This window comes from Lepisma saccharinum, chromosome 13 (assembly GCF_977018435.1).
Source record: "Lepisma saccharinum chromosome 13, izLepSacc3.1, whole genome shotgun sequence".
NCBI lineage: Eukaryota > Metazoa > Arthropoda > Insecta > Zygentoma > Lepismatidae > Lepisma > Lepisma saccharinum.
This window is the reverse complement of record NC_139241.1, coordinates 7,721,077-7,842,972: the sequence shown is the minus strand read 5'-3', so window position 1 is coordinate 7,842,972 and position 121,896 is coordinate 7,721,077. Positions and strand designations below refer to the sequence as shown.

The following is a 121,896-nucleotide window of genomic DNA, read 5'->3' as shown; positions in this document are numbered from 1 at the left end:
AATTCTTGAACCCTTCCAGTATTAATATCATGACACCAGAGAAATCTTAGGTAGTCTCTATCTGTAGGGTGTACAGCAATTTGTAAAAAAGCTCGCTTAATATCTGCTATAACTCCTATTTTTCCTTTCCGAAAATGTAGTAAAATATCAGCAATAAGAGCAATCAAGTTGGATCCAGGTTCTAAAAATTGGTTCAAAGACGGGTGTCCTTATACTTTAGCAGAAGCATCAAACACTGGTCTAATTTTTGTCATGTTACTGCTCTCTTTCACTACATGTCGATGGAGTAAGTAATGGCCAAAATTCTCTGCTTCATCCTCTGGAACCACCTCAATGACCCCCTCGGACAACCATTCTTGTAGCACTTCATCGTAACTCTGCAACAGACGTTCTTGTTTCAACTTCTGTGTAATTGACCGAAGTCGTTTTTCTGCTAGTTCTTTATTGGTGGGGAGAGGCGAACAATCTTCCTTCCATGGTAACTGTACTTCATATTTTCTTTCAGCATTGAATGTCAGTGTCTGCAAAAATTGTTCTTTGACAGCCCGTGTGTGTTCTTCCGCAGACTTCTTGGCAATGGGGTCCTTGATTCCTATGGTATCCAGTTCCCACAGATCAGCTACGGCTTCACTAACATATAAATTCGATACCAACAAAGCTGAATCTGATTTTCTGTTTTCACCTGGAACTTTACCCATAAGTGTCCATCCCAGCTGAGTTTCTACAGCCACTAAATCTGGAAGCTAAGATGCAAGAAAATTCTAGAAATCTGGTGGAATCAGAAAGGCGCTTAGAAGAAAGGATTTCACAGGTTATTCGAAACTCACAGAATCTGCTTTGGAGATGGGACAGAGACTGGAGAATTTGACAGCCAAAGTGGAAGAAAATCAACAGAAGATAAAAGAAAGCATTCAAATAGAGATCGTTAACTTACGTCAGACTGATTTGTTTATGCAAGTTTAAAATGTTGAATTTCACTTGTTATATTTTCACTGTAATTTTCCAATTAAGTAGGTTACGTCCTTGGCCATTTATTTTGTACTTATTCATTTTCCCCCGATTTCAACTAATTTTCCCAAGGAAAAATATCCAAAAAATTCAAATTTTACTATTTTTATAGCATAAAAAATATTTTTTTTATCAAAGGTCAACTCATAGGGTAAAATATCCAAAAAATCCAAATTTTGCCATTTTTATAGTACAAAAAAATAATTGTGTTTTTTATCAAAATTTAACTAATTTTTATAGAGCAAAATTCACTTTTTGAGCTTAAATCAGTATATTTTACAATTATTATATTTTTAAGAAAAATAGATATGTTGATAGTGATTTTGAGTTATTTTACAGTGCAGTGCACTGCTGTGTAGTGTAGTGTATATAATTATTTCTTAAATGTGTGTATTCTGATTAATTTCTGAAATGTAGATTCTAATTTGATTTTATTAGCAGTGCACTGCAGTGCTGTGTAGTATATATAATTATTTCTCAAATGTGTGTATTCTGATTAATTTTACATCTGAAATGTAGATACTAATTTTTAAAAGTTATTAGCAGTGCAGTGTATAGAATTATTTCTTAAAATATATATCGTGCGTACTGAAAGTCGTGATCAACATGTTACAAGAAGGAAGTAAACTGTACAAAAAAGAATCTAATATATGCCTGTTAAAGTACATACCTTTATTAGTCTTCAACATAATCACCATCTAAATCGACACATTTTTGCCAACGTTCTGGAAGTTTGAAAATTCCTCTGTTGTAGAACTCCATTCGGGCACGTCTGAGTATTCTCCTAACGGCAAGTTCCACTTCCTTGTTGGTGTCATATCTGTTTTCCCGCATGTGTTCTTTCAGAAAAGAAAACAAGTGAAAGTCAGAAGGAGCCAGATCTGGACTGTAGGGAGGATGTCGAAGGAGTTCCCACCCAAATCTGGCAACTTCATCCCTCGTTAGCTGTGCTGTGTGCGGCTTGGCATTGTCGTGTTGGAGGATAACCCTATCCCTGCCAGGATGTTTTTCACGAATAGCACGACGAAGTTTTCTCGAAGTGCGAACGTTGTGAGATGCATTGATTGTTTCCCCAGGAGTGAGAAAGTCCACGAGAAGAACACCCTCCGAATCCCAGAAGACAGTTCCCATTACTTTGCCAGCTGATGACATTGTCCTCGGTTTCTTCTTTCTAGGTGATGTTTGATGTCGCCACTCCAGGCTTTGACGTTTACTCTCAGGCTCGTAGAGGTGGAAAATGGTTTCGTCTCCAGTAACCAAACACTTCAAGAAACCCTCGCCTCCATCCTCTGCTCGGTACCGCGCCAAAAGTTCCGTGCAAACATATTTTCTGTTTCGTTTTTGTGCCGCATTCAAATCCCTTGGCACCCATCTGCAACACACTTTCCAGTAACCCAGTACACCAATCACTGTGCCCTACTCCAACAATGTGTGAAAGTTCCCTAACCGAAACACGCCTGTACCCTGGATGATTTTCTGGACGCGAGCCACGTTCCTGTTGTTCGAGGCAGTTCTCGGGCGGCCTGTGCAAGGGAGATTACTGATGTCTGTGTTTCCACCTCTAAAATGTTTTATCCATCGCCTGATGCTACTGGCAGCCATACACTGATCACCATACACTTCCTGCAATCGGCGGTGGATATCTGATGCCGATGCACCTTCCTTCAACAGAAATTCAATTACTGCACGCTGGCGAAACGACGTGTCAAACGGAGCCATTACTCGCTACTCGCTAATGTCCATACGTACTGCGCCGATCACCCCACTTTCAAGTATATGTTGTCACAATAGATGGTTCTAACTGTCTTATACAGCGCATCGCTCTACGTGAACATTTACGTCTGAAATAAAAAGTTGATCACGACTTTCAGTACGCACCAAGTATATATATATATATTTTGATTAATTTTTACGTCTGAAATGTACATGTGTATATTTTTAGAAGAAAAAGCTATATTGTAGCGTGACGTCGGGTAAGGTACGGGATCGAGTCACGCCGGGACGTAGCTCAGATAAATACAGTAGGTCTTAAGTTTGACTTGGCTAACCACCTCTACCCTTAAGGAGGCTGATGAAGGATTGTTGGGAGCCTGTGTTGTTGAACGCTACTCACCCCTTGCTGTTGGTCTGGCCCTCGGCTTCTGGCGTCGGCGACGGTGACAGGTGTCCGCTGGAGAGATCGAAGATGACGATAAGAGACGGCAGGCAATTCGGCGACTTGTTTTATTCTTGCAGATTCTTCGGTTGGCTTAATCCGGACTGCTATGGACTTCTCGCTTGTTGCCGCCTCGTGCTGTCGCGATCTCTCAGCAGGCCGTCGTCCTCTTCTCGTCGATCAGTTTGGTGGTGATATTGGAGCGAAGTGAGAGATCGATTTACTGTCTCCAGCGGTTTTATACATTGGATTTGAGTCATAGGTTGGTGGACTTTGCACCTCCACTGTGCACCTGGGGTATCCCTGGATGCAGATGGAAATTTACAGTGGAGGTGCACTCACCGCTGGCGAGGGCCGTTGCCTTGCTGACTGTGCAGAGCCGAGTGGAAAATTCTTGTTGCTCGGCTCTGCATCCGGTGGAATGTGGGGTGAATGAGCGTTCAACTTGCGAGCTTCTGAGCGATGTTTGAGGCAAATTAATGTTTCGACTTTTATGCTCCCAATTCCTTCATCATTCCCCTGGCCAAGATGTATCCACTGTGAGTGGTTACGAAGCAGAGTAGAGATGGTTATGGAGAGTATATTTGAAATAATAATTGAAGGTACATTGAGTAAAGAAAAATAAAAACCCTGTATATAATAATGTGTAAAAATAAAAATAAAAAAAAAAAGTTGGAGCTGTCGGTATAGCTGGTACTGCACGGGTCTGGCTGCATGTCCAGCTGGAATGCTGACCGCTGGTGGTATGCTGAGCTGCAGGCTGCCTGTGGTCTGCTGGCTACATGGTTATGTGCTTGCTGCAGGATGGCGGCATGGTGTCTGGCTGGCTGCATGATGTCTGCATGGTGTGCTGCAATAAGCTATCTGCTGGCTGGCCGGCTGTATGACGTCTGCAATAGAATATGAGCTGGCTGGCAGGCTGTATGATGTCTGCTGCAATGGGAAGGCTCCTGGCTGGCTGGCTGCATGATGTTTGCATGGTGTCTGGCTGGCTGCAATAGGATGTCTGCAATAGAATATGTGCAGGCTGCCTGGCTGTATGATTGCTGCGATGGGAAGACTCCTGGCTGGCTGGCTGCATGATGTCTGGCTGGCTGCAATAGGATGCCTGCTGGCTGCATGATGTCTGCAATAGATGTCAGCTGGTAGGCTGGCTGCATGGTGTCTGCATGATGTCCACTGGCCGACTGGCGGGCTGCATGATGAGCTGAAATAAGATATCTGCTGGCTGGCTGGCTGCATGATGTCTGCAATAGATGGCCGCTGGTTGGCTGACTGCATGGTGTCTGCAATAGATGGCCGCTGGTTGGCTGACTGCATGGTGTCTGCAATAGATGGCCGCTGGTTGGCTGGCTGCATGGTGTCTGCAATAGATGGCTGCTGGCTGGCTGCTTGTACAGCTGCTCCAGGATGACTGCTGCGCCATGATGATTCCTCGCTGACCGACTGCTGGGTGACTGGCTCTATGCGGAACTGCCGAAGAGATGCTTGAGAAACGCCGTGAGTGTAGTATGGCCAGATGGTGACGTTGTGCAAGGGGGAGCCGACAAGCGTAGGGAAGGGGAAGTTATAATAAAAGGTGTTCGCCTAAGTGCGGAAGAGTAAAGGTTGGAGGCGAAGGTGACATAAGTGAAATGACAGGGGTGGGTAGACAGTAGCCATCATCGAAAGTGATACGTGTGGGAAGAGGAGGAGCTAAGCGAGTGGGAGTTGTAAGTTGACGAAGAGTGGGAGGGGGTGGTGGGGAATGTGCGGGACGTTGAGATATAGTAGCTAAGGAAATAGGAGGACTAATAATAGGGACGGAACATGTCTTAGGAGGAGATGGGGTTCGCCGGTGACAACATGAACAGCAAGAAGTGTGACGTTTTAGACGTAAGTACATGTAAGTAATGCAAATACAAAGAAGCAGGAGAGCTATGAAAATTAAGAAGAGATAGGAGGTTGTATGTGCAGGAGATTTTACAAGGTCATGAGGGGTAAGTGCACGAGCCTTAGAAGTAAAACATAAGAAAAGGGGAATGTGGAGAAGTTTAAATTGGTATATGACACCTAGAGTGAGACATGTGAGCCAGACAAAAATTATAATGATAGGAAAATCCGCATGTCTGTAAAGTGGAGTTATAGGAGGGATGTCAAGAACTTTATATTGGGAGAGGTTAAGGTGAGGGATATGAAATGTCCATTGTTTATGATAAAGAGCCGTTGCATTGACAAGGGGGGAAATCTTATAATGGGTGTCGAGTAGAAAATTGGGATTGTTGGTCCAGGCAGCAGGAAGGATATGAATTGTTCGGTGGATTGTTGAATGATCGAAACCACAAGGAAAAATAGCATGAATTTTGATATCGGGGGTGATAAGTACATCTGTACGGCAAGCCACGTGTAACAATACTGCACCGGGTTCGTGAAAAGTGGTAAGATTATAATGTAAAGTGGAGCCATTAGCATAAAAAAAGGTGATGGTAGGAGGAGGATTAATTATTGCATAAACATTCAAATCTAATTTGACCACATCAGTGAGGTGGGATTCGTGACATGTGTAGGTACACCCATTCATCGTATCAGCCACAGTTGTTGCTTGAATCAATTTGGAAAAACAGAAATTGAGCCCATCGTGTCTTCCTGTGTGAGAAGGCAGAAGGCACAATTTCTGTGTATGGACCTGACAATTTTCAAGGTCTGTACCGCTAATAGTGACAACATTATGAGAATCATCAATGGCGATATACGATGGATTATGCGACACTACGCATGTTAAATTTTGATATGAAAAGGGGACAGGGATTGCTAAATAAAGTTTATATTTCTTCTGAGTGGAAGTGATAGGCACCTTCAACTCAATATTGACAGCATCAGCAGAAATTCTGCATTGGGACAGTGGTATCTGATAATACATGTCAATAAGGGTGGGAGGAATCGCTATATCAAATCCAGTAGGAAGAATATTTTTTTGAATCTTTTTCAAGTCTCGGTGCAGTGTTGTTTTAGATACTACATGTTCAGAGAGAAAATGATGTTTACAATTGTTAATGGTATTCTCATATTCAAAAAGGGTGAAAATTTGGCTAAGCTGTAAGGTTAGGGTCATAAATTCGATGAGATATGCCTGTGCTTGATGCGCATCTTTGATTGTTAAATTTTTGAGTTTATTAATCAATGCTTCCTGATTTCTAGCCAAACTATCAGAGTGGTTAGCATATTCAGTAAAAACATCCTCAATCTGATGTTGGAAAGAGTGAATTTCACCAGTTAAATTTTGATAGAAAATATGATTAGCTTGCAGTTGTAATTTAATGTTAGATATCGTTTGTTTTACTTCATGAGCATTTTGGAATAGGGGTTCTAGTTGCTTAGTAGTGGCAAAATCACAACAATAGTTAGCAATGCTACTGATAAAGCCAAGGAGTGCACGCTTTTGTCTAACTACGGAAGTGTTGGGGGTGGGTCGTGTGAAGAGGGAAAGGTGTGAAAAAAGGTGTGAATGAAAATTTTGGAGTTGGACCGCAAGTTTACATTGGTTGGAATCTTCTTCACCTTTATTGCACATGGCATTATGTAGTGTTGATGGGAAGTGTTGGGGTTTAGGCATTTGTAATTTCACATTGTAGTAGATGGGGATGGTATAATGATAAGGGATGGTTCCTGGTAGTTCTTTCAGATAAATTCCCGAGATAATTTTCACATGTTCAGTCGCCGTGGTGACCGAAAAAATTAGGGAAAAAAGGGAAAGTAGTAACATTACTGCCATTGTCGGTAGTGAACCCTGAAAGGGACAAAGAGACAATTTTAAAACTGAGTTTGCATAAAAAAAAAATATGTATTAAGCATGAGATTTGTGATGGAAAAAAAAATTGTTTTCCGAGTAAGCTACTCAAATAAAAAGGTAAAAGATCACTAATGAAAAATTATAAAAGAGAAGGATTAACAAATTGTAATGCAAGAGATTCTCGAGACTGAATAGTTTATAATATAAACTTCTGCATTTTTATTTGTTTGTATTTTATTACCATTTGTTTACGTTTTGCGCTCCGCGATGTATTTGCTCGAGCCGAAGCGATTACTAAATCGTCAGCTGTGCGAGATTCGTCTACGGGTAGGTCGCGCATGCGCAGATACTTGTGCGAGTTTTTTTTTTTCTTACAATCTGCTTGCTGCAGACAGAAAAAATTCGCGAGTGGAAAATTCACGTACTCAACCAGTAGTCAGTTGAGAGACTACGTTCCTGATTGGCCGTTTTTACTTTCTACTTCTTTATTATTATTACTTTGTGGAATATTAAAAGTTTATTTTAGTCTTCGAACTTGCTTTAAAGTTAATTCCCGACTCTTTTATGTGTACAGTGTTGAGGAGGAGGGAACAGGAAGAAGAGGGTACTACGTAAATCAAAATGGCGGAACTTCCGTTTTTACATGTGCTCGTTCTTGTGTGCGGCTTGGTGAAAAAATCGCGTTGCGAAGAAAAAAAAATGCGAAAATACAAGTATTATATTGACATGTGGGTGCGAAAAGAATATTTATAAAGTGTGAATGGACTGTGCAACGGTGAAAAATTGAATATATAAGTGACAGACTCGTCCGAGTCAAGGTGCCTTGTTTTCAAACGGTGAATCGTGATAGCATCAGTTTTCAGTTTGCCACGACCATCGGTGTATTCCACCAAATAGGAATTGGCGTCGTTTTGTGAAATTATTTTCCCTTGAAATTTGTAGGAAGAGGAAAATGCCTTGGGTACGTGGGGATGAGGGGTAGTGTCCAAAATATACACTAATTGTCCAGGGGAGTAGGTTGTTTGTTGTGTCTTTTTGTCGGCACATTGTTTTTGCTGCTCAAATCGCTTTGCTAAATGTTTGTGTGCTAGTTCTCGAGCGGCTTGGAGTTGTTCTATTCTCTGTTCATTAGAGTGGATAGTGGTGTTGGGATTAGTAGGGAGAACAGCATCTGCAATTAACCTAGGGTGTTGTCCAAATAGCAAAAAATAGGGGGAGTTGTTCATGCCAAGATGTGTACTTACATTGTGGGCATGGGTCGCGCTAGCCAAAAGTTCATGCCATTTACCTTGTTTTTGTACCACATAAGTTTTCATGATGGATTTCAAGTAGTGAAAAGATGATTCGACTACACCATTTCTGAAGTGGGCAGCGGTATCAACAAATTTTAATGTGACACCAGTAATTTTGGATAATTCCTGTATTAATTTGCTACAGTTCGGGGAGCTCCTGTCAAGCATAATCGTCTCTGGAAGACCAAAAATGAGAAAAACATGCGAGACAAGGGCGTTAGCTATTGAGTTGGCATCATGGTTGGGGAGGGTTGTAGTTATGGCAAATCTGGTACAATTGTCAACAACGGATAGAAAGTATTTGTGTCCTGTGTCAGAGGTTGAAGTCAGTGGTCCACACACGTCAATATGTATTTGGCTAAAGGGATGACTAGCGGGTGGGCTCGTTTGCAGTGTATGTTGTATGGCTCCGTGAGCTCTTTTTGCTACTTGACATTCAGTGCATTTGCGTACTGCAGCGTACACATATTTCTTTAGATTAGGCCAATAGTAGCGTAAAGAGAGATGGGAGTATGTTTTAGCAGCACCTTGATGTGCGGCCATCATTTTGTTACAGTGAATTAATTGAAACACTTCTTTTCTTAGTTTTTGGGGAATACATAACTGTCTTCTATAGCCTGGTGAAAATTTAGTGTTCCTATAAAGGATTCCATTGTCAAGAACAAATGAGTAGGCTGTTTTCTCTAATTTGTGATCAGCATCTGGGTGGTTTTCATGAATTTTGATTAATGCTTGTAAGTATGGGTCCTCCCTTTGTGCCGTACCTATGTCAAAGTCATCAGATTGTAACACGAAGACTTGATTTAGTATGTCCTCCTCGTCTGTGTCAAGGGAAGTGTCTTGTGCTGTGTCGTTGGGCAAGGAAGGGGCTGGGTCTACAGGATTCCTCGATAATGCATCAGCAATACCATTCTGTGATGATGGGATATGGTGGATTTGGAAGTCGAACTCTTGGAAGAAGAGTGATCTTCGAGCAAGGACCCCGGACAACTGTTTTGTTGTTCTAAGGTAAGACAATGCATGGTTATCTGTGAAAACTATAAAGGGTGTGTTGATTAAGAAGAATTTGAATGATTTTAGGACATAAAAGGCAGCTGCAATTTCAAGAGAAAAGACATCTGCTTTTTTCTCAGTGTCTGTAAGGTGTCTGCTGCAGAAGGCTATCGGATGTAGTACTCCATCATAATCCTTCTGCATAAGACAACCGCCCATACCCTGGTAGGACGCGTCGATGTATACGCATGAAGTTTGCTTTGGGTCATAAGGTCTAAGAATGGGTGCGGAAATAATTTTATCTTTTAATGCCTCAAAGCTTTTCTGATGCTCTTCATGCCAATGAAAGTTTACTTTCTTTTTGAGTAATTTGAACAAACATTCTGCGGGTTCCGCAAACCCTTGTACATAGCGTCTGATGAAATTGCATATGCCTAGGAAAGATTTCAAATTATTCTTAGATTTAGGTGGAGGGAATTCTTTGATTGCACGCAGGATGTGATCAGAAATTTGGAATCCCTTTTGCGACACAAGATGGCCTAAGACTGGAATTTCTTCAAAGCAAAATTTACATTTATTTGGCCCTAGTTTCAAATTGGCTGCACGTAATTTAGCAAAGACTTTATGTAAAACTTGTAGCATTGCGTCAACTGAGTTTGTGTAGCAAATTATGTCATCCGTATATGCAGATATCTCGGAACTATCTATGCCAGATAGAGCCATAGACATTACATTGTTCATGACCTGACTACTTGTCTTCAATCCCATTGGCAGTACTTCATACTCGTAATTTCCACAATTACTAATTGCAAATGAGGTCATCTTCTTTGACCTTTCTGTTAATTTTACCTGAAAAAATGCCGATTTAAGGTCAAGGGTTGTGTAATATTTCTTGCCTGCCATGTCTGCTAAAATGTTGTCAATGTTAGGTGTTGGGAGAGAAGAGGGCTGAATGATTTTATTCAGTGCCCGAAGGTCAGACACCACGCGGAACGAATTGTCTCGCTTGCGCACTAAGAGAACTGGGTGTCGGAATGGACTACCTTCTGACCTGCGAATGATGCCATCTTGTAAGAGCTTGTGAAGCTCAATTTTCATTTGCTCTCTAAGATTCAAAGGGATGGGGTATTGTCTCATATAAGGAGGGTGATTGTTGCCAATGTCAATGTCGTACTCATAAATTGGGGTTGTGGTGAGTTTATCGCCTTTCCAAGCTAAAACATCAGCATAATCAAATACTAACTGTATGATTTTCTGTTTGTCTGCCTCTGATAAGTCAGGGTTAATACTGATGCAAGATGGGTCAAATTTTTTCTGACTTTCCTTCAGTCTTGTGTTGTCTGTATTGTCTTCTGTGCATGCGTATGTCGTGGTAGTCATATCAGTGTTGGATGTGTCTGTCATGTCTACTAGAATGTCACATGGGGTTGCTTGGCCAAGTGGGGTGTTGGATTTGAGTGTGACTGGTTTCTCTGAGGGGTTATGAATTAGTAACAGAGGGGAAGAAGTGTTAAGGAGAGCATGGGGTATGAGGATATTGTATGTAAGGAGTGTTTCCTGAGAGGGTGTGAGTAGGATATTGTGGGGGAGGGGTTGAGTGATGGAAACTGGAACATATGTTCGGGTTCTAGGTTTTAGGGTTACATTTTCTGGGATTGTTACTAAACTGTGTTGGTTGCTAGTAGGGTGTAGTTTAGAAAAAATTACATCAGGGATGGTGTAGGTGTGTGATTTTGTGGGAAGGTTATAGTTCGGAATATGGCCTAAGCGTCTAAGAGTTAACAGGTTAGTACTAAGTGAAATGTCACAATTTTGTGTCTTCAAGAAGTCATTGCCAAGGAGAGGAGGTAATTCTTTGGATTGCACAACCCTAAAAGGGTGGGAGTACCTATATCTTCCTATGTGAAGGGGGAGTATTACAATTTCAGAGATAGGAAGTCTGTTACCAGTGACGCCTTTAATAATGCTGTGCATTTGAATTTTCTTTGCATTGGGTGGAATTAAATGCTGAGGACAAATACTAATCTGGCTTGCGTTGTCAATCATAATTTCTAGTGGGTTATTATTTACATGAGCTTGAATGAAGAATAGGTTGTTTTTTTCAAGGATAGGAACTGTGTCAAATTTTGTCTTGCGTGTGGATCCGTCCCATCGATTCACACGGTTTTTCAGTTTAAATCGCCCTTGTTTTCATTGTTTGGGTTATAAAAACAGTCCCTGGTAGAGTGATTTGAACGGAAACAGATCTGGCATTGCGAAAACTGTGAATTTTGTCGCCCCCCGTCTGAATTATTATTTCCACCTCGAGATCTGAAATTACGTCGCATGCCGCGAGTAGAACCTCTGCGATTGCCATTCCCCTGGCCGTAAAAAGTAGGCCGGGTCTGAAATTGATTACTGTTATTTGATTGTATTTGATCTGCCAGGTTCTGGACAGTGTGACACAACGCTTCAACTTTATTTTCTAATGTTAAGGTTTGCAATTGGTTCGTGACTGAATCTAGTTGGTTCGCTGTTGAACCGCCAGATGGCAAAATTGCGTTGCAAGACTGGGAAACGGCCGCGCTGGTAGAACTAGCGGACTGCGTGTGTGGAGCTTGACTGGAGGGGAGGGAAGGAGGGGCTGTGGGCGTGGTTTGGACTTGCCATGAGTTGGTCGGGAGAGCTGGTGTAGCTTGATAAGATTGCTGCGGAAGAAAGTTGTATGGAGCTTGAGAGATCTGCGGGAGGGGGGTAGGGGGGGAATACGTCACAAATGACGAAGCAGGCTGAGGTGTGGGGAAAGGATGCGTGTTGCTGACCTGTGGTTGCGTACAGCTGGGAAACTGAGGGGAGGCTGTTGCGTAAATGGAATGCATGTACTTAGTGGCATCTATCAGTTTCATCGCTTCACTTTGTTCCTCATTGCGTCTAGCTTGAATCAGCATGTCTTGCCTTTCTTGATTCTGCAGATGTGCAATAAGAGAACTTGTGTCGGTGAACTCTTTGTCTCCTATCGCAGCGATGTGTTTAGATCGAAGTCCCGACACAACATAGGAAAGGATTTGAGGGTTCGTCGCTTGCGGGAAGAATTGAAGGACGAGATTTTTCTTACGAATAACATAATCATGAATGGGCTGGTTAATTTCCTGCTTTGTCTCTAATAAAATTTGGATGGGCATGCTGACTAAGTGACTGCCTTTAAATAATGAAATTAATTCTTTTTTGATTTGCGGAAAGGTGAGGGTGTTGAAGTTTGGCTGCTTCTTGAGATCGTTCAAAAATGTGAGCGCTATGTCTGCGAGGAACAATGGCAACATTTCGCGTTTTTTATTTTCCTCCCACGCCAAAGCGCCCGCAATACTGTCGAACTTTTCAAAAAACTGCTCAACTTCTTGAGGGTTTTTCCTGTGAAGGGGGCGGGGTATAAGCCATGGGGTATATTTACGGACATTCTTGACGGGGATGGATTGATAGTGGTAGGATTGATGGTGGTAGGGGTGTTAGTTTTAGGTGTACTGGTTTGGGGTTCTGGGTGTTTCTTTTTTCGTTTGGGAGTTTCTAGACCACCTAGAAACTGTGGATAATCGGGATGTTGAGCCTTGGATCTGGTTATTCGGGGGGAAGGAGCGGGGGAATTAATAGCGGAGGCTAAGGAGAGAATCTGATCAAGAGAACGGTCTAGCTCTTCGTGAAGAATAATTTGGGATTCGTTCATGCGAATTTAGGGAGGGGGAATTTTTATGCACTTATTCACAAGAAATGAAAGATAGTGAGCGGAAGAAAAAAAAATTACAAGTGGGGAGTTTATAATACGAAGTGTATTATCGAAAAAGAAGAATTTCTAGGGTTGCTGCTGTGTGCGGCGGGGATTTTAGATTATGGGGTTTTGAGTGACGTAAAAAAAATAAAAATTAAAATTTTATGGAAATCCACGGAGTGGAGCCGGCTATCTCCACCATGTAGCGTGACGTCGGGTAAGGTACGGGATCGAGTCACGCCGGGACGTAGCTCAGATAAATACAGTAGGTCTTAAGTTTGACTTGGCTAACCACCTCTACCCTTAAGGAGGCTGATGAAGGATTGTTGGGAGCCTGTGTTGTTGAACGCTACTCACCCCTTGCTGTTGGTCTGGCCCTCGGCTTCTGGCGTCGGCGACGGTGACAGGTGTCCGCTGGAGAGATCGAAGATGACGATAAGAGACGGCAGGCAATTCGGCGACTTGTTTTATTCTTGCAGATTCTTCGGTTGGCTTAATCCGGACTGCTATGGACTTCTCGCTTGTTGCCGCCTCGTGCTGTCGCGATCTCTCAGCAGGCCGTCGTCCTCTTCTCGTCGATCAGTTTGGTGGTGATATTGGAGCGAAGTGAGAGATCGATTTACTGTCTCCAGCGGTTTTATACATTGGATTTGAGTCATAGGTTGGTGGACTTTGCACCTCCACTGTGCACCTGGGGTATCCCTGGATGCAGATGGAAATTTACAGTGGAGGTGCACTCACCGCTGGCGAGGGCCGTTGCCTTGCTGACTGTGCAGAGCCGAGTGGAAAATTCTTGTTGCTCGGCTCTGCATCCGGTGGAATGTGGGGTGAATGAGCGTTCAACTTGCGAGCTTCTGAGCGATGTTTGAGGCAAATTAATGTTTCGACTTTTATGCTCCCAATTCCTTCATCAATATATAAAAATATATATGTATCTTGGATGTAAAGCATTCAAAATTGTGTGTAGTGATTAAGTTAATTTTTATAAATATATATATGTAATGAATAATAAGGAAATTGCGAATCAATTAGGTTAGTGCATCAAAATGGTTTCTTTTTAAAATATCAAATTTAAGTGTCAGTATATATCAAAAGCTACCTTGAAGAGGTTTTTAAACATTGAAAGATTAAGAAAATCTTGTTGAATCTTGAAATTATTACAAGTTAAAGTTAGTAATATAATATTTTCAAAAACACAAACAAACTACTACTAAAGAGAAAATTTCACAAGTCAACTGAAAGAGACTTAGAGACTGAACTAGCTCTGACGGAGCAAGTGGTTGAAGCCCCGAACTGTCTCTAACGTATATACGTATATTTTAACATGCATTTCTTAGTTATAGCAAGCTTATCTGTTCACTAGTGCGCTCTAAACGAAATAACCCGAGTGACCACATGTGATCACCTTTATACTTTATGGACGCAATAAGAAAAGGGTTTTTCCCCGTTTATAAAGCTTACCCATTGGTTAGTGATGACATCATGAAAGAAAGTTCGAAAATATTATACATCTTTGTTGCACAATGTTGAGCAAGTTTCTGACGCGGGATTTTGTGCAAATCAATACTTAATGGGGTGAACACTCCTTTAACAAGAAAATTAAACCTTGTGTTGCGCCATTAAGTCTGGAAAATAACTCGCACATTCTAATCAATACTCGTCATAGGAAACAGTCCATTGTCTGTGTGACATGCAGAGATCAAAGATAACTCGGAACATGGTAGTGTGTGACATGCAAAGAGAGATCAAGGATAACTTCGAACATGAGGAATATGTAAACATGAAAAGATTATTATCTCTTCTTGCCATGCTTTGAAAAGAAACAGTTGTATACCCCTTTTCGATTCTTTTCCTCCGAATGTTTGCAAATTATTAAAATGCTTATATCTCGAGAACCAAGCAACGTAGAAAGGTGCGGTTTTTTGCATTAGCTTTATTTTGATGTTCTCTTTAATTTCAAAGAAACTTGATAATAAAATAACCAAAAATAAATAATGCCCATGTGTTCGGTTTCAAGAAACATTTTCAACAAATAGAAAGAATTCCGGTAAACATGGATAATATTAGGGATATTCATCGTAAACTAAGAGGTCTGGTCATCATCCATCTAAATAGTATCTGGTATCAAGTGGATGAATATACAGGTAAACAATTACATGTATTCAACAATAATTTATCGTCTTATAAAATTCCCGTCAAAGGGAAAATTCAAATAAGTAACTCTCCACCTAATACAGCAGTTGTGCATATAGGTGGAAATTTGTACAGGATTAAACACAATAATATGATTCCCCACACAACATACGAGGTGGAAGCAGGTGATTTCCTCTATGCTGAAATAATTGGGGAGTATGATAAGTTAATTCCTCTCTTCATCGAAATAAGAATAATCTATCCTCTCATGAATATATAAAAATACCAAACAAAAATAAAAAATAAATTAAAAATTTTAAAATAAAAAAATAATGGATATATTTGGAAATAGGAGACGACAAGAGATACCAGATAATTCCAGCGACATTGCCAGATTAGACGAACGTCTTAAGAAACTAAAATCAGATTTATTAATTTTACAAAATTCACTAAATTTAAATATACATGCTGAGATTACAAATATCCAAACTGAATTAATTAATCCTATAGTAAAAAATGATGGCGAACTTAAAACCCTACACCAAAAATATACTAATTTAGCTTCAATAGACAATGTTCAAAACTTGGAAGAAAGCATAGCCAAGTTGAAAAATGATCTTGAGAAATTCCGACAAATCCAAACAAGCACTTCAGAGCAATTAAAACAAGAACTAAACAATCAAGCAAATACTATTCGTACCGAACTGCTTTCTATTATTCAAAATATCAAGACACAAGAGCAATACGAACAGGTCAATGCTAGTATTCTCGAATTACGAGAGAAATTTCTACACTAGAAAATATTAACATTGAACTGCAAACAGATGAGTTACACAGGGTCATAACAGAAGTTCAAGCCAAACTACAAACGTTGGAAGATTTTATCAATAATTTACCTTCATCTTCTGAATTAAATGCCATCGCATGCAGTGTTGCCAGTATCAAATTACAGTTGGAGACGTTTGAAGATTTTGGGAAGATACAGGGTACCATAGCTCATATTGAAGACACTTTGACAACCATGAGAAATGAATTGACAAATGGACAGGAAACTCTGGAATTCAAGTTGCCAAGCATAACCGAATCTGAACTATCCCATTTTCATCATCTCATAGATGATATTCAGAATAAACAAATATTACAACAATCTACACCTACACAAGATGACATACAACAACTAAAAAAGCTGTGAGCAATGTTGCAGATGCTAGAGAATTAGATGCTGTCAAACAAGCTTTGACCACACTTCAAAATACTGTAGCTAATTTACCTACTTCTCAAGATTTAAGATCTGTAAAAAGAGCAGTAAATCGAATACTCAAATCAGAGGACATCAAGAACATTCAAGCGGAAATTGCTGTAATTCAAGACACCATCACACCATCACTACCAACCAGAGAGTCAACGAACTTCATGCATTGTTTGAAGAAATCAGAAGTCAGGTACACGATCTTGCAAGCCAGAGTACTAAATTGAAACTTGTAGAAAGTTTACAAGAGATTATTTCTAACATTAAGCTACAAATTAGTACCCTCGAAACAAGTCAAGAATCTCCTTTAGCAAGTTTTACCTCATAACTTTATGATCTCAAAGAACAATTTAAACAATTGAATGTCGATGTGAAAATGAAACCCAGCTACGATGAAGTGGTACGCACCATAAACGAATATCAAGAATCAGTATTAAGCAGATTAGACGATCTTGAATTACGTCAATTATTCACTGTTGAGATAGTTAAGACTTGAAAGTGTAGCAAATGTACGAGGGCACTGGACTTAAGTTAATGCAGGTAATGTTTACAAATTGTATCCCTACAGTCAGTCTCATTAATTTTTTCTTGATGGTAATATTAGGTTTTTAAAATTTGGCTATGTAAAGAAGGGAAAACATGTGGAAGTATCAAATTTCACCATACAGAGAAAAGATGGTGTTTACAGAGCACTTCAGATACTTATTGCATATTGGGATGAATCTGTAAAGAAATATAAAATACATGAGGATGAACAATTATCTGGTTTTCATGTGGAAGCTGGTGACAAATTATTATTTGAAGTGAAACAATTATACCCCGAAAATAATTCATTTTATGTCATATTTTCTTATAGCACCCGATGTCAAGACAAGATATAGTTAATGAATTACATAAAGCAGCTCGTCGTAACTACAAACGATTGAGTGTGGTAACAAAAGGAGTAAATGATGAGCACAGGAACTTTAAGAAAATTACATAAGATAAATCATGGTTACAAATATATGCTGACAGTTATTGATACATTCAGTAAATATGCATGGGCTATTCCTCTAAAATCCAAGACAGGTACTTGTGCTACCGAGGCTTTAAAGTCGGTATTTAGTGAGGGTAGGATATCAAAATATTTACAGACAGACAGACAGAGGAAAAGAATACTATAATTTTAAAAGTTAATGCAACAATATAATATTAAACATTATTCTACATACAGTGATTTGAAAGCAAGCATAGAAGAAGTGCTCCCCTGTTCATAGCACCACGCCATGAAGGCGTATAGGGGGTGTGGGGGTAACGCCCCACACTTTCTTGATCCGGTCGTGAGTGGGGGTGATGTGATGAGCATCACGCCCCTGACCGCCTTTACCTCCCAGGGTTTCCCCCAGGTACCCATGTTATTCGACGCTGCGTGGGCGCCGGGGCCGCTTCCATCGTTAGAAAAGTTCCCGGATTTGAACCGGCCGGGGATCGAACCCGGTACCTTTAGCATGGTAGTCAGACGCGTTACTGACTGAGCCACCGCGTAGTGGAACGATTCAACAGAACATTAAAAAATCGCATGTGGAGGCAATTTACTCTACAGGGTAACTATAAATGGGTACAAATGTTACCCGAGCTAGTTCATAATTATAATAATTCAGTACACAGAACTATTCACATGAAACCTGCCGAGGTAACCAAATCTGATGAGTCTAGGTTGATTTCTACTGTTTATTGTCAAAAATATAAATACACTACCAAGAAACCAAAATACAAAATAGGAGATCAAGTGAGAATTAGAAAATTTAAACATATATTTGAAAAGGGATTCACCAAAAATTGGAGTACAGAGTTATTCACTGTAGTTCAAGTTTTTTCAGGGAATAGAAATACATATATTATAAAAGATAATTATAATAAAATATTGAAGGGGAGAATCTATGAAGAGGAACTCAGTAAAACAAAATATCCAGATATATATTTAATTGAGAAAATATTACGTAAGAAAAATAATAAATTGTATGTCAAATGGCTAGGACTGCCAGAAAAAAATTGGATAGAAGCAAACCAGTTGATTCTTTGACACCAACATGGAATGTGGTACAGCGTTTACCAGATTTAGTGGAAACTAGTAAAAAAAATGGGGAGTTGTTACCTGATAATTAAAGGTGCCTCATTGTAGATCACTCTGGTTGTGGAAAAACCACTCTGCTGGTAGATAATTTCCTACTCGCCCCTAATTGGCTAGATTGGGAAAATAGACACCTGTATGTATTCTGTAAAAGTTTAGAACAACCAAAATATCAACAACTCATGAAGCTGTACGAGGTACTTAACATAGCTACATTTGCATCACAAATAAAACCTCTTGACCACTGTTTGAAAAATTCTGTTGTAGTTTTTGATGTCATTCTAGAAAATCAAAACGAAATCCGAAATTTCTTTACACAGGGTCATCACAAAGAAATAGACTGCTTTTATTTAGCTCAAACTTATTCCAAAATTCCTAAACAATTACTACGAGATAATACAAACCTAATTTGTTTGTTTCGTCAAGATCATACTAATTTGAAACATGTATGTGATGATTACGTGGGGGTGACTTAAATTACAACCAATTTTCAAAATTCTGTTCATCTTGTTGGAACAGTGATGATTTTGGATTTGTTACCATCGACATGACTAGAAAACCTAACAATGGAAAATGTAGAAATAAAATCAAAGACTTTTTGAACGTTGAAACGATATAAAATAACCTCTAATCAAAAAATAAGTATGTCAAAACATAAAATTGAAGATAATTTGAAATTACGTGATTACCTGACCAAACGATTTAAAGGTTGGAAGATTGAAAACAGGGGCTTTTATGAACAACACAAATGTCAAGACCAACCAATTATCGATGCAATCAGTGGTCTCGGTAAAGAGATTAAAGGTGTCACAGAACAAAATAAAAATCTCATAAATGAATTGGTACCTCTTACTGCTAAAAATTATGCAGATTTTCCTCCTACACCATTATCTAGTATTCACACACTTCTGACCCTTCTACAGCCACCTAAAGCATCCATAGAAGAACCAGAGAAAATCGAGTTGGGTCCCTTGGCAAGGGATTACCTGAGTACAGAAAAAATTGAAAAAGATGAAGTGTTTGGATTGTATCCGACCATGGAGCCAAATGAAATTAGGAAATCTAGAGTAACATTCGAAGGGGACAACATAAAAATCAATTTGGGTGGGAAAAACAGCTGGTCCAGATATCCTGGCACTCCTGGATTATGGGAGCTCATCACCAAGAAACAACCAAAGAATTTTACAGAAGAAGATTATCAGAGTTACTTAGATATTTTAAAACTATCTGATGCCTTATATCAAAATAACGATGCCACTCAAAATCGTGTTAAACCGAGCAGTGGGGACAAATACAAGAATCTTATTAAACCTATCTGGAACCAACCAGGGTGGCTACAAACAAGCAGAAATGAAATTCCCTGACTTTTCCAGGTTTTCCAGGACAAAATTTACATTTTCCCCTGACAATTACAAACTAAACTAAATCGATGTTTTTGCAAATAGAAATAATAAACTCACACAGATCCATGTATGGTTTTGTTAAGTACCAATATTATCTTCTATGAAATTGACTTAATTTCTCTATTCTCTATGATTTGAATTCAAACTGTAAAATAGTGAATTTGGAAAATTATTACAATTCACAAGCTAGGGAAGGATTACGGAATTTTGTCATATGCAGTAAGTTTAAAATAAAATACTTGATTATTTTTAAAGTTACGACTAAATGAGATAAGAGTACAGAGTGATTGATTAAGAAATACTATTTGTAATTTATCAGTCTCCTTATCCATTCTTGGTATTATATGTTGATATTTCCACTGAGGTTAGGAACCCTCTGCTTGCAAGAACCATGAGTGCGGAATCATTTTTCAATGCATAAAGCTACTTCTCTCTTCTCTGTAAAGCAAACAACTTAACTCTTGCATATAAGTGAAACAATTGAATCAAACAAAATAAAGTGTCATATTTCCTTACATTATCAATGGGATTTCTGCTTCAGTACAGTATATCCAAGTGAAGTACTGTGAAACTGACAACATGCAGTTATACCATTAATGCTGACGAAAAGGGTATGTAGGAATTAGAAATTTAATGCAAGGAATTTATAGAATTGCATTGTATGGGTACCTGATTTAGCTAACCACACATTAAAACAGGAACACACTAATAATAAAAGTTATCTGAAAGTTCATATACGAGGGGCATCCTGAAAAAAGCTCCAATGGTGCCTATACGCAGCACTAGTGGTCTGAGAGCAACACACACACATGCAGGCAGGAAGAAGTGGCATGTAGCTGTAATCTGGTACAGTTGCAATGCAGCCATTTTAGGACAGTTCTAGGTTAAAGATTGCAGCTCCCACCGATTGCGTTGTAGCCTACATTGCATGCTCAGAATTTGGTTTGGTTTGGTTTGATTTGGTGTTTTAAGTCCACTTTATGCACAGTAAGGCTAATCGGGACTGGACCTACAGTTTAAAGTGGGATCCGAACCACTACATGCCTCCACCGGGTATCGAACCCGGGACCCCTTGATTACAAGGCAACGGCGGTACCACTGCGCCATCGGGGATGCCCACTCAGAATTTGGCACAGAGCCACCAGCAATCGTGTGAGGTGTGCAGACCGGACGTCGTGAGTGATAGTAAGGTCAGACGATGGTGCAGACAATTCACGGAAGACCAATCGAATGTGCACAACCCCATACAGCTGAGTACACACGGGTCCTTTGCATCACTTCGGACGAGAGATCTTGGACCACTCCCTGTACAGCCCTGGCCTTGAATGCACCGACGTTCATCTCTTTGTTTAACTGAAGAGGTTTCTGGCAGGGCAAGGCCTTGACAGCTACACTGTGGTAGAGATAGTTCCAGTCTTTGCTGTCAGACACATATAACATGGGCATACAACATTTAGTGCCATGCTACGGCAAATGCCAGAAGAACGGTGGTGATTATGCCGAAAATTAGGTTAGGACTCACTGTTACTAATGCAATAAATTACAACTGATATTCTTGTTTTATTTATTCCTAATCGGTAGGGACTTTGATATTTTGTATTTTTTTTAAAAAAAATTGTCGTATTTTCTTATTTTTTACTATATGGTGTTACTTTTCCAAAAATTCACATTTTCATTTTAGCGCATATTCTGGCAAATATCTGAAATTATACCTTCATGGTGTTTTTAAACTACTGTTTCAAACTGTAAGTCACATAGCGTACGCCTCTTCGTGAGAGTTTGATATCTTGAAAGTTATTTTGGGAAAATTATTTTCCATACCCCTAAGAATTTTAGATAATAGAATTATACCCTTATATACTAAAGTGTGCATAATGACCATAAGTGGCGACGCACCCAAAAAATTAAAATCAATCAATCTCACGTGACAGATACTGATATATTACTGTATGACACAAAAAATTGGTATTATCTTTTTTTGACTTGATAGTGTTACGTTTTCCAAAATTCTTGTTTTTGTTTTAGACCATTTATCTGCCAAATATACCAAAACGTAATACTCCATTGTGCTTTTAAACTATTATTTTAAATTGTAGGTCACATGGGCTATGTATTTTCGTGACAGTTTGATATGTTGGAACAGAATTTTGAGGAAGTAAAAGTAAAGTGCTCCCCTGCACTTTTCCATGAAGGTGTATAGTAGGGGTGTGGAGTTAGGACCCAACACTTTCTTGATCACGACTGAAGGTAGGGGTCATGTGATCAGCACCACGCTCCTGTCTACCTTTATCCGTCAAAGTTTCCTCAAGGTACCAGCTTCATATGATGCTCAGTGGGCGCTAGAGCAATTTGAATAGGTGGAAAACATCCTGGTTCTCCACTGCAGGGGATCGACCCTGGGTCTCTCGCATAGTAGTTAGATGCCCTAACGACTGAGCTCCATTATTGCTCGCTCGACAAATGCCGATGGTGCTCTCTTAGCTACGTAATTCAAAACATATCTCGTGCGAAAATATGAAGATGTGGCTTCCGTGTGATGGTAGATACGCTCGATCTCCTGTTAGAACCGTGCCACTTTGCTCTGTGATGCAAATGGTTTTGATAGAAGTTGAAAAAATTGTGGGAAATACATGATTTAATGTGGCTGTCGGAAGTATTCCATGTACGTATAACTCTATAGTTTCCTCTTGAGTAAATTGTTGGAAAACTTGCATGTTCTATACACAAACATGGCCTAGAAAAGACAAGAATGTTGGATTTCATGGAATTTTTCGTTGTTTTAGGACATTTCTTTTAAAAAAAATCACTAAAAATGCCAACAATTCGTACTTTATGCCAAATTCGCATTATTTCGATATATCGAATGGGCGAAAAATGTGACCAGACATCACTGCACATTCCTAAACACAACTTCGCAGCAATTACAATTTTTCACGGATTTTGCGTTTGCGAAAAATCAATGTCCCTACTAATTGGAAATTACTTTCTGGCCACCCCACATATAAATCAGTAGATGGAAAGTGGAAATTTAGCATGGCTGGCACAGAAAAGTCAATTCTTGAAGAAAGGGATTTGCTTATATGATTGAATGATTCGAGTAAATGATATTAAAATATTTACGTATTTATTATTAGTATTTTATTTCATAATATTGGATATTAACCATACTCAGTGAGAGATTAATGACCATCTCTCATTAGTTTAAACAGACGGGACAGAGAGTGGCGTTAAGTTCATTGTAATACTAGTGTTGCAGTAAATTTGAGGCTGGGAGCATGCACTTGCCAATTTTTATAACGTTCGCCAATGCAGATTTAAGTTTCACTTTTTCGTGATAGTATATGCCGTTTGGTTGGATTATTCTTGATATCTAAGAATAGTGCAATGTCATTGTAAACGTATGTTAACTTGTGCGAAACCAGTAATACGTCAGGATGATGAAAGAAAACCTTCGTAAGCACTGCTACATTACATAAGGTGAAGTGAGCCAGAAGATTAATAAAATTCCAGCAGCATATTTGCAGTCTAAAGCTCTTCGTTCTTTATGCATTAGATTTGTGTTGGATGTTGCAGTCCATGCAATTTCTGTCGTATGTTGTAGTGAGATACTTTGTCGGGTGTCGATATTCGACAACAATCGTATGTATCAATGGAACCTATTTGTTTCCATGGTCCTTCAGTTTGCCCAACAAAATGCTCTAATTTGACGCCCGACAACGATCAGAGGGCGCCACCCGCTCTTATCCCCTCCATCTGTTGATAAGCCCCTTACTATTCCCATACGGACAAGAAGAAAGTGATAATTCAATGCATTTTCCACGTAATATTTAGAGGCTTAACCTTTACTCCCCCGATGATACCATATGGTATCATCAGAGTAAGGTCGTACTGGCCCGATGATGCCATATGGTATCATGGTGCTGATTATGAAATGAATGTGCTTTTTGGACCTTCATACTCTTATGTTTGGGTGGAAACTCTGACATAGTGTGGAGCAAGCCTGGGAAATTCATATTGATGACCAACCTCCCCCCCCCTCTCTCTCCGCAACATATCCATGCCACATTTCCGAACAGAGTTTCACATTTTGGCTCATTATTCAACTTGTATGGCACCCAGGAACATGAAACATGTTTCAATCTCTTTGTAAACGTCCATTCTTTGAAGAGAATACTAAGGTTTGCGCCTTCTTGCCAAAATAGCGGGAGAAAAGGGGGCAAACTCCCTCTTTTTATGTTTTTCTCCATTGAAATTCGGTGGTCGCGCCCCCAAATTCCCCTTCCTAGGTTTGGCGTTCTGAATTATACACGGTTGCATGCTATGATATTTTAGCTACCAAACAAAACTTATCCGAAGTAGATTGCTCCCATAGTGCCCGAGTTATAACAATTTTCTGAGCAATATGCAAATTACCTATTTTTCCTAGAAAACAGAGTATCACATTTTGGCTTATTATTCAACTTGTGTTGCACCCAAAAATATGAAACATGTTTCATTCTCTTTGGAAACGTCCATTCTTTGAAGATAATACTAAGGTTTGCGCCTTCTCCCCAAAATAGCGGGAGAAGAGGGGGCAAACTCCAAATTTTTGTTTTTTTCATTGAAATTCGGGAGTCGTGTCCCCAAGCCCCCTTCCTCGGTCTGGTGTTCTGAATTGTACACGGGTGCATGCGCTTATGTTTTAGCTGCAAAACAAAAATTATGCGAAGTAGATTGCTCCCATAGTGCCAGAGTTATAACAATTTACCTCCAAAAATGTAAATTACCTATTTTTCGTAAAAAATATCACATTTTGGTTTATTATTCAACTTGTATGGCACCCAAGAACATGAAAAATATGACGTTCCCTTGATAAATGTCCATTCTTTGAAAAGAAAACTAAAGTTCGCGCTCTCTCCCCAAAATAGTGGGGGAAGAAGGGCAAACCCCCGATTTTTGTTTTTTCCATTGAAATTCGGGGGTCTTGCCCCCAAGCCCCCTTCCTCGGTCCGGTGTTTTGAATTGTACATGGGTGCATGCGCTGATGTTTTAGCTGAAAAACAAAAGTTATCCGAAGTAGATTGCTCCCATAGTGCCAGAGTTATAACAATTTTCCTCCAAAGAGTGTTCGAATTTAAAATTCCCGCCGAGAAGCCCGGCGAGAGAAATTTCTCTCTCTCTCTCTCTCCTCCTGCCATCACTGATTTCTGGCGCCGTGGTTGTGTTGCGCATAAAAGGGGCCGAAACGTTGAGGCCGAAACATACAAACGAGATTTCCTGTTCCCGTGCAGAGTTCCATAACTATATCTTTAAATAAATAAATAATAAAAAAAGTCAATGAAGACGAAATTCCCTGACATTTCCCTGCCTTTTTTGGACACCTCAAATTCCCTGACTTTTCCAGGTTTTCCAGGTCTGTCGTCACCCTGCCAGGGTGGCTACAAACAAGCATTAATGAAATTCCCTGACTTTTCCAAGTTTTCCAGGACAAAATTTACATATTTCCCTGACAATTACAAACTAAACTAAATTCATGTTTTTGCAAATAAACACACACAGATCCATGTATAGTTTTGTTAAGTACCAATATTATCTTCTATGAAATGACTTAATTTCTTTATTCTCTATGATTTGAATTCAAACTGCAAAATAGTGAATTTGGAAAATTATTACAATTCACAAGCTAGGGAAGGATTACGGAATTTTGTCATATGCAGTAAGTTTAAAATAAAATACTTGATTATTTTTAAAGTTACGACTAAATGAGATAAGAGTGAAGAGTGATTGATTAAAAAATACTATTTGTAATTTATCAGCCTCCTTATACATTCTCGGTATTATATGTTGATATTTCCACTGAGGTTAGGAACCCTCTGCTTGCAAGAACCATGAGTGCAGACTCATTTTTCAATGCATAAAGCTACTTCTCTCTTCTCTGTAAAGCAAACAACTTAACTCTTGCATATAAGTGAAACAATTGAATCAAACAAAGTAAAGTGTCATATTTCCTTACATTATCAATGGGATTTCTTCTTCAGTACAGTATATACAAGTGAAGTACTGTGAAACTGACAACATGCAGTTATACCATTAATGCTGACGAAGAGGGTATGTAAGTATTAGAAATTTAACGCAAGGAATTTATAGAATTGCATTGTATAGATACCTGATTTAGCTAACCACACATTAAAACAGGAACACACTAATAATAAAAGCTTCTGAAAGTTCATATACGAGGGGCATCCTGAAAAAAGCTCCAATGGTGCCTATACGCAGCACTAGTGATCGGAGAGCGACACACACACACACAGGCAAGGGAAGAAGTGGCATGTAGCTGTAATCTGGTACAGTTGCAATGCAGCCGTTTTAGGACAGCTCTAGGTTAAAGATTTCAGCTCTCATACAGTCTCCCACCGACTGTGATGTTGTTGCCTTCATTGCACGCTCAGAATTTGGCACACAGCCACCAGCAATCGTGTGAGGTGTGCAGGTTGGATGTCGTGAGTGATAGTATGGTCAGACGATGGTGCAGACAATTCACGGAAGGCCAATCGAATGTGCACAACCCCATTCAGCTGAGTACACACGGGCCCTTTGCATCACTTCAGGTGAGAGATTTTGGACCACTCCCTGTACAGCCCTGGCATTGAATGTATCGACTTTCATCTCTTTGTTTAACTGAAGAGGTTTCTGGCAGGGCAAGGATTTCACAGCTACACTGCGGTAGAGATTGTTCCAGTCTTTGCTGTCAGACACATATACCATGGGCATACAAAATTTAGTGACATGCTACAACAAATGCCAGAAGAACGGTGGTGATTATGCCGAAAATTAGGTTAGGACTCACTGTTACTAATGCAATAAATTACAACTGATATTCTTGTTGTATTTATGCCTAATCGGTAGGGACCTTGATATATATTTTTTAAATTGGTGTATTTTGTTATTTTTTTATTTTTTACTATACGGTGTTATTTTTTCCAAAATTCACATTTTCATTTTAGCTCATTTTATGGCAAATATCTGAAATTATACCTTCATGGTGTTTTCAAACTACTGTTTCAAATTGTAAGTCACATGGCTTATGCCTCTTCGTGAGAGTTTGATATCTTGAAAGTTATTTTTGAAAACTTATTTTCCATTCCACTTCTTTAATTTTAAGGTAAGATTTTAGATAATGGAATTTTCCCCGTCTATACTGAAGGGTGCATAATGACCATAAGTGGCGACGCACCCAAAAAATTTAAATCAATCAATCTATAGTGACAGATACCAATATATTATGGCACCAAAAATTGGTATTATCTTTTTTTGACTTGTTAGTGTTACGTTTCCCAAAATTCGCGTTTCAGTTTTAGAACATTTATCTGGCAAATATACCAAATCTTAATACTCCATTGTGCTTTTAAACTATTTTTTTAAATTGTAGGTCACATGGTCTACTTATTTTCATGACAGTTTGATATGTTGGAACAGATTTTTGAGGAAGCAAAAGTAAAGTGCTCCCCTGCCTTTTCCATGAATGTGTATAAGGGTGTGGAGTTAGGGCCCCACACTTTCTTGATCACGGCTGAAGGTGATGTGATCATCACCATGCTCCAGGCTACCTTTATCCCTCAAAGTTTCCTCAAGGTACCAGCTTCATATGATGCTGGGTGGGCACCAGAGCAGATGGTAGATACGCTCGATCTCCTGTTAGAACCCTGCCAGTTTGCTCTGTGATGCAAATGGTTTTGATAGAAGTTGAATTAATCGTGGGAAATACATGATTTAATGTGGCTGTCGGAATTATTCCATGTAGAACACTATAGTTTACTCTTGAGTAAAATGTTGGAAAAGTTGCATGTTCTATGTACACAAACATGGCCTAGAAAAGACAAGAATGTTGGATTTCATGGAATTTTTTGTTCTTTTAGGACATTTCTTTAAAAAAAAATCGATGAAAACGCCAACAATTCGCATTATTTCGATATTTCGAATGGACAAAAAATGTGTCCAGACATCAGTGCACATTCCTAAACATAACTTCGCAGCAATTACCATTTTTCACGGTTTTGGCATTTGCAAAAAATCAATGTCCCTACTAATTGGAAACTACTTTCTGGCCACCCCTCGTATAAATCAGTAGATGGAAAGTGAAAATTTAGCAGGGCTGGTAGAGAAAAGTCAATTCTTGAAGAAAGTGATTTGCTTTTATGTTTGAATGATTCGAGTAAATATGATATTAGTATTTTATTTCATAATATTGGACATTAACTTCACTCAGTGAGAGATTAATGACCATCTCTCATGAGTTTAAACATACAGGACAGAGAGTGGCGTTAATGTCATTTCAATACTAGTGTTGCAGTAAATTTGAGGTTGGGAGCATGCACTTGCCAATTTTTACAACCTTCACCAATGCAGATTTATGTTTCACTTTTTCGTGATAGTATTCAATATATGTCCCATTTGGTTGGATTCTTTTGATATCTAAGAATAGTGCAATGTCATTGTAAACGTATGTTAACTTGTGCGAAACCAGTAAGTAATATGTCAGGATGATGAAAGAAAACCTTCGTAAGCACTGCTACATTAAATAAGGTGAAGTGAGCCAGAAGAGTAATAAAATTCAAGCAGCATATTTGTAGTCTAAAGCTGTTCTTGTTTATGCATTAGATTTTTGTGGGATGTTGCCATCAATTTCTGTGGCATGTTGTAGTGAGATACTTTGTCGGATGGCGATATTCGACAAAAAATCGTATGTATCAATGGAGCCTATTTGTTTCCATGTTCCTTCAGTTTGCCAAAAGAAATGCCTTACTATGACGTCCGACAGCTATCCGATGGCGCCACCCGCTCTTATCCCCTCCATCTGTTTACAAGTCCCTTTACTACTCCCATACGGACAAGAAAAAAATATTTAGAGGCTTAACCTTTACTTCCCCCGATGATACCATACAGTATCATCCGAGTAAGGTCGTATTCGCCCGATGATACCATATGGTATCATGGTGCTGATTACTAAATGAATGTGCTTTTTGGACCTTCATACTCTCAGGGGTCCTGGGTTATGTTTTGGGTGGAAACTCTGACACAGGTCTGGATCAAGCCTGGGATATTCATATTGATGACCAACCTCCCCCCCTGCCTCTCCGCAACATATACATGCCACATTTCTGAACAGAGTTACACATTCTGGCTCATTATTCAACTTGAATGGCACCAATGAACATGAAACATTATTCTATCTCTTTGGAAACGTCCATTATTTGAAGAGAATACTAAGGTTTGCGCATTTTCCCCAAAATAGTGGGAGAAGAGGGTGGCAAACTCCAGATTTTTGTCTTTTTCCATTGAAATTCGGTGGTCGCGCCCGCAAACCCCCCTTCCTTGGTTCGGCATTCTAAATTGTACACGGTTGCATGCTCTGGTGCCTTAGCTACAAAACAAAAGTTATCCGAAGTAGATTGCTCTCATGGTGCCAGAGTTATAACAATTTTCTTCCAAAAATGCAAATTACCTATTTTTCGTAAAAAATAAATAAATAAATCACATTTTGGCTTATTATTCAACTTGTATTGCACCCAAGAACATGAAACATGTTACGTTCTCTTCAGAAATGTCCATTCTTTGAAAAGAATACTAAAGTTCGCGCCTTCTTCCCAAATAGCGGGAGAAGAGGGGGCAAACAACCATTTTGTATGGGTTTTTTCCATTGAAATTCGGGGGTCCCCCAAACCCCCTTCCTCAGTTCGGCGTTCTAAATTGTACACGGTTGCATGCTCTGGTATTTTAGCTGCAAGACAAAACTTATCCGAAGTAGATTGCTCTCATGGTGCCAGAATTATAACAATTTTCCTCCAAAAATGCAAATTACCTATTTCTCGTAATAAATAAATAAATAAATCACATTTTGGCTTATTATTCAACTTGTATTGCACCCAAGAACATGAAACATGTTACGTTCTCTTCAGAAATGTCCATTCTTTGAAAAGAATACCATATCAATCCCTAAGATTATATGTTTTTTTTTTATTAAGTCTCTCTGAATGCTTCACGTTGACCAGGGCATTCACTTGTTTATCTCAGTTGTCTCAGCTTCTGAGGCATGTAAACAATGCACTGTGTTGTGCTATGCAAACCTCCTGAGCCATCCAGGAAACAGGTAGTTTCTTCTGCCTATGGAGTCGGCGGTTTGCATAGTGGCAATTATAAAACATGATTCAGCATGGAGGAAGAGCTTGATGGCCTAGTGATATGGAGGGGAGACAAGCTGAGAGGGGACTGACTTTTGGATTGGAGTTGAGAAGGGAGAAGTGGTTAGGAGAGCAGGGCAGAAGTGGGACGACGCTCTGGTCGACAAATTGAGAAGCCAACAGAGGACTTCGTATATTCTATTCAGCCTAATTCATCAGATAGACAGGTAATTATCCTAACACCCAACCATGATTCAGATTCAAAGGTTCACAAAACCCCACGAGTGACCATTGTCTTTTCTGCAGTTTAGTTCCTTAGTTTGATTTTGTACCAAGCGCTAACTCGTCATGCCAATGACGAGTGCTCTCATCAGAGGATGAATGATGAGTAACTTACATCACCCATTGATTAATTGGTTAACATTCTAGGTACTCGTAAGATCCCACGAACTTTACGGTTCGTTACGTGGTGGATTTGCTGGGGCTTCTTATGCATTTTTTCGGAAATGCGATGAGAAAATAGCTCGTTATGTGGTGGAGATTAGCGGGCCTTTTCATTTTTTTTTTTCAGAAATGAAAAGAAATTGTTAATCAGTTTTAAATTTAAACCCACCCCAAAATTTTGCTCACTTGTTTAGTTTTTTCATTATGTCCTTGCCATATTTCATTTCGAAAATACATAGGGCTTAAAGGTTCTTTTTTAACATTAACGGGGGGAGAAGAATTTATATATGCCATGATAGATGTCGAGCTTTCACCTTGCTGATGAACTCGATGAAACATTAGACCAGTTATTAGATATAGCACGAGGGACTACTAGTTTTAATTTAGATGTCAGCGGTCCAACTGCAAGTTCAACCCCCAAATTTAAACGTAGCCCAATATTAACTAGACGCCTTCAGCGACAATTATTAGAAAAACAGGAATATGAAAAGCAATTAGAGCACCAAGGTCAGGATATTAGAGATTTAGGCCCAACACAATTTGCAACTATGGCTCAGTCTCAGTTTGTTCCCCAAACTATTTTAGAGGGTATCCCATTTCAAGGGATAGCCGGGGAAGATGTAGCAAAATTTTTAGATAAAGTAGATAGCCTTGCTATTTTAAATGGTTGGAACAGCGCCAGAAACCAGGAATTGTTCCCAGCCCTTTTGGCCGGGCCAGCGTTACGATGGTATCAGGCTTGGAAAGATGTTCCAGAAAACCAAGACAGTTCTTACGAGAATGTACGACAAAAAATTAAAGACGAATTTACAGGGTCCTTGGATCAACTCCAGATCGAGGAACAAATTCGATACAGGTTACATAAGGAAACAGCCGGTTACAAATTATGTTCGGGACAAGCAGTTACTTTTACTTAAAGCAGACCCCAAAATGAGCGTTCAACAGCAGATCAAACAGATTATATTAGGATTGCAGGTGGATTACATGAAAGATATCCATCATAAAGAATACGAGTCAGTGCATGGGTTGCTTAAGGATTTAAAATCCTTTGAAAAGCTTCAGTTCTTGATGAGACAGCGCAAGCTGAAAGAGCTGAGGTGCGAAGATCAAAGGGACAGTCTATTCCTTCCTTTGCACAGTGCACCAACACTTTCGCAACAGCAGCAGATTTTATTGCAGAATAACAATCTGGCTACTGCCGAGTCTGCACAATCGCGACCTACTTCAGAGGTCTACGCAAGATTCAATGCCTTGCAGAAGGAGGTCGAACAATTAAAAATAGCTAATAATCCTCAAAATAACAAAGCTCAAGTCCAGGCTCAGGAAACTGGTTTGGAAGCAAGATTAGCTAGTCTTACTTTTAGACTGGATAGCATGGAGGATCAAAAACAGCACCCTGGCACAGACTCATCTAGTCAGAGACAATTTAGAGAACCTTATTATAGATAATTATCAGACAGGAAATAATTACAGAGGTTCCTACCGGGGTAATATTAATAGACGACCACAGTATAATAGATAGTATAGGAATGCATGCCCCAATAATAATAATTCAGATCGCAATAGGCGATACGGCAATACCCAACAATGGCGAGGACGTGGAAACTTCCGCGGACAGAACTCGCGGGGTTCCTCGTCTTCAGCAGGGCGAGGCCAGGAAGATAGGGAAGAGCAACGGGAGAGACCACGCTGCTCTATTTGTAATTATTCCAATCACTCGGCAGCCACTTGTTTTCAAAACAAGGAGGCTTTAAACGAGCAGTGACTGCTCATAGAAGAGACGTATGCGCAGATTTTGTAGGAAAGCAAATTTCAGTCTCTACCTTCCCCTATGATGAATTAATTTACATTAACACAGTGTTAGGGGGACAACGTGAGAGGTTTCTTGTGGATTCCGGGAGCCAAGTATCAGTTACTAGTGATCGAGGTATTCCTTCAACCGCCAAACGTTTTAAAATTCATACGGCCATAAAGGGAGTAGCAAAGGAACAAATTGAAATTAAAGAGATTGTCCTGTTAACATTTGCAATAAACGGCCGCAATTTTACCCACCCTTTTCGGATGATTCCAAATTTTGAACATGGGACAATCTTGGGAAATGATTTTTTAAGAGCTCATAAAGCAAATTTGGATTTTGATCAAAATCGACTCACGTTGAGGAGATTTGGTACTCCTCCGCGGAACCAGTTAAGGACGGAACACAGAAAAACCTTTGACGTATCCATAAAAGTTGCTAGTCTGATCAGGGATTTATATGTGCCAGAATTTGTAACCTCCAGACAAATTAGAATTAAACCTAGGTCTCATTTGTGTATTTCTGTCAAATTGACAAATACTAGTAATCAGAATTTAACTTATTTAGAACCAGATTTACAGTTTCAAATGGACACAGGCTTAATGGTGCCTCGAGCCATTGTAAATCCGGAGTCATTTTTAATTTGGATTACTAACCCAAATTCTTACAAAATTAAAATTAGGAAAGGGGCACGCTTAGGTACCGCAGAGGCATGGCAAAATCCAGTACCAGCTTCGCGTCATATTGCAGATGACGAAGGACCTAACGTTATGGTGACCAAGGAAACTGGCACCATGACAAAAACAGTGCACGATATTACTAAATTTGACATTAATCCAGCATTAGAACCAGATCAGAAGTTGCAACTTACACAATTATTAGAGAGGTATGTAGATGTGTTTTCTTGGTCCGATTAGGACATTGGTTGTGCCACTAATTATACGCATCGTATAAAGTTAAAAGATGATTCTGAATTTCACGTCCCAGCCTACCCTATACCTGTACACCTACGTTCGGAAATTAATCAGCAAATTGACAACTTGCTAGAAGCAGGGGTCATCAGTCCTACAACATCACCCTACAATTCCCCAGTCTTTCTTGTTAAGAAGAAATCAGGAGCTTATCGCATGGTGCAGGATTTTCGATTACTTAATGCCAGGTCTGTTTTTGATGCAGTTTCAATAGGAAACATTTCAGAAATATTGCATAATATGGCCGGTAAGGGCTACTACTGTAGTGCCGACCTGAAACAAGGATTCTTTCAGGTTCCTTTAGCGGAAGAATCGAAAAAATACACTGCCTTTACTATACCAGCCAGGGGACAATTTGCTATGAATTTTACACCTATGGGACATGTGACATCTCCCGCGGCGATGACTCGGTGTGTCCAGCTCGCTACAGCGGGTAAGAATGATAATAATTTTGCCTTTTATATTGATGACATGTTTGTATTTGCTAACACATTTAAGGATATGTTGGTGAATTTGGAGAAAATGTTCCAATGTTCACGATCTGCCGGATTAAAATTGGCTGTACCTAAATGTTCATTTGGATACTATGAGACAATTGCCTTATTCCACAATGTGGGCAGATATGGGTATCGTATCAGCGATAGAATACTGTCATCCATTAAGAATTATAAAATTCCTACCACCACAAAAAAGGTTAAAATGTTTTTAGGTCTTTGCAGCTACGTGAGGAAGTACGTCAAAAATTTTTCTGACATTGCATCACCATTACAAGGTTTAATCCTAAAGGTAAGAAATTTACATGGGGTCCTGAACAACAATCAGCATTTGAAAAATTAAAAGAAGCACTAATTACTGCACCTGTTTTGTTACCTTACGATCCAGCGAAGAACACCAAGGTTTTTACCGATGCTTCATCTCAAGCTGTCAGTTTTGTATTGATGCAGCCCAATGCAGAAGGAGAGTACTTGCCATGTGCATACTGCAGTAGAACGTTGACGGACACTGAAAAAAGATTGAGTGTCATTGAACAAGAACTAACAGCAATTTTATATGCTCTCAAATCATTTAGATTTTTTCTTGTGGGGCGCCATTTCGATTTACATACGGACAATAAAGAAATTACGTATATTAGGACATCCCGTAATTTAAGCTCAAAGCTTCTTCGATGGAGTAACCTTTTGGAGGATTTTTCATTCACTCCTATCCATGTCAAAACTACGGAGAACATCGCCGATCCCCTCAGCAGAGAATGTGGAGAAAATATAGAAGATGGCAACATTGAAGAGGACATTCCCGAACCCAGGACACTTACATTATTTGATGCAACCACAGATGTCGCGGAACATCAGAGACAGGATTCATTTTTTGGCCCAATTATTAAAATTTTGGAGGACCCAGACAGGGACGATGGAACACAACCTTTATCCATCCAGAGGCAGGTTTATCATCATGTGTTGGAAGATGGATTATTATATAGACAGGAGAATTTAGGAGCCACTACCAGGAAATTGTTATACATTCCAATGACGTTACATGATTCTGTGATTGAGACACTCCACGCTTCACCCATAGGAGGTTCTCATCTTGGATTTACCAAATCTTACAATGTTGCATTATCACGGATTTATTTTCCAAATATGAAATTGTTTATACAAAGGAAAATTAGGGAATGTATTACATGCCAGCAGAATAAACGCTGTCCAGGTCCACCAGTAGGAGAAGTGTGTACTTTTCCCGCACAGAAGCCATTCCAGCGGATTTGCCTAGACTTTTCAGGTCCATATCCTCCTTCGTCCAACCTTCGTCACCGATACATAATTGCCGCAACAGATTTTGGGACGCGGTATTTAATAGCCAAACCAGTTGCGGATTGTACGGCCAGTACAGCAGCTGAATTTGTGTATGAGGAAATAGTGTTACGCTTTGGGACGCCACATGAAATTTATACCGATCGTGGATCAGCATTCAAATCTAAGCTTTTTCAGGAACTTGGCAATAAATTGGGAATAACCATCAAGTTTTCGCCAGTAGGTTTATATAATTCTATAGGGCTTTCCGAACGTAACCATTCTTATATGAGTCAAGTATATCTTTTCCGCGGCGGGTCTGTTTATAAGACCAAGTGATTTGAAGTATACGGCGGACTCGAGAAGTTTTGAGCGGTTGAATTTCTTTTGTTTAAAGAAAAGTTGGAATTGAGAAAGTTTATCCTTATTGTGTTTAAAATTTGAATTTCACTCTTTTAATTCCCTGATGCTATATTTGTTACCAGCTGGAGTTTCAACGAAAGTCAGAAGTAGCATTTACTGAATTTTTTGTTTTACATTGCAGAATAATGAACCACGGCAAATTGCATTGGCCTATCATTTATTAGGAGGCCATTAGAGGCTTGCCAAAGCAACCTCTTAGGACACTAATAGCTTGCTTTGCGCAATGCAAATTTTATATATATATTTTTTAAGGGTTCACAACATCATAACTTTTTTAAATTTAAACAGAATTCAGAAAATGCTTGCAAGACTTACTTTTGTTTAATAATTTTAAATTTTGTAATTTTGAAGTGAAGTCTATTACTGACAATAAATTATTTCAGTTTATCAGAACACGTAATGGTATTTTAATATCAGGCTCAGGTCAATTTATTGTCATTCAGAATTTGAATAATAATTTGAACACCCACAGATCAATTCAGATTAACGAGGAGCAATCTATATTTTTTAATTATCAGGATTTTTCTCAGATGATTGTGGATCAACAAATTTTACATACCAGAATTTTAGCTTTTGAACAGGTAAAAATGAAGGAAGTTGAATTACCAGTTAATATTCCCAAGAATTTATCTGATTTTACTATTCCCCAATGGATTCCGCTTGAACTTGCCTTAAAGCAACTTAAACAATCTGTTAGTAAGGGCATTTCATTTCAGGAATTAGTTTTAAACCCTTTGCCCATGTCTATATTAGTTTTTATTGTTTGGAATTTATTGCTAACCGCAACACATGGGTATTATTTTTATAAGCACCGTCAACTTGCAAGACAGGTACATTCAGAGCAGCACAGTAATAATTTATAATTTAAGGCAACACATCAATCATGGACATTAATATTTTAATTATGGTTGTATATTTTATTTAAATTTTCCTTATTTATTTTCAAAGAGAAATGGCAGTTATTTAATCGTATTACATCTTGATGAGGCAATTTAATTTAATTTAATTTTAAGAAAAGGCAATGGAATGAGTTTGGTCTTGTGTGCATACCGTGAATTAAAAACACCTATCCTACGCAGTTTCCTTTCATTATTATAATATTCCTTTTATTTAACCTAACCTGTCTATACGGAACGACGTGGACGAGCAATACCTACACCAATCATGGGCATTTTTTATGGAGGACCTCCGCAGAAGCAGTCAACTACCATGCGGAGACTCGTCACCAACAATTTGAAGGAGGCCTGTAGACATTTTTTTACTACAAGAGGACTACATTTTTACCAGGGAAGACTGTTTTCAACCATGAATTTCCCAGTTCAGTGGATTACAGACTATCAACGACACCTAGTGAAGGAACCAGATAAAATTTCCCTCCACACCGTTTGCAGTTGGGACAACATTTTCCTTCATCTCCCAAGTTTTATGGGTAATTTATTACACCTTTGACATTGCCCCAAATTAAGTCATGAAGACAAGCAATACAAAGAAGAAAAGAAGCAGAGAAAACATATATCCCACAAGCAGCAGTTTTTGGTTACAACTATAATTACGGAGTTGTTGTTCAAATTGTGCTACAGTGGTTTCCACTGTACATACACATGCAAGCTCATACCATGTGTATTTATGTGGATTTTTACCATGCATTAGGGGAAAGAATACTTTTCCATAGCCCTTCTTCACATGTTCAGTTCCGTACCATGCATTATAGTTCACATCATACTACAAGGAGGCGACAAGCGCCAGTTGTGCCAATTAACCAGCGCTAGCAACAACTAGTGTATATTTTTTTAAGAAGGAATTTTCACAATGGATAACCAAACGAACCTGCAAGCAATAACAAAGCATAACTACAGCACTTTCGAACATTTCAGGAAGTATGCTTTAGTATGCCAATGTTTATTCCGAGCAGTTATTTTTGTTTCACCAACATGGAACATAGAAAGCGACACATTTGTATACAGGACATTTTCTGATATTTACAATTAGAGCAGACAGTTGGTGGACACTTGCAAGATATTTTTTTCTTTGTGCAGTTATACATCAGTATTTACAAGGCTATATAAATACAAAGCTATATATACTACAGTGTACATAATAACATAGTCAAGGAATCAAACGTTATATCTAGTTTTTTTGCCTGCAACAGTTTTATTATTCAGTGTAAATAATTATGTGCATCGAATATTTTATAATCATACATAGGAATAAGCAAGATAGCCATTGACAGTTCATATATTTGAAGAAGCTTATTTCGCTAGCAACGAAGGGAAGATTTGATATAAACAGTGCATACCAATATTTTCCTTTTGTTTGGTCATAAGTGAAGTGGCTATACATTCAGCAAAACGTATTACATTTTGGTGTACCCAGGGTTTTCTACATGCCGAAACAATGAGATGTGTATATTGTGATAATGTTAGAGCGAACACTTGTCTACCCTTCGAATTCAATGCTACGTATTACGTCTATTTCTTAATATATGTTTTACATGCTTATTTACGATTTTACTTCCATATGTGACAATCCGCGCTTTCGTGTACTTACTTATAAACTTTGTTTCATTATTAAAACGTATTTGAAGGGTCCACATCGGGCTCAAATCCACAGAAGCATTGTGAACTATGGTTTTCCTTGCGAAAACACATCGGCTATTTGCCTGGCGATGGACAACAGACTAACGACCAAGCGCTCGCGACCCGTAGGAATAAGCAATTCTACATCAAAACACTTACGTACGCACAATTGTGTTACATCACAAGTTATATCATTTAATGACATGAACTTTTGTAATTACTAGTCATATAATGATACATAATATTGTTTTTATATCATATCGACGTGCGTACTTGTTATTATCGATTGCTATGTTTTAGTTAATGGAATATATTTATTTTTTTCTTTTTGGGGTTAGAAAACAAGAGAAAGCTATATTTTGTTGTTTTTATATTTTGTGTTTTTTTTTTCTAAGAAAATATATGGAATTGGCGAACCTGGGTCATGTCAAGCTTTGCGATTTGACTTTTAAATTTTCAACATGGAAAATTTTCTCCACGGAGGTAGAACGTATCAATCCCTAAGATTATATGTTTATTTTATAAAGTCTCTCTGAATGCTTCACGTTGACCAGGGCATTCACTTGTTTTTCTCAGTTGTCTCAGCCTCTGAGGCATGTAAACAATGCACAGTGTTGTGCTATGCAAACCTCCTGAGCATTCAGGAAACCGGTAGTTTCTTCAGCCTATAGAGTCAGCGGTTTGCATAGTGGCAATAAAAAAACACGATTCGGCATGGAGGAAGAGCTCGATGGCCCAGTGATATAGAGGGGAGACAAGCTGAGAGGGGACTGACTTTTGGATTGGAGTTGAGAAGGGAGAAGTGGTTAGGAGAGCAGGAGGGCAGAAGTGAGACGATGCTCTGGTCGACAAATCGAGAAGCCAACAGAGGACTTCGTATAGTTTATTCAGCCTAATTCATCAGATACACAGGTAATTATCTTAACACCCAGCCATGATTCAGGTTCAAAGGTTCACAAAACCCAACGAGTGACCATTGTCTTTTCTGCAGTTTAGTTCCTTAGTTTTATTTGTACCTTTCGCATTGCCAAGCGTTAACTCGTCATGCCAATGACGAGTGCTCTCATCAGAGGATGAATGATGAGTAACTTACATCACCCATTGATTAATTGGTTAACATTCTAGGTACTCGTAAGATCCCACGAACTTTACGGTTCGTAATAATAATTTATAATTTAAAACAACACATCAATTATAAACATTAATATTTTAACTACAATTGTATATTTTATTTAAATTTTCCTTATTTATTTTCAAAAAATTATAGCAATTATTTAATCAATTTATTTTAATCATATTTTATCTTAATAAAACAATTTAATTTAATTTAAAAAATATAAATTTGGTCTTATATACATACCATAAATTAAAAGCACCTATCCTATACAATTTCCTTTCGTTATTATAATTTTCCTTTTATTTAACCTAACCTGTCTATACAAAACAACATAGACAAACAATGCCTATACCAATTATAGGCATTTTTTATAAAAAACCTCCGCAAAAAGTCAACTACCATACAAAAACTCATCACCAACAATTTAAAAAAAACATACAAACATTTTTTACTACAAAAAACTATATTTTTACCAAAAAAACTATATTCAACCATAAATTTCCCAAAGGTAAAAAAAAGGTAAAGTGTTCCCCTGTGCATAGCACCACGCCATGAAGGCGTGTAGGGGGTGTGGGGGTAACGCCCCACACTTTCTTGATCCGGTCGTGTGTGGGGGTGATGTGATCAGCATCACGCCCCTGACCGCCTTTACCCCCCAGGGTTTCCCCCAGGTACCCATGTTATTCGACGCTGGGTAGGCGCCGGGGCCGCTTCCACCGTTAGAAAATTTCCCAATCCAATAAATTACAAACTATCAACAACACCTAATAAAAAAACAAATAACATTTCCCTCCACACCGTTTGCAATTAAAACAACATTTTTCCCCATCCCCCAAATTCTACAAATAATTTATTACACCTTATTACATTGCCCCAAACTAAATCAAAAAACAAATAAAAAAAACATATATCCCACAAACAACAGTTTTTGATTACAACAATAATTACAAAATTGTTGTTTAAATTGGGCTACAATATTTTCCCACACATACACATACAAACTCATACCATATATATTTATATAAATATTTAACATACATTATAAAAAAATATTTTTCCATAGTCCTTCGTCACATATTCAATTCCATACCATACATACTAGCCAATTTTAACATACATTATAATTCACATCATACTACAATAAAACAACAAACACCAATTGTGCCAATTAACCAGCGCTAGCAACAACTAATATATATTTTTTTTTAAAAAAAATTTCACAATAAATAACCAAACAAACATACAAACAGTAGCAAAACATTCCTACAACACTTTCAAACATCTCAAAAAATATACTTTAATATACCAATATTTATTCCAAACAATCATTTTTATTTCACCAACATAAAACATAATAAACAACACATTTACACCAAACATTTTTCTAATATTTACAATCAAAACAAACAATTGGTAAACACTTGCAAAATATTTTTTTTCTTTATACAATTATACATCAATATTTACAAAACTATATATACACTACAATTTACATAATAACAATCAAAAATCAAACATTATATCTAATTTTTTTTGCCTGCAACAATTATTCGCGCCCTCTTCTCAATTAGCGGGAGAAGAGGGGGCAAACTCGATTGTTTATGGGTTTTTCCATTGAAATTCGGGGTTCCCCCAAACCCCCTTCCTCAGTTCGGCGTTCTAAATTGTACACGGTTGCATGCTCTGGTGTTTTAAGCTGCAAAACAAAACTGATCCAAAGTAGATTGCTCGCATAGTGCCCGAGTTATAACAATTTTCCTCCAAAGTGTGTTGGAATTTAAAATTCCCGCAGAGAAGCCCAGGCGAGAGAAATTTCTCTCTCATCCTGCCATCCTGGTTTCTGGCGCCGTGGTTGTGTTGCGCATAAAAGGGGCCTAAAAGTTGAGTCCGAAACTTACTAACGAGATTTCCTGTTCCCGTGCAGAGTTCCACAACGATATCTTTAAATAAATAAAGAAGTTAAAGGAAAAGAAAAAAAGACAAAAAAAATGAAGACGAAATTCCCTGACTTTTTTTGACACCTCAAATTCCCTGACTTTTTCCAGTTTTCCAGGTCTGTCGCCACCCTGTGATTGTATAGAGCACAATGCAACTACTCTTAATGCATTCCATTTATCCAGGATATCATGACAAATCTAAACGTCTATTATTTCTCACAAGGATCAGGAGCACAGTGTATTCGAAATCATTTTTGGAACTTGAAACATGACGACGACTTTGGTGTGGATTCTGAGTTGGATTTTTTTTGTCACTAGTAATGCCAAGGGCCACTGTGATGGGACTGGTAGAATGGTGAAGAGAAAGTAGCAAAGGCAAGTTTGCAGAGGGCAACAGATGATCGTATTCTTACCCTACAAGATATGTATGGGGGTATGGCTTAGGAAATATTAAAGTCATAAACTTTGCAATGGTAAGAAATCACGAAATGAAGAGAGTACAAGAGTATTGCAATGATCGCTTGAATAAATCCAGGAGATTCAATGAAGCAAGACACCATCATTGATACATCCTCAGACTCAACTAATCTTCTGATATATAGATAGTCATGATTTCATGTTAACTATATATAGTTCGAATTGATGGATCACATGTACTGATCAGTGCAATAACTCAATGACTGCATACTTTGTGTATATTATCATAGATATATGTGAGTGGGTAAGATAATTGATATGGGGCCTCCCCGATGGTGCAGTGATAGCGTTGCTGCCTGGTAATCAAGGGGTCCCAGGTTCCATACCTGGTGGAGGCACAAGTGGTTCGGATCCCACTTTAAACTGTAGGTCCAGTCCCGATTAGCCTTACTGTGCATAAATTGGACTTAAAACACCAAGTAAACAAAGATAATTGATACGTGAAATGACAACAGTGATTTCAAACCAGCTGGACCATCACCTAGTTTTACTTTGGAAACAAGTGGCTTTTAGGTGGAGTGTAAGAATATCCTTGGTGTTCGCAATTGCCACTTGAAGAACATATTATCATACTTAAAGAAATGGTCTAAAAGGGAGACAAGTTGCAGTACAAAGGCTTCTATTAAGCACATATTATGTTCTATGAAAATATTGTATTCAATTTCTTTTTTAGCATAATTATATCTCAACCAAAGCAAATTTTAAGTATGGTAATTGAAGTAATTTTTAAAGCAAAACCCTCTGGCAGGCAGGACGAAAGTACAAAATATGATAAATAAAATATAAATGAAACTTTTTTAGTGGTATAAAATAATTACTTTGAAGATAAGACACATTTAAGCCATTACCACTTTTATTTTAGCATTGCCATTTTTACAACTTTTCAAGAGCATGTAAAATGTTCATAAGTGTGAACCTCAAAAGGGAACTCTCAGGTTTTACTAAGTATAAATAGGAGTGTCCATGATCAAACTATAATTTTTGGCAGTTCCCCATTTTGAGATATTTGACCTTTAACTTACAAAGTTTATAATAACTCCCACCCAGGTAGCACACAACCTTGTGGCAAGCTTGCGATTACTTTGTTATAGCTTGGCAAAGCAAGCTTGATATGGCAAGCTGGATGCAAGCTTGAAGTATGTGGTACTTGCCATGGCAAGCTTGCTTCATGCATCCAGTAAGCTGGCTGTGCTATCTGGGCAATTTAGAAGTGAAAAATGACTATGGTGAGTTTTGAACCTTCGCTCAATTTCATCACTTATCAAAACCGTTCCAGTCATAGCTCTTGTAAAAAGATTGTCAACCAGTGGTTTTCAGCCTTTTGAATTTTGCAGGACTTCAAAATCAGCAAATTTCCTCCCTTTCATGGCTAATTCCCTTGCCTGTAAAATTATAGTTATTTAAGTCTTATCTTTTATATATGTACACATTTTGAAAGGATAACACCTCTGATTTAAATCAACGAAAGCCGGAACTTCTTATTTTTAATAGAACCCACACAATCCATTTTTTCTAAACCTTACAAACTCTGATTTATGCTTGCCGTGGAGAAGAAAAAACAAACCTAAATCTAAAATTGTGGCAGATAGAAAGATAAAAACATTTCTAAGTTGGAAATAAGGGAAACAAAAATACCTGAGCAACCACTTTTCATAAAATTGGGTGATTTCACAATGGATGACCTATGCACGAATTCAGACGCACATTTTGAATGGATTCCCGAATGTTGTTTTCCTGACAGTTTCAATGGGATGTTTTGCCCCGAGTGGGGATCTGTACGTGCAGCTTAGACTGGAATTCCCAATACTATATGTCTTCACAGGATATTGAATGAATAATGTTGTTATTACATGGCAAGGACGAAACTAATACACCACCAAGAAAGCAAGTGTCTTCTTGGAACAGATCTCATTGCACGCTGGGCATTAATATGGACGAATTCAATGTTGAATTTTCTATTGAACTTTCAACTTTCCAAATTGAGTAAACTTCTTTTAGCACTGAACGAATTCATGTGGACGGATTCCCTCATGAACTCCTTGCATTGAGTGAATTTGTATGGAGAAATACCCTTGTGAATTCTCAAATGGTCTTTTCAAAGTCTCCATTTGTAGCAAATAGTTTTTGCATTGACCACATTCATATCGACGAATACCCTCGTGAGTTCTGATTTGGACTTACAAGTACCTACTTATAGTAAATAGTTTATTGACCAATGGCATTCGTATGGACGTACACCTTCGTCAATTCTCAAATGGACTGTTTCCATTTAAAATACATATCTTATTGCTTTTTGGGCATTCATGACTTTTCAATACTCCATGCAAAGTAAATCTCTTTTTGCAGTGAGGACATTCGTTTGGACCAATTTGCTTGTGACTTCTCATGTGGACTTTCAAGTTTTTACTTTGAGTAAATGTTTTTACACTGAGGGCATTCATATGGACGAATACCCTCGTGAATTCTCATGTGTATTGATTGAGTTTATTTTACTTCGCGTTTTGTGCCTCTTTGCTAAATTGCGAAGATGGGAATGAGTGATGAAGGGACATTTACAAACAACCAAACCCGGGTGGGATTCGAACCTGGGACCCTTTGCATCGCAGCACGATGTGCTAACCACTCTGCCACAAATTCTCACGTGTACTTTCAAGTTTCCCTTTTCAGTAAATGTCTCTTTGCACTGAGGGCAATCATATGGATGAATTCCTTCGTGAATTCTCATGTGGACTTTCAAGTTTCCTTTTCAGTAAATCTCCTATTGCAGTGAGGACATTCGTATGGACGAATATCATCGTGCCTTCTCAAATTAACTTCCAAGTATGTTCTAGCAGAAAATCTCTTATTGCTCCGAGGGCATCAGTATGGACGAATAACCTCGTAACTTCACACATGGGTGAATTCTCATGTAGACTTTCAACTTTCTACCTTGAGTAAATGTCTATTTGCACTGAAGGTATTCGTATGCGCGAATATTTTCATGACTTTTCAAATGCCTATTCGTTTCCTTTTTCACAAAATGTCTTATTGCACTGAGGATATTCATATGGACGAATACCCTTGTGAATTCTCATGTGGACTTTCAAATATTGACTTCTAGTAAATTTCTTATTGCACTGACGGCATTCATATGGACGAATACCCTCGTGAATTCTCAAATGAATTTTCATGCTTGCCTTATTAGAAGATGTCTTATGGCAGTGAGGACATTCATATGGAGAAATGGTTGAAATGGTGTTTTAAGTCCACTTTATGCACAGTAAGGCTAATCGGGACTGGACCTACAGTTTAAAGTGGGATCCGAACCACTTGTGCCTCCACCGGGTATCGAACCCGGGACCCCTTGATTACAAGGCAATGACGCTACCACTGCGCCATGGGGATTCATATGGAGAATACTCTCGTGAATTCTCATGGGGACTTTCAAGTTTCCACTTGTAGTAAATTTCTCATTGCACTGACGGCATCCATATGGACGAATAACCTCGTGAATTCTCATGTGGAATTTCAAGTTTCCACTTTGAGTAAATGTCTTCTTGCACTGAGGGCATTTGTAAGGACGAATACCCTCGTGAATTCTCAAATGGATTTTCAAGTGGTCACCTCGAGTAAACGTCTTTTTGCACTGATAACATTCATATGGACGAACACCCTCGTGAATTTTCATGTGGAATTTCAAGTGTCCACTTTGAGTAAATGTCTTCTTGCACTGAGGGCATTTGTAAGGACGAATACCCTCGTGAATTCTCAAATGGATTTTCAAGTGGTCACCTCGAGTAAACGTCTTTTTGCACTGATAACATTCATATGGACGAACACCCTCGTGAATTTTCATGTGGAATTTCAAATGTCCACTTTGAGTAAATGTCTTCTTGCACTGAGGGCATTTGTAAGGACGAATACCCTCGTGAATTCTCAAATGGATTTTCAAGTGGTCACCTCGAGTAAACGTCTTTTTGCACTGGTAACATTCATATGGACTAACACCCTCGTGAATTCTCGTGTGTTCTTTCAACTTTCCACTTCTAATAAATTTCTTATTGCACTGTCGCCATTCATATGGACTAATACTCTCGTGATTTGTCAAATGAATTTTCAAGCTTCCTCTATCAGAAAATATCTTATTGCAGCGAGGACATTTATATGGACGAATACCCTTGTGACTTTTCATATGGACTTTTAAAATTCCACTTTCAGTAAATTTCATCTTGCACTGAGAACATTCATATGGACCCTCGTGGGCCTTCAAGGGTGCATTTTGAGTAATTCTCTTATTCCACTGAGCGCATTTGTGTGCACGAATTTTATGACTTCGACCAACAATTTCTTCAGTAGATGTGATTCCTGGAGGTTTCCCACAAAATTTCGTCATGTCAGGTAACACTAAGTTTCTTTTGGTCTTGCTGGAATGAAATTTTCAATAAGCTGAATTTATTACACGAGAAGATCTTTGAAACAGAGGCTATACTTTACAGCTTATGAATGAACAAACGTGTGTAATTATTTCTATATATTGTTACATAAAACCATCTACACCTACAACTGTAACATTTCTTTCAATATATTTCTACGCCATGGCAATTTTCTCCTTACCATAACAATTTACAGAAGCTGTGTATTTCTGGGCCATCTACCTAATCTGAAATGATACCAGAAGTGGCATCACAGCAGTTTTAATCCTCCTTACACTTCACTCACTGCATTTCTCTACTTGCAGCATGCGAATAGTTCCAACTTCTTGGCCGTGAACGACCGATGAGCATTCTGACGCCTTGTGACTCTCCTGATGGGTGAGATGGCTGGGTCCCTTCAAATTCTTTGCAGCAGGAAAAATACTTACTCCATCTAGTGATTTTTCAGATCCTCTTTCCGGAGATTCAAATCTAGCACATTACCTGCTGGACATTCCCAAATTCCTTGGTGTTCCATTTGATTGCAATTACCAATATACTTTGTGTTGGTGTTAATATGGAAGTTATTTTGTATGCAGGAGGGAAATTTACGAGATACGTTAATTTTTTAGAAACAGAAATAACTTAAAAAGTGAAATAGGAAAAACTTCGGAATGTGTGTATGAAATAAGGTAATTTGAATAGTATGCACAGGTACGGTTCACCAATGGTTAGTGCTACTTGTAGAGTTAAAAAAATTCTGCTATAAATCAATTAATTATAAATTAATATTTATCTCACAGTGAAGTGAATTTCGGAAAAAAATTTCGAAGATTCAGTGATAGAGCTAACTATTTGATTCCAATTTATTGAACAACGTGTATTATAATAGAGTAAACAAATTAGCATGTTTATTATTAAGAAAATCATGTGAAACTTAACAATGTGGTTTGTTGTATAGCAGATTATCTTAAAGTTTTGTTATCAGATGTGTGCGAGATCCAGAAAATTCGGGACCGGGAATCGGGAAGAAAATTTCCAGTCCACATCTTGATTTCGGGAAATTACGTATTGACTTTTCTGGATTCTGAACATTCGGGGAAATATTCTAAATTTTCATTCTATTGATTGTTTGATTTGCTGTTTAAGTGCAGACCAAAAAAATTGTCCCGTACACCTCCAGTTATCACGTGCAAGACTTGTGAACATGGTCATTGTGGCGCTGGTGTAGTGTTAAAGAAAATGACAACTTTCACAAGTGCAGTAAAAGCAGGCAGTGTCTTACAGTTCACAGACCATTCACCCTTAAGCCTGAATCACACGGAACTGGATATCCAGTAGGAATGCTCTAGTTGACGCTGTACTGACTACCCATTTGCTAGTTTTCACCTCACACAGTACTTGTTACACCGTACTTGTCTGTAGTCTTTCGTTCCCATAATTGCGGCCGTGTGAGATGTAAACAACGTATCACTTCACACTTTTAAAGTACGATAACTATTCAACCAAGAGGAATATCGCTTCACATTAAATGGTTCTTGGTAGAGATTAATGGTACTGATCAAATACACACTTTACAATGTTTACTGTACACGTATGGAAGAATATTTTAGGTTTTCCAATTGTAAACACCGTGCACTCACCATAGATGGTGTAACTCGACGTGCCCTTCGAGCTGTATGTATTATACATTGTAATTTGAACAGCTAACCGAAATGATCCATGAAATGCTTTGGTGTAAAACTGTAAAGTACTATCTGTTATAAGATTTTTAAAAGCATTTACGTAGCATTTATGCTTTCATCGAAAGCCGGCTTAAAGGTGGACGTTGACCAGCAATTTGAAGAATTTTGTAGGAAAATTACTGCTTTGGTGCTTTTATTAAAAAAGGAAAAGTATGAACTAGAGATTGGCTCAAAAATAAATATGTAATCAATGCATACCGAACAAGCTTTTTAACTCGGATTTGCATTATTCATACATGAGATTCGCATGATTCATTCACACACACAAGAAAAAAGTGTCAAACATTTATTGATACACTTGTAATAATAAGGATTTTCATTTTCAGCTAATCATATTTGTCATGTACATATCTCATCGCTTTGCATAAACACCTAAATATTAATGAACTGAACATGAATGCACTGCACGTCATCTCTTTACTTTTTTTTTCATCGAGAAGCGGAGAAACTATAACATAAACTGCCAGCACTCGGAAAATCGCTTCTTTGTAAACTCACAGATTATCTTCACATGGCCAAACTTTGCTCTGATTGGCTGTTCCACAGAATCCAGTCGACGAAAGCTAGTAGCAATTACTATGTCCTATTCCTTCAAAGAAGTCAGCCAGGTGGCCATGATTTCTACCTAGAAAGCCAGTTCAGCGCCAACTAGGACATTCCTACTAGAAATTCAGTTCTGTGTGATAGGGGCTTTAGACTTCTGCATTTGGGGCTTTCTGATAAAGTTTATCCGGGCTTTCCAGATTTCACTAGCGTGCATCAGACTGGTGCACCAAAAATGACGTCAAATTCAGTGAAATTAGGAAAGCTTCATACTGAAACAAATTAAAGTTAGATTCAGAATGCGCATGCATATCTGCGTTTATCAGGAAAAAATCACCATCAGTGACTAAATCACAGAAGATATTTCATGAATATTATATATTTACACTTAACGACATCTTATTTTACATGCGCAGTACGAATTCAAGTGGTATTCTTTTGTAAAGATATTGAATTTTGCAAATGGATGCTTTCCTGCATGTTGAAGCAGAAGATGGATGCATGTTATGATGCATCGGCATACTTTATTTCACTTTGTGTGCAAGTGAAGGAGCAGTAGTATTTAAAATGTCGAGTTTATGCCTGCATCCAGTTTATTCACCCTCCATGCAACAAAATCGACGTGTCATTCTGTACTATTGCCTACAGGATGCATATCACAAATCAAAACAAGCTTCAGTACAGATGACGCCATTTTGATTCACCACCCGCACCACCTCTTGAGACTGGTATAAATTGATGGCGTCATGGTTTAACCTGGTGAAAGCATTGGAGCGCCCCGGTGAAATACCGAAAGGCGAAGCGTGCATCAGCGGTGCACCAGCCCGTCCACCGGTTAAATCTGGAAAGCATGGTATGTGTTAACTGTGTTGTATAATGTGCAACAGCTAAATGAGAGAATACGAAACGACATTGCTTTGGTGGATGACGACTTTCGGGAAAAGTGTGGCAACAAGTGCCACATTGAACATTTGTAGACATGCAGAAACTTGAAGTATTACTCATTGATAAACAACAAATACCATTGTTGTATTCCATATAGCTTAGTTGAAGAAATTCTTACATTTGTTTATTATGATACACCCTGTAAGATTCTTCGAGCACTATAGATGTCCTAGTTCAAACTTATCCTTTGACGAGATTGTAATCTTCCAGCGATCTAACCGTGAATCCACCCTCTGCACCTGTTATCAGGACTCCAGAATGGATGACACAACCGCAGTGGACTGGGGTTGCATCTTAAGTTATTGGCTTTGATTTATTTGTTTCTTACTTCACTTTTCTGCTCCTTTTGACTAATCGCGAAGATGAGAATGGGTGACAAGATAACAGTAGAGGTAAAGTACTGATCCTAGGTCAGTACAGATTTTGACATTTCAAAACATCACCTTTTACATCCAAACTGCTTCCAATTAACCTTGCAAGTGAACAGAGTCCAGGCGAAACCGAACTGTTACTGCTCAAACGGCGTCAATTCTCGACATGTCCCCTAAGAACAAGCTCTCAGCGGGTGTTGCCTCTTGTGTGCTTAGGAAACCTCACTACCCTACTGAAAAAATAAATGGGAATGCCACCCTCCGTAAGTAAATAGGTCCCGGGTTCGATCCCCGGCCGGTTCAAATCCGGGAACTTTTCTAACGTTGGAAGCGGCCCCAGCACCCACCCAGCGTCGAATGACATGGGTACCTGGGGAACACCCAGGGGGTAAAGGCAGTCAGGGGCGTGATGCTGATCACATCTAACCCCACTCACGACCGGATCAAGAAGGCATGGGGCGTTACCCTCACACTCCCTATAAGCCTTCATGGCATGGTGCTAAGCACAGGGGAGCACTTTTTTTACCCTCCGCAAGTAAAACATTACCTTTTTTAACCAATTTTCTAAAGGACGAAAAATTATGACTTTTAGTGATCGAATTGTGTTCATTGTTTTTTCTACCCCTTCCCCTTTAATACCCTGTCGATAATTCTGATGCTTTAGTGTAAAAAAAGTTAAGTGCTCCCTTGTGCTTTGCACAACGCCATGAAGGCATATAGGAGATGTGGAGTTAGGGCCAACTCTTTCTTGATCACGGCCGAAGGCCGCCTTCACCTCTCAGAGTATCCTCCAGGTACCCACTTTATACGATGCTGGGTGAACGCCGGAGCCTCTTGAACAGGTGGAGAAATCCAAGTTCTCCCCCGCCAGGGATTTTTTTTAAATACGACAGAATCTATCAGTTCTCGAATATTATTTCTATCGTGTATGTGGTATGTGGAGTCAGTGCAAGACAGTGGGTGATGAAATGATAAAGCTTCCGGCGTATTGTATGCGATCTGTTATAACATGGTGCAAAGTTGTTACAAACCCCTTCCCGAGTGTCTTGGTGGTTTTTGGTCAGAAGCGGTAAGAAGTTCAGTACATTTGACTATGTTAAGCATGTAATACTATTTCAGTTAAGTGCTCTTGTTCTTTAATTTATTTGCAAAAAACTAGTTAACCACTTTCATATACTTATGATTTAGGGTTGGTGTTTTGGTATAAATTCATGTTATGCACAGGCCAGCTAATTGGATCTGGATGTACAATTTAAACCACTTGTGCCTCAACCGGGGTATCGAATCTTTGATTACAAGATGATGACGTAATGACTTGGGATGACCCTGGCATGGTAGGTTCCCCACACTGTTGTGAGGGAAAATGGAGAGTTGCAAAATAAATAGTGTAACGTGGTCAAGTGAGTCTGCTGTAACAAATAAGGGGAAGAACTGTTGTGCTAACACCCCTTCCCCTGAAAATCTTAAATCGACAGCAGGTTGTGGAAGATGAGGCCAGCAGTCGACATGTTAGGCTAAATAATCACTTTCAGATTAACGCTATAAAAAATGTAAATGAAATTCACCTCCAAAAGGAATAAAATATCCCAGCTTTATTTCGATTAATCTAAGGTCTGAATCGAAGAAATTGTCAATTTACATCTCCAGCCTCTTGACTGTTTTGCTCAATTACCTTAACTAATTGACGATTTTATCGAGAACCAAATAGAACAAAATACGGCGGTGTGGATAAGATGTAAATTCACACATCATATCCAATTCTGGATATCCATTGGACATCTTAGGATATCCAGAACTGGACATCTTAACTTGACAAATTCTTGATATCTAATACACAGCCTAAACGTGTGTAGAACTGGTTGTAAGAAACATTGTCCAATTCCGAATATCCAATACGTGGCCAGATCTCTTCCAAAACACATCCAATTCTGGATATCCAAAACATATCCAGATCTTGTCCAAAACTGGGTATCCAAAATATGAGGGGCAGTCAAATGAAAACCGAACACCCACTACAAAGTGACAATGGAGTTTGTTTTATTCAAAAGTAATTTCCACAAGTGTTAAGACATTTATCCCACTGGGAGACGAGACGATCAATTCCAGTCTTGTAGAAAGAGGTAGGTCGCTGACGGATCCACAACCTCACCCACTGTTGAACTTCCTTGTCCGAATGAAACTGACGTCCACGAATGTCTTTCTTCAGGTCACCAAAAATGTGGAAGTCACAAGGGGAAATATCGGGTCTGTACGGAGGATGTTCAAGCGTTTCCCAGCCAAATGTCTTAAGCTTATCCCTCACCAGATTGGCAGGATGATTCCGTCCAACAGCATTCCATGGCATTTTGACTTTATGGCACGTCGCAGTTTCTGCAACATGTCTGCATAGCACTGCGCATTGATTGTGGCTCCACGCTCTAGGAAGTCGACAAGCAGAGAGCCCTTCCAGTCGAAGATGAAGCTCATCATGATTTCTTTCACTTATTCAGCACGTATTTTTTCGTTTTCCGATTCGATGTATATTCTCACAATATGTGACCGTTCCGGGACGTTTGGACCACCCGGTATATATTTAGCATAGACAGTAGCTATACACATCATTTTCAGTTCGTGTGTTTTACGCCTGAGGCCTGAGTGAATCAGAAGCTTGTGACTGTTTTCCTTGTATATGTGTGTCTTGTTATTTGCTACTATCAAGCGATTGACACTTTTTAAAATCTTAGAATCAGAAACGCTACAATACACTGCATAGAAGAATCGGGCCAATGCTCGCTTATAACATCATCACAAATCTCCAAGGAATATACCCAGTTAGCACACAAGCTTGTAGAAAGCTTATGATAGCAAGCTTGTCGCAAGCTTGAAGTAATTATGTGGTACTTAGCGTGGGTGGGTACATTTTAAAAAATATAACAAAGACACACCCATTTAATATAACAATAGAGATACTCATTAGACGTAAACAATAATGGCAAAATGAAATAAGAACCAAAATTCAGTGTTATGAAGTGAAATGTGGATACATTATGATGATGTTACCTGCAGTCGCTAGATGGCACTCGCAAAATGTATAAAAGATACTTCAATTTTTCGTAACACAAATAATGGTATATTTGATTAAAAATATAATGAGAAATTGTGTTTTAATACCCTTTGAAACATGTGTGAACATTAAGCTACAAGGATGAAAAAAAAATGTAATGTCGTGAATAAAAGTGAATATCCCATGACCAACCCTTCTGTTTCATGACTATATAATCAGGAGCTATAAACTGGCATGCACTTGAGTTTGGTTAGTTCATATGAACTTTCCAGCCTGTTCATTACCCAGTGCGTAGTTACAGATCAGTTAGTTCATTGAACTATCCAACTTGACTAGTGTCTATTTTAAGAGGGAGCAAGAAAATTAACAACAAACATTGGTGGTTGTCCTTTCATATCGAAATAATATCCAGATGAGATCCAAAATTAGTCCAAAAATTGTACTTTTCGTGTCCATACAATATCTAAAGTACGTAGGAAAAAAGTCTAAATCAAAGCATAATGTCAAGATTAAGTCCCACTTGATGTCCAAAACATGTCCAAAAGTGATCCGAAAATGTCCAAAACATATCCTTTCTGGATATCTTTTGGATATCACGTATGCGGACAAATGGATATCCAGCAGATATCCAGTGAATGTCAATTGGACATTCCTGGATATCTATCCAGAACTTCCAACACAAATATCCAAAATATCCAATTGCTCAGATGCTATTTGAGGTAGAATTGTCCAGTGTCCTTTGCATTATATTGAAGCAAAAAACTTGATGTTTCCAGTCAAAATCCCAAAAAAGCCCATTCTTACACAGCACACTGGGACATGAAACATATGTGTCATTTCTTGCCTGTTGGTGGTATTTGCTGGATGACAAATTGATTTTTTTTTTTTTTTGAATGATTGGATTCTAAGTGGAGAAGTTTTCTGAAGATAGATTTTGAATATCCATCTGGGTTTCATGATCTCTATCATGGTTTTGCAATGGATTTGCATATATATTGCTCTACTGTAACAGTCTTTCCACTATTTGGTTTTCAAAATCAAAGAAACATTACAGCTACTACTCTGGACTTAAGGCTGCACAGCCAGGCAGTTTCCGAAAGTTCCTCTTCTTTTGGAAAATTGAAATGATCTTCTAATTCTGGAAATTTAAATGTTCTTAGAATTATTTTTACAGCATTCATGCTTATTTCTGTTGCTGTTCTCTCTATATATGTTAGAACCTATTTATCATTCAAAGTTGAAAGACCAAAAATAATTGCGTTCAAGTTATTAAAAAAAGAAACCTTGTACATAAATATCAAGTACATATTAACTTAAATATTAACTTTAAATAAATTTTTGAGTTTAAATATACATTAATAGAATAAAATGATCTGGAAATAGTGGATTGTCCGCAAGTCTAATACATGTCTCATTTGTCAACTGTAGTCCTGTACTTGATTTGTTACTTTAATTTCTTCATACAATGGTTACGTTTTAAATAATTCAGTAAATTTGTGTAAAATCATCCACTGTAGACACACAGGATGGAAAGAAAGAAAAAAAAGCAAGCAAGGTAAGAAGAATATGTGTTAAAGAAAATGAGGTGGTAATAAAGAAAAGAAAGTTAATTCAACCTGGGATATGGAAGAAAAAGAAATTAAAGAAGTTTCAGCATAAAATATAGGGTCATAGAGACCCAAACCTCTTGAAGAGACAGAAACTTTCCTTATGATTTGACACACACAGGAGATACACAGAACTCTATTATTGGGTAGAAATTTGAGTTATAAATGCAGAGCACCTGAGTCTTGAGCATACCATTCCATTTCTCTACCGACTGAGGTACCACTGAAATTTCATGTCCCTTCTTTACAAATTTCTCCCACTGCAAATGATCTAGGAAGATGTCATATTGGTGAGAGAACATTTGGGTTAACTGTGCGAGCTATGGTCTACGAGACAAGTAATTTTGCTTGTCAACAATAGATCTGCACATACTTAGCTTTCAGTCTTATGTTGACAGATCATTGAATCACAACTGGCTATTCCATTAGTGGCAGAATTTTTAGATTTGCTAGTTTTTAAATACCTAGAGAACACAGTGTTTCATAATTTTGAAAAACGCCAATTTCATTGAAATATGCAAATGACTAAAATTTGAGATACTTGCTATATAAAATGGTTCAATACATTCCAAAGGCTCGAGCAAGTGGGCAGGAGCATATAACAAGTTCAAGAAGCATGATGCTGTCAAGGTGGACCAGATGACAACATAACTTGCTAGTGAATATGTAGCTTTTTATGTGAATAATATAAAACTTTGGAAAAATATCACCAAGAAATATCACACTTGATAATCTCGCATTATTGATAAAAATGGTTGTTAAAAATAATAAATACTCGAATTATCCCTATACACAGGATTCCAAAATAATTGTAACAGTAAAGACCGAATCACAGAGAACTGGATTTCCAGTAGGAATGGCCTAGTTGGTGCTGGAGTGACCAGAAGTAATGGCTAGCTGGCTGGCTGCTTGACTGGTTTCGATGATTAGCCCGATGTTCTAATTGCAACTGGCTTCCTCTGCTGGATTCTGTAGAAAAGCCAATCAGAGCGAATTTGGTCATATGAAGATAATCTGTGAGTTTGGAAAGTTTCTTGTCGGTGGCTTCTGAGTGATGCTTGCGTTTGCTTGCTGCTCATTGAAATAAAAGAAGAGAGAAAATATGCATTTGGGTTCATTTAGGTATTCTCCAAAGCGATGAGATATGTGTACAACAAATGTGATAGCCAATAATGAAAATCCTTACTATTACCAGTGCATTAAATGTTTAGTTGAACAAAATACATATTTTTATAAATTAATTCTGCAAATTTCATGTGTGAATATAAATACAGAGTTCATTACCAAGCTTGTTGAATACACCCTGATTACCACATTTTCTTTCAAGCCAATTTCTAGTCCAAATAAATAATTTTATTTCAATTCTTTTAATTTCATTTTTAATAACAGCAGTAGCTATCCTCCTATAACATTATTCAAATTGCTCGTCCATCTTTACAGCTTGTCTGCTCTGTGCAATGTATTGTGGGAACAAAAGCATACTGACAAGTACAGTAACTAGTATCGTTCAAGTCCAACTGGAAAACCCAGCATGAGATCTAGCTTCATGTGATCGATGCATAATATTCACACATTAATATAAAAATTACACATAATACGTTTTTATGCATGCAGAAAAGTCAACACTACAAACCTATCAGAACAAACCAAACAATCTCTCCTTACATTCACAGAAACCAAAATATCAATCTGTGATTAATGTGACAGAAAGCTTGCTCCACGAGAATGCAAATTGTAGTAGCTAGTAGATAAAGGAAGGAATTCTAAAATGTAGGAGTTTCCTGGTAAGAAATTTAAGAAGTGTTAGAAATTGATGATGCACATCTAAAAAAGTAAAAGATATTACTCATACATTACCTAATCATGAATATGTATTATTATATAAAGTACTTTCTTTAACATTGCCAGTCCCAACACAAATATGCTGGAGCTTGTCTTCAGAAGTGAATTTTTTTTCTCTCCAAAGGCTCTGAACATAAACTTTTCAGTTAAGGAATTTATAACATTGAACACTCACCTACACCTACTTTATAGGGTTCTGTGTAAGTAATTTGTGTCATCACTGGCGAAGGGTATTTTTCCTCACTCTTCCTCATTCAGACGTGTTTCAATTTTAAGACAGCAATAACTATTTACCATTTGGTGCCTACGAACATGGAACATCATCAACCGAACATGATGAATATGATAAATATGAATTGTACTTTTCAGGGTCATGATGGAAATAGTACTCCTTGCAATCTTTCATGAAATTTCATTGGCAGACCTAACAGTCATCACAAGAAATGCCATCAGAGTGACAGTGAAGAACTAAAGTGAATGATGAGACAGGACATGTAATAGAATTAAAGAAAACCTCAGTTCCAAATAGTTATCTTGGGGGCAACAAAAATAACCCATGATGAAGTGAATAAAAGGGATGGTACACAATTCCAGTTGTCATTAACAATAAAAACAACCCTAAATTCCTCTCTTCAACATTGTTTGTGTTGTTATGACTTGAATGCGCCAGAGAATTCTGGAATACTCTATTTAACAGACATTTGTAAAAGGTGTATTGACAGTAATGATATACATTATAAGTAGATATTATTGATTACCTGGAATTAGTATCTTCATCTTTTACTGGGGAGTTCAAATCCATATCTGCCATATTTAGCATGTTTTCATCTTCTGTTTTAATAGTTGGGGTTTCTACATCAGGATATTTTACTATTTCCTCCTCCTGTAAATATTCTCCATCCATAAATGCAATTTTGTTTTCTTTAATGTCAACCTTATTTTCCTCCAAATTGAATGCATTATCACCTTCGTTGCCCTCTGATTTGTAGACAACCGACTGTTCTGCCATATTTAAATTTCTAATTGAATTAGGTTTTGTATCTGGTAATATCACAGGCCTAACATTATACATTTCATTTTTACACATGCTATCCACTTCACTTATGTTGCATTTGTGCATTGATGTTTTATTGCAGTTTGTATCCTCCGCTTTTAAAGAAGAACTGGAATTCTGGAAGTTTGCTATGGAGCTGTAATCTTCAATAGGATTTTTTTGAGATGTGGCAAATTTCACTTCCCTCTCACATTCCAACTCCGTGCTTCCAGATGAAACATTTTCACTGAAATTATTGGACATGAAAATATAATCATTAAAAATAATGGTTACGCAACAGACTAAAAATTTTTACTCAATTGTATTGAATATGGGGCGGATTTTTGGATGTTTTTCTTTGGGCAAAATTCATATGCTTTCAATGGATTCATTCATTTCACTTGATTGGGAACACTCTCGCAAAGTTTTATATGCATATTTGAGCTTAATGTGCATATTTGTTTGCATATATTGGAAGTAATTTAGAGCAATCATTTATTTCAAGTGTGTCTCTTCTTTTTTATTGACCTTTGTGTCAAAAGTAACCTATTTTATTCCAGTTGGTTCAAGGACATCCAGAAACAGGAAATTACAGTTGTTCCAAAGATAGAGAAAAGCACTCTCCCACCAATCACCGACATAAAAAAGAAATGAGTCATAGTTCCAAGCACCAGTGACGGCAGAGCAAGTTCACTCTTGATATGTTATCTCCGTAAATCTGTGTCTGAGTGGTACTTGTTTGAGGACGGGGGAATAAATGGTGCATTTCCCTTCTGGTTGGTTGATTTGGTGTTTTAAGTCCACTTTATTCACAGTGAGGCTAATCGGGAATGGACCTACAGTTTAATGTGGTATCCGAACCACTTGTGCCTCCACCAGGTATCGAACCTGGGACTCCTTGATTACAAGGCATTTCCCTTCTGGTTACAACTGTTCATCATTTGGAGGGGATGCTACATATATGCTCTTATGCTTCCAAGAAGTTACTGGGACCTCCCCTACCAAGCTGGAAATATTTAAAATAGTAAGGTGTGATATTCTTCATCCTCTGTAACAACGAATTAAATGTTAACAAAATCATGTGACATGTGAAGTTCGGACTTTTCCCTCCTTCAATATAGGTGTTAAGTTTCATTCATTTGTCAAACGCTCTATATTCTTATACTTTGGAACATGTCATCAGTAGGGAGACAAATTTATGGTAAATAAAAACTGAGGAGAGCGGTAAATAAAATCAGCGGTATATACCAGCGGTGAAAAAAAAATTGGCACACACTTTTTCATTATGAGAGGAAACAACATACAAAAGAGCTATAAATTGAAACTACTTCATTTTTATATACTGTACACATACACAAGTACTCAGCTGTCCAACCAAAAAGAAAACATCAACACAAAATCACTTCATTTCTAAATTGCATATCTCAAGTGATTTATTCATTGTATGTATTTAAAGGATATCCTTGCTGTCCAACAAATAAAATAATCACTGCTGCACATACACAAACACATGTTGAAAATCACATGATGATAAACAAAATTCATTCATGACTGAACACAAATGACACCATTGTTTCCCTCAATGTGCGGGAACAGACTAATCTTATCGCTGCTACAGCTAGCAAGTTCAATGAAACTGGAAGTCGAGTAGACATTCGGGGGAAGAAAAGAATGCAGCTTGACAGGGAACGAACTTTTCGAACTGAGATTATGTGCATGGGAAATCCCAATTTGCAGCGTCTTCCTGATGTGATCGAAGATAAAACGTTCTTCAGCTGCAAGTGGTATGAAACTATAGGCAAAGTTGCGTTACAAATCGACAACCTCGATTGCCGGTTTTTGCGTGTTTTCTACTTAATTTGATATTTCACGGTTATTTCGCGAAAAAGCGTTCATTTCATGGAAAAACACACATTTCGCATTGCTTCGCGAATAAAACTCATGCATATTTCATCATTGGGGGTGTAGTTACGTGCAGAATGTTCAAAATTGCATCTTTCTTTCACATTTCGTGATTTCGCGCATTGCGAAAATTCAATGTCCCTAGTCATCAGGAATAATAAGTATAATTTCCATCTGTTTACATCCACTCCATGTTTGCTGTGGACGATAGTTAACAATTTGTAATACTGTACGATTGAAGAGAAAATTAATTCAACAATGAATAAGATATGACGATGGGGTTATTAATGATGTCACAGTTATTTAATGTCAAGTCTACTCTGAGCATGTAAGCATTACATTTAATATCTTAGGTATCTAGAATAATTTATTGCGGTTCACATGGAAATTTACATGCACTATTCTTGTCACACATCAACTTGTAGCCATATGTCATGGCCACGATTTCACCGTGAACAACATGGGTCCCTCCTTCCATGCCATAAGTACAGCGCCTTGAATAACGTAGTGTGGAAAATGACCCAAGAAACTGGTTCCCCGAGACGATGACAAGTAGATGGCAGTGCGATTGACCCAGGTGCTAATTTTGTTATGAAAGTAATGCGGCTTAGTTAGTTTTTGGAATATATTGTGTAGATTTGTTTCTCTAGAAAGGCGGTAAGTGAATTGATGGAAACAGTTATACGTATTTGTGGAGTAATTTGCAGTCACGAAATGGCATTAATTTGGAAAGAAAAGTAAAATAAAATTAATAAATAAATATCATACGTAACACAAGAAGAAACATCGCAATGTGATTCCGGACGTCAGGTCTTGGACTGTGTATTAGAGTTTATTTTTCTATGTTATTAGAATATAAATAGTATCCTGAGAGATATTTCATACCGAGGCGACAACTCACAAATGTCGCTTGAAAGCGAGCAGTCGGAAATCAATGCAGCCTTTCGAACCGTAGGGACACAAGCTCTGACTGCACCGTTTCCTCAAGGAGATTTTACACCAAAACGACACGCGACAAACGATACGAGGATTTCATACCAAAGCGACACGGGTCCTTCGGTCCAAGGCAACTTTCACACCGAAGCGACACATGTTGCTTGGAAACGAGCCAATCAAGAGCAACATTTCACATCGTAGCGGCATGACGGGAAGCACAGGCCAGCGTTCGGTTGGTGAAATCCTCAAGCGATAAGTGTCGCGTGCCGCTTTTCGCTTTGGTGCACAATCTCACTAAAGCAAGACACTCATTGCATCACGTATGTGCGAACAACATGTTGCAAGCTATTAATGAAATGGCCCAGTTTGAGCGATGCAGAAGCGACAAAGCGACACGTGTTGCTTATCGTGTCGCCTATCTGTTGTTCGCAAGCAACGCTTGCTAATAGACTGAAGGCACCATGTCGCTTGTCACTTAGTTGGGAACTCCCCCTGTAGCGCGTCGCTTCAGTCTCAGCACCCTTCCTTTAAGGAGCTTTCCGACCGAAGTAACAAGTAGCACGCGAATACGCTATATGAACGTGTCGTTTGCTGTTTGGACCCTCATGTGCAATGAATGCTATTTTACAAGTGTGTGTCACTAGTGTGACAGTGTGAACGTCCTGTGTCGCTTGTCCCATTGGTTTGAAAGTTGCCTTACAATCATGTCGATGGCACTAAGAAAGTTTTGTGGGGTTCCCCTTGTCGTTTCATGCAATCATCATTATCATCATCGCCACGATTAGTTTAAAGCGTAAGAAAAGAGACAGTAAATATCAAAAATACAAATGCTTCAGTGTGTATATCTTTAAAAGAAATGATGATGATAATAATAACGAACCTAATTCATACACAAAAATTTAGTTGCCAAGAGCATTCCACGCGTATTTTTTATCCCGTATTATTAACGAAAGTATGACGATAACGATATCTTCGCGACCACTGTACCAAATATCATAGCAATTATCACATTCATAGAAATGCTTCATGTAAAAGAATCAGACGTTGCAGCGAAAACTCCATTTACTTCCATTATAAGCAGTCGAACACCAAGCACCGGGGTCAACACCAGCGCCTCTAGCGGATCATTTTCGAGTGGAACCATCCAGAGAGCGCAGAAGCATGCCGTTTTCCACACTATGTTATTCTAGGTGCTGTACCATAAGGACTAAATATATCGATTTCAAAGTTCGGAGTCCTTTCCTGTCCCAGGAAAGTATCAGTTCATTCTTCGAATTTTTGGAAATCAGAATGCAACCATTTATTCATAATGGCATCAAAAATCGAAGTTGAAAAATAGGCATCATTTTGGTCTGAATTACTTGATTATTTATTGTTACCACTTCTTGTCCACGTATTCTCTCTATATAAGAATACCATAGTAGGAAATGGGTTCTTTTGAGATTGGGCCAAGATTTCATGGATTTGTACACCCTGTACAACAGTGTGTTCAACAATATTTTTTTTGAACATGTAAGACCACTTTGTTTTTGTTAATGTCCAACTTTATTTAATTTCCTTTACAAACTTTGCATTTAATGGAAGGCATTTGCACTCTTGTTTAGCTTAATATTTAGTGCATGATGATCCTGTTATTTGAGGCAAAAACCTCAAATAAGCCCCAGCAACTAGTCATCATTTCTTGCTATGTAAACAGTCTTTATCCATAAAAATACAAATGACAGAAATGCAATACTTTTCATTATCCATGTTGATTATTGTTATATTATTATATTAACCAAGCATGGTGGAAATATGGTTCTATAGGCAGGAATTGCTTCAAATCTTTGAACTGCATGGGCAGTTACATGACATCAGAAAGTGGGAAGGTAATAGTGCAGCTATAAAAAATATAATGCTTTTAATACTCAATTTTTAGGTCACCTTTTAAAAATTTATAGTGAATATTTTATATACTTGTAATGTATATATGCATGCAAAGTTTGGGCATTTTAGTTCACATAAATCCGACCCCTAGTAATGAAAGATGGCATCAAGAAAGTGAGATTTGGTAGCCAATATAATAATGAACCCCAAGTGTTATTGTTTTATATAAGCAATAACTGAACTACCATTCAATACAGACACTTTGCTGAAAAAAGAATCGCAAAATATAGATTTTTATTACGATTTTTAACTTTAATTTCCCATTTAAATGTTTCTATGGAAAACAAAGTTCACTAATAATATTTTCATATCTGCAAATTTTACCACCACAATGAAGCAAACATAGTAAAATAAATATCCAATCCATGCACACAAGCTAGAGATATATATCATTCCTTGGTTATGTTCCACACACTGCAATGCAATTTGTAACATTTATTACATCTATCGTCCTGCAAGACCCTTTCAGACAGAGATTTTCAAGATCATTTAGTTAATCAACTTACTACTTAAATAGTTCATATGATTGCATGTGTTAAACATAAATACTTATGGATGAAATTATAATATTTGTGTTTCAATAGTAGTTTAATTTGTGAAAATTTTACGTTCTCAATAACAGAGATTAACACTTTTCGGATGAGCAACGGGCTACTATCGGATTAAAAATTATAGATACTCGAGTTTGGACTCCAATTAAAAATTAACCAGTAGGCCTACAAAAATACGAGTTACAACAAAATTTGGCTTATTCTATTCTGCATTAATCTATGGTAAACATTTTTCTTTCCAGTATGCCTTATATATTTTATCATCGTGAGAACAAAAAAAAGGGCAGTTTTTTAAGTTTTGCAAACTATCGCTCATTTTGAAATACTGTAAATCAGAAATGGGTTGTCTGATTGTGATGATATATTGGTGTGGTGCAGGCAGAAAGGTTTTAAAGATAAATCTTAATTTTGAGATTTTTAAAATTTGTCAAAAAACAGTTACCATTAATTTTGCGAAACAACTTTTTCTTAGTATTACAATATTGATCTTGTATTGAAGCTCTTTGAATCCATTTTCAAAATCAATTATCATTGTCAATTCACATTGAGAAACCGATTTTATACAGATTCTCATTTAGCGGAGTAAAGCTGTATCCGGAACATGGCATTACAGCTCGCAGTGACAGCCTGCAGTTTCCACGGTTTAACGGATATCAATGTGTGTAGTAATATTTCCATGATGTAATTAATATGTTGTTAAAATTTGTCATTCTTGTATCTGATAACCTTGTCTAATTCTTTTCAAAACCGTGTTAATGAACCATCTAATTAAAATGATCAGAACATAAACCAAGAAGCGCAATGGCACGTATGTATGGAATAAATTAAAGATGTATGTATCATAAATTGTATTGTAAAATTTAAACTGAATTTACACTGGTGCAACTTACCTTGTATTCAAATCAACAGCTTCACATTGATTTGATTCTAACAATTTACAAAGCTCTGTCACTAGGTCCTTTTTCAAACTCTCAATTGTCTCCAATATCTCCACATTTGTGAGTTTCTGGTAATCATCCATTTTGTTCTGACAATTGTCAGTTATATCTTGAATGTATGCAAATATCTGTCAAGAACAAAGAAATGACTGCATGAAACCAATTTCTTATTCACATTGACAGCATTCTAAAATTAAATATGCATTTTGAAATTAATGTACAGTACAGGATTATTTGCTACATCATTTGCCTCATTTCAGTTAATCATGCTCTAACCTTAAGCAGACACAAAAAGCATTTCCAAGTAGATGCTTTTCAAATTGACAGTGCTTCACACAAAATATATATTTACTGCAGCCATCAATTGCTTGCATTGTTCCAGTTTTCCTGCATTTACAATTATGCGTCACTGTTAAAGGCTTGAGAAATAGCAATGAAGAGGTGAAAAGTGACTCATGCCTATTAGTTCGTGAGTTTGCTGGGGGTCATTCTTCTCTTGCTTAAGTTGTATGCGATACTTACCATATGACATATGTTCTCATGATAGGACCCAATAAGCACCTTATTCTGGTAGTAAGCTTCATAGATAAACATTGTATGTATCATGCATGTCATACAGTACAAAAAATCCTCACTATTAACTAAATTTCACCCAAACAAGGGTAACTATTTTTTTTTTTAAAAAAAATACTCTTTCTCCATCACATATTTTTCAAACATCTATTGCAAATTTTGTCTTAAATCCCACAAAAATAATTGTTTCTCAGAGAGTGGACATTTGTAGTACACAAAATTCCAAGAAACTAGAGACAATAGACTACTCAAGAATAGTTGACTATTACCAAAACATATTAACGTTTTATGATAAACTATGGAACAATTTTCAACCATTATGTTTTACGACTGCAGGAAAATAGTAATGCTAAATTATGAATATACTATTCGCTATGGATTAAAATGGGATTGCAAGGGTCTGTGAAACATTTTCTTGAGAAAATTCCCATTTCTCTTCTTTTAGTTCTGCTTGTACAGAGATGGAATGTTAATACCATATTTCTGGTGAACTCATTAGTCATTTCATCCAAAATAAAAGATACCTCTCTATGTCAAAAAAATCTCATTACATATACTATATACACATTAAAAAAAAAATTGCATATTTGGAAAGTTCACATTTCAAAATTTTCAAAAAATAATAATTAAATATGTAGCTGAAGGAAGTTCCAATCCTCATGTACCTTCAAATTCGATTATATCATGCATGCGAATGAAGAAAAAAAGAAGTGAACATCATTTTTGGTCCTCCAGGTGTTCAATGCCACTCTGATATCTGCAGTCCCAGCTGCCCTCAAGAGATTAACACATTCGGGTCTGGCCTCATAATACAGCATTTTTACCTCTGGTCTGCGGTTTTTGGTTGTTTTTCAAAAAAATCATAGAAAAAATATTTTTAATTTGTTTTTATTTACCACACATTTCTTAAATCTACAAAACTTCCTCTTTTCAATTAACAAAAATTTGTTAAATTTTCTTTTCATTTTCAGACATTTTTGAATATTTTTTTCAGCAATGTTTTGTGGAAAAAAAAGTACAACATTGTAACAAATGTTAATACAGAGATATTTTAAGTTCGTAATCTGGAAATTTCAATATTTAACTACATAAACTTTCAATACATCTTTTGAATCTTGCATAAGAATACTTCTTATGTGCACGTAACAAAAAATAATTACAAAAATAATTACAAATTACAGGTAATTAGCTTTTGTATGAAAAAGTGGCTGCAGGACAGGACCAGACAATGTATCAGTTGGTTCTGCGTCATCTGTAAAAAATAAACAAATAAATAAATAAAATAAATTTTCATTTGACATACACTATACAAAATAAAAAATGGAAAAACTAAAAATACATCAGTGCATGTAGGAGAATCAAGCAAGAGGCAAGATGAAGAGACCCAAAAAAATTACCTCTTCTCACTTCATTCATAAAATACTAGAGTTTGCAACACTGTTTATATTGTCAACAATTAACTATTACGAATATAACCTACCTTCCAAATCTTCAAATTCATCTGCATCATCAAAATCGTCGCTAACTTCAAACTCTGAGGCGGAATCCTCATGCAGAATTTCCGCTATGCAGTCTGGATATAACGACACCATTCTAAACAATGCAACGTACATCAACCCGACAACAAACAGTCCGAGGTGCGAGATAAATATAGATCATGAGTCACCTAGTGGTCGAAATTTCAACAGAGGGGCTTGAATGAACACGCACATGAGACGAAGTACGAACATAGCCCGTAGTTGAATCGGCAAAGCGATTGCATACTGCAGGATGGGCTCTTTAAGTGCACTGCGGGCTATGCCCGTCGTGAGGCCCCAACATGTTAATTAAAAGCACATAACTGAATAAAATGAAAGTAAATCAGTAAGCGTTCTCTCTTTCAACTGTATTACACCAACTGAAATATGCGAAGAAGTCCTGATTGACGAAAATGTCACCAGAACAACAGGTCAGTCGAAAGTCTGATAATCCCATGTGGTTAATTGCTGCTATCTCTGACTCTAGGCCTATGAGTGTACTTACACCCTCGAATTGATTGATTGAGTTGGTGTTTTAAGTACACATTATGCACAGTTAGGCTAATCGGGACTGGACCTACAGTTTAAATTTGTTTCCAAACCAGTATGTACATCCACCGGGTATCAAACCTGGGACACCTTCATTACAAGCCAACGATGCTACCACTGCGCCATCGGGGAGGCCCTTACACCCTAGAAGAATGTATGACAATATCTGTCATGACTGTGACAATTGTAAAGTAAATTAAGCAGATTGTGCCGAAATTGCCGATAGATGGCATTTGAGTGTTAAATTTACCTTGAACTGAAGATTAATGCAAAGAGTTGTCAATAGATGGCATCAATGTACTCTAATTCAAAATTAACACGAATGTTTGTATAAGCGATAAAAATATAAGACTGGATTGTGTATACAACAAAAAATAATATTTTTTAAATTAGATTAGCCTATAAACATTTACAAAGTTATCACAATTAGTAACTTGCGTTTTGGCATTGCAACAAAGGAAACTTTCGTCAACGCCGGAAGACGGCGCAATATAAGTGAACTGGTCTGAGGAACGGGTCATCGAACCCGTTCCTGGTGCATAAGCGGGGGGATAGGAGGAATCGACTCGAGGGAACAGAAAAAAAAGGACTCGGTCCTGGAGAAAGAAGAAGCTTTGGTGAATGTAAAAGAAATTGTGATAAGTTTCAATGGAAATCTAACCTAATTGGAGCTGATAGGTGAATCCATTTGCCTTAAATTGTTTATGAAGGACTGTTCTTCAAAAACTCCGTTGAGCAGTTACTGTCCATGGTGTCTATGAATGGATATTTGAAGTTAAAGGTCATGGAAATTTTCCCCGATGTCAGCTGTCCTGTAAGTAATAATCTGCCGTCTTTTCTTGCATCGCAGTTATGTGAACCGGAAGGATCGTAAACTACACAAGAGTTCTTTCGCACATAAATTAATGCTAGCATCCGAGTGTCAAAATTATGGCCATAATTCGTGTGTTATCGTGGTGTTTAGTTTCGGCGGGTAAATTGGCGTCCTAGGCAGCCATGTTGAACAAAAGGTAATCATAACCGTTGTAGGATTTATTATCAGTCGTAAAGATTGTTATTGGTCTCGGACGTTTGTCTTTACGGAAAACTTTTGATGTACGATTCAGTTTTGATATCTTTTTGAGAATACAATGCCAGTACATGAAACCTTTGTAATATTCTGGTAGGATGTGTAGTATTGTGTACTTGGCACATGGTAAATGAGAAGAATACGTATTGTCAAATACAAGTTTGTTTACGTTCTTGTGAAAATAAATAGTTATCGTCGAACCAATATTTCTGACTCCGAATCAAAGATTTGTATCCATGCATGCTTTAGTGTAATTTAATTAATATCATGTTAATCATAATATTTCTTTCAGGATGGGAAGGTTTATCAAGCTCTGATCTCCCAAGGCAATAAGCCGAACTTCCATTTCAGTAAAAGTTTTTGTTTTATGATCGAGTCTGCAGTTCTGGGTTGGGGTGTACTGAAAACTAGCATATTTCCCCCCCCCCCCGGTTAAGTGAAACAGTTGAACGTAGTTGAGTTTACGAATTTAATTTATCAGCATAGTTTAGATGTTTTGTTTTTCCTTCTAAAAACCAGCGGGAATTTAAGTTAAAGGTAAGGGCTAGGGGTGAGCTAAATTCATTAGCCGGACTGATCCTTTTTGCTGGTTGGTCAACCTTTGTTTTATTTTTGGACGTTGATTTTTTTTGTTGTAACTTGGAAATATAAAGGTATAATCTCTCGAGAGCAATCACAATGCTGCGTCACCGTGCGTTGCTGGACGGGATGGTCCAATACCTAGTCTCGTCATAGAGAGATTATGAGACTTAAGCATTGTTGAGTTGTTCGTGCAGATTATCTTAAAAAAAAAAAAAAAAAAAAAAAAAAAAAAGGTAGATTTTTTTTAGTAGATTGAGTAAACCTTTCATTATGGGTACTGAACATGAGCCAGTGACGCTCGATGCCCTGTTTGCGTTCATCAAAGAGAGTAATGAAGCTCTCAAAGGGGAACTAGGTGATAAACTCATGAGTACCACCAGGGAGCTTAAAGAGGAACTCAAGGAGAGTAATGAAACTCTCAAAAGTGAGCTAGCTTCAACTAAGGATATGGTTATCAACTTGGAGACCAAATTGTGTCAGTTCAAGGTTGAAACCGATAAAAGCATCCTTGAAGTCAGACAGGGGAATGAAGAAATTAAAAGATGCGTGGCTCAATACCGTATTGAGTGCATTACCAGAGCAGAAGGGGTGGAAAAGAAATATGACTCCTTGCTAAATAAGTTGGAAGGGGAGGTACAGGGTGTTCGTGAAAACATTGAGCAGCTCAAATTAGACAATGCTCTGGAAATCCAAACCTTGAGGCAGGAGGTCACCCAAAAAATGGGTGTAGTCGCAGAAAACAAAGGTTTAACAAATTTTACCCATCACGACTATGTCGCAAAAAATGTTAATGGCATTCCAATGGTGGATAGCTGTGTAAAAAGGGAAAGGAATTTGGTTGACTTTGCAGTTGGGAATGACCAAAGATCTTATAAAGAGGAAGACTTGTCAAAAGAGGTTGCACTTCCTCTTGTCGTAATATCTACTTTGAGGTCAATAGAAGGGACGATGAGTAAATTGAATGAAGTTGTTACCCGGTGGGACAACAGGTGTGTAGATAGTACAAATAAGGAATCGAGTTACACCGCGGATAATAGATTGTTGGAAGGGGAAACTAGAGGTTTGAACAAGAAGTTTGCTAATAAGGCTACTGCTACAGATGACTCCGATTTAGAAAGCGTTTCACGTATTGGTGTCGGTAGTTATGTAAAGGTTAAAAGGGGTTACGCGAGTTCTGGAACGTCGTGTAAGGAAGATGTCTACAAAGACTTTGACAGTAAAAGAAACAAGAAAAGTTACTTGAAAACGCGACACAAGAAATTGTTGTTGAACGAGGGTAATGTGATCTCTAAAGAGGAAACTGGTCTAGACCGACAGGGCAGTGTACTGGCTGAGGGTGGGGAAACACATCCAGTGTTGCGTCCGAACAGCGTACACATTAAACCGCAGGACTTATTAAAATTTCCGAAATTTAATGGGATAATTTCTGAAGTGACACCGTCTCAGTTCTTGGAGAAAACTGAGGAACTCTTAGATTTATATGGGATTCATGAGAACCAGTACCTCAACTATGTACCTAAGTTGTTGGTTGACAGCGCAAAAGTATGGTACGGAGAAAATAAGGGTAAGATTTGTTCTTATGTGGAATTCAAACAGGGGTTTCTTTCACATTATGAGAATTCTAGATGGCGCAGCTCTTGCCTTACTAGAATACTTAATTCGCCTTACAATAAGTCAGTAGAGGAAAGCGTCCTCCAATTTTTCTCAAAAAATTTCAAGTTGTTGAAATCTATACAACCCAACTTGGAAGAGTCTCATCTAGTAGCCCAGTTGGGTACTTTGTTGCCTTACAAACTAAAGGAACACTTCGTCATGCAGGATGTTTCCACTTTTTCAGAAGCACTTCATGCCATTGAAAGCTATGAGTCTTTGAGGGATCTGGGAACTAAGAAGGAACAGGGTTACACTCAAAAGAGCAAAAATGGCCGTGAAACTTTGGGTAGAGTCTCTGTGGTATCTCAAGCGAAGGATACCACAGGTAGAATGAATCTGAAAGATGCTAATACATCTTCGTCTGGAAACGTGATGAAGCCTCAGGTCAGTCCGCGTAGTAAGAGACGGGTTCAGGCTACGTCGTTTTCAGCTAGAGAGTCTGTTTCGGGGAAACGAGTTGGAACTCGCATCGCGGGAGGTGATGTGAGTGGGGTCAAGATGAATCCTCCTAATAATCGCTTCAATGGTTATACACCGCGGGCAGGTAATCAAAATATGGGTAGAAATATCCCCATCTTTGAAGGTAGACAGCTCGTAGGTGACAGTATGTTTGTGAGGGTTGCTCAAAATTTTGCAGGTTACCCAGTTTCATTTGATGCAGATGGCAATAGGCACATTGGTCTATCGGTGAGTGGACAAACAATTGATCAGTTGAATGAAAGACTAAGGTCATGTCAAAGACTTGCTGATTCTGTTCTCGTTATGATTGGATCTAATGATTTACTTAGATATCGATCGGTGGAAGAAATAAAAAGGGGGTTGGTGGAAACAGTCAAAGAACTGTCTAGCAGGACGAAGGATATAAATCTGTTAACATTGCCACCTATTCCGAAACTGATGTCTTCAAAGGGTTCTACTGCATGGCGGAATTGGGAAGAAGTCAATGACTTCATTATGTCATTACATAATGGTAATAATGTAAAAGTATTTAATATTTCTCCATTGTTTTTTGATGACAGTGATCGCATTAAACTTGAGTTGTTTGAAGAATTCATTAGACATCCGTCTCGTGGTAGAGTAGACAAAGTTCATTGGACCAGGGAGGGAATGTCGGTCATGTTAAACTTTTTGAGATCCTTGGGAGTGTTGGGTGAACCGTTAGGTCACACTTCAATGAGGGAAACTTGTCAAGTGGAAGCTGAGGTTCATTCTTCTCCAAATTTCAACGAGAATGATATAGGTAATGGACGGACGGGAAACGGCCAGTACACTCTCCACAAAGGGCAGGGGGGGAGAGTGAAGTAACACGACCTGTCATACTATTTGTAAATATGGAAGATGATTCGGGAGACGGGGAGTTGGATGAATTTGATAAACAGTTAATACCTATTAATGTACAAAATAATAATAACCGCCATTCGGCTTTAATTCAAATTACAATTTTAGATCAGAAATTGACTGCCTTATGTGACTCGGGCGCAGAAACGAGTCTGATGTCACTAGATGTATGGAAAGGTCTCTCCTCACTCATTTCTAGACCTAGGTTGGTTCCAGCATCAAATGTTAAATTGTCGGATTATTCTGGTACGAAAACTAAGTCAGTTGAAGGAATAGTTAAAGTAATGGTAAATTTGGGAGGTTATGACATTTATGTACAGTTTCTTGTAGTGAAAAAATTGAGCGTTCCTATCATTTTGGGATTGGATGTGATATACAATGTTCAGGGTGAATTGAATTTTGATTCGGAAGCGTTGTTCTATCAGACCCGTAATGGCAGAGTCTTTTTAAAATTCACTCCATTGGAGGAAGTGAATGACCTGAAGGAACCTAGACTTGTCAAAAGTGTGCAGGTGTCTGAATGTAAAAACGTTAGGGTAAATAATAGGTCTCTCTTCGAAGTAAAGTTTGAGGAATCAGTTGAGTTATCAAAAGAACAAAAGTCTCGACTAATTGATATGCTCAAAGAGTACGATGGTGTATTTTCTGATAAACCCGGATTATGCAAAGAGTATATACATGAAATGGAGCTAAATACTGATAGTCCCATAGTCAAGAAAAATTACCCTATACCCTACGCTTACCGTGAGAAAGTGAAGGAACAAATTGATTTGATGTTGCAATGGGATGTGATAGAGCGATCTAATTCGGAATACCATTCTCCTTTGTTGGTGGTACCGAAGCCAAATGGCGGGATTCGTCTTTGCGTAGATTTGAAGAAAATCAATAAACACGTAAAATTGAAGCAGATCTCTCCTTTGAAAATAAATGATTTGTTATCATCCTTTCAGGACTGTAAATACTTGACATCCTTAGATTTAGGGAATGCATACTGGCAGGTGCCCTTGCACCCGAACAGCTGAAAGTATACAGCCTTCTCTTTTGACGGTGTACAATACCAGTTTAAACGTGTAGTTTTCGGTTCAATTAATGGCACTGCAGTATTTGTGGATGTAATGAATCGAGTTCTTGGTATGTTTCACGAGTTCACTGTAATCTATGTAGATGACATAATTATAAAGTCAAAGGATTTGGTTTCGCATATAGAACACGTCAGATTAGTGCTTTCGAGATTGAAGGAAGCTGGTTTTACTTTGAAGCTCGAAAAGTGTAAATTTTGTGTTCAGGAGTTGAAGTTCCTAGGTCACATAATTACCACAAACGGTTATCAGAAAGACCCCGCTTACGTGCAAAGTATAGTAAATTTACCTGTGCCTTATAATATTAAGCAGTTGCAAAAGATCTTGGGATGCTTTAACTGGTTGAGCAAGTACATACATAATTATGCCATGATTGCGCACCCTTTATATGACCTTTTGAAACATAAAACGAAATGGCAATGGACCATAGAGGCTGAGCGAGCTTTTGAACGGTTAAAAGAATTGGTAGTTCAGGAAGTCACTTTAAACTATCCTGATTTCAATAAAGATTTCTTTGTGCAAACGGATGCCTCCTTAATTGGAGTTGCCGGATTTTGTTATCAGATCAATGAGGGTGAGATACAACATTTAGGTTATGTCAGCCGGTTACTGAAATCATATGAAAAGTCGTATACGTCCACGGAATTAGAGGTCTTGGCAATTCTTTTCACTATTGACAAATTTTCATCCTTTCTTCGAGGAAGGCATTTTGTGGTAATCTCAGATCATAAGTCACTCACCTGGTTGGAGTCCGCCCACACGTGGAATGCTAGACTCACTAGATGGTTTATGCAACTCCAGCAGTATTCTTTCGAAGTACGATACTGTAAGGGTTCTGATAACAAATTAGCGGACTTGCTCAGTCGTACCTTTCCGGATATTTCAAACTCTGTATTTCGAATAAATCAAAATCAGGCGTTGTTTCCAGGAAAAATAGTTATTTCCAAAGAGGAAATTATTAAGTCCCAGCGTGAGGACTCTCAACTCAAGGAAATAATAGATTACCTGGAAGGAAATGGTTCAGGGGTCAATCCTCGTTCCAGAACTTGGGATCAAACCTATTGCTTGTTGGATGAAATATTATACATACGAGATTACCATGATCATAAGAAGCTCAGAATATGTATACCGGTTATCTTAATTGGTAAAATACTCATAAGTTGTCATGATGATGCGGGACACTTTGGGGTGGCAAAAACCTTGGCAGAAGTCTATAGGTTGTTTTTCTGGAAAGGAATGAAGTCAGATATCAAGTCTTTTGTTAAGGATTGTGAGATTTGCCAGCGTACAAAACCCAATAAGCATCCTTCTAAATTCGTTGCGAAATCACATAACACAGATAAATCTGGTCATGTGTTATTCCTTGATTTGCAAGGACCTTTCGCCTTAGGGCCGAAAAGAGAAAGGTTTCTGTTTACCGTCCTGGATTCAGCTTCCAGATTTCTCGTGGCTTATCCAATATCAAATAGTAATTCGAAGATGATACTTAACAAGTTGGAAAAAAAAATTATTTCATTCACTTGGGAGTCCCTCGACGGGTTGTCACAGATAATGGGCCCCAATTTAAATCTAAGATGTTTCAGGAGTCCATGAAAAGGTGGGGAATTGATGTAACTTATGTCCCTACCTACCATCCAAGTTCTAACATGGTCGAGAGGTATCACGAAGAGCTTAATCGTTTAATGAGGGTTTTGTGCTCCTTGAATCACTCAAGGTGGCCAGATTATATACAGCATGCTCTGCACCTGTTGAATAATTCCATATCTTCTCAAACCGGTTTCACTCCTAGTGAGTTACGCCTAAATTTGGAAAGAAACTTCATTGATTTTGGTCCCGTAGGGTTGGGTATGAACAATATTTCTTGGAATTCTAAATTGGTTATGGCGGATGTAAAGAGTAAGGAATCAAGAAAAGGCCGATTAGAGAAAATAAATTTAAAGTCAGCTAAAAGATGTAGTATCAAGCTGGGAGACTTGGTATTTGTAAAAAATCATGCTCCTGGGAATTTGAGTGACAAAATCATTAAAAAATATTGTAATTTGTACTATGGACCTTATCTCTGTGTAGAGAACTTTAAGGATTCCACGTTGAAATTAGTAGATTGTATCACGGGGGATTCATTAGAAAATCAATCCATCGAAAATGTGAAACTATGGTTGTGTTCTCAGGAGAAAATGAAACAATGGTTGTCAAAGGTAAAGGGGGTCAATGTGCTTTACTCAGGTGTGATTGATGAAAGGTTGCAGGAACTTGACTCACACGTTCGATGTGTGAGTGAGCCTGCTTATACAAATCAAGAGTTTTGATATCTTGGTTCAGAAATGACGCATATAGGTCAAGTAGATGATCACCTGCAGCGGGCTAATATGGCCAAGTAGGAGGGATTCAGCGGTGGACCGGAGTATGCTAGTTGGGAACCACAATTACTAACGATAATTAGAGTTGTGAAGTTAGGAGAGTTAGACAAATTGCAGAGCAAGCTATTCATTTGTGGGTTTGGCATGTGTTATTAAAAAAAAAAAAAAAAAAAATAATAATAATAATGAGGGATTACTTAGAATGTTGATGCCCAGTTTTGTCCGGATTTGAAATATCAGGTAATAAATGTTTTGGTAGTCCAAGTGGAATCTTGCCTGCGGCGGGCTGGGGAGCCAAGTGAGCAAGGTTTTGCGGCGGGACAGCACGCGACTGATGGGTCATACACTCACTCAATACCTGATGAAATTTGCAATCAAGTGGTGACCAGGGCGACATGAGTATTCCCATCCTGTGAAATTCATACAGTGTTCTTGTTGTAAATAGTATGATGTAGTAAATGGTGTTGTTGATTTTTTTGTGATAATGAGAGTAAGTGTTCTATGTTCGGTTGAATATTCATCTATTCTAAGAATTGTTTAGATGGGTTCGGCCTTTAGTTGGGCGCCAACTATGACAATATCTGTCATGACTGTGACAATTGTAAAGTAAATTAAGCAGATTGTGCCGAAATTGCCGATAGATGGCATTTGAGTGTTAAATTTACCTTGAACTGAAGATTAATGCAAAGAGTTGTCAATAGATGGCATCAATGTACTCTAATTCAAAATTAACACGAATGTTTGTATAAGCGATAAAAATATAAGACTGGATTGTGTATACAACAAAAAATAATATTTTTTAAATTAGATTAGCCTATAAACATTTACAAAGTTATCACAATTAGTAACTTGCGTTTTGGCATTGCAACAAAGGAAACTTTCGTCAACGCCGGAAGACGGCGCAATATAAGTGAACTGGTCTGAGGAACGGGTCATCGAACCCGTTCCTGGTGCATAAGTGGGGGGATAGGAGGAATCGACTCGAGGGAACAGAAAAAAAAGGACTCGGTCCTGGAGAAAGAAGAAGCTTTGGTGAATGTAAAAGAAATTGTGATAAGTTTCAATGGAAATCTAACCTAATTGGAGCTGATAGGTGAATCCATTTGCCTTAAATTGTTTATGAAGGACTGTTCTTCAAAAACTCCGTTGAGCAGTTACTGTCCATGGTGTCTATGAATGGATATTTGAAGTTAAAGGTCATGGAAATTTTCCCCGATGTCAGCTGTCCTGTAAGTAATAATCTGCCGTCTTTTCTTGCATCGCAGTTATGTGAACCGGAAGGATCGTAAACTACACAAGAGTTCTTTCGCACATAAATTAATGCTAGCATCCGAGTGTCAAAATTATGGCCATAATTCGTGTGTTATCGTGGTGTTTAGTTTCGGCGGGTAAATTGGCGTCCTAGGCAGCCATGTTGAACAAAAGGTAATCATAACCGTTGTAGGATTTATTATCAGTCGTAAAGATTGTTATTGGTCTCGGACGTTTGTCTTTACGGAAAACTTTTGATGTACGATTCAGTTTTGATATCTTTTTGAGAATACAATGCCAGTACATGAAACCTTTGTAATATTCTGGTAGGATGTGTAGTATTGTGTACTTGGCACATGGTAAATGAGAAGAATACGTATTGTCAAATACAAGTTTGTTTACGTTCTTGTGAAAATAAATAGTTATCGTCGAACCAATATTTCTGACTCCGAATCAAAGATTTGTATCCATGCATGCTTTAGTGTAATTTAATTAATATCATGTTAATCATAATATTTCTTTCAGGATGGGAAGGTTTATCAAGCTCTGATCTCCCAAGGCAATAAGCCGAACTTCCATTTCAGTAAAAGTTTTTGTTTTATGATCGAGTCTGCAGTTCTGGGTTGGGGTGTACTGAAAACTAGCATATTCCCCCCCCCCCCCCGGTTAAGTGAAACAGTTGAACGTAGTTGAGTTTACGAATTTAATTTATCAGCATAGTTTAGATGTTTTGTTTTTCCTTCTAAAAACCAGCGGGAATTTAAGTTAAAGGTAAGGGCTAGGGGTGAGCTAAATTCATTAGCCGGACTGATCCTTTTTGCCGGTTGGTCAACCTTTGTTTTATTTTTGGACGTTGATTTTTTTTGTTGTAACTTGGAAATATAAAGGTATAATCTCTCGAGAGCAATCACAATGCTGCGTCACCGTGCGTTGCTGGACGGGATGGTCCAATACCTAGTCTCGTCATAAATGGATTGTTGCAAGCATGTGGGATCACATCAGGGAAATCAATTAGAGACAGTAAATGTTATTGCAGTACATGATATAATAAAAGCATAATTTATTTTATGATGGGAGAAGCTCTTTGAAACAGGTTTGATGTAACCCAGCTCCACTCAGAAAGACTAGCATGGAATGCACAGCTAGAAGAGGGATTCAGAGTTCTATTTGCAATGAATCTACACTAAACTCAAGCAATGTTGAGAAGATATTCACTTTGCATTTGGAGCCATTTTATCCCTGCAATTTGGAGCCAATTTATCATCCCTCCAACCACTTGAACTATGAAATATTTTAATATGAACCTACTAAAGTATGAAAATAATGCTGTTATTTTTTTTCAAATTTTGCAAGAATTTCAACTTTATCCTTCTTCAAATGAAAGGATAGTTTCTGGAGAGAGGCAAGTCCAGAATTCTGCAGTCTGCAATATTTGGCCATTTTAGTTTAATAACCTTGATGTCCTGATTTAGTCAGGACAGTCCATTCCTTTTAATTCATGTCCCAACTTTCCTCATCTCAGTTGAGACACTACTTGCTATAAAGGAAAACTCTTGCACCACTGCAGACAGTGTACTGGTTATGTAGCACATTTTGTAGAATATCATTGTTAAAACTGTTTTGATTTTTCTTCATTAGTCAAAAACAGTTGTTTGACACTCGACAAATAGGAAATTGATAACTGATTTTTTTTCGGTTACTGTGTCATTAATGTTCCACACTAATTTTCATAAAGAGGAATTTTGTACGTGGTTCTTTTTCACCACTAATGTGAAGAAAGATAAAAATTTTGTCTTCTTTCTCGAACATCAGGTTTTTCTACAACTGATGTTGATTCTGTCAGTCATAGAATGGCTTAGAATGTAACGTAAATATGAGAATCCACTTCACAACAGAAAAGTTGCTAGATTTTTTTTTAAAAAATTGACTGAAGTATTTTTAACAGATCCTGTTATTTTTCCAAAACACTCAAGAAATTTAGAACAATATTATTGACATGATCCTGATTAGAAATTATTTTGCTACAACTTTTCTTCTTTTCTACTTGCAATTGTCTTGAACATAAATGCACAGAGATGTGACTGTACAATACCTACAATTTTCACTGTGTGTAGAGGACAAGTTGAACAAATTCGATGTTATGAGCCACTGAAAATGCATTTCCTATCCTATATGTATGCAACCCCAATTAATAGCTTCTTGGTTGCCACTGGCATTTATTTCTACTGTTGAGTAAGATTCTAAAAGCGAAAATACATCAAGGAAACATTGCCATGCCAACAGATATACTGTCAAGGTGAAGCCATTTATCTAAACAGTTCCATTCAGATAATTTATTTACAGGGTTCCCACTGAACTGAAAATTTTGGAGTATCTGGAGAAGTCAGGAAAACCAGGCTAGGAGTTAGACGGTTGTTCAAAACCCTGAAAAGTCAGGGGAATTAAATGATTTTTGCTTGTCAGTATTGGTAATTGAAAACACATGTCGTTTTTTCTTCCCAACCATCTTCCATTGAGGATAGTATTAAATATAAAAATGTTATTTTATGTATTATTTTTTATTAAGAAAATGTTAAATAAACTTAATTTGTTGGATTAACTTAAAAAGTTGAAGTATAACTTTTATATATTATCAAGTTAAATCATTTTGCAGTAGTCTGGACACTTACTTTAAAATACCTAGAAAAGTTAGGAACTTTTGATTTTTCAAATTGGTCGTGAACCCTGATCTATCACCGCACACACATATGCAGTTTATAGTATGCTAGTTGGTTTGTTTATATTTAAAAAAAAATCATAAGCTTTATGTAATTCACAGGATTCCTGTAGTCTATCCATACAATTTCTTTGCTCTCTGAGAAACAAACGTCAACTGTGAATATTTGTCATGTAGTTGCATACGTATGGGTTAGAAAATGTCGCAGCATCAAAATCAGTGAAACATTATAGAGGACATGAATATTGGCAATATAGATGCAGAAGTCAAGAAAACAGTATGTAGCATCAATGTGTGTTGAAATATCTCCAGTAATTTTTAACTTCGCACCACCTCTTACACATCTACATATCCTCCCTCAATACACACACACACACATGTATAATTCCAGTGATCCAAACACTACATTTCAAAAGTAGCTTTGCTACAGCTGCTCTTCAAAAAATGTAGTCACTGTCAGATAATAATGAATAAAAAGAAAACATCAATGGCAGGAAAATATGGCAAAATGAAGGTTAACTACTAAAAAGGATATGTAACCTTCCTTTTTAAAATCATGAGCAAGCCACTGTCTTGACAGCTGTACTTACTAGATAACAGGTTCCATTATTTATTATCATGATACCCTTCGTAAAATATATTATCACAGCAGTATACCTCTGTGACTTATTTATACTGTAACTTTTGAGAATGATAAGGTACCTATGTAAGTGACATCTAATTTGGCATCTGAGTATTGCAATTAGGATGCTATAAAGTTCATGTTTAGGACCATAGACAAATACAGGGTGTCCAGGCTAGAGGCATACAAAAATATAAGCTTATAAAGAAAGAACTATACATTTTATGTTGTTGGGTAAATGCTCAATCGATAAAAAATCTCCCAGAGATTTGATTGTCACCATTTCAAGGTCAGCACAGAGTCGTATAGATCGTGCATGCGCACAAATGTTCTATGTGACGTGCTCTGGCAAGTCTAGCAGCGTACGCCTGACAGTCAACATGTGGACGCCACAACGAAAGGTGCAGTGTGTGCTATGGTTAGCAGAGTTCAAATCAGTAACACGTGTTCAGCGGTGTGCAAGAAGAGAATGGAACGTGAACTAGAGTTTTGTTCCACTGATAAATGGACTTACGTGTGGGAGGGTCCACGTTGCATTCTCTTCTTGCACGCCGCTCAACACGTGTTACTGATTTGAACATTGTAAACCATAGCATACACTGCACCTTTTGTTGTGGTGTCCACATGTTGACTGTCAGGAGTACGCTGCTAGACTTGCCAGAGCACGTCACATAGAACATTTGTGCGCATGCGCGATCTATACGACTCTGTGCTGACCTTGAAATGGTGACGATCAAATCTCGGGGAGATTTTCTATCGACTGAGAATTTACCCAACAACATAAAATGTATAGTTCTTTCTTTATAAGCATATATTTTTGTATAACTCTAGCCCGGACACCCTGTATAATTTGGTACATTATTTATGTTTATTTATTAACATCTTTTTATTGAGAATAATTATTTCATATGAATTGTTGTGAACATGATGGATACCCAAATTTACTGAATATCCAGGTATCCAGAATTCCTGAATAGGCAGACACCCAAGCTATGCTTTGTTATGATCACTCTTCTACGAGGGCCGCACTGAAAGTTTCGGGAAAATAACATAAAGAAGAAGAATGAAAGTACATCAATTTTTTATTGCTTTTCAAAATATTCACTCTTTACAGAAATACATTGTTTCATGCAATGGAACCAATTGTTGAAACAGTTATGCCAGTCTGAAGTTGGTACCTGCGAGACATGCATTTCGTATGTTTCGATAGCCTCTTCGGGAGTGAAAAATTGCTTACCACGCAACTTGTTCTTCATTGTTGGGACCAAAAAAAAAATCACATGGGGCTAAGTCAGGTGGATAAGCTGGATGAGTCATGAGTTCAACTTGTTCATGGTTCAGAAAGTTCCTTGTGTCAGATGCTGTGTGCGAGCTGGCATTGTCGTGATGCAGAATGATTTGACGAATTGGGTTTGAAGTTCAGAGCACGTGGAGTACTTGTGGCAGGCAAATTGTGGTATACCATTCTGCATTGACTGTTCTATGATTCTCTAGTGCAACAGTTGCAATGTGACCTGATTTACCGAAAAAAGGTGCAACCACTTTTTTCGGCACACTGTGTGCATGAACAATTTTCGTTGGTTTAGGCTCATCCTGGAACACTCACACAGCAGATTGTCGCTTTGTTTCAGGTTCATAAGAGTAAATCCATGATTCAACGCCTATGACGATGTTAAACACAAGATCTGATGATCTCGACTTGAACAGTTTGATCATATCCTTGCACCAATTCACACGGTTGTCTTTTTGTGCTTTTGTTAAATTGTGTGGCATCCAACGGGCACAAAGCTTTTTCACACCTAAACGATTGTGCAAAATTGTTTGTATTTGACTCATGCCAATACCTAAGGAACCCTGAATTTTGCGATAAGTCACGTGTCACTGTTGATTAGTTCACGAACTGCATCAATGTTTTCTGGCACAATGGCTGTCGATGGGCGGCCTTCACGAATTTCATCACTAAGGCTAAACCGGCCACATCTGAATTCTTGAAACCAGCGATAAATTGTCGTCTTTGATGGGGCATCTTCGTGAAAAGTTTTGATCATTCGAGTAACACACTGTTGCTGTGTAAAACCTTGCCGAAAATCATAATAAATCATGGCACGTAAGTTCTCTATTGTTAATTTCATTTTTTTTTACAAATACCTCACTTCAAACTTCTATCCTGAAACGAAAACGAATCCGTGTTACATCAGTCCTTGTAATTACAGTCGTCAAATATCACAGTTTATAAATATAACAAAATCTAACAGATTGCATAGTTGCCAGTACCTGATTCCTGAAACTTTCAGTGCGGCCCTCGTATTAGTATTCCTGCTGCCTATGTGCAACAATATATATGAAACAGGTCTTACACGTACGTGCTCGCATAAAGTCATGTGGAAATATGTCTTTTGTTCACATCAAGTCATGTGGAAATATGCCTTTAAAAAAAACGTTAAAAATTTGTCAGATGTATCAACATCAACTATAACGTTTGAATTTTGAATTTGAATCTAAAATTTTGGGTGCGTCAGCACTAAGGCTATTTTGCACCCGTCACATTATACGGGGTCCAGCCCCTTACCATTACACATAACAACTTGAACATTGTATAACTAAAATCATAAAATATTCTGACTTTCGTTAAAAGCTGAGGCTGTAAAGGGGCACTCAGCACACACACACAAAGACAAAAAACAGGACAACACAAACAAAATTATACTGGCCATGGGGCCAGTCGCCAGATCCTCGTTAGTCTGCAGTCCAGGGTGTACTGATGTGGAAGTGAGGTTGACATTTGGGTGTAATACGTGGAAGGTCACCCCTTACACCCCATCAACTATAACATGTTGAGCAAATTAGGAATCAGATAAATGTGAAATATTCAATAAATTAATCTTATAAACCCTTGATGGGACTGGTCAAGTGGTGGTGGGATGCTTGCTTCTATGTTTAACATTGTGTAAAAGAGCGACAGGTTGGACAATGCATTACGTAAGATTTCCTAGTTGTAAATTTCTTCCCAATGGCATGGTGGAAACATTGTCACCTTGTAAACGAAGGGGTCACAGGTTCAATACGTGGCAGAGGTACATAGTGGTTTAGATCCCACTTTGAACTGTAGACCTAGTCTCAATTAGCCTATCTGTGTATAACATGAATGTACTAACAGAAAAAGTACCTAGATGGGGCATAGTATCCTCATGTACCCCCATTCAGCACACTGCTCATCTCCATTCATTCTTCCTCATTCTCACAATTAGTTCATGTGTTGAGCTTTGGCTGCTGGCACCATCGCTATTGTTTTGTTACTCTAGTGGAAAATCCTCTACTGAGTAGCTGAATTGCAGTAAATGCTGTACCTTGAAAACGTAATGCATCTAAAGAAAGTTTTTGCACTGCAAGTTGTAAGTTACTTGTGTTTTACACAGTAATTAATGACATTTTGCTGCTGTTTACACCATGGACTAACTAGAGATATTTTCCAGGGAGGGGTGCAAAATGTGGCACATTTCTCACCATAATAGCACTGCTCACTCAAAAAATTATATTTCAGTTTGTAGTTACATGTTCCTGTAAAACTTGGAATCATTCAAATCAATTGCCGTGACAGAAATCAGATAAAGTATAAGAGTTGCCCAAATGAAACTAAGACTTTTGTTGTAGCTTAACTATGCAGAGCTTTGCGTTTGCTCTGGTAGGTGGCATTGTATCTAAGAAAGCAGACTGGTATGGTCTGATGACACAGTGTGCTGTTTACATGTGCAGAAGCACGTTCACAACATGGATTCATCCAAATGGGCCCAGCGAGCAGTTATTCAAGTTTAGTGGAGCCGTAATTTAACACTGTATAAAGAATGTGTATGGGAATGCTCCATGCAAACACCTATTCGTCCAACCTTCACAGAGAATATAACACAATAACATGACATCATTGTGCACCTATCATCGGTAGATGCACATGAGTCGATATAATCTAATATAACATGACTACTTCCACAGGTTTAACCTCATAGTAAGTAATCTTTGGTATAACCTCTGATAAAGCAGCGGATAACAATTTTACCACCCTATTGGATGTATTCTACATCCTAAATTGGTTAGACTGAATGCTACCTGGGAAAAATAAAATTGCTGCACTATGTCTACTTATAATGGATTATGTTAAGTATAATCAAATTAGATACTGTGATGTAATTAAAAGTCAAAATAAATCACGTCAATGTATTACATAATTTCATGTATCAATTTTACACTATGAGATCCTTCAAGGAAAGCAGAATAATTATTTTTATAATAATACTCCACATATAACGTTCACAATTCAGTCATGTATTAAGAAAATTTTAACATGAGAAATCAACATTCATGTATGTACGACAGCATGCAACGCGATGTTGTCAAAATCTGTACAAATTTTTCAACAAATTTTAAAATAATTGGTTGCATGACCATATTAAAAAAAATCATTTTTAGTACATACATTTGTACATGTTTATAGATATCAAAACCAATGCTAAAAAAATAGATATATATATATTCTTTTCTTCTACTGGGGCAGCCATTTTTCCAACATGGCGAGTAGTGGCTGAATGAGCTAACGTCTGTCGCTGTTTAATATTCACAATTTGTTTGCATATTTAGAATAAATTTGCATATCATTAGAATAATTTATATGTATGTATCTGCATATCATTAAGAACTAATTTGCATAATTTAAATAAATTTGCATATTATCATTAATTAATTTGCATAATTTGAATAAATTTGCATATTATTAGAATAATTTATATTTATGTATTTGCATGTTTATAACTTTTATGAATTTTTCATTTTATGAAAAATATGTATATAGAAGGTAATTAGCAGTACTAAATGCTATGCATATGGTTTTATATTCATTACTGCAAAGTATGTAATGTATAAAACGATAATATTAATGTTTATAATATTGAAAATAAGAATTTATGGTTTATGAAATGCTATGAAGGGTGTTAATGGTACGAAAGAAGACGGTCCCAGTACTCGAACCCATGATATGTAATGGTAATTAATATAGTGTACTATGTAATAATGTTATTATGACATGTAATATATTGAGCGGAGACTAACTATGTATAACGTGTGAGCTGAGTCTGATGCCAGATAGAAGACTGCGAACTCCGTGCAGGTGGAAGAGAAAGGAATTTGGGGGATGTGCAGTCAAGGTCAAATGACATCAGAATGCCAGAACAAAGAAAGAACCCGATTGACCAATCAGAACCGGTTTCTCCAAGGTCAACAAGAACACAAGAATAGGAGAAAGGTATGCATCGCCATAGAGCAGGGGAGGGAATGAACCAGGCAACAAAGGATGTCTGGGACTGCACGGTCAAGGCCAAGGTATGCATCCCTTGTAGAACAGGTTTCCTCCCCCAATTAATATTTTGCTCAGGGTTGCCTCCAAGGCACGGGATGCTGAAGCAGGGGGATTAGGCTTGAGCGCTTGCATGTCGAACAGGTTTCCGTCAAAGTAGTCGAAGGTTACTGAGATCACAAGAAAAAAGGATTTTTGGATAACCAATTAGATTGGAGCAAGAATTTTACCCTGAACAAGGAGAAGGAAGCGTAAGGTTTTTTTTATCTGTACTAGGAAGAAGGGAGAGCTATCAGGGACTGGGCCTACAGTTTTCACTATTTGCTTTTATTACTGGGTATCGGAACCTGGACCTATTGATTTACGTAGTAAATTTTTGTTACTGTGTGCTATTTAACGTAATATTGAGTTTATTTTTTACCAAACTTTGACTTTATCTCAAATATTTTACAAGTTTTATGTATTTTTACTCAAATAACACAATTCAAATTTAAGCCACAGAATATATTATTATTATTATTATTATTATTACTCTCTCTATCCCATAATTATAGTCCGGTATGCCAAAATGGTAACTTTTTATTTATGTTTTTTTGGATACTTTATCGGCCAATTTGTACTGATTCTTGAGTAATAACGTCGTATGACTCATTCCCGTGTTTCATTTTCTTCTTCTGTATACACAAATGTCACAGTTTGAATATCGGACAAGTATTTTGTGACAACAAACAAAAGTGTACCGGACAATAATTATGGGACAGAGGGAGTATTATGGTTTACTGATTTCCATTATGCCATTTTTGGTTTTGTATTTCTATATTAACTTAGGGCAGGTTATGCCTGCTACGTAGGAAAGTTTGTTTATTTTAGAGTTTGCTGAGTATTTTGTTACTGTTATACTACGTAAAGTTTTCTAAATATATCAGGTAGGGCTCAATATACTTTTGTTTTTGCTGTTTTGGAGATGATGCGATCAGCACCACTCTCCATCTGCTTTTTATCTCATGTACCCAATATTATTATTTTGAGGCTTAGTGAATTCTAGAGCCTATTTATGCAGGAGAGAGGGCTTGAAAATTTCGATCTCAGATAACCCACAACTATCTGTCGGACTATTTTAAAGAATATTTTATACTTATTATGTGCCACTAGAATATCAAAGCTTGCTTAATTTTTATGTCTATAACGCTGTTATTGTATTTTTAGCTAAGGCTTACTGGATAAAGTACACTAAATGTTCAAAATTTCGACTATTTGCACTTGAGATATTATGTAAGGCCAAACTTTTACTGTAACTAAAATAATTGTGTATCTATGAGGACTGAAATCCCTTTACCAAGGGGTCCATAACTGAACGCTTACCAACATTGTTTCTTTTCTCTTTTAAATATAACCATTTATCAATATATTGATAATTCACAGGACAAGACGGAAGTTCACAGACGACTAGACTATATGGACCATAGGTTGGTCCACTTGCTAAACTTGTATTTCTCTGCTAGAAGAATAATTTAGTCTTATAGCCTTTTTCAAGGTATTTTTTCAAGTATTACTGTTTTTTTTTGGATGCATCAACACTTGGGTTATTTCCATTTGCCTTATTATATGAGGTTTATTTTTTACTCTAAGATCACTATATGTCTCCGAGGACTAAAATCCTCTGATTGAGGCTAAAAGCTTAGGCTGTAACTAGGCACTTTGCAAGTATATCGAGAATTTATAGGACAACACTAACCTTACAGAGGATTGTAGGTGACGTAGGACCACACGCCAGAGCCTTGTTAACCTGCAAGAAGCACTTACAGCTAATTCTATGGGAAAATGAGGTTGATGTTTTACTGTTTCACAAGAATGCTATCTTTTATACACCCAATATTTGCTTTTTCAAGTAACTACATGTACCAGAAGCATTTACAGGCCAACTCTAACTAGACTTCGATTTATTCTATATCAGGTGCTAAATTTATAAAGAACTATGATTGTCTATATTTCTGAGAAAGTACGTAAAGCAGATTACCCGATTAAAGTATCTGAAAAAACAGATTTTTCTATGTATATAAGTATATTTTTATGGACTGGATTATTTAACAGATCAAACAGGAAGACTGCAAAATTCATTAAATGTAGTTCTACAGTATTGGTGGTTTCAGAGATATAAGAATAACAAATATAAGATTTTGCTTTTTTTGCTTCTGAGGCTAATCGCGACGCTAAGCATAAATGGTGAGGAAATGTAACGGAGCGGAAACAGTCTCAAAAGTTATGGGCTGCATATAAGTTAATACCAGAGAGATATTACAGAAGGTGTAGGTTCTACCACCAGAACATTTCTATCATAAAAATACTGGTTATGCTGTACTGTTAGCTAATGATGCTGATATTTGAGAAACTTAAAAGCTTATTTGCGAAATTTGAAGATAAATAATAATGTGTTAGACTGTCAACATATTTTATATCCATTCTGCACAAGATCCGATTACAAAATTTAAAAATTGTAATCACCCAGACAGGGACTCGAACCCTGGACTGATAGGTTAAAAGCCTAATGCTATACCAACTAAGCTATCTTGGGACAAGGTATTTTTTTCTTGAAAAATTAGTTATGTTAAGAAATATATTGAAACAATTGAGAACACTCTTGGTCTGGTCTGACAGAGAAGGAGACAACATTTCCAAATTTTTACAGATTGGGTGTATTTTATCACTATAGAGGCCTTCACTATATGTAATTCGAAATGCTAAAGTTCAGCTAGCTTTCAAAATTGAGGTAAAGATTGTGTTTGGTGAGCTTAACAAGTTACACTTATATCCAGTTACAGACAAATAAAGCTAAAACTCCTAGATTTACTGTACTAGCCAAGTTTTAGTAACATTTTCCTTGACTATAGTACAAATACCAAAGTAATAGATATATTTTATTTATAATTTGACAAAATGTACTAGTAATTAATTCACAAAGTTAGGTAGGTAAAAACAGAATTTTCTAAAAAAATATTGTTACTGCCTTCAAATTTTATGTTTTTTATGTTATTTAACAACTGACTACTGTTTACACGTGTTTTTTAGTTTAACTTTATTTTAAACAAATTGTTACTAATTTATATATATCAAAGTTTTGTTATTTAGAGTGTATGAAGGTGTATAAAGTTAATATTTGTACCTATCAGTGCAACTAACAATTATATTTTACACATAAAAGATAATGTTTACAGGTAAATTACTTGAATCAGAGAATAATATTTTACAGTTATTGATTTATTCAGCACTAGTCAGTACTTTTATACATCACAAAGTTTTCTTAATTTTCTATTACGCATGCTATTTTGCGCTATTCTTGAAATGTATTTCTAAGGCAAACTGGTTTAATTTTCTGCTTATAATGCAAAGTTTACACAGTTTTCGCAGAATGCAATGTACATTTGTTATATTCACTACTTACAATCCAAATATTATGCTTATTTAATGTATAACTAACTAACTCTCTAGCCTTCTTAAACCCAAAGGTTCATGGCTGCAGCAACACATGCCTTTCTTCAGTCCCTGTCCTGAGCAAGATCTATATACTCTTTTCTATCCCTACCAATTTCCTTTAGGTCCATCTCAACGTTATCCCTCCATTTTTGTTTTAATATTTCTATTGGTGGTTTACCATCAGGTTTCCCAACAAAAATCCTGTAAATTTTTCTTTCGTCTCCCATTCGTTCCACATGACCTACCCACCTAAGTCTTCTTGATTTAATCATTCTAATAATATTTGGATATGAATACTAATTATGTACTTCTAAATTATGTAACCATCTCCACTCATCTGTCTCCTCATCCCTTTTAGGCCCAAACATTTTCCAAAGGATTTTATTTTCAAATACTCTTCAATTTATGTTCCTCTTTCAATGTAAGTGACCAAGTTTATTTACTGTATTTAACTTCATTTTCTTGTAATTAACAAATGAATCTAATTACTATGACATGTTAAATAGCTTATACTGTAGTTACTATATCTTTTTCTATCAGCTTATTTTCAAGCTTTTAAGTTTCTCAAATATCAGCATCATTAGCTAACAGTACAGCATAACCAGTATTTTTATGATAGAAATGTTCTGGTGGTAGAACCTACACCTTCTGTAATATCTCTCTGGTATTAATTTATATGCAGCCCATAACTTTTGAGACTGTTTCTCCTCCATTACATTTCCTTGCCATTTATGCTTAGCATTGCGATTAGCCTCAGAAGCTAAAAAAGTGAAATCTTATATTTGTTATTCTTATATCTCTGAAACCACCTATACTATAGAACTACATTTAATGAATTTTGCAGTCCTCCTGTTTGATCTGTTAAATAATCCAGTCCATAAAAATATACTTATATACAAAAATAAATCTGTTTTTTCAGATACTTTAATCGGGTAATCTGCTTTTGCGTACTTTCTCAGAAATATAGACAATCATAGTTCTCTATAAGTTTAGCACCTGATATAGAATAAATCGAAGTCTAGTTAGAGATGGCCTGTAAATGCTTCTGGTACATGTAGTTACTTGAAAAAGCAAATATTGGGTGTATAAAAGATAGCATTCTTGTGAAACAGTAAAACATCAACATCATTTTCCCATAGAATTAGCTGTAAGTGCTTCTTGCAGGTTAACAAGGCTCTGGCGTGTGGTCCTACGTCACCTACAATCCTCTGTAAGGTTAGTGTTGTCCTATAAATTCTCGATATACTTGCAAAGTGCCTAGTTACAGCCTAAGCTTTTAGCTTCAATCAGAGGATTTTAGACCTCGGAGACATATAGTGATCTTAGAGTAAAAATAAACCTCGTATAATAAGGCAAATGGAAATAACCCAAGTGTTGATGCATCCAAAAAAAAACAGTAATTCTTAAAAAAAATACCTTGAAAATGGCTATAATGCTAAATTATTCTTCAAGCAGAGAAAACAAGTTTAGCAAGTGGACCAACCTATGGCCCATATAGTCTAGTCGTCTGTGAACTTCGTCTTGTCCTGTGAATTATCAATATATTGATAAATGGTTGTATTTAAAAGAGAAAAGAAACAATGTTGGTAAGCATTCAGTTATGGACCCCTTGGTAAAGGGATTTCAGTCCTCATAGACACACAATTATTTTAGTTACAGTAAAAGTTTGGCCTTATATAATATCTCAAATGCAAATACTCGAAATGTTGAACATTTCGTGTACTTTATCCAGTAAGCCTTAGCTAAAAATACAATAACAGCGTTACAGACATAAAAATTAAGAAAGCTTTGATATTCTAGTGGCACATAATAAGTATAAAATATTCTTTAAAATACTCTGACAGATAGTTGTGGGTTATCTGAGATCGAAATTTCCAAGCCCTCTCTCCTGCATAAATAGGCTCTAGAATTCACTAAGCCTCAAAATAATATTGGGTACATGAGATAAGAAGCAGATGGAGAGTGGTGCTGATCGCATCATCTCCAAAACAGCAAAAACAAAAGTATATTGAGCCCTACCTGATATATTTAGAAAACTTTACGTAGTATAACAGTAACAAAATACTCGGGAAACTCTAAAATAAACAAACTTTCCTACGTAGCAGGCGTAACCTGCCCTAAATTAATATAAAAATACAAAACCAAAAATGGCATAGTGGAAATCAATAAACCATAATAATAATATATTCTGTGGCTTAAATTTTAGCTCAAAGTACTTTTCTTTTGTGTTTTTGAAAAGATTTAAATAAATACTAAACTCTAAGTTAAAAATTTATAAATGTATATGTGATACAAAACAAAATAAATAAAAATTAATACAAACCCTGCAAAAGAATCAGTAAAAAAGTTATTTGAGTAATAATAAGAATAAACTTGTAAAATAAACAGACAAAATTCGACAAAACATACTTTGTGTGTCGAAAATGTAACTAAAAGTCTTTCCTGAACAGATTGAATTGTGTTATTTGAGTAAAAATAGGTATAAACTTGTAAAATAATAAGTTAAAAGTTGTAAAAATATCTTTGCCAGACCAAAATGTAATAAAAAATGTTGCCTGAATAGATGAAATTGTGTTATTTTGGTAAAAATAAGCATAACTTTTAAAAAAATAAATTGAAAGTTGAAAAATGTCTCTGTGAAACTAAAATATAATAAAAATGTTGCCTGAATAGATGAAATTGTGTTATTTTGGTAAAAATAAGCATAAACTTGTAAAATAATAAGTTAAAAGTTGAAAAAATTTCTTTGAGAGTCTAAAATATAATAAAAAATGTTGCCTGAATAGATAAAATTGCATTATTTTGGTAAAAATAAGTATAAACTTTTAAAATAATAAGTTAAAAGTTGACAAAACACACTTTGTGTGTCCAAAACTTGAAAAGTAAACAATTAAAAGTTGAAGAACACAGTTTGTGTGTTGAAAATAATAAAATCTCTTGCTAGAATAGTTTAAATTGTGTTATTTGAGTAAAAATATATAAAAACTTGTAAAATATTTGACATAAAGTCACAGTTCGGTAAAAAAATAAACTGAATATTATGTTAAATAGCACACAGTAACATAAATTTACTACCTAAATCAATAATCAATAGGTCCGAGGTTCGATACCCCATAATAAATCCCTTCTTCCTAGTACAGATAAAAAACCCTTATGCTTCGTTCTCCTTGTTCAGGGAAAAATTCTCGCTCCGATCTAATTGGGTATCCAAAAATCCTTTTTCCTTGTGTTCTCAGTAACCTTGGGCTACTTTGACGGAAACCTGTTCTGACATGCAAGCGCTCTAGCCTAATCCCCGTGCTTCAGCATCCCGTGTCTTGGAGGCAACCCTGAGTGAAATATTAATTGGGGAAAAAATATAAATATGCTGACCAAGGCAGTAATTTATTTTATTAAAAACATAAACTAAACGTAACGTTTCAACCTTCTAGCAAGGTCTTCATCAGACTCTGTATCAAGTACAAAAGTCTTATATTTTTTCATAATCATGGAAACAAGGCTTAATTGTGTTATTAATTGGGGGCGGAAACCGGTTCTACAAGCGACGCATGCATACCTTTCTCCTATTCTTGTGTTCTAGTTGATCTTGGAGAAACTGGTTCTGATTGGTCACTCGGGTTCTTTCTTTGTTCTGGCATTCTGATGTCATTTAACCTTGACCGCACATCCCCCAAATTCCTTTCTCGTCTACCTGCACGGAGTTCACAGTCTTCTGTCTGGCATCAGACTCAGCTCACACGTTATACATAGTTAGTCTCCGCTCAATTTATTACAAGCCATAATAACATTATTACATAGTACTATATATTTATTACCGTTACATATCATGGGTTCGAGTACCGGGACCATCTTCTTTCGTACCATTAACACACTTCATAGCATTTCATAAACCATAAATTCTTATTTTCAATATTATAAACATTAATATTATCGTTTTATACATTACATACTTTGCAGTAATGAATATAAAACCATATGCATAGTGTTTAGTACCGCTAATTACCTTCTATATAAATATTTTTCATAAAATGAAAAATTCATAAAAGTTATAAACATGCAAATACATAAATATAAATTATTCTAATAATATGCAAATTTATTCAAATTATGCACAATAATTATTGATAATATGCAAATTTACTCAAATTAGTTCTTAATGATATGCAGATACATAAATATAAATTATTTTAATGATATTCAAATTTATTCTAAATACATGCAAATAAATTCTAAGTACATGCAAATAAATTCTAAGTACATGCAAACAAATTATGAATATTAAACAGCGACAGACGTTAGCTCATTCAACCACTACTCGCCATGGATGCAAACCGAGGTCAAATATCTAGGATATATTTTACGTGAGGGGCAACTTGTTCTAGACCCCGACCGTATCTCTGCGATTCAGGACATGCCTCCACCTAGGAACCTCAAAGCCATTCAGTGCATTCTTGGATTATTGGGTTACTATTCCCGGTTTATACCATCTTATTCAGAGCTTACCTCCTTTTTAACAGATAAAAAGAAAAAGGGCATTGCATTTATGTGGTCCGAGAGTGACCAGCAACAATTTAATCATCTTAAGCAGGTTTTTCTTGAACATACGGTGTTAGCTTTACCAGATTTTTCTAAAGAATTTGTCTTACAATGTGATGCTTCAGGATTGGCACTGGGGGCTACCCTTAACCAACGTATGACCGATGGGTCCTTACGCCCTATAGCTTTTGCTTCCCGCAAGTGTACTGACATAGAACGTCCACAATCCATATACGAGGCCGAATGCTGCACTATCGTTTATGGATTCAAAAAGTTTGAGACTTATTTAACCAAGAAGCATTTTACTCTTCAGACTGATAACCAGGCTCTTTCTTGGCTCCTATGCCATCCTGAACAATATGGCAAATTCGGTCGATGGTTGCTGTACTTGTCTCGATTTTCTTATTCGGTCGAGCATATTGCCTCTCGACTTAATCCCGTTGCTGATTGTCTATCAAGGATGTACTCACCTGAAGAATTCCAGGTTTCTCCTTTACCTGTTACCTCCCTTGCATGTGCTGCACCTAAATTCCAAATTATTCCCTTTAGTAAATCAGACATTCTTGATCTCCAACAAAAAGATTCTAATTTACTACAAATAGTACAGCAATTACGTGCTGGGCAAAATTATAAACATTATGCTCTTTATCATGACTTACTTGTATGGCGACCCCCATGCTCTACAGCTTCCTTAGTTGTTGTTCCTCACACCCTTCAACATCTGATTTGTCGTTATTATCACAATACACCTATGGGAGGTTCACATTTAGGTATTCAAAAGTGTACCAAAAAAATATTGTACGTATTTTGGTGGCCATCATGTGTTCAAGATATCAAAGCCTATGTCAAGTCTTGTGACACTTGTCAAAAGGCTAAATTGGCCATACGAAAGCCTCCGGGGTTTTTGTCATCCGAGATCATAAAACATCCTTGGCGACGTTTGTATATTGATCTTGTTGGTCCTCTTGTGCGTTCGTCTAAAGGTCATTCCTATATTTTGGTGGTGGTGGATGCATTTTCGAAGTGGGTTTCTCTTTATCCTCTTCGGGGGCCCACATCAAATCAGATAGTGGAAAAGCTTCGCTCTTTATTTCTTGTGTTTGGGGCTCCTTGTGAACTGGTGTCTGATAATGCTTCGTATTTTCGATCTCGTTACTTTAATTCCTTTTTGTTTGAGTCTCGGGTGAAGCATATTTATACTAGCTCTTACTATCCTAATCCTTCGTTGGCCGAAAGATTTATTCGTAATTTAAAGGCCTCTTTGATAGCGTATCATTCGGATGACCACACAAAATGGGATGTCCATTTAAATGCTATTTCCTTTGCGTTTAATGCAGCAGTACAGGATAGCATTCAAACCACACCTTCACAAATATTGTTTGGATGGGACATTGACGGACCTATGAACTTTTTCTGGGAATTCCAATCCGATTCAGAATTGGCCGGCCCTCCTTCTGCCGACCGTGCGAAATGCTGGGCTCAGGCTTTTCACCACTTACAAAAGGCTTGGACTACGCGGCGTGATAGATATGATCCTAAAAGGCAACCTTCTTCCTTCAAAGTAGGAGATATGGTTCTCTATAAAACCTTCCCACAGAGCAAGGCCTTCCAGAAAGTCACCGCTAAACTCCAACAGCGTTGGGCAGACCCTGCCAAAGTTTTCAAGCTTTTGGGTCCAGTAACTGTTCTTCTAGTCGATCCCGAAACTGAGGTTTTTCTTCGGAAGGTTTTAGCATTTCTTCTAACACTTCCTGAGTATCAGGATTTTCATCATCCAATCCTCCAGACTCGTAAAGCTGCATCATATACTGCCATTTGTTGTTTAATATCATAAACATATATGGACAGAAATGTGCAAAAATTGGTATCATGATTGATTCATAGCATGAAGCAGGACAAGAATGAATGAATGGTTTCATGAACACTCGCACAATTGGGAGAAGTCTGTAGTCTGGAATGGCATCCAAGTTGGAAAATGCACTCATAATAAGACTAGCAGCAAGGTGATTAAGTTGATAAAAATCCCTTCCAAGGCTTGGTCCTGCATTTCCTAATATGTGATAGCAATTGTCATGCACCATAGTCAGGAATCGCTGCATGCGGTCAAGAGGTGTTTGGGGTTTCGGCAGGTCCATGGGGTCAACTGGAGGTGTACTGACTCCTAATAAATTGTTCTTGTCCACTTCCAACATGCCATGAGATTTAGCATATCCCTCGGATAATCGACCAAGTGCTTCCTGCACCCACAGCCCATTGAACACCCTGAAAACGGAAAAGAGTTGAGGCAGAAGAGGAACTATATGTGGAGCAGCAGGATTTCTGTATACCGGATTTCCGGATTCTGTTTGTCCAACAATGAACCCACCCTTCTGGGCTTTGTCAGGGTCATCCGGCCACGCACACCGCTTCAGCACGGCCAGGAACAAATTGATGCAGAATAACATTTGAGATCGGTTCTGGCCGTTTACGTCATCGCTGCTTGGTTCCACCGGAGGTTTGTCAAGTCCGACGAACGACATGAAGTTATATGGGTTTTCAAATGACTCTCCCATAGACAACCACTGTTCCGCTCCTAAAAATATCACCTCTTTCACGAAAGCTGTTTGTTCCTCATATTCACAGAAGTGATTGCTAATCAGCATAAGTGATTCTTGTAAAGTAACTTTCTCGAGCGTTGACAGTTCTTCAGGGTCCTGGTTCAAACCTTGTACTGTGCTCCTGATGTGCTCAAACATTGGAAGAAGCAGTAGTGGATAACGTTGAGTGATCTTGACCATTAACGACGCTGCATGTCTTCTTACATTTTTAACTGCCCGGCTTCGTGTGTCTTTAGTCTGTCCTGATAAGTTAAAAACTAAAGCAGCAAAAATTTTATTCAGTACTCTTGGCAACATTGTATTGTCAGGAGCCATACTGAGGAATACAAACAGTGCTGAAATGCAGGACAAAAGGGTGGATAATATTAGCGGATCTTTTGTGTCATAATTTAAGCACTTCTCCAAGAGATGAAGTCCTCTACCAACATGAGGTTTTGGTTTCTTGGTGATCAATATCCTACTTAACACACTATCCAGCACCACAGACAGCGCATCCCACTGAAGATATGCAGGAGATTGAAGAGCGCATAAACCATTGTCTACGCCTACAGCTGCACCAATTCTGTCATCTATCTGAGTCAACAGCCATCGCTCCACATACGCGAAAGTGATCATTGGAGCAACCATAGTAGCTAAACGGAAAGTGTCCACAAAATCTGTCCGGCACTTGTGGAAGAACAACGAGAACTCCTCGTCACTTTCGAAATCCATAGACGAGTACGTGCAGCTAGGGGAATTGTTCGCAGACGGATAGCCAACCTTCATCACTTTGGGAGCGGCACTCTCTACCCACTTTGGAATGAAACTCAAGAGGATCGGATCCTGAGATATCTGCTCGTGCTTGAAGAACAGCATCCACAATGAATTCGCGTAATTTGCCAGCTGAAGACTCGGGTGCTGGGTGAATGTCAGAATGGCATCGAGATACATTGCAAAGTTTGGCGGCTGTCCGATGTCTTCTTTGCCCCACAGAGTGCAAAGTTGTGTACCCAGACCAGTCAGCACCTGCGTAAGCCGTTTCAGGAACACATAATGGCACTCATCGTGATGTTTGTTGGATGCAGCAGCGGCAGCACTGAAGATACACTGCATGGCATCTTGCTTAAACAGCACCAGGAGAGGTTTCCTATCTTCAACTCTACCTTTCCGATTCACAATATAAAGAAGGCATTCTACTGCATTGAACTGGAATGATTCATCTTTTAGTAGTACACACAATATCTGCAAGAGCTGTCCATTGTTAGCAATGATATGGTTGATAGATACCCACTCAACAAAAGCAGTTAATGTCTGCAGCACCACCTGTACAACCCTTGCAGGTGCGGCAGCTTCTTCCGTTTTGTGCTGTTCTGTCAGGGCACGAAACTTAGTGCAGTGCTCATCTATAAGACTAAGGAAAAAGGCAAATATATCCCCCATGTTAACTGTCAGAGCTTGATAAATATCCTTTCTGCGCTGATTGGACTCCAGTGTCTGTAACACAGCTACATCTTCGACAAGTCTCAGAAACACAAATAACACCAATTCTGTCTGACTTTCACCTCTTCTGCAAACATCATTCAATTCTGCCAGTAGATCGGGCCACTGTTGAGGCCATTCACGTTTTATCATCTCTACAACAATACGAGACAAAGCATCTTTGATGTGTGTTTGTTCTTGAAGCATATGTTGTGTCCCACCCTGCATCAACTTCATGGCATTATCCTTAATGAAGAGTTTCTCTGCATGGTTCATGTCATTCCAGCGATATTTGACACAATGCTCCATAAGTTGTAGACCAAAGTGACGAATAATATGGGGATTTTCTCTCTCTGCAAGATACAGGCCACACTGTGCACAAAACGGTGAGGACTCCTTGAATCTTTCGCAAGCATCATACGCCTCTAACCTTTTGTTGTGCTCAACATATGGATTCATTATTACTTCCACTGCTTGCACTAATTGTGCAGCAATGTGGGAGATTTCTGGTGTACAGTCCATATTTATTAAACAGCTAATCCATAAAATCAATTGCCGGCCATTTCGTACGTCAATTGTCACTAGTCTCCTTCTCCTTTCATAGTTGCTAATAGGTAAGCCTTATACCAGTTAAATCAATATGCCTGACATGTAGATGTAAAATTTTCATATCTTGAGAAAGTGACTCACTTAAATGCCAGAATGGAAAGTCATTGTGCCAACACAAGAAAAACTAAAGGAAATGCATGAAGTCTGTTCTGTTTTTGATGTGTCTCCTGTTTCAAAACTGAAGAGGTTCATTGCAGAAAAACAATAAAGTGCTCTTGCTCGAAAAACTATTCACATCATACAAGGAATGCAAAGGAAACTGGAAAGTTGCTTTTCACAAAGTATTAGAACTGAAGAAAAGGAAAGCAAGTGTGATAATCCTTTGTATGGCCAGTACAATCATATAATTGAAATTATGAAAATTAAATTAGCAAAAACTAATGTTGAAAAGGTCAGAATCATCAGTTTGATTGCTACCACTTGGTCAAGAAAAAATATATGTGGGGCAAATCCATTTCAATTCAGGCAGATTTGAGAAAATCTGTCAGGGTGATGTCACAGATATCCATGAAACTGAAATATATTATTCTAGATACAAAATTATGTGAGACATATTTATTTTGTCTCACAAAAAAAAAATAAAAAAAAAATAAAAAAATTGGTAGACTTATGCTGCTTTAAAGTTTGGGGCCAAATTTTCACAAGTTTTGGCACCAAAAATTGTAAACGGCTGTTTCTCAGGAACTATTAAAGATATTTGGATTCTGTTTTTTTTTTTTTATCTGAAAGTTTATTGAAAGCCTTTTCAAATGTATATACAACAAACTTTATATGCAGCTTTTGGGGTGTGCTATGAATGAAATTTTAAGAAGTTAGCCCCCTTTTGTACCCACATAATCTCGAAAAAGCCACCCTCAAAGATTTGCAAAATTTCAGGGCAGTTACAGCAATACCTCAAGTTGAACATATATAAATTTCATGGGGTGTATATTCCTGGGTTTACACTATATTTTAATAAGCACATTGACAAGCTGAAAACTTAAGCGTAAGACATTTTTTATGCAAGCTATGCAATGTGAACTCCCAGTACCGGTATTTCATATGTTTGTTCTGTTCATGAAAGCTTTTTCTACACAGGCAGTTTCAGTATCAGAGATGGCATGCAGTCTTCCAGATTGTCCAAGGGGGTGTGGTGGAGAAAGAACTTGCAGAATATTTAGCAAAAGTATCACACACTGATGTTCTTGTTGCCTAATTCTATCAGGAAATTTATAGCCCTTTGCAGGTCCATGTGGCAGCATGAAATTTACATGCACTTCCTGTATCTCAAAGTCCACTTTAGTTGCTTCTGCAACCCACCGGCAGTCATCATACATAACAGCCAAAAACGTTCCCACTTTGATGTCGTGAATTCTACAATACTGCATAACATGTGAGCTGTTTCCAATAGTAACATTTACTTCTTGTTTCTCATGCTGGGCAGTTCTTGCAATGGTAACTACAATATCAATATCATTTCCAGTTCCCTCTGCATGCCACACATGGCTTTTTTTGAATCATTCGCACTGCCTGCACATGTTCCCACTCTTTGTGTTTCTCATCAGGGAATGTTTGAATCTCTGCAGATGGAATGTAAATCAGTGTAACAGCTGATGTATATGTCTGAACAACAGTCTGAAATTCTTCTGCAGTCTGAATGCACTTAATATGCCCTGCTGATAAACTGTGCTGTGTAGCAAGGTGCTTAACTGAACCTCCAACACAGTCACATGCTGATTTTCCATGCCCAGTGGCTGTGAAAATCCATTTCTTGCTTGGATATTGGAGTGCTCCAAGTTCATGCAGTTGATAACGATTTTTGAAGTGACTTGCAGCTCCATCTGATATAACTGTTAGTGATGAAATTGCACTGCCATTCTCACTAATACAGGTAATGATTTTCTTAACAGCTAGAAGAGCATGTGCTGAGTCATGGGTGGTTTCATCGCTTACAATGGCAAAACTTCTTGTACAATCTCCCTTATACGCTACTGCAGTGAATATAGACCCTGGTCGTTTTTCCAGTGTATCTCGTTGTATCTCATCTCGTAGAAGAACTGTCCAGTTTTCAGCAAAATCAACATGAAGCACTGAGTGTTGACTTTCTACTTGTGCTCTTATCTTTTATTCTGCCACTGCTTTTCTTTGAATGTCTTTCACATGCAAGTGTGAGACAGCTTTGACTGTCCATTTAGCAATTTCACTAATGAACAGATCTACTGGAACTGTCTTTTTAATAAGGTCCCCATTCTCCCAGAGTGCAAAATATATCTCCTCACTGTCTTCTTCTTCATCAGTTAATCCCAGAGACTCTGAACTGATTCCATCACTCCTGGGACAATCACCAAGAAGACAGGAATCTGTTGGTGGAGAACACACTACAAGCCTTTGTAGGTGTTGCATTAATTCAGTCATATTGGTGGGTAAAGAGCTGCTGTTGTTTTTCACTGCTATAGAACAAAGATCAAAATTGGCACAGTATATGCAGACACACACTTCCCGTGCAGGATGAGGAATAACCCATCTGGGCCGTAGAGAATAAAACTTGGAACGACCTATTTTAACATCAGGGTGGTCTTCGGTAAATTTGCGGTAAACCTCTTTAACAGTGATAGATAAATAACGTTTTGATTTTAGAAGTTTCACACCATTTTCTCGTATTGCAATCACATCTTTTGCATTTGGACTTTGAACAGAACAGTCGACATCATCACTCAGAAAGTAGCTTCTTGCTAAATCATACTGGCAAATGGGAGTGGGTGTCCTTGGTAGGGATCTGGTCTGTGGTACACTCCTTTCATTCTCCTAATTTGCCATGATTTGTCGATCATGTGTTTTGTTGTCTGTGGTATTGTGCTTAGTAGTTGCTTTTTGATATTCCTGTTGACATAATTGTCAGTAGCCACACTTTTTCATGATACGAATTGCATGAAGCAAAAGAATCACTGATCTTGTGGCACCATTCTGCACATTGACCACATTCTTCTGATTCAGACTCATCGGCTCTAGTTGACAATATTGATACCATAGATTTTCGATAACTTGGAACCTGTACTAGTCTCAAATTCTGTTGCCAGCTGCTGACGTTTCCTTCTTAGGTAGGCTTTTCTTCTGTCTGGTCTCACAAGACGAGGTGTTTTTAAGGGACTCACATTCATTTCAAGGTTAGATATGGTTGCATTCAATGTGTCTGTCTCTTCCTGTTTTGCACTGTACAGTTTATCATCATGAAACACTCAAAAGTCTCTTCCCAAAATAACTCTTTCTTCTTCAAACACTGAACCTTCAGAAGATTCTACACATATTCCAGCTTCCTGAACAATGACATCAGTCCGCACAGAATAAATGTCCGAGTATCGACGGTAACAGTTAAAACAAACTAAACTATCATGATTAATGTCCTCACGTTTAAAATCAGTTCTCAGCAACACTGACATATGTTCAAGTTGTCTGAACTTCCAACTCTTGATTTGATACACACATTTTTTATGCCTGTTCTCAAAGTCAGGACACTATTCTTTTCTCAGAAAACACTGCTATTACACTTTTAGACATGTTCCAAACTACTCAAAACTCAAGCTCAGAAGGAATTAACAGCAATTTGTCACAAACAAAAAGAAACAAATGAGCATGTGAATATGAAAAACAAATTACTTCTAGTATGTTCTATAAATAAGAAATATTGAATGTGATCAGCAATATGATGATATTATATACCAATTACATGTTGTTTGATTATGGACTCTTATGATGTATATGTCTGGCTTGTTTTGCAGTTAAAATTTGTATATTGTTTACCATAATAGCCTGATGAAATAAGATTTGTCTCCTTCAATATTACGACAGTGTTTAAGTTTTCAGCTTGTCAATATGCTTATTAAAATATTGTGTAAGACTACAACCGGGTATATACACCCTGTGAAATTTTAGTATGTTCAACTTGAGGTATTGCTGTAACTGCCCTGAAACTTTGCAAATTTTTGAGGGTCCAGAAGGGGGCTAAATTTTTTTAATTCATAGCACACCCCAAAAGCTACATATAAAGTCCGTTGTACATGCTTTTGAAAAGGCTTTCAATAAACTTTCAGATAAAAAAAACAGGATCCAAATATTTTTGATAGTTCCTGAGAAACAGCAGTTTACAATTTTTGGCACCAAAACTTGTCAAAATCTGGCCCCAAACTTTGAGTCAGCCTAAGTCAGCCATTTTTTTTTCAAGACAAAAAGATATGTGTCTCATAATTTTGTATCTAGAATAATATATTTCAGTTTCATGATATCTGTGACATCACCCTGACACCCCCTGCCTGTCTGCATTTGGAATAGGCCTGTGATGAATTGAAAGTTTCTGATAATTTACTTAGAAACTTAGTGAAAGAACAAATAATTCTGCCTGATTTAACAAAGAGAATGAATAGAAAACTGGAGCTGACAACACCAACTGGTCATGGGTACCTAATAAATCAAACCTTTTGCAATGAGATTTCGCAGATTTTCAATTGTCATACCTTGTAATTTCAATTTCTGGTAAGTCAAGTATTAAAACCTTATGGTTCTATATTTTATGAGGCTTTATTTAACACAAATTTAAAGAAGAGAAAGAAAATTCTTCATTATTCTAAGTATGGAATGTAGTTTAACCTTACTTTGCAATGTCAGAAATTAGGTCACATACATTACCTTACATTGACCAAAACGAGTTGAATCTAAAAGTTGAGATTTTTACTGAGAGTTAGGTTCATGCAGGGCTTCCTTTGTGGCAAATTTCAGAATTTTTCAAGAGGACCCATCTGAGATATTTAACCCCGAAAACTGTCAAAATTCAATGAACGGCCATGTTTGAGCCCATGCTGTAAAAAAGGGTTGAATTTCTAAGCACTGATATTTTATGTGTACATACACCCTGTAGGCAGGTCTACACATGAAAAAAAACCCTTAGACTAAACCCCTTCATTGAAAAAATCGGGCTTCAAAATCCAATTTATTAAATATAGTTATCACAATTTCCACCATAATTTTCATACTTACGATGCAATTTTAAGCCAAACATACCTGAATATGATAGACAGTATACTTCATTAGCTACAAAATGAATTTTGTTTCAAGCCTCTAGCTCTAATGGTTTTTGAGATATTAAGGTTTCTGAAAAGTGCTAAATGAGCAAAGAAAGCCATGCGCCATGTTGGAAAAATGGCTACTCCAGGAGAACTAAAGACAATAATTTATTTTGAACATTGGTTTTGGTATCTAGAAACATGTACAAACCTATGTACTAAAAATGATTTTTTTCTAAAATGGTTATGCAACCACCATTGGATCATTTGGCATGGAATGACCCTACATAAACTTCTGTTATTTTCAGATTTACAACCTTTCAAGGATGGTAGGTAGATCTTTTCTGTTGACAGTAATATTCAATCAACTATTCTTGATGTATCTCAATGAGTACAATAAGGATTTAGTTTCACAAACTTCACTTTTTATGTCCAATAATATTAACAGAAATGTTCAATTTATTATTGTATAATTTTTGAAATAATTGAAAAGTCAAAAGATACTTATCTGAGAATCCCAGAATAACTTTATATGGATGCCAAGTTTATGTCTTCTTCATGTCACGAATTTCACATTTTTGCATTTTCCCAACTTACCAATGCGGGTTTTTTGTCAATACAAATGATTTGGACATTACAATTTTAGGGTGACATCATATTTCGTCAAAATATATCTTGTTTTAAACAAGATGCAGACCAATTTTAGTCCTATGAAAATTAACGACTTGCCATTACCAGTCCTTCCATCTTAAAGATGACAGCGTAGCCTACTACACACTCTTTACACCATATGCACACAATATAAACTTCTAAACATTTTATAAGTGAGAAATATAATTTTGTACATTCCTATTAGATGAATATAGTTGTAAAATACTGTTAGCAAAATAAATCACATTATTTGTTACTCAGTTGTTTGTTTCTACTTATTTTAAGTTATTAAATATTGATTTAAAGTTTCTCATCTTTTGTGGGAAAAAAGGGATTTTCTCATGCGAGATACATTTTTCCCTCTATAAGAGTTGGCAATAATTATCAACTTTACATACAAAAGATTACTACATACAGTGCTTCTTACATCCAATTGTAATTTTTAATACGATTTTGAGTTTAATACAACTGAATCTTGATAGAATAGGATCTTAAATCATATTAAATATGTGTGTGTAACCACCTAAGAACAAAAAACCAAGTACATCAAAACTTATTGATGTTTTTACGATCGTAGCAATCCTACTGTAAGTACATTAGTGATTAATTGCAACCAAAATTACATCACCAATCTCGACAATTTTAAAACACTTGAAGTTCAGAAGTGTACTCCTATTTATACAAGTTTTGATTTTATTTGTGATTTATTTTTTTTACTTCGTGTTTTGTGCCTCTTGGCTAATTTGCGAAGATAGGGATAAGTGATGAAATTGATGAAATGGACATTCACAAACAACCAAGCCCGAGCGAGATTTAAACCTGGGACCCCTTATACAAGTTTTGAAAGTTTAAAAATTTACAGTTAATTTCTTCCGAACAATTTATATTGGCTTAAATAAGTGTGCTTAAGTTATTTGCATATTATTTATAAGGGTACGTGGTATAGTACTGTTATAAGAATGACCCATTAATTTTGGATTGGCTGGATGCAGGTGGGACTGTCAACTCAAAAACATACTGCACTACCCTAAACAAACTGAAATTGGCCCTCAAGAGTAAGCGACCTGGCATGTTGTCAAATGGGGTTCTTCTGTTGCACAACAACGCACACCCTCATGTTGCACAGGTGTGCCGTGATCTGCTGCGGTAATTCCGCTGGGACTCGACCATCCTCCCCACAGCCCCGATCTCTTGCCCTGCGACTACCACATCTTTGGGCCACTAAAAACACATCTGAAGGGCCGCCAGTTCGCCAATGATGTTGAGGTCAGTGACGCCATTGAAGATTGGTTCCGCAGTCAACCACGGATGTTCTGCACTCAGGGTATGTTTGTGTACCTTTGTGATGTGCTGGGACACTTGCTTGAGCAGACAAGGTGATTATGTGTAGAGGATATGTCACATGGATCACTTTTACTTCCTGTATGTTCATATATTCGAACCAATAAATCATTACCAGATTTCCATTATCTTATAATAGCCTTGCTCGCCATGAACATCCTGTGCAAGCAAGCATTACTGTGGACAATTTTTTTGACAGTGTTCTCACACGCAAAATTTTAGTTCAAAATGCTGAGGAGCAACTTAGCTGTAGCAAAATTTTCACTACAAGCTTTAGGAACTTTGTAGCAACGCTGCTGCTACAGCTATAATTGGGTCAATCCATATGAAATTACCAGAGCAGGTTGCTTCATAGTCACAAATTTGACTCCATTCTTTTACAGTTACATGGTTCAATATGACAAATATAGACTGACAGGGTTCTGCAACAAAACTGTTGAAAGTTACAATTGTTTGATTATAATTATTTGAAGATTTTCAGAAAATGGGTGTAAGAATGAAAACATGTGGAGTATTTTCATGACTTAGGTATTCTTGGAGAGAAGGACAGCCCTAACACAAAATAACAGTGTTGCTACTCCTACCTACTCAGAAATAACAAAAATTGTGAAAGAAAGTAATATATTGTGATGAAGATGACACCCCACTTGAGATAATTGTTTGATGGGGAATCCCAAGTTTTCCCACAGTAAAAATTGTCACAAAGTATAATGAATACAAATCTAACATAATATTAAAAAATCAGAAAGGTAATAATGTTTGTGATAAAAATATCACAGGTTTTAGTAGTTTTAATCTATCAACCAATCTTTCCACTGGCACAGTGGACAAAACACTCACAAATTACCACTGACATGACTACACATAATATTGTACGAAATGTTGAATACATGGGAGAAGCATTATTCTTATCCACTTTCAGCTCACACAAATTGCACTAAGACCAGTTTTTGACCAGAATACATGTTGGTCTCTTCACACAGAATGGCCCAGAACTGGTTGCCTCCTAATTTTTAAAAATTCTGATATTTTTGTTGCTCTAATTCCTGTGCAAGGGTAGTTCAAAGCAGACATTTTTCCTTCTCCAACTTCACTTTGTTTAGAAATGGTGGTCATTTTTGTTTCATGGTTTCCTGCATGTTTTACCTTTGCAGACAGTTGAGATAATTATGATATTCCAACTAACAAAGATGATAAAAAGCTGTGGCAAATAATAATAATAATAATGGATAACAAAGTTACAACAAGGGGAAATAAAATAGGTGGTAAGAAGAAGAATTCACTCAGGATTTCTCACAAATACACTGGAACAAACTTGAAAGGGGAAGAAACTTTGCAGGCATTAAAGGGATTTTTAATTGGCTGATGAAGGAATGATAATTAATGTCACTTGATAACTGTGAACAATAATAAGAGATAGAAAAATATTCATCATTTCACTGCTAATGCAACTGTTACTTTCAAGAAACATACTGGGAGCTTGATAATCATAATAATAAGACTATGAAAATTGGTTATTGCTTCCCTTTGATTACATATCTCCCATATTTATAACTGTAACATTATTTTTTTAATAAATGTCTCATTGGGACAGTGAAAAAAATGTGCAACACTATATAAGTGGACTTAACATTACATTTTGCTTCCTGTTATTAACTCATGGTGCAATTATTGTACATAGGCTATGACATAAATAAAATAATCAAGTTTTATTGAATATGAAATCTGCTGTTATCTACACTGATTGTAACAAGTTGCACGTATGTTGTTTTTTTTTGCTTATTTTCTATTATGTAATTAGCTATATTCCCAATTCCATTTGCAGTCTTAAGAGTAAAGGTTACTACACGACGTATGCTTTTAGAAGGAACATGCGTTCAACCAATACCCAGGCAGTGCTACTGCACTGTTGCCGAACTAACTGCTAGCACAAGTTAGATCTCAAAAATTTAATTCTTGCGGCAACTATATCACCCCTTTCTAACAGAAATTTACGCCCATCGTTGTTTTTCTTTTATATTTGAGGCCCAAGCGTTTAAGTATTAACCCCATAGAAGTAGAGAAACCAGTGTAATTAATTCTTTCCCTCATGACACACTCAAATTTTTTGATAGAAGGATATTCGCCGTTGTTATACAATTCAAATATTGTACGACGGAGTACATTTTTTTCGAAGTCACCTAAGCTAGTAACACTTTTCTGTTTTCTGGCATGTTTCCCAGGAGATTTAAATAGGGGTTCACCGATTTTTGTGGTAGATACCCTTATCCTGTTTTACAATACACAACACAGTATGAACACTTACATCACACGCTTTAGCCGTAAGTTCTCTACTATGTGAAAACATTGTTTCAGCACGCACTTCTTCCGACGCCAATTCCATGAAGTACGAATACACTTTAAAAATAATATTTCTCCCTTGTGAATGTATTATTTTACCCTTGTGCCTGTACTACTGGCGCTAGGTTTCGAGAGTGACATTATTTAAAATAAAGAGACACACGGAACACACACTATTGCACGAAACGGCTGTATTTAATCTTCTCACGACTGTTCTTTGTGGCGCACGAGTGAAAGATAAGCGAATAATTTTACACTGCCCTTGCTACGAAAACGCTGAACTCAAACTGACCCAGACTTTTAATGTTCGAGAACTCCCAGGACAATGTAGGATCATTGTTTATATTGATACGAATTTAACACCCACAGTTTTCTCTAGACACAACAACTCAGCTGCGTCAACACGGTTGCAACGAAAAAAACAGGAGGAAGGAAATGAAAGGTGATGTTTCCCTTGTTTCTTCAAGGAGCGATAACTCCGGCTGTATGCGACGTGTAGAACTTGTAAAATAACCTTGCGATTTACCACGTTCATTGTCCATACACAGCAATTTGGAACCATCTTTCTTTCGCAATTCATTAATGGTCTTTCTTTACACACAACAATCTTGCAACCTTGAATACTGACGTCAGACGAGGAATGCCTACGAGGTTAGGTTAGGCCTGTTAGGTTAGGTTCCATTAGCAAAAATACAAAGAAAAATTAATATTTTGGCTAAGAGAACTATACCTTGCCTTGCCTAACATGAAAAAGCTCTCTCCCGTGACATCAGAACACAATGTTGCTAAAGTGTCGTGTGATAAGTGACACCCATTTGGGGGAAATGGCATGTTAGGTGGAGCTACTGTTCTTATGGTAGGGTTACCTTATGTTAAGAAAACATAGTTTATTTCATTTTTTTCTCCATTTCCATACTCGACCGCCAATTATTATATGCATATTCGTGATTAGGAGGTCTCAATTAGTGAGTAGGCGAAATTTCATAGCAATTGGAGAGTGGTCCGGTATTGTAAACTCGTTCCCGCACCTTTGATGACGTAACCTCCTGACAGCATTTCCAACCAAACCGTTGTTTTACAAGAAGTGAAGGTTATTTTTTTTTTAAAGTTGTATCGCATTGTTTTACAAACAAAATTTTAACTATGCTTGCCTAACCTAACTGAACCTAACCTTGCCGGAAATGGTTCATAGGGTTTTCCGTAAATGGTTTTTGGGGCTATCCATCAATGGTTTTCGGGGCTATCCGTCAATGGTTTTCGGGGTTATCCATCAATGGTTTGTGGGGCTATTCAGGTATTTTTCAGTTACGAAGGTTGGAAACACTGCATACCCACATGATCCACGACGTGACTCAAGCTCTACCTGCCATATGCGAAAAAGGAAGAACAAAAATTACTGTAAATGTCAGAAATTGACATTTTTTTCATGAGAAAAGCAAAATTACACCTTGAAGATTGCTTCGCAATGCACAATAGGTAAGTTCGAATGTAAAAAGTGACGAAATAAACGAGTGAGAGGTGTTCGGCCGAGAAGAGATAAGTAATAAACATTATTTTATATACATACTGCTGTCTATGGAAGGAGTTAAAACAAATTCGACAATTCTTTTCGTGTTTCATAAAAGTTTAAGAACTAATATTCTGTGCACTAACATTCGGCAAAGGAGTTTTTTGTGAGTAAGTTAGGCAGTCATGTTCTAATCGCGAACTCAAAGGGTTACGTAAATTGGAAGTTCCAATAATAGTTACGCTCGGAATTTTGAAATGGATTGTAACATAACATCAGAAAAATATTGCATTAAAAACTAGAATAGGTGGAAATTCTTTGTGTGTGTGCTGGGTACCGAAGAACAATATGAAGTTCGTTGGGAAGAATATTTTACAAGCATGTCAATTAACAACTTGGATTTGTTAACGTCGGTGATCTTAGCACCCAGATTTGGGTATGATTTTACAATACCGGACAATTCTCCGATTTCTATCATATTTCGCATACTCACTAACTTAGACCTCTTAATCACGAATCTGCAGTTAAAATTTGGCGCTCAGGTGTGGAACTTGCAAAATAACGTGTAGAAGGTTGCAATTTTACAATACCAAAAAAAAAAAAAGGAATAATTTCGTTAATAATTCGAATACTCACTAATTATGGAGTCCTGATGACGTATCTGCAGTTAAGATTTGGTGGTCACGTAGAAATTGTAAATTAACGTGTAGAAGTTGTAAAATAACGTTATGAATAACCACGCTGGTTCTCGATACATAAACAACGATGGGAGTTATTTTTCTCATATGAACAAGTGACGTTCGCAAAGGTTGCTAAAGTGTTTTGCAATATGCGAGATCCGTTATTCGTTAAGTTGCGTTCAATTATAGCGCTGTAGTTCAGTACACAAGGTGCTAAAGTGTTGTGCGATAAGAAGTGAGACCCTCAATGGAGTCCAATAGTGTGACGCATAGGTGTGACGTCACAAGCAGACGAGAAGTTGAACTGAGTCTTCACAACGAGAGAACGTGTTTTCTTCCTATTCAATTCAATGTTTTTTTTCCTTCGGAAGGGGTAGATTTAATTATTGCGACAGCAGTTATTAAACAAAATTATGATGCGTATCGTACATCAATGTAAAGATGGGATTTCGAATAATACGTCTATATATAACATATACCTTACAGATGAGAATGTAAAGAATAAATGGAGTAGGAAATCGAGTAAAGCGAATGCTCCAAAAGAAATCTCAGCCAATGGGCGCCGTCAGTTCAATCGCCTGAGGCTACTGGTTTTCCATCATCCATGGCGGCAGTCAGGGTTGGCATATTTAAAACACACGGCTTTGTTTCTTTTACAAATGTTTTAAACGTTTAAAACAATATGTTTTATACATGTTTTTTTACAAGTGTTTAAAACACATTTTGGTGATAGATATTTTATAGTCTGTGATATTTTTTGTTTGGCAACCCTGTTTTTTCATTGAATCTGTGTCAGTTACAGGTCTCACTTATCGCACAACACTTGAGCAACCTTATGTTCTGACGTCACGGGAGAAAGGTTTTTAAATTTTGGCTAAATGCCTATGTTGTTAGGTTAGGCAGGCTAGCTATGTACCCACAAGGTTGTCACGGACGACGCGACGAAACGTTCGCCATGACAGGATCGCAAATTGTCACGAACGCAATGGCAGTGCCAATTGCCAAGGACGACGTGACTTCCGGTCGGACGTAAGTTTGTATACCCAAATATACTGTAGAAAAATGAGGCACAGGCGAAGAAAAACGCACAACCACTGATCGGTCGCACAGCAGCTGTTTTACTGCAAGGAATATAGAGATTGTTTTACTGGACGCGACGAACGTCTCGACGCTACTGTGAACTCAACCTCTTTCACAGCGAGCGCGGCTCTGCTCGTCTTACCTACCTGCGAGACTTACTATGGCCGTTACGCGCGCTTATTCACGCATGAGGGTTGACCTTAGCTTTATGTAAGACGCAATTCATCTGCGTAATATATATATGTATGTTCATATAACTATAACTGTGTGTTATTTCACTCTCCACTATAGATAGCCTTTCAGTAACACACACACAGAGAGCTGCAAATTATGGTAATCGTAGCCTGCCTCAATCTTCCAAATACCTTATGTTCTAATTTCACCTCGGCTAAAACTCAGACGGCTAAATGGGATACTCTGACCCCTCTCAGGTATGGGCTTGGTGAATAAAGCATTGAGAACTTAAGGGATGTGTTGGTGAATCATGAAGTAAATGAACGACTTCTCTCAAATTTTAAGATTGGCAACTGCATCTTCTGGGAGGTTACTTTGACCTTTCTTTTCATTCATTTTTATCCAGGAGATGATTTATTTCCAATACATACGAAAGCTTACATTACACTCAAGTTACAATTTACAGTCCATGAATATCCTTAAATTTGAAAGAAATACAGAATCCCCTGTTCGTTAGTATTCGATTCGATGAATCCAGGATTCTAATTTGCTGCATGTCTCCATGGGGAAAATCCAAATATGTATATGTGCAGGGAATAGTTACGTGTGTATGTGTGTCGCTAGGAGGAAGCCGTACCAGGGAAGAGAACCCTGTCGTTTTTGCAACCGTAGACGAAGTTTACGGTCTACCATTCAGTAGCAGACAAAAACTTTCGTACGTGCCCCTACCTACAGTATTGCGACCAAAATGTGTCACGAGTATCGATGTTAATATGGGCAGGATTTAAGCCGAATAGAATCTACGGGCTCTACTGAGTACTTGGGATCGAGAAACGTTAATAGGCAGAGCTTGCATCAAGATACACGCCAATGATGACATTTTTCATTGAAAAACGAGAGACATTGCATTACATGTCTAGCCTTGCTTCCTTGCCCAAATAAGTCTACGTTGAATAAATTTTGAAGACGGCCAAAATAAAGTTCGGAGATCTGAAATTCTATCATTTATCCGTAAGAATGAGAATATATGGGCCAACAGTGACAAATACATGTCCAATAGGTAGGCGTCATTAACCTCAAAGGATTTCGGCCGATCCTAACCTGTCGTTCCATAACATTATAAATTTCGAATTATAAATTGTGGTTGGCGAAATACAGGTATCTTTATTCCCAAGTGTCATTAGATGTTTATATCGTAGAGCCGATGCTGATGGAATGCGTGCAAACTAAGCTCCGCATTTACTTATATACCTTTCAAATCGATGCTCACTTGTTAAGTATTACGTAATTTGCACAGCGCGACTTGCGACATTTCCAAAAACTAGATACTCATCAATGTCTATATTCACAATCTCAATATCAAAGTTTAACTAATTTCCACGTTGCAGCAAAACCAAATAAAATTGTATATGGGGAACGATTCATCTCTGATAATAAAGACTAAACTCGAATCATTCCTCGTTGCAACTTGAACCTTATTGAATACATTAAACTTAAAAGAACAGATTCGATCTTCCCATTGTTGCTAAACGAAATCTATGTCAATCTAAATCATAAACATTTTCTACCGTGAAAGTACACAGATTTACATATCCAATATTAAAGATTCGGTCAGAAAATTAACATATAGATTATTACATTAGGCCGCGTTTACACTTATTGTTACAATAAAGGAAATATTAGTGGATTATATAAGTCTAGTAATAATCTTTCTATTTATCAAAAATTATGAAATATAAAAGGTTACAAATACGGAATATTAAAAATCAAGTAATAAGAACCAACTAATATAAAATAACCAAGAATAATTAACGGCACATGGATATGAGCCGTGAGGTTCATATCAAGGTAGCAATATTGTTGTGCTACAAGAAAGACCCGTGCTTTACTGTAGAAATCGAAACTTCTCAGTTCCTTGTTTCCTACCGTCCTGTAAGTTTGAGACAGGTGGAAGCTGGAAACTAATATCTGAATACACAATGCGTGATTTTGATCATGACGTGATTTTTTTCTTTTGCGATACGATTCATTGGTTTGTATAACTGAATGAAGCGCAGATGCTACCTTTTGGTAACATAATTTTGTACTTTGTAAGATAAATTGATCTGGAGAATCTATTATGACACTGCAGGTTGTTTTCTGCTATATAATCTGTCCAGGCAGCAGGAAATATTTCAAGCTGATTTTTCCAGGACGAGGATAGTAATTCTATAATATTTAGTTTCTTGAAATGTAGATGAATATAAATCCTAACCTACTTCAATAGTGGCGGAAAAAGGGGGGGCTATTACCCACAACTTTTGTCCCTGCAGTAGAGGTGTGCGGGATCCCGAAAAGTCGGGACCGAGATCGGGAAAGAAAATTTCCGTCCCGATCCCGACTTCCGGAAATGACTTCCCGACTTTTCGGGATCCCAAGCAGTCTGGAAATTCCGAATGGTCATTTTAAAACGTCGTCAATTCTAGACGTTCTTTGCATTGTAAACAGTGGCGAAGCGTGCTGTCTCGGGAAGGGTAGGCACACGACGGAGCAGGGTTTGGGGGGGAGGGGAAGATGTGATTTTTTTTAACAGTAGTATGTTAAAATATAGCCCCTAGAAAATAAAAGATAACATATTGCCTGAATCTCGTCTACTTAAGTCGGGATAGTGATTGTAAAGGATAATGTAGTGATTAACGCTCTCGCCTTATAATCAAGAAGTAGAAGGTTCGATTCCTCCTGGAGGCATTGGTTCAGATTCTACTTTAATCTAGTCTCGATTAGATATCTGAGAATAAAGGCGCTTCTGTCTCGAAGGTCAGAAAAAAGTGACAATGAGACTCTATGTTCTGACCACGCGTCACCCAATGAAAAAGCCGTTGTCAGGCCCTAGCCATCTTACATTTGTTAGATTAAAGCTGCTCGTAAAAATTATTTGCTACTTCAATAACAGTATTGTAAATGTTTCTCGCATTACAGAAATGGTTGGTTCACTTGATCGTCACTTAGCGTTTATTTCTTTTTAATGCTGACCTCCACGGCAGATTGGTTGCAGATTGGTTATAACAGCGTGCTACGACAAGGGCCTCAGGTTCGAATTCCCACCTGGGCATAGGTGTTCTTCGTGAGTGTCCCTTCGTCAATGTCATCATATTATCGCTCATTCTCATCTTCCCAATTAGCCAAAAATGGCAGAAAGCCAAGTAAAATAAACTAAATCTATCAATCAATTATTTCTTTTTAACTTTCTTATGCATATAATTCTTCTTCAACAGGCGACTTTTTTTTAAAAAATATAATATGATTTAGAAAATGATGAAATGCTAAATGAGAACACGGACTGTGTAACACACCGACCAGAAAATTTCAGGTGGCTCAGTCGGTAACGCGTCTGACTACCATGCTCAAGGTCCCGGGTTCGATCCCCGGCCGGTTCAAATCCGGGAACTTTTCTAACGGTGAAAGCGGCCCCGGCGCCCACCCAGCGTCGAATAACATGGGTACCTGGGGGAAACCCTGGGGGTTAAAGGCGGTCAGGGGCGTGATGCTGATCACATCACCCCCACTCACGACCGGATCAAGAAAGTGTGGGGCGTTACCCCCACACCCCCTATACGCCTTCATGGCGTGGTGCTATGCACAGGGGAACACTTTACCTTTCTTTGATTTTCTCTATACGTTTGCATTGTACGTACTTTGCCCCCATTTTAAAAGTAGCGCGTTTTCAGTTATGTCACTAATCATGAAAGGAAATTTCGTCTCAATATCCCTTTCCTCAAAGAAATAAAATACTTTCCCCCTCTGAATCGAGATTGATGTGGGGCACATCCAGCAGCTAACACTTCGCGAAAAGCGGTTCCTCAAAAGAGCTGAAAGCACCAAACGTAACACTGGTAACCAACTTGCATGCATTATTTGCAGTTAGAATTCTAATAATGCCTACTTTGATAGGTTAGGAGGCCAGGCTTAGAGGTGTTAGCAACACATTTTCGATACATGTTAGCAGCTGGGTGTGCTCCGCTCCCGGCACAGCTCTGAATCTTCCATGGAAACACTGCTTCAACAAGCTCTGTACGTCCACTGCCTGCTTCGTCACGCGCTCGTACACGATCGGCACTCTTCGGAAGTCAGGGAGAAAGGGTGAGAAAGAGAAAAGAGCCTGGCCTCTCAGGTTACATTACAGGCGAACGTACCCCTGAAATTATGCTTTCCCGCACGAATCACATAGGTTGTTATGGGACCAGCTGAGGCACTCTCAGGCGGGCCTCGCTGAATGCTCAGATACGGTTCCAGGCAGGGTTGCAAACTTGCGGTAATTATCGGAAAACCAAGAATTTCAGTTTTCTTTTATTAAGCGTCGTTTAACCCTAGCAGGACCAAGGTGTGGTATAAAGTACCACTTTTGAAGTTTTTGTGTTGGTAATCGAAACTGCCTTGAGCAATTGAATTAAAAATCCTGTTTATTGTCAATTCAGATGTGTATTTTCATATTTGCTAAAATTCAAGAGAGAATTTTATCCATTTTAATGTTTAAACTGAAGTTAATTGAGCCACATGTAGCAGATAGAGCAAAGAACATTGAGGGATTGAATGCAAATACAGGTACGGCAATGGAAAACGTTCTTCAAAGGAAAATTACGTCAACGGTTGACAATCCCATAGATATATCTACTTATGCAACTGCTTCGAGAAAAGGAAATACGTGTTACATTTGCATTTCCAATGGAGAATGAAGAAACAAACTCCCACGAACTACAATTTCATGCAATGATTGTGGTAAATGTGTCTGTGGAAGACACTGCATGAAAGTTCAGATCTATGACAACTGTGTAATTTCTAATAATAGTGAGTAATGCTGAGGAACTGTAATTTACTGACAATGTAGAACTGAAATGTGTTATAATGTTATAATGTTTTATTCTATTATTGTTAATAAATATGCAGATGTACTTTTCCAAATAAAAAATACTTAACATCCATTAAAAATATACAAAATATGACTTACTTATCTTTCAAAATAAAAAAAAAATACTTAACAAACATTAAAATATACAAACTATGACTTATATTAAACAAAACATACTATTAGTGCAAAATAACTAACAAATGTAGCGGAATAGTAAAGTGGCACAAAATGCCACCCTTAGTCCAGCATGTAACAGATCAAACCTTGGTCCTGCTAGGGTTAATGAAATTTATAAGTAATAAAATAATCCGTTATAGACAAATATATTAGGGTAGGCCAGGCCTCCGGGCCTCATAGGACGCTTCGCCACTGATTTGTAAATGTCTGGAACTTATCGGAAATTGTTAGGTTTTGTACCAGAAGTGCAAAAAAAGCACTTAAGATGGAAATTGTCGGGACGCGCTAGCAAGCGGCGTGGGACCACCCACTCTGGTAGCGACGCTCTGTTGCCGGATTGACCTACTTCAGGATTTTCGCGAGCCCACAGAAACATGAGGAAGGCTGAACTACTGCAGCTCCTTATGTTACACAAACCCCAGTTCCCCATATATCGAATAGACAAGCTTGCAGAAGAAGCGGGACATACGGTGGTCCGTCTCCCGCCTTATCATTGTATGTATAATGCAATCGAACTTATTTGGGCACAGGTCAAAGGGCTGGTAGCACAGAGGAACACTTTGCCACCTTTTACACAGTCTAAAATTTTGCAATTAACAGAACAGGCTATCGGGGATGTGACAGCAGATAGGTGGCGTTCGGCTATAGAGCACACAAGGAAGATTATTTCCGAAGCATGGGAAAAGGGAGTTGAAGAACAGCAAATGGAGGATTTTGTAATTTCACTTGGGCGGGAAGACAACAGTGACAGTAGTAGCTCAGATGAAGATGTTCCTTTACCAACCAACAATGAAGATGATCTTGGGATAGCGCCGGTAAGCAAAAACAACTGATTCTTTAACTACTACTTCTGTTCTTTCATTCATTTTTTATGTTTTTACATACAGGTAGCTCAAAGCATTAATAACACATGTACCAAATGTATCATTAATGTTAAGGAAATCGAGCAATTGCCAAGCGTTTCGTTGTAATTTATTGAACTCTGTATTGCCAGAGTCTGTATTCTCATGTAGCTCCCAAATTATCTCACTTCACACACCCACATGTGCCTCCCCGATGGCACAGTGGTAGGGTAAGTGTTGTCGCCTTGTAATCAAGTAGTCCTGGGTTTGATACCCTGTCGAGGCACATAGTGGTTCGGATCCCACTTCCAACTGTAGGTCCATTCCAGATTAGCCGTAGTGTGCATAAAGTGGACTTTAAAACACCAACTCAATCAATCAATTCACACACAATTGATTTGTTCTTGATAAATTCTTCTCCGTAATACAGTAACTCAGTTCTGTAAAATTCTGTTTTGGAGGTGAATTTTTGTAGGTTCCTCAAAATATAATTTAAAAACGTGTTAACGAAACGAAGTTGTACGTAATTTGTTTATACGTAATTTGCCCTAATTTTCAAGAAATGCATTTCATTTGTGCGTTCTGAAGCTTCAACAATCGCGGCGTGACAAAGAAAGCAAAAAGAGGCGGCATGAAATCGAAGGAGAACGATTTGCCATAGTGTTGTTCATACCAGAAGACGCATTTTCTTTTGTTGGTAATTGTGATACGATACAACATAAGTAAAAATATGCCGGTAGCTGATGCTTGCAATGTACCATAATAAAACACAACAATGGTTCTTTCAGTGAAGGTTTTCGGTTGCTGTGTAGAGCAGGAAGATAAAATATTTCATGCTTGCCAGAATGCCCGAGCTTGCCAACAGCGGCCTGTCCGTGTGTTTGTGCGAACGTGGCAACGTAGAAACCCCCCAGCCACATGGCAGCCAACGAGGAGACAGAATTTGGTCACGTTCTGCCGTTCTGCGTTCTGATTGCACGCCGCTTCTTATCGCGTCCGTACTACGTGTAGAATTCGAGAGATTTCAAGAGCTTTGGGAAATTTCGAACACATTCCGTCAAGAAAATTTTCCGACTTTTTCGGGAAATTGAGAATTTTCCCCGTCGGGATTTAAAGAATTTCCCGTCCCGACTCAAAAAATTCTGTCCCGAACACCCCTACCCTGCAGTATGGTAAACCTTATCTCCAAATGGAAATAAACTGTCCTTGTCGCCACTGTACTCATAAAAATGACTATTTTTTTCCTTTAACGACTTTAACTATAATTTACTGGGAAAAGGTTGACTTTGATTTGTTTAAAACATGTTTAAAACATGTTTTTTAACTCATGTTTAAAACAAAAAAAAACATGTTTTAAACAAAAAAAAAACCAGTTTGTTTTGTTCTTTTTTTAAAAAACGCAAATTTTACCAACCCTGGCGGCAGTACAGCAGCGTGGCTGACTTAAGATCGGGTGAGTTCGGGTCGGCTTCGGCTGTGCCCGGAAATGGAATGTTATGAAAATGGATGATTTGCTTAGGGCCGTTTTTTCAATGTTCAGTTAAGGTTCATGTTAGCACGTAACTGGAAGTTAGTGAAAATTTCGGTTTTTCAATGTACAGTTAGCTCGTAACTGGAACTCTGGTGGCGATTATCTTTACTGGTGCTTCTTCTTGCAGTTACCAGCCTAACTGGAAGTTACGAGGCAACATGGATGCCTCGTGCAGCTATCGAAGTTCCACACTTGCAACTTCACTGTCAGATTAAACAAGATATGATTCACAAAACTTTTAAATTGGTACAGAAAAAAAAACTTGTTTTGTTTGGCAGAGCTTACCAACGTCCATGCAAATATGGAAATTAAGCAGCGTAGTTGCTAGAATTCGCTTGGTAAGGTTGAGTTAGAGAATTTGTGGCCAGGATATCCGGTCTACTAAGCGGGACAATTGGTAATTTGGCGTAGTGGTTAGCGGCACCACCTTTCGGAGCGTGTTGTGTTTTGTAATACGAGTTCGAGTCCTGGTCAAGGGTATTTTTTTTTCTTGTCAATTATTTATTACGTGTGTTGCATTTAATTCACCCTTTATTGTTGAACGATCTTCTCGGATAAATATTAGAGTAAATTTTAAAATTATTTTTACTCGTGCCTTCATATTTTTAGAAGTTTAGAAAGCATGCTTACTATTAACATCATGTTTTTTCGCTCAACAACATGCATAGAGAGATACAAAGCATGCAGTCAAATGTACAGTATTTACATATTATTAATAGTAATAGTGTTTATATCAACAAACCGTTATTATTAATGTCTCGACTTTCGAGTTCTTCACGCTTATTCTACAAGAAAGTATCTGCGCTTGCGCCTCATAACATCATTTCCCCCACGTGGAATTGGCCTTTATTAGAAGAAAACCAAATTTGTAGTGCTGTCTTTCTTTAATTTATTTCGTAAGCATACAAAATGGATAAGCAGCCATTGTTCCTATCGTTTCACAATGCAATAACGTGCTTTCGAGTGCGGCGCGCTTGTAGTTCTATGTTTAAACGCCAGGCTGTGTGCCAGTCGACGCGGTTTGAAACTATACTAACAGATGGCGCGCAGATCGATTTCCTGTAATTTCCGTGCTTCAGAATTGCCAACACACTGTTTCGGAGAACGAACCATGGTTTAGTTAACTGGCAGTTACTTTCACATTGAAAAACCCGGTGCTGGTTAAGACTGGCTGTTATCTCCAACTGGCAGTTAGTTAACAGAAAGATTAGCAGGACATTGAAAAACTGGCCCTTACTCCATTTATTCTTTACATTCTCATCTGTAAAGGTATATGTTATATATAGACGTATTCTCCGAAATCTCATCTTTACATTGATGTATTACATCATAGTTTTGCTTCATAACTGCTGTCGCATTAATTAAAGCTACCCCTTCCGAAGGAAAATAACATTGAATTGAATAGGAAGAAAACACGTTCTCTCGTTGTGAAGACTCAGTTCAACTCGTCGTCTGCTTGTGACGTCACCACTAATTGACTTCATGTGAGGAAGATGGTGTATTTTGAAGGAAGGAAGTAATGTCCATTTTTCCGTAAGTTTTGCTTTGGAAAAAGCCATTTTTTAGTTAGTTTCGGTTGGGTAAATATTAATAATACGGTCATATTTCGCATACTCATTAATGGGCATTTCCACTCATTTTTTTACAACAATTTTAAAAACTACGCCCTGGAAAAATCACCCCGTTGCCGCGTTTCTCTGCGTTCAGTTTAAGGGGAAAACCAGTCATCCAAAGTTGCGAGGCTTGCGTTGCGCTGAAAAACACGCCCTGGCATGTTAAGCCTAGGCTGGATATTTCTCTCAACAGCTGAAAACTGCTTCTTATTTTATTGAAAAAAACATATGCTTCCAATTTAGGTGATACTCTGCAAGGCTTTTCTTGAAGGATACACGAAGTGATGTAATGAATAAAAAATAAAATCTGGGATTCTAGTTTGGCGTACAAAAAATTGGAAATGCAGCATTAATTGGATGTGAAAGCAGCTTTAAATGGGGCGTTTGAAGAGTTTTAAACCATTATACCATTTAAGTTCAATATTGTGCATCTTAGTGTCGTGAATTTACATAGATAATTCCAAGCGTTTACCCAATATTGTCAACAGAAATTACATAATTTTATAACAATACAAGGATTTGGTTTCCTCGCGTTCTGAAAGTTCGAGGATTTCCCGACTATAGCGCTGGTGTCGTTTTTCAACACACAACCCTCTTCGTGCGGGTCTCGCATCTGAGGTGTCCCTCGCAGCGCAGCGGTAGGGGGGGGGGTGAGGTTTTACCCGCCAGTCTGTAAGCTTATCTTTTCTTGCCATCTGGGTTTGTGTTGTTCAGGCAGAGACCTTTATGAAATCAGGGAACTGCATTACTTCAGTGGCTCCTTTCAAAAAACAAGACAGACAGTTTTGAAAGTAGAAGCTCGAAGCAGTGATTCCTCAAGATTACTATAGTCACACAACTTACGCCAGTTTATGAGTCTGATCCGAAGGATGAAGGCAAGTTACGTCGTTCAATTATTCTGTGATTAAAACTCTTCGCTTTTGTTTCTACATATCTACTTTAAGCACTATAATGGGAATAAATATACGCAGTAATCGAATTGAATAAAATCTAGAAAAGAAGGGACAGAGATTCCTATTTTGACATTTTATTCTTTTTACTTCATATAGTTAATAAATACTTCGAAAGTTCAGAGCTCACAGAATCTTTTCAGGCAGAAGGCTTCAAACAATCGTGCCGATTTATATTAATTCACTGAAACTCAAATTAAATAATTACTGAAATTTTACCCAATCAACGCGTTCATCCCAGCAAAAATTTTATCTGCGGTATTTAAGACTGAAATGCTTTCAAGTATGAAAGTGGTGTGGAGCAGGGAAATTATTCTAATTTTCTTCGCACGCCGTGAATTCAAAACAACATTTAGTATAAAAATCAGCAATTTAAACAGACGTATTAATGTGACGTGCAACCAGGCCCGTAGCCAGGCAGGGGCTAGGTGGGCTCAGCCCCCTGGAACTGCCGTCAGCCACCCTGGCACTGCCATCAGCCCCCCTTTACATTAGATAAACTGTTTTGCATAATTCGTTTGCAATGAAGAGTGAAAATGTAGACAACTCACAACTTTAAGGATAAATCCACAGAATATAAACATCTATTACATTCGCTCATTTTGTTTATAAGCAGAAGTAGCTGCAAGTATTTAGAATATTTTCTAGACTTCAGAAAGTTCTTTCATAGGGGAGCTTCTTTATCTGTACCTTCACTGTCCCTGTTGCAACCTCCCGTTTAGACAGAAATCTGTGACTTTGAAGTCATTATGCAAGTTCCCTCCGCATCTGCATCAACGGTCAACAACAGCTCCCAAGTTTTGGGAAGGAAGGGGAGTTTAATTGCTTCGGCCGGGGGTGGAATATACTGTAGGCACTGTGATTAAATATTGTGCGTTTTTTGTGTGTGATATACATATCTGTATCATCTAAAATAGTATGGGGTGTGTAGGGGATAATTTCAGTATCAGTCAATTAACACTTCAAGAGATGTTTTAAAAGATGTAGAAAAATGTAGTATTTGTGTAGTAGCTATATGATATTTATAAATGAATGAGCGCCCCCCACACACATAATTTACCTTCATTTAATATTTTTTTAAAAAATGGACTTGGTTCACAAAGCCCCCCCTGGAGATCAATTCTAGCTACGGGCCTGCGTCCAACTGACCCCTTACTCAATCTCTGGCGTCGGGTCATTGTTTCACATTTTCAGTGGCTCTCGCTGGCCAATAATAAGCGAGGGTCGAGCACAGTGCTGTCACATATAAAATAAAATCCGCTTTGTATGGGCAATTATTCTCGTAGATTATTTTTTAGATTAATATAGAAGATTTCACTCCTTGTTTGCATGTTAGAAACTGCACAAGCACTTCCGATAAGCAGAAGCGGCACAGGAACATTTTTCTTGGGGGGGGGGGGCACAAGATTAACAATGTGGGGGCATGGAAAATTCCATTTTGGAACAGCACACATGCATTTCCTGTTTCTTACTGGAATATTTATGATTATTATTTCTTAATTTTTGAGGATTTTTGATAAATTTAAAAACGGATAATTCCGAAATATATGAGGATCTTGGGCCTCGTTCTGCACTCATTAGGGATTTAATGGAAATTGTGAACAAATATATGTCTACATGTATCCATTTTAATTCCTGGTGGAATTTGAAAGGGGGATCAGATGAGGATGATTCCACCCCTGTTTTAAACCATCCCAACCCCTGGTTGTGAATGATACATCCCAACAAGGGATAGACTAATTATTTCCCACCCAGTGGATATGTAAATTACATTATTAAATATATCATTCTTATAGAGTTCCAGTTCAGAATTAATTTTAGAGGTTTGGTTGTAAGTACACAACAATAGGGAATTAAGGAAGAGCAAAAACTGATACCAGAAAATATTTTCTTATGTAATTATGCACGTTCCGAATTTGTATAGTACAATGCCTTCAGGTCTAAAAGGAAAAACAATTGTGATGAAATTTTACTTTATTCTTCCTGATAGTTTTAAGAATTTGAAAATATATTTACATTTTATTGTTTCGGGTTAAATTGGCTGTACTTTCAACTTTAGTGAAATAATTTGACACTTTTTCTTAACAATGTTTGTAATAACACTCTCTTGAATTCCGTACATGTATGAACTTTTAATTAAAAGAAAATGCGTATCCTAATTTAGCCTTTAATGTAATACAAGGTCATTGCAAACAAGATTTTTTTGGGGGGGGCTGTTGAGGAATATTGCCACCGACCTCTTGGCAGTCGCATTTCGGCCCTGTAAACCGATATTCGAACTTCCGATTTCGCAGCACATCACAATCGGAAAGCTGGCGAAATCCTGTTGGTAATTTTCGTAATGAAGTAAACAATCGTTGGTACTGTTGAGAATTATTCCCATACCATAGAAAGAAATCGCTGGCTAACTTCGGAGTACTTCCCTTCCAGTCAGCACATTTGTAGATTGCAAGACCCAAACTTTTT

At 37.6% G+C, this 121,896-nt stretch overlaps 2 protein-coding genes across 2 annotated transcripts; both read right to left on the bottom strand.

Moving 5' to 3' along the window:
- Positions 1-209: 209 nt before the first annotated feature.
- LOC145997125 (uncharacterized) lies at positions 210-108,340 on the bottom strand. Its single transcript, XM_083133754.1, has 5 exons — positions 108,135-108,340; positions 63,261-63,436; positions 56,781-57,302; positions 44,903-45,938; positions 210-743 (listed from the first exon to the last, which is right to left on the bottom strand). The coding sequence occupies exons 2-5, from the start codon at positions 63,389-63,391 to the stop codon at positions 210-212; spliced, it is 2,223 nt and encodes a 740-aa protein (XP_082989880.1). The 5' UTR covers positions 63,392-63,436; positions 108,135-108,340.
- LOC145997124 (exportin-5-like) lies at positions 93,624-96,593 on the bottom strand. Its single transcript, XM_083133753.1, has one exon. It carries the CDS (start codon positions 96,537-96,539, stop codon positions 93,624-93,626), a length of 2,916 nt encoding a protein of 971 aa, XP_082989879.1. The 5' UTR covers positions 96,540-96,593.
- Positions 108,341-121,896: the final 13,556 nt, after the last annotated feature.

Coding starts and splice junctions, on each gene's coding strand:
- LOC145997124 (XM_083133753.1), bottom strand. CDS start 96,539: ATGGACTGTACACCAGAAATCTCCCACATTGCTGCACAATTAGTGCAA.
- LOC145997125 (XM_083133754.1), bottom strand. CDS start 63,391: ATGGATGATTACCAGAAACTCACAAATGTGGAGATATTGGAGACAATT. Junction 57,303..63,260: donor GCTGTTGATTTGAATACAAG/GTAAGTTGCACC, acceptor CAATAATTTCAG/TGAAAATGTTTCATCTGGAA. Junction 45,939..56,780: donor GATGAAGATACTAATTCCAG/GTAATCAATAAT, acceptor ATTTCATTCCAG/CAAGACCAAAAGAAACTTAG.